Here is a 140,900-nt window from a genome sequence, read left to right as displayed (position 1 = left end):
ATTGAAATGTTCCGAACCGCTTTGCAGTTCAGTGCCTTATTGATGGTTTTCCAAACTTGGTATGGGCGCCGTCGATAGATGTCAGAAAACATGTGGTCATAGTAGGAGGCCTCTGCCTTTTTCAATGCGACCGTTAGTTGGTTTCTGTAAGCTTTAAATGCTTCAAATTCCTTAATATCTCTTGTGTGGAAAAACTTCTTAAAAAGGCGACCTTTTTATAGCTTTGATAACCCGACTTTTTTTTGTTTTTCTGTTAGCTTTGGCGCTTACATAAGGAAATTATTAGTGAATATAGATAGGAATTCATAATAGCTCTAATTTGGGTCTAGCTTATAAACAGAGAACCAATCTTCCCTCAGCATGCGCATGCGGGATTAGGTCATATTTTTGTTAGACGTACATCTATGTTTAAGATATCATGGCAAGTTATTTCCTTTCCTGTAGTTTTAGGAAAAGCAACAGAGACGGGACAGTGGTCACTTACGCCGGTGCATACCGTGCCAGCTGCGCCTACATCAGTGTCTATGCTGACGATAAGCAAGTCTAGTAGGGACTGGCAAGTTGTCGTTATGCGTGTCGGTGTAGTAATGACGTTATTGTAGCCACAAGCGTAAAGTTTGTTAAGGAATTCTCGGGAGGTCTAATTATCCTTCAGAAGGTTTATGCTAAAGTCACCACCTATTAGAGTGTCATACCGATGACATGTTGAGCATTGTTATATTTCTTCAATAAATTCCAAGAATACACTCATATCACCAGACGGGGGGGGGGGGGGGGATAAAGCGCCACGTACATGTTGATATTGCTCTTTATGCAAAGCATTCATAATCAGCTGTAATGCACGCAAAATCAGGGAATATGTTGCAGAGCATGTGTTTTTTACGTGCATTGCCACTTCGCCACCACGTAGGCCACTTCGATTGCTAAAAAAGTTATTGTAGTTAATCATATTTAACATATATATCGCTTCTTTCATGATACCACGTTTCGGTCAGCATGATCACGTCGTACAAGAAGTTGTATTCGTTAAAGAATGTGCTTAACTCATCTAGCTTAGGGATGGCGGTACGTACATTGAGGTGAATGGCAGTGAACATGCCTTGGGACTGCGCCGGAATCCACCGGACTGCGCCGCTGGAATATTACATATTAGTGTTAATTTTAAAACGAAGCTTTTCTTTGCCCTTTTCTTCGCCTTTTTTTGGCTGCGGCAGGGCTGGGCTGGGCTGTAAGGCAGGCAGGCGTAACTCATACACAAAGCGCCACTCCTACCTTTCTTCTCATTCCTGCATTTTCATGTAGTTATGATGGTATCATCGTCGTCATTCTGTCATTGTGATTCCACTGCTATCATCCCATTGTGGCGATGCCCACGGCTTGCACTTTAAAAAAATTCCCTCGACCCTTCCACACCGTGAAGATGGTTAATCAGCGATGAAGAAAGGTGCGGCCCCGGTGCTTATCACTGAGTTAATCCCGTAGATTCATTATAGTATTTCTCAATTATGAGGTTGCACACACGTTCCGCTGTGACGGAGATAACGACGTCACTGATGGTATGCCCGCAGTCCACCGTTGTGGCCTGCGTTTGATGCCTCGAGTTTGCTCGGCGGCGTGGTTAGGAGCAGTTCGCCCGCCACTGCCACTTGCGATTCTTCGAAATTAAATTGCTTGAAAATTAAATCCTGTCCGTTGCGTAAGACAATGAATGGCTCGTGGATGGATGGAAACAACCTTATTAGAATGGCTCATACCCCCTTAAGCAATGGTGCATACCCCGTAAACTGTGATGTCATCGTTGTCACGCGAAAACTATGTACAGTCGTCATCATTCTAGCGTCGTCATACCTTTGTCGTCATGCCTCGTCATCACGCCGCTATCGTCGCACCATTGTCAACCCTACTGGCTGCTGGCTTGCACGGTGCAGGTTTGCACTGTCGGTCGGCTACCGGTTAGGCTTAATCAAAGTGGCCTGTAGTGGCAGGTGTTGTACGTAAGCACGGACGGGAACTCCTCCAGTGCTAATATGCCATCGTTATCATGCCGTTGTCGTCATTACATCGTCTTCATGCCATCGTGATCCTTCCTTCGTTAACAAGGCATCGTCAAACTTGCGCCGTCTTCACTCTGTTGCTATGACTGCGTTGTCATATCGTTATTCTCACGCCACCATCTTCGTGCCGTCGTCATGCCGTCCTCGTTATTCCATCGTCAATAGCCCGTCGTCATGCCATGGTCGTCATTTTGTTGCCGTCATGCACACGTCCTCATGCCGGCGTGGTTGTTCCGTCGTTGTTATTTTTTCGCTGTCGTCATGCTCTTGTCGTCGTGCAGTTTGGTCACACAGTCGTATTTATGCCATCGTGGTCGTTCCGTCGCCGTCATTCGTGGCATGTGGATGATGAAGCGCAATAAGTTTATGTTGAATGGGGCAATGGTATGGTATGGTAAAACTTTATTATTGTCCGTCGGAACGCGCGTCAGCACGTAGCGGGCCGCTCCCACGTCGGCACAGAAAGGCCGAGCCTCTCTGCTGCGTCGCGGGCCCGATGGACAGCCCATAGCTGTGCTTCAAGATCGGGGCTGCTTAGGACAGCCTCCCATTTGGTCGACGTGACATCGTCGCCGTCGTGTAACGCGGGGCACCGCCAGAGCATGAATGGGGCAATTTCCAGTAAAAATGTGTCCAAATGGGTCATGTAATGTCTACTTACAAATTGTCGCTTAGCAGGAACGACGTTCTTCCCAAACACGAAAGCTTTGCTTAAACCGATTCCCACAGTGTGGGGATCTACGATATCCACCGAAGCGTGTTAAACAGACGTTTTCCTATTTGGCTCTCTTTATATGCAGCCCTTCACCGGGACAAGCAGACGTAACCGTGCTTTCAGCAGTCGAACGCCATGCCCACTCAGCAACTATAACGGGTACACATGCAAAAACGGCGAAACGGGCCTATGATATGTAACAGCCCACCATGGGACTTAAGTAACAAATCTTGTTGCTTCGTAGACGACAGTCGACGGATTTTGACTTCCCCTCCAATCAGGGAAAGAGCTTTCACTTTGAAGATTCTCGTGTTGGTTTGTTCACTTTCAAAGGTTTTATTTGTCCCTGCATTTTCTTATTTCTCCTAGCCGTAAAATATCGAGCGTTACGAAAAACAGGCCATTTGCATGTGGACGAACGTTTTACATGTACATAGAGTTCTAGACAGACATCTGTTTGAACGCTATGCACAAAATCACAAGATATAGTAACCATTCGACTGATCAATATTTTTTTCTAAATTATTCTAACTTCCAAACCTTGTGTCATATCATGCATAACAGTATCCCCGTATAGAGAGCATCAGTTTGGCTGGCGGCTGATGGCCTTGCTTCCTCAGCCACCACTGGGGTATGTTTTCTTTGTTCCCGAGAAGGGGTCCCAAAAAATCTGACAAAACTGCAGCCGGCTGTGAAACGTGCACTACTGTTATAGTTCCCCAGTTCGAAAACCATTCATTTCGGACCTTTCATTTATTGCAACTGTATCCAATATTTCCAATCGACTTTCAAGTATTAGAAGAGGTTAGTTTAAGTGGATATGGTTACTTATAACCATTTTGCATGTTCTGATTGCTTCAAACAAACAAATCCATTATGCTTATAATTCCAGCAGGCATTTTTGCACATCTAGTGCTATGGTACTGAAACTGTTCACCGCGCTTCACTAAAGCAATGAATTGAAGTATTCGAATTAGCACAAGAATGCACGACGCATAACTACGCACTTTTTTTTTCAGATTATAGCTCACCGCTCTGCAACGAGCGAATGTACAATGAGCTTAGTGGTTGCAAGACTGGGTATATTTTCCGATACACTTATGAAGATCGCACAGGACGATGCCTCGAGGTCATTTCCTGCGAAGAGAACACGAACCACGGATTTCAGTCTAGGAAAGAGTGCCTGGAAACTTGCTACCGTAAGATTACTTGCATATTTCCTGAGCTGGAGTCTGGCATCAGTATTGAGATGAAACGGCATGTGGACGCGGCGTTATTGTCGGCAAGTCTAAAATAACCAGTGTGAAGGCGAATGGATTTCTTGTACTTTAACGCCTACTTTCTTTACGCAGTTCTCATGTGGAAAGACATCATCCGGACAAATGACGCCTTAGAACTAGTTCATAGTTCCGAATGATTCAGGTGTAGCGTAAATATCGCCCTCGAAAGAGGAAAGGCAAAGTCCTGTTTTGATGGCGCTAGCACCTAGCGACATTATGTTTCTCAAGGAGCCCGCCGGAAGTCGGCCTCAGGCAACCGGAAGTTGAGGTGTCTCCTAAACCGTAACAATGATAAAAGTGCCGGCAGATCCCACGCCCTGTGGGAATCGATGTTACGCGAAGCAGTTTGAAGGGAGCCTACCAAGTTAACGAAACGACCATGAGATCACCAAGACGTAGGCCGCTCTTTTATGACTTACATGACATGCATGTCATGACATTCATGTCATGAGTCCTTAGGAGTCCCTTTAGGTACACCTAAGATACCTTAAGGCGAAAGCCTTAGTCATGCTCAGGACTATGACTTCGACCATCAACCTTTAGGCTTTCGAATTCCTTCACTTAGTACCATATCCGAACCCACTTCATTGGTTTTTGAGTGTTATTCTTTTTTTCCTGAGTCATTGTTATTTTCGCTGAGTCGTGGTCATGAAAATGACTTCTACCACAATTCTTTAGTGTTTCCTTCACTTAGTGCCCACCTCCGAACCCATTTCAGTGTTTTTGAGTTTTAACCTTTTCGCTGAGTCATTGCCATTTTTACTCAGTCATGGTCATCACTATGATTTATACTATTATCCTTTAGTGTTTTCTTCACTTAGTATCACATCCCAACCGATTCCATTGGTTTTTGAGTGTTAATCTTTTTTCCCTGAGTCATTCTCATTTTTGCTGAGTCATGGTCATGACAATGATTTCTACCACAATTCTTTAGTGTTTCCTTCATTTAGTGCCCACATCCGAACCCATTACCAGTGGCTTTTGAGTGTTAAACTTTTTTGCTCGCTCATTGTCACGACCTACATTACACGCATATCATGACATTATGCATCAACCTATCATTTATGTTTGTCATATACTCTTGCCACAATATGCCAAATTTGGTACATTCCAAGTTAACGAAACGAGCCTGAGAGCACAAAGACGTAGGTGGCTAGATCGATGGATGGATGGATAGATAGATAGATAGATAGATAGATAGATAGATAGATAGATAGATAGATAGATAGATAGATAGATAGATAGATAGACACTGTCAAAGTAGCAAATGTTCGCCAAAAATGCTTCGCATTTAAAACCTATATAAAAGGCGGTAATGTTTTAAGTTAAGAATTGCATTGAATAGATATAAGAGCATAAGTTTAGCTAAGGAAAGGAACAATGAACCATCAGGTCTTTCTCATAATTATGATGATTCACTATCATCATCAGTAGTGGCTCAAGCGTTGTCGTCTTCCACAACTGGCTGCGTTGCCGCTCATCATTCCAGCCTGGAATTTCACTTCTCTTCTGTCGTCGTAATGGGGAGGCCGCGCTTACGGGGGGGGGGGGGGGGGGGGGGGGGGGGCATGAGCCATTGCTTAAGGGGTATGAGCCATTCATTGTTCGTGTCCTAACGCGCCACACGTCACCAGTTGCTCCTCCTGGTGTGTTAGGAGAAGTACGCGAGTTAACCTAAGGCCTAGGGCCTAGCACCATTAAAGACACTTAAAGTGAATATTAAGGTAACCTTAAGTTTTTGCCAAGTATTTGTGAAATGTAGCGCTCTACACAATGGACTACGCACTATCACACTATTGGGCATGCTGCAAAATCTTCTGAAAGTATATATAGGAACTATTGAGTAGTAGGCGTATTTCTTGCTGTGCTAATCATAAATCATGAAATGGGCTGCATACGCATGGTACATGCATGGCTGTACACTCATATACGTATACGCTCTACATGTGAAATTCTGGCCCGTAATACACATAGCTTTCTAACTAAAGTCTGGAAAGAGTGTACACCTGAGGTGTTCTAATGCCATCTCATACCAAAGGACGTGTTAGAAGAAAGCCAATTTCTGCCGTCGTCTTAATTGTTCCTGTAATATCAAACTTATAATTATACGCGGTACCTCAAAGCTCTGATTTAATTGTGGTTTAACGGGAAACCGGAACGTGTAGGCTAGGTTAGCATTACTGACACGTGAAAAACGTGTTCAGTTGGGGATATATCAGTCAATGAAACATTTAATTACATTACTATACTAATTAGGCTATACATCATGCTATTTCATCGAGTTTATTATAAATGTACTTTCCATGGCTAGAAAAAAAAACGATGAACAAGGTATTACAACTTTCGTTGGAGCGGAAACTCTGTCTGGGCGAACTATTATAGATACTACGTTGCAACGTTTTAAGTTTATATACGTATTTTAGAACCCACTGCGTTTGCTCTGATGTGTGTTTATTCCCATCGTTTTTGGTTTTTTTTTCATTTCTACAACAAGAAGCAAATAGCGCAACAGACAGGACGTAGAAGACATGAGAAACAGCAGTCGATTCTTAATAACAGCCAGCAGTTCACTCTGTGCAACTGCTATACAGTGTTTTCGTTTTGTTTCGCTGCAAAAAACGCTTGTTAAAATCCCGCGAAGTGCAATAGAATTACTTTATTATAGATAAGTTATATGTTACAGGACATCACGTGCAAGATAAATCAATGTTCTCATAATTAGGAGTATATACATATATGAATTTATTTTTATTTACAAATTTTATGGGCCATGATCCCATAGGAAAAATTTAGGGAGTCGTAAAACTCTGGCTAATAGCTTCAACATTCCCGACTGGGCATTTAGATGACAGTACCAGCCAGTCAAATTCAGTTGACGTCATTACGCACGCGTATCAATGAAACACTGCTTTATTGTCGAATTTTCATGTGACGTAAAAGGGTGGTGTAAAATGAAGCTACATTTGAGTTTCCCTCTTTCCAAGAGGTAAAACAATTGTCGCTTTGCGAAGTTCATCATGGCACTAGAATAAGCTTGCCTCGCCCTAGCTCCAAGCAGCATCAGAAAAGAAGGAAGAGCAAAGGCAGGTTCTTTTTACTGCATCCTGGTACCTCTCAGGGGTGTCCAACGTAGGTGAGACCACGTATTATCACCAAGGGCAACGTAAGGTGGTTTATCGAGTAGAGTTATGAAATACGGAACGTGGCAAGTGCCTTCACCTCTGGGAAAAAATGGAAGCGCCAATGCAACCACTTGATCTTAAACCTTTACACCGCTCTTTTACGTCACCAGACGGTTGGAAAATGGGCTGCGTTTTATGGCTCCCGTGCGTAATTACGTGAACTGAACGAGTCATTTGGCAGCAGTGATTTTTATTTACGTGACTAGTTCAAATTATCGGAACAGAAAGCCGCAGTTTCGCGACAGTTTTCTTCTACAGTACATTATTAACAAGCGATTTATAGTTTGTGCTTAAATGATTGCGGCCGAGCCCATCTCAAGATGACGGTCGATGGTAATGAATACAGCGATACCACGTATTTTCACCGTCGAAACGAGTTATGTATGAGGCATGTACTGCAGCAGGACTTCACTTTCGCGCTCCCCAAACAACACTCCATGCCAGTTAGCGCCACTGTCGAGAGGCCTGCCGGTGGTATCTGAAATGCATCGCGCGTCGGTGCGTGGGAGCACTGAGAAACGTGTCATGCGGCAACCGGGTTCTTCTCTCGCGCTACTTTCTGGACACGCTGTTCCGTCTAGTGGCACTGCCAAGAATCCCGCGCGTGTCCTTCGAGACGAGAAGCGTGGCGCACCGGTGCCTACGAGCGCTGAGGCTTGTTCCCTCGCTCGCTCCACACTCATTGGCACATACTCAGTTACCCAATTTGGCGAGAGGTTCATTGAAGAGTGGCACATACCCAGTGCATTCTTGGCACAGCTCGCTAGAGTCTTAGCGTGATAGACGTTCTTTTAAAAACGGCACATATCCAGTGCATTTGCTGCGCAGCCTACTAAGGCATCGGGCTCCATATATTCAAGACCTAGAAGGCACAGCGCCTTAGCAACCACGGTTGAACGCGATTGTTGGAAACGCCGCCGGCGATGCTCTGGTGTCACGCCGTGAGGATTATTGCCTTTGCGTGTAGCCCACGATAGGCAAGGTTAGGTTAATGTTGGGTTAGGTAAGCGTAAAAGTCGTTAGGTGAGGCGGCTGCAAAGTGGCTGCAAAGCGGCTTCAAAGGGCGTCGAATGTCGCCGGTGGCGTTTCATCCAGTCGCGTTCCACCGCCGGTGCTAAGGCCTTCTAGATTTTCGATATGTGCCGCCAGGCTGCTGTCCTTGAGGAACCTTCGCGACGTGGGTTGGATTCCGCTCAGCATCGGATAAATTTATGGGATCTTTTTCGTCATTGTACGGCAGCACATTCCCAATGGCTCACCCGAGTTACCCAATTCAGCGTCAAAATCCTTCACTGAAGAGTGGCACACACCTACTGGCACATACCTATTGACCCACGTTGGTATCAAAGAGGTTCACGGAAGACCAGCGCAGACCGAGTGGCACAAACCCAGAGCTCCAAGTTGGTCCAAGTGACCCAAGTTGGTCCGATGGTTGGTTTTGAACCCTGTTACCTCAGCATAGCAGACTGATTCAATTCTCATTCGACCATGAACTACCCAGTTGCCCAGGTATGCGGGAAAGCGCCAAAATACAAACATAAAATTTGGGCACGGCGCAATCCCACTGTCCACACCAGCAGATCCCAGCTATACTGGCCGCGCACAATAAAACCCAGCCACGGCTCGCGCGACCACTCGTGCCTCTATCGTCCTCTTGTTCCACCAATAGATTCGATGTCTCTGGTCGCAGTTGCGCTCCCATACAGCCCCTCCCTCTGCCAAGGCGATGCTGACACTGGCCCACGGTGCCTTGCAGCAACGACACGGTAACCCCACCGGTGGGTGGACGTTCTAGACTACTGCACCGAATGAGGATAGGAGGAGCAGGCAACGTCCGAGTCGCCAAGGTCTTCCAGGAACCCGAAGGCCTTAAACCTGGCTGGCTTCCCGGACATCGTTTACGGGAACGTTACGAACCGCAAACGTTTACAGGACGCAGGGTCTGCCAAGAAGCTAAATTCTCCCCAGCGTTATCACAGAGCCTCGAAATAAATTTCCACCTCAATTAAATCTCCACCTACACAGTGATTCATTCAATTAGAAGTGTCATGCTTAAATCAGTGCAGTAATTCACATTTTCATGGGAAACCGCATTCCGTAAACTTTTGTGGTTGACTGTACACCTCGAGATGATGCGGCAAACAAGGTGGTGCAGCCTTCCAGTTGTCGATGTCTAGCAGGAACCCGCGGGTCTTAAGCCATTCGCGGACGCACACCTGGTCGGGTATTCCTTCCCCGTCCTCGTTCTAACGAGTAACGAGTGCACGCAGCAGGTCGCCGGAAGGTGCCGCCGCCCGCTCAATGCGTTGCCGCCACTCAGATACCGTACCGCACCGAACCACACAGGTAACAGGAGGTAAAAGGAGGGGGAGGTGCAGACGATCGTGATCCTGAAAAACGGAACCGCTTCCACAACCGTTGGCAACTGGCCCCAAGCGCCAGCGATTACACAAGAACACCGGGTGCCAATCACCAGATTCTCCCGAGCCGACTTTGTAGAGGTCGTCACATTGCATTGCCGAGGGACGCAGCAGCTCCTGCAGGTGGTGTTAGAGCTATCCCGTTGATGCAGTCAACCACACCGCCAGTACCCTTCTCCGAAGGCGGTGCCGGGAGCTTGAGCAGCATGTAGGAGACCGCTCCGCTCCCGGCTCCCACTGGTAGGCCTGATGACGGTGACAGAGGTGGAGCAGGCGGAAGACCTCAGCGAGCACCAGAGTTGCAGCTCGCACCGTGGAGATGGTCACGCACCAGGCCGGGGCAGGAATCACTACTGGCTGCGGAAGAGGCGCTGCCCGCCTTCCCCACGACAATGGTCCGTCGCGGAACAAAGCAGGCGCCCCACATTACGAGTGACAATGTGGACTCATAGCCGTGACTTCTGAGCCAGACTGCCAGCTGCGGCTCTCTGGGACCGACACAGGCAGACAAGCATCGAGCACAACCTTTACTTGACCGTATCCAGATACCCACTGCCATTTCCAGCTCCCCTTACAAGCCCGGCCACATGTCCCGGGTGCATGTCCCGGAGTGGGGCATCATGATAGTGATGGCCGCTGTTGATGGCAGCACCCCGCAACAGATAGCCCCCAGAAAGTGCGTGACGTAGTGTAATTGTGCTACCCCATTAAAGGTATGATGTATTTCGTTTATTTAGTAAATGATGAGATTCCGCTTTTCTTACAAATAGTAATCGAATGGGTCCACGTGGGCCTACAACAATACTGTAATTCCGGTACATTTCGCAGACTACTAAAACACTGTTTCATAAAAATAGAAAGGCACTGTATCTATCTTTATTCGCTTCAAATACGGCCTATAACGCATACTTCAAAGAAACAAGGAAATAATTCCCGTCGTGTCGCTAACAAAGTGCTATTTTTACGATCCACCCTAGGCATTATTGCTTTCACTATATGACTCTCACACCAGTCATAGCTGTGATGGCGTTTACTGCGTTCATTAGCAATCTTTCTTTTCGCTGGAGTGTTTTACGATATATACAAAAGTAGTAATGACACTGTCTTATCAAAGCTTTTCTCTTGATCTTGCTGTTTTACAGCTTATTCTGTGTGCCTCATGAAATGGAAGGAATATGATTCTGTTATGAAGAACGTCACCTACTATGACCTGGAGGATGATGAATGTGTAGAGGATGAGAACACCCTTTCGTGGTCACAACTATATCCAAACGGAAACTTATTTACAACAGCACGAGACTGCCGGACAGTGTGCACACCCAGTTTCTTTGATTAAGTTCCAAGAAGGAGAGTCCATATCACGTCCAGTAAAATACACAGAAAAAGTTACATTCTGATGATTTTCAAGCGAAGCTTGGATTGCCTCACAAGTGTCGGCGGTGGTGCTGGTGGTGTCACGCTAAAACCCGACTGCTCCTAGAGTAGAGCAGGTGCGGGGAAAGCTGCGCCGGCGCCGGGTCACGTGACGCGCGCGACCAATCAGGGTTGTTTGGTTTGTCGCTGTGAAGGAAAGGGAAGGAAAGGGGGTTGGCGCGCGCTCCGCCGGGCTTCCCTCGCCTCAGATCAGTTTCGGCGCCCAGAACGGAAGGCCCCACGTTTTGCGTTCCGCCGGGGAGCAGGCTGCGTTTGAGCAACTGCGCCGCGAACTCTCTCGGGAAAGGGCTCGTTGTCGACGTCCAAATTCTAGCGTGAGGGCATCCGAAGCCTAGGCGAAACGTCAGCGAAGAGCCACGGATCCCGAGTTGCGGGACCACGATGCTGAGGCCAAACGTCAGCGAATAGCCGCCGTCCCTGAGTTTAGGGCAAACGAAGCAAAATGCCTACGACAGCGTCGTCTTGCCTTTCAGCAACCCGACAACAGTCTGCATGCCTCGTAACTACGGGAAAGTAGTAGGTCAGGTACACACACTACAAGCTTCGCTTACCCCCATTTTCTCGGCAGGGGACGGCTTGGTGATTTTTTATTTCACAAAGGCGTTAAATGTTTTAGCCCTTCTTTCAAGAGATAAAAAAGTCTCAATTTCGCCCGAAAGGCGAAGCATCAATTGCAATAGCAAAATAGTAGAGAGCGATACATATTAAGGATAGTATTTTTATCCTTACTATGTCTTGGAGACATTGATTAGACGCATTCGATTATAACTGAATTAACAAGCATGGTGTCAGCGCGCACAAGCAAACATGAATAGATCACACTCGATGACCGCATACGACCGCTGTCAAAACGCTGGCGTGAGCAAGCGTGGCTGGAGCAGCGAGCGAAGGTTCGTGCGGTCTATCGCTTTAACCAAAACTGTGTGGCGAAAGCATAGCGTAATAGCTGTGTGCAGATCACTTTCAAGATACGATGCGCGCGACCGCTCGCAGCAGCGCAAAGTACAAGTGCGCTGTTAGTTGTTGGCAGAGTAGAAGCCGCACCCTTCCCTCCCGTGCTGCCTTCCCACTTTCCTCCTCTCGCGCGCGAGATTGAATCGCCTTATCCACTTGCGCCAGGTCACTAAATACGCAGTTGGTTCCGGAGCACAACGATGCACCCCCTCCCTCACTTCCATCGCCCCACGGCCTTTCGCGCGACGGAGACCTCACTTTTGCTCTCCGCCGTGCGTTCGCTCTCCGTGAAAGCACGCGTCCCTCGCGCGCTATATGTGCCTCCCTCGCACATACAACATACGGCGCGCGGCGACCAAATTATCGCTTATCGCCCTTGGACTTTATGTGGAACCTCACGGCGGCGACGACGACGACGGCAGAAATCCGCTTGGAGTGTCCATATAATTGCTTTTGGAATAATTATAATTATCGTGGTGAAAATAAAGGTAGTCTGTGTAGAAAAAGAAGAATAAATGTGTGCAAGCTAGGATTATGCAAAAAGAGGAGGAAGTCCAGAACGCAAGGAAAAATGGCTCCGTGTCTGAATTCTCGCGTTGGATCATAGTTTTGCTATATTTATGGCACCGAATACCCCGTGCGGAACGCTTCGTTCCTTCGCATGACTCGAGGGAACTTCTACCACGCCCGCTGGATAAAAAAACTTACTACCCTTGAACTCTCCGAAGAAGGACGACCAGCGAAGCTTTTATGTGTTCTACAATGACGAAATTATTTATATATATGACTATATGTATGCAATTAAAGCATCAAGGCTTAATTAAGACGTAATCCACTCTAATACACCTTAATCCTCCTTCATCCACCTTAATTGGCGGATTGGTGGGTAGACTGTGACGTAATTGTCATCCATCACGGGTTGTGACACTTATGTTAAGGAACCTACATACACAGGCTGATTCAATTATTGATTCAATTTTGTCTACGCGACTTTTTCAGGCGAATCTTGTTATAAGGTGTCGATTTCGGTGGCGTCCGTGTACGCGAAAAACGATCATCATCATCATTGGATCGAGTGTAGTCTTCCTCCGCAGCAGGCTCGTTGGTGTGCCTCGGCTTGCGCTCGTGCCTGTGCTCGGCCTATGGCTCGGCACGCGCTCGTGCCACTGCTCCTGCGTTCGTCGTCGTCGCCTGCTTCCACAGCTGGTTGTGGCGCCGCTAATAATTCCAGCGTAGAATTTCACTTTTCTGTCATCGTAATGGGGAGGCCGCTTTTACGGGGATATGAGCCATTGCTTAAGGGGATATGAGCCATTCATTGTCTTACGTAACGGACAGATTTATATTGAAGCAATTTAATTTCGAAGAATTGCAAGCAGCAATGGCGGACTGTGGGCATACCGTCAGTGACGTCGTTCTCTCCGTCGCAGCCGTCACATCGTGGTTAGTTTATGTGCCCCCAGGAAAAGCTTCGCTTACCTCCATTTTCCGGTAGGGGAAGGGTTGCTTCGTTTTTAAAGAGCGCGGAAAATAACTCCTGGTGCTAAACAGTTCATAAACGAGATCCCCCCCCCCCCAAAAAAAAAAAAAGAACACATCTTGTAGCTATCGTCGAATTCAATGCCTTCAGTTTGAAACCGGTAAAGGGTGATGCCCCGAGCGACTGATTTATTGGGGTCTAATTTTTTCGGCTAAGTTGCGAGGCTGCGACTGACTGAGCTTATCGCGAGTTTTGTGCTTCGCAAGCTTTTGCGGTTGCATATATTTAGATTGGTGGCCAGGAGCCTCATAAATACTGCTACTTTTGCCTTAGGAAAACGGCAGCACACACACTTCTGATGCATGCCCTGCCAAGACTGCCTTTCATCCGAGTAAGCTAGCATTTGTTCAACTATAGGTCTCTTTTAGAAAATTCGTCCCACTGACACAATTTAGAGGTATATACGTAAAACTCGTCACGAGAATTTGACTACATAGGCAGCGCAGTGCTCTTGGCGGTCCGATCGAGCGCCACGGAACGAGATCTACCCACAGTAGGTTGCTTAACACACACAATCGGCTTAGTGGCACTGCCTGCTCAGTATCCAGGTAAAATATGGTGCATTTATTTTTTACGGACATCAACTGTGACGGTAAAATCCACAAGCGTAAGCGATCGCTAGCTGTAAAAAATTCCATATAGTAGAAGCGAGAACAAGAGTGCGTTTTCAAATCATGTAAACGAGAAATCTACACTATGCCCGAGTCGCCTACACTACATGCAGCCGGTTCGCGCTACGAAATGCGGTCACAAAATCATGAGCTATTGACGGAAAACAACTTTGCAAAAACTTACCGTTCAGTGTGGTTTACGTGCGATGCCCAAAGGAGAGCCGAATAAACATACACGAAGGTACAGGCAGACACCAGACACCGCTGCAAGAACCGTTGACGTGCGTTGACGCGCGCGGCGACGATGTTATCATGTTTGGACTTATACGGAACATCACGGCGATGGCGACGGCGACAGAAAAAATGAGCCTGGAGTGTCTATAAAATTGCTAATGCAATAAAAAGGCATTGCTCAATACTTATTTTGATAGTTTATTTTCAGCGAATGCTTCATGCTCGACCAATGCCGTAGAGTTTAGTGCTTGGTATGTGAACTTTATTACATATTAGGGAGTCATCTCCATTTTACTTGATCTAAAAACTAATACAGTCGACCCCGGATATATCGAACCCACATATGACGAATTATTGTGTATATGGAAGAGCTCTAAAATCCCCTTGAAAATTTCTGCATAAAATATTTATTTTATATAACGAATTACCTACATATCGAACTTTTTTTTGTGATCCGCTTCAGATTTTATATATCCGGGTTCGACTCTACTTCTTGTTGTCCTGACCAAATGTCTTTCTACGGCGGTACGCCGAGTCTGTTGCAATGCTTCTAGTAATTACATTTCGTGCTTCTCCTTTACCTGCAATGTTGCCTGACGACTGCAAGACTGCCCGAGTGGTGCCAGTGCTCAAAAAGGGGCGATCGAAACTTATTAGAAAACTACAGCCCACTTTCTTAGCCATCTACATGTTGTAACCTGATTTAAAACCATATTTCAAACTGTAATATTGAATTCCTTGAAAAAAAGTTTTTAAAACTTCCAGCATTGTTTCAGAAAGTGCTATTCTACAGTTACTCAGCTCGTTTCAGTTATGCATTCGTTTGCTTCGGTTCTCGATAATAATGGTCAAATTTATATATCTTCTCAGATTTTAGCAAAGGCATTTGATAAGGCGCCTCACAATAAATTAATAATAAAGCTTATAAAATCTGGCATTACTGAACTATATATAACTTGAATTGCAGTGTACCTGACTAATCGTGAACAGTTTGTGGCGGTGGCAGGGCAGCACTCGCACTGTCTTCTGGTCACATCTGGAGTTCCACAGTTTCAGGACCGTTTCTTGTTTTTATTATATGTAGATGATTTTCTGAACGTAGTCAACGTACCCTTCTGTTCACACAAGGCTACTTGCAGATGATTGTGTTTTGTTCCCGCAGATAACTTCTCCTAGCGACCAGGATGACCTCAACACACGCTTAACTAACATTTATCACTGGTGCAAACAATATGGAATGATGAATTGTGGGGGAAAAAGTTTATTCCTATAACTCGGAAAAAAGCACCACTTTCATATAGTTATCAACGACACTCTTCATCGCTGAACAATGTAACTAATTACAAATACTTAGGCGTCATTCTTACTGGTAATTTATCCTGGAATCTTCACATTAGCAACGTATGCGCTTCCGCCTTTCGCAAACTGTGTTTTTGAAATGTAAACTCAATAAAGCACCTTCTGAAGTTGAACTACTAGCCTGTTTCACAATTATTTGACCAAAATTAGAGTATGCCTACGTGCTCTGTCGGCCTTATACACTCAATTGATTATTTATAGTTGAACGAATTCAAAGACAAGCTGTCCGGTTGGTGTGCTACAAATTCTCTGCATTTGGTTCACCATCAGTAACTCCAATAACATTCCCCCGCTTGAAGCAAGGCGGAAGACCTTGCGACTTTAATTTCTCCACCTAATAATTAACAGTAATTATGGTGGAACTCATCTCACGATGACTGTCGATGGTAATGCAAATAGCAATCGTGCAATGTAGCGACGTACCATGTTCCTGCAGGCACGGTTATTTAACAGGCGCAGTGATAATTCTGAGGTTGTCGTTGCTTCCGCTATATGCCACATACTGCGATATCCTTGCGCTTTTCTATGGCACTCGCTTGCCAAGGTCGTCATTGAGCATAGACGAATGACGACTGTTTGCCGTTAACGCAGTGATGATGGAATGATGAAGAAGGAATGATCCTGATGGAACGATGAAGGGGTTATGACGACAATGGCATCGCGACAAGGGGGTGAAGTTGGTGAAGTGATGACGATGGTGAAACGATAGCGTGACGACGATAACTTGAAGACAACGGTAGGATGACGACGGCATGACGAGAGTCGGATGTCGAAGTGAAAACGATGAGGATGGGATGAGCGCGTCGGCATTTCGACTGCGGTATGAAAACGAATGGATGACGACGACTCCATGACGACGATGGCATAACAACGGCATGATAACAACGGGATGATTACGACAATATGATGAGAAAGGTGCGACGATGACCGTACAACGAAACTATTGACGTTGATGGCATGACGACAACGTCGCGAGACCAGAGCCGGATGACGAAGCTGCAGTGACGATGGGGCACGACCAGCCCGGCATTACGATCCCGAACGCGTACTTAAGGGCTCATGTTATTCGAGAAATTGTACCACTATGTCGGAGTAGAAGGCATGACGACGAGAGTCAGATCACGAAGCTGGAATTACGATGATTCAATGATCTCGACGGCATCACTACGGTGTTGAGACAACGAATGCTTGACGACTGTATGTCGGCGATGGCGGGAAGGTGACGGCATGTCGATTGTCGGATGACAAAGTTGAAATGACGGCGATTCAATGACCACCACGGCATCAGGAGCATAAATACATACTTAGTGGTTCAAACTATAGACAACTTGGACCACTGGGTCATCATAGAAGGCGTTACAACGACGGCATAATGAGAGTAAGATTACGAAGCTGGAATTACGATTATAGAGAGTGACCATGATGGCATCATGACCAGGAGCACATGCCTAGTGGCCTAAGCAGGTAGAAAACGTGGGCCACTGAGTGGGTGCCCGTAGGAGGATAGATAGATAGATAGATAGATAGATAGATAGATAGATAGATAGATAGATAGGCTCAAAATGGCTGAAGTAGGCAAAGAATGCTAATCGCCCATCCTTGCAATCGTGAGTTTGTTGGTACTCATATCTTATTATATTTATTTGAACGCATGCCTAGTATAGTAAAAAACCTGAACAGTTGGTTCTCATTGCATAATCATTTTTATGCCTACCCAACGAGGAAACCCAGCTGTCCCTAACCTTAGACGAGATCGATTTCAAGATAGGGCGAGCTGCAGTGAGCAAATTAACCTTCGTGCTGCCTCTCACTTCAATGCGAACTAAGCCGCGAGAACAGCGCACACGAAGCTATCAGCCATCTGTCTGTTCAAGAGCGCTTTCAAGATAAAGCCTGCGTGGCTGCGCCATATGCAGCCGCTGCCGTAGCATGGTTGATAATGGTCCGCATCGAGAGGAAGCAGCGTCATCGACCACGTCGATGTACGAGGTCTAGCAAACATGACACTGTTATTACCTCACGTACTACAGCACGCATCGGGCAGTGCTCATCTTCAACGAAGCAGTGGCATCATCCATACGCACCATCATATCACATCAGTGAACATGGCTACTACTACTCGCCTCTTCGTCGTCTCATGCTGGTCTCAGTTAACATTTTGCTGCTGCAACCTCCCTTCTCCATTTCACGATTCTTTCGCGGTGTTTCTAGCAATTGGTATATACCAAGACATAAGCATACGACGACGAAACAGCAGGTGATTCATAGCAAATGCTACGCACCATTTAGATAACTCTCACAGGAGGTTCTGTGTGTAATTGTTTTGTGAGGCTTATTGGTTGCTGGTGCAGCATGAAATGCTGCACCAGCAACATGTCCAAGAAGTCCAAAATTTGTGACTATACTTATGCTTATACGCATATACGTAATCTATATTATTCTTAATGCGTTAACGCTTTTTTGTACGCAATAAGCAAATAACAATTATCCTGATTAGTTGATAAAGGACAATTACGTGAGATATTTCTGTGAAAGGGCTTCCTTGAATACTTACTAAATAAGCAAAACGCCGTCATACCATGCGCACACATTTCTAGTAGCGTGCGGCACTTTTTTGGCAGCGTCATTGTCCTTGCCATCTTCATAGGCGTGTTCGCCGTGCAGTAGTAGTTCTTCAGACAGCCTAGAGGCGCAGATGGAACTGCCGAGCAAACAATGACCCTTTGGGACTTGGTACAGGTATTTTGCGTGCGGCACCGCTTTTTGACATTTGGTTCAAACAAAGAGCGCCGCCGCTATCCGTGCTTGAATATGTTAATGGGTACTAACATGATATTTTTGATTCGCCAAAGGACCAAAAGGCCTTGTGGCGTCAGAACCTTCGGCGAGGTCAGTCTTCCAGACTACGTTGAAAGTGTTATTGAACTTAGTCCAAAGTTCGCCGTCAAACCACGGTTGAACGCGCCGGAACTTCTGAGCCTTGTGCGACGGATTTCAAAGTGTGCCCCAGAAGGTGAAGCGAAACTATGTATCTCTGAAGGGGTCGATGTGGTCTCGTGCAGCCGACCTATTGTTTCACGAGTGCCGGTCATACGCGCAGCTTCTTTCTTGAAGCAGGAACGACTGTGTGTTCTGCCAGCAGAGAAGGAAGGTGGTTTTGTAGTCCTGGAGGAAGGTGATTTTAACAAAAAAGCCTGCTCTGCAATTGCCTCTGTGTTCAACCTGTGTCGTGATGTAAGACTTAAAAAGATTAAGCTAGAAACTACGCATCTTTGCAAGAAAGCCAGCCTTAGCCAGTTGCTTCGTGAAATTGACCACGCGAAGTCGGGTTGCCTTCAAATCATGTTTAATGCGAAGACGCACAAATCCGAGTGCCCGGTAAGGGTAATAGTTTCAGAAACCGGGTCATGGCAAAAGAAAAAAGGTTGCCCTTTTATTGTGAGAAAAACTCATACTTCTCAACATTGACGACCTATGTTTGGTGAAGAGCTCCGAAGAAATTGTATATTTCCTGAAAGAAATTTGTTACAAAAGCTTAATGGCTTGCACATTTGACATAAACTACTTGTATTATTCCTTGCCTCAAAAGAAGTTAACAGCATGGGTTGAAGAGTGCATCGACGAGTATGGCGCGGTTACTTTTCAAAACACAGTCGGATTATTTGGGTAATGCTTTTTAAGCATGCTTCAATGCTATCTTCACTCGACCTATGCAGCATAAAATGACCAAATATTCATTCAAAAGCAGGGTGTCTGCATCGGTTCATGTTTGTCGTCTATAATAAGTGACATTTTTCTAGCCCACCATGACAAAAACCTGTTGCGTACCTTGTCGGAGCACAGGGTGGTTAAAGTGTCGGGTACGTTGATGGCTATCAAGTCCTTTTCGAACCATATGCACATCAGACAGTAGATAGGCTCTTCAAAGATCCAGAGCGTGCTTTTTCCCGCAACCTCCGGGTTGTTTTTTTCTTTCCAGAAGAAAGGGGAAGGAGGGGGCTACGTGAAATGCGTGGTAGGCGTAGTATACGAGATACCGCTACCTTGTGGACATTCGTATGTAGGGCAAACTGGACGTTGTGTTAATGAACGTGCAAGGGAACGTGAGCTTTCAATTATAAACAACGGGAATGCGCATTTGCCTGCGCATTGTCAAGCTTGCATGTGTGTTCCGAATTTCAGAAAAATCAAGGTCTTGGGTAGAAGCCAAGATACTACTGCCCGGTATCTGATGGAAGCTGTCTACATATCTCTGAGAGGGAAAGCTTGCGTTATAGTGACACATCCATATCTTTAAAGGATAGTGAGAAATGTGTTTTTTTTTTTTTTTGCGTGGCTTGATATAATTGGCGGTTGTGTCAATGTGACTACATGCTTTTGGCATTTGCGAACTAGGTTATATAAAGACGAACGACGAAGAATAAAAGCTAGTTGAAAGTTAGCGCTTGTCTGTGTCCCTCACTTCGTCCTTGTTTGAATCTTGCGCAGTGTGCTTGTTTTCCTCGAAGTATGAACCAACTCGCCCAGCAACACGTTTCATTAATGCCCTCCTCCAAGCTCCTCCATGCGTTTACATTTCCTAGCTTTATTCGAATAAATGAGGAATTCAATTTCTGACACAAAGACGAGCGACAAATTTTGCCACGTCATCGATAACTCAAACCATGGCCACAGTAGCAACCCAGTAGCTTTCGCGTTCCACTACTGAGCTCGAGGTCGCGGCTTTGATAACGCCCGTGGTGGTCGCATTTCGACGAGGTCGAATGAAAAACCGCTCTTCTACTCAAACTTAGGTCCACGGTAAATAATTTTCGATGGTCAAAATAAAAACGGAGCTACCCACCGCGGCGCGCCTCATAATCAAAACTTAGTTTTGGCACCTAAAACACCATATTGGCACCTCCACCACCACTGGTGGAGTTGCTGGGTACTGATGCTCGGGACGCCTGCTCGGACCCGTACACGCAGTCCCGAGAATCAACCTCTCGTCATTACTCCAGTGCACCGATTCAGCCGCCGCCTGTTAGGCCTGAGCCCCAAATTCACCAGCGTTCCAGCTCCGAACACCATGGAAACTCCTACATCGGCGAATCTTGCTCCTTCACAGATGACGACAAGCCCTTCCCAGGTGACTCTTCAGCATCCTCGCGTTCCGAAGATCTTTCGTGGCGATGCATTTGAAGACGTTGAGGACTGGCTTGATCAGTATGAGAGGCTTGCTAACGTCAATGAATGGAGCGCACTACAAAAACTTAGGCACGCTTATTTCGCACTAGAAGACAGTGCGCGCACGTGGTTCCAGAACCGGGAAACGTGCTTCCAAACGTGGAACGACTTTCCACGTTTGGAAAGTCGTCCCCGACGCCAACTCCTGGATACGTTCTTCTGTTCCGACCGGCGGGATTACGCGCAACAGCTAATCAAAGCGCGCTTTCAGAAACCCAACGAAAGCGTCGCTATGTATGCTGAGGATATGACCCGTCTATTTCGGCGAGCTGACCCCGATATGCCAGAGACTAAGAAAGTGCGCCAACTCATGCGCGGAATTAAGGAACAATTGTTGGCAGGCCTGGTACGAAACCCACCAACCACGGTAGACGAATTCATCAAGGAGGCCACTATAATCGAGCGAGCACTTCAGCAACGATGCCGCCACATTGACCACTTGTCCAATATCACACCGATGAGCGCCGCCGCTCAGAATGCCACCACTAGCGAAAGCTCTCTGCGAGAGCTGATTCGCAGAATACTGCGTGAGGAACTACAAACCCCGGTTGCTTCTTCTAACGAGCCAGCAGTTGCTTCTGTTGCCGAAGTCGTCCGCCAGGAGCTGCGGCAAGCCTTTTCATCGCCCGCGCCATGCCCCGAATCACGCCCGTTGAGCTATGCCGATGTCGTTCGTCGTCCTCCCCCTCCACCGCGGACCACGCCGTTCCATTCGCGACCTGTTACCACTCCATCGTGGCAGCGGGAGCCTGGGAGACGACCACCAGCTCGACGAACTGACTTGTGGCGCACTGCCGACCGTCGGCCACTCTGCTTCTACTGTTGGGAACCGGGCCACATTGTCCGTTACTGCCCTCATCGAGACGTCGCGTTTGGAGGCTTTCCACGCTCAGCTTCCCCGCGCTTTGAATACCGCCGTGCCCTGGACGAGGGTTACTCGCCGACCACCCAAGCCGCTTCGCCACGTCGTCGCTGGCAGTCTCCGTCACCTCAACGCTCCGCTTCCCCCAACCGTCCCAGTTTCGCGGACGTCGTCAGAAGCCGTTCCCCCAGTCCTCACCGGGGAAACTAACGGCCGCGACCTCCGGGGGGAAGGTTGCCAACTGTCGAGACGCCGAAAAGACCCCCCAACCGCCGCAACAAGACGACATGACGACGACGAGTAATGCCGACGAATGTGTTCGCGCCGACCTCAGCCTTTTTGTTCACGAACATCCCGTAACAGCCCTTGTGGACACCGGTGCTGATTTCTCGATTATGCGTCAAGAGCTGGTTGACCGCCTTAAAAAGGTGAAAACACCATGGACAGGGCCATACATAAGAAGTGCCGGGGGTCAGCTAATGACGCCAACGGGTAAATGTACCGCCAGACTCCACATCGGTGATTCCAGCTTTGTTGTGACGTTCGTTATTCTCCCCGAGTGCTGCAAAGAACTCATCTTGGTGATGGATTTTCTGCGGGATTATGGAGCTATTATAAACATCCCGGAGCGTTTGGTTACATTTTCAGCGAACCCAGATGTAGACTGCAACTATGATAGACAGCACGGGCGTTTACGGCTAGCCGAGGACGTGACGATGCCGCCGCGAACATGCTGCCTTGTGTCTGTTTCTACCGAGAGTCCTTACCACGGTGATGTGATAGCGGAACCAATCAACGTATTATTGCTCACACAAGGCGTTTCGATTGCACGGGGCATTCTGGCTTTAAATCGTGGGCATGCAGCAGTGCTCCTTACGAATTTTAGCAACGAACGCCGCCACGTCCCGAAGGCCACTGCAGTCGCGTTCTGTGATGACATAGTACGAGTAAAGGACTGCTTCGCTGTGCAAGACCAAGGAATGAGTGACAAGACCATTCCGGCCCCGACAACATTGTCGGTCGACGTTTGCTCGACCCTGTTGCCCGCTGAGAGGGAGCGCCTACTGTGACTAATACAGCAGTTTGAGGATTGCTTTTCGTATACGTTCAAGGTCAAGCAAACACCACTGACCAAGCATCGGATAATTACGGACGATGCCGCGAGACCAATTCGACAGAACCCTTACCGTGTGGCCCCGAAGGAACACGAAGAAATACAAAAGCCCGTGAAGAAAATGCTCGAGGATGATGTGATACAGCTTTCGAAGAGTCCTATGGCGTCTCCTGTAGTGTTGGTAAGGAAAAAAGACGGCAGTTTACGCTTCTGTATTGACTACCGCAAGTTAAGTCAGGTAACAAAGAAAGACGTCTATCCGTTACCGCGCATCGACGATTCACTCGACAGGTTGCGCCACGCACGCTATTTTTCCTCCATGGACCTACGCAGCGGGTATTGGCAAATAGAATTCGATGAGCGAGATCGGGAGAAAACTGCCTTCGTGACACCCGACGGTCTCTACGAATTTACGGTGCTACCTTTCGGTTTGTGTACAGCGCCAGCCTATTTTCAGCGTCTAATGGACACCGTACTTTCAGGTCTAAAGTGGCAAACGTGCTTGGTATACCTCGACGATGTGATCGTTTTTTCGGCTACATTTGAAGAGCATCTAACCCGGCTACAGGCTGTTCTCCAAGCCGTACGCTCTGCTGGCCTCACGTTAAAGCCTGAAAATGTCATTTTGGCTTTAACGAACTCCAATTCCTGGGCCACGTCGTCAGTAGCGAAGGTGTCCGGCCTGACTCAGACAAAATGGACGCTGTTACAAAATTTCCCTCACCATCTAACAGGAAGGCAGTCAGACGCTTCTTGGGCCTGTGCGCCTATTATAGCCGGTTTATTGCGGACTTTTCACGTATTGCCTCACCGTTGACGCGACTAACACGAGAGGCTGTTCCCTTTGTTTGGGGCGAACGCGAGCAAATGGCATTTAACGAATTACGTCAGCGTCTGCAAATGCCCCCAGTTCTGGCACACTTTGACCAGGACGCCCCGACAGCACTTCATAGCGACGCGAGCAATGTAGGTCTGGGTGCCGTGCTGGTACAATGGCAAGACGGCTCCGAGAAAGTAATAGCCTACGCCAGCAGAACTCTTTTGCGATCAGAAGAAAACTATTCCACTACGGAGAAAGAATGCCTCGCATTTGTGTGGGCTGTTATTAAATTTCGCCCTTATTTGTACGGTCGCTCATTCACCGTCGTCAGTGACCACCATTCTCTGTGTTGGCTGACTAATTTAAAAGACCCCTGCGGTCGATTGGCGCGCTGGAGCCTCAGGCTTCAGGAGTTTAACATGACCGTCGTATACAGGTCAGGGAAAAAGCATACCGCCCCCGACTGCCTCCCTCGGTCACCTATACAGCCTTCTGTCACCGAGGATCAGGACACAGACGCTGCATTCTTGGGAGTCGTCGATACATTTACTATTTCCCAGTGGCAGCGCGACGACCGAGAACTGCTTCCGCTTATTGATTTCTTGGAAGGCCGAGGCAAAGACGGTGCCTCGACTGTTTGGACGCAGTATGGCGTCATTTTGTTTGAAGGACAATGTTCTCTATAAGAAGAACTTTTCTCCGACGGGCAGCACCTACTTACTGGTCGTACCTGCTTCGCTTCGCAATGAAGTTCTCACCGCGTGTCATGATGAGGCCACCTCAGGTCATCTGGGCTCCACACGAACATTGTCCCGACTGCGGTGGAAGTATTATTGGCCGAAGCTCCCAGCCGATGTTAAACATCATGTACGCACTTGTCCTGACTAGAGCACTGCACGGGCTCGGGCTTACCCGAAAGCCCGGGTCCGGCCCACGGGCCCGGCCGGGCTCGGGCTCGGGCTTTCTGGTGGTGTGCATGTAACGTGCAGCGAGTTATTCTCGGGCGTCTCAACTCTGAAAAACATGTATTTTTCGGTCTCGGGCCGGGTTCGGGCCAGTTTCGAGCCGGACTCGGGCCGAGCTCGGGCCTAAGGTAAAGGGGTGGCGGGCCGGGCCGGGCGGGTAACGTAGAATATTTCCGGGCCCGGGCCGGGCCCGGTTCTCGCCATAAAAGTTTTGATCGGGCTCGGGCGGGCAGCCTAACGTAAAAACGGGCCCGGGCCGGGCCCGGGCTGAAAAAATCGGCCCGTGCAGTGCTCTAGTCCTGACTGCCAAAGACGCAAAGCACCACCCGACAAGCCAGCTGGTCTCCTACATCCTGTAGAGGTACCGGGAACGCCTTTTGCCAAAATTGGCAATGGATTTTCTTGGACCGTTTCCAACTTCAACTGCAGGGAACAGGTGAATTATTGTCGCCCCTGACTACCTTACCCGTTATGCGGAGACAAAAGCTACCCATCGCGGAACAGCATCTGAAGCAGCTCGATTTTTCGTCGAAAACGTCGTGCTTAGGGACGGTGCCCCAGCGGTTGTAATTACTGATAGAGGAACCGCATTCACGGCCGACCTTTTAGAATCAGTTCTCAAACTCAGCGGCACAGCCCACCGGAAAACGACAGCCTATCATCCCCAGACGAATGGACTCACGGAGCGTTCGAACAAGACACTCGCAGACATGCTTTGCATGTATGTCGACGTGGATCATAAGAACTGGGACGAGATTTTGCCGTATGTAACCTTCGCATATAACACCGCTCAACAGGAAACGAGTCGCATGACACCATTCAGCTTGGTACACGGTCGCGAAGCCACGACAACTTTGGATGCAATGCTGCCCCACGAGTGCGACGATATCCATGCAGATGATGAAGAATTTGGTCAACGTGCCGAAGAATCGAGACAGCTTGCACGTGTACGCATCCACCACCAGCAAGACCAGGACGCAATGCGGCATAATCGTCAGCACAAATTCGTCGCCTACACACCCGGACGAGAGAGTGTGGGTTTGGATACCCATTCGGCGTAGGGGACTTTCTGAAAAACTACGCAGGCGATATTTTGGTCCATACACAGTTATCCGACGACTGAACGACGTGAATTACGAGGTCATGCCCGATGGTGAAGCTTGTTCGCGGCGCCGCAAGCAACTCCCCGAAGTGGTGCATGTGGTGCGCATGAAGCCGTACTTTTACAAGTGACTCGCGTTTCAGTGTCTTGTACATACATACGCTCAATTTGCGCATCGGGACGACGCTTCGCTTGGGAGGGAGGCAAATGCCGCGTGTCTAGTGCGGCAATGACGACGACGTAAAAAGACATGTCGGCACATAAGCAAGAAGAAGAAGAAGAAGCAGTGACTAGCGCGCGGTATTAAAAAAAATGTGGTTGATCCCTCTTATATAGGAATCGGTATAGAACACGAAAGTGAAACGTGTCTTCACAGAAGTAGTGTAATGTTTATTGCACATTGATATATAATGTCTATTGGTGTTTTGTGGCTAAAGCGCCCTTAGGCGTTGATGCAGCCACGCTGACGCCTGGTGGCACGTCTCCTCCATCACGACTACCAACGTCGATGACCATGAGCAACCGTCGTGCATATGGAAGCTGCACTACGCTGCACACGCTAGCACAACGCGAAAGACGAAGCACGTAACTGACACACTAATACAACGCGCAAGACAAAGCACGTAACTGAATCGTCACCGAGTCAAATCAGCGCGTACAGCGCGTCGTAATTGCAGCCTCCGCGATCAACTTCAGAAACATTTTCAGTTCAGTGTCTTGTACATACATACGCTCAATTTGCGCATCGGGACGACGCTTCGCTTGGGAGGGAGGCAAATGCCGCGTGTCTAGTGCGGCAATGACGACGACGTAAAAAGACATGTCGGCACATAAGCAAGAAGAAGAAGAAGAAGCAGTGACTAGCGCGCGGTATTAAAAAACCGTCCGTTATTGTTACTGCCTCTGCTGACAAGAGCGTTTCGTTTGTCCCTCGAGCTTCCGACGTCGCGACAATATCATAATCAATATTTAGCTTGAACGGCAGTACATAGTGAGGTTAAAGCGAGGGACAATCTTGAGCATTGCATATTTCAACTGCTGAGCAGGAGTTGATGTGCTTGTTGGATAGACATATTAAAGTAGCAGCACGGGGAAAGGGAGCACACACTAAACGTAAAAAGTTAGTTCGTGTGCGCAAAGTGCTTGGTGCTATCGACGGCATTCTCTGAAGGGATTCGGCCACAGTCACGCAACATGCATTAATTACACAACATAACAGCTCAAGACGGATGGAGCTTTTATTTCGTAAGAAACAACCCCGTATTTACCAAAATTGGCATTGTATGAAAAGAGTGTAAGACGAACATAAATAATAGGTCATGACATGACTATCATGACATGTGTGTCATGTGTGTCATGTAGGTCATGAAACAGCTGCCTACGTCTTGGTGCTCTCATGGCCGTTTCGTTAACTTCGTTGGTACCAAAATTGGCATAGTATGACAGCAGTGCATGACGAACATAAATGATAGGTCATGACATGAATGTCATTACATGCGTGTCATGTAGGTCATGAAACAGCCGCCTAAAATGAAAATATGACCCAGCGAAAAAAAAATTAATTTTCAAAAACCAATGGAAGGAGGAGGAGGAGGAAAAAAAGAAGGAAAGGCAGGGAGGTTAACCAGAAGCACGTCCGGTTTGCTACCCTACACGGGGGAAGGGGTTTAAAGGGATGAAAAGAAAGGAGAGATTTGACCCAACATGATGAGCATGACCCAACAAAAATGACAATGACTCAGCGAAAAGAGACTAACACTCAAAAACTACTGAAATGGGTTTGTACGTGGATACTAAGCGAATGAAACACTAAAGGATGGTGGTCGAAGCCATAGTCGGTTGGCTGCCCTACACCGGGCGAATGAGAAAAGGGAACACAAAGATGACAGGGAGAGAGAGGAGGAAAGGAAAGAAGGGAAATTAGGGGTGATTTCGCTGACGCGTCTGTTATTGCACTAATAGTCGCAGACGTCGACACAATCCCGTCGTCCTCAAGAATCACAAAAGTGCCTTCACTGCTTTATGGGCCGACGAGCGATAGGGACGGTGTTCCAGCAGCAACTGCATGGAAAGCGTCCGATTGTCCAGTTTTTTTAGCACGTTAGCAAGTTCTTGTCTTTCTGGGGCATATCGTGGACAGTGGCACAGTAGGTGGTCGATAACTTCATCGGTGCCACAGACCTCGCATGCTGCACTGTCGGTCACTCCAATTAATGTAGAGTATGCCTTTGTGAAGGCAACTCCTAACCAAAGGCGACAGAGAAGCAAAGCTTCACGTCGAGGAAGTCCGAATGGAGGTCGGAGTTGCAGTGAGGGGTTTGAAATGGGTTCAGACGTGGGTACCAAGTGAAGGAAACACTAAAGGATAGTGGTAGAAGGCATGGTCATGAGCATGACTCCGCCGGAATGACAATGACTCAGCGGGAAAACATTAACGCTCAGAACCCACTGAAATGGGTTCGCACGTGAGTACCAAGTGAAGGAAAAGGCTAAAGCTTGATGGGCGAAGTCATAGTCCTTGAGCATAACTAAGGCTTTCGCCTTAAGGTCTCTTAGGCCTAGCTAAAGAGACTCCTGAGGAACTCATGACATGAATGTCATGACAGGCGTGTCACGTAGGTCATGAAAGAGCCACCTTGGTGCTCTCGTGGTCGTTTCGCTAACTTGGTAGGCTCCTCGCACACTGCTTCGCATAACATCGATTGCCACAGGGCGTGGGATCTGCCGGCTTATTCTTTTTTTTTTACGAGCACCTTCATGACACCTGGCCTTATCGCTGCACTACGTCAGCAAATGTTTCAGTTGGTCGTGACGTCAGAATAATGTCGATGTCATGAGATCAACTTTCGTATAAGGCTGAACTATGTTATAAGTATTTCCAGACGTTTATATTTTCCAAATCGTCTTAGGTGAGGGCAAGGTGTAGAGGAGTGTAAAGTTTTAATAAAGTGCGACAATTATTTTATAACATTTCTCGCTGTCTCTTAGCTATCACTCGTTCATTGACCAGTCTTCCAAATACTAAAGCGACGGCGATGATTTTTGGGCTGTTAGGATGATAATAAGATATCTAAAATGGTTATTAGTCTAGTTAAATAAAATACCATGACGAATACCATCCACAAGGTTCATATAACTTCATCTAAACTTTACCGATAGAATGGTACACCTTACAAGAAATATACCAACGGCAAAACTTTTCTCAGCCGTCTTGAGTTGCCAGTCATCTTCAAGTTGGAGTAATTGCTTACTAAGTTACACTTATTGGCGCAATATTTTATATAAAAGTTCTAGCGCAAACGTCTTATTTGAAAAGTTGCAGAGGCTGTTTAAAACACCCAAAGAAGTTGCATTCGCGAGGCTATCTTTTACGCTTTTTTTTTAATTTACCCGGTTCCGTAAAGACTCCGTGAAATCAGAAAAAAAAAAAAAAAAAAAAACCTGCCCGCTTCCGCGTTTGGATTGCTGTGCTTAGAATTGTATTTGCAAATAATGAAGCCAGCACGACTTTTGAAAGCAGATCATGTTTGCATTGGTTCTCAGCGCTGGCTTACTGCTTATATAAGCTGATTTGATTTGATTTCATCATTCTGGTGTGTGATTGATTTGGCTCTTTACAAAGAAGGTCACAGCTGCAAGGCGCTCCTGATGTGGTGCCGAATAGCTCACACTAAAAAAAAAAAAACATGAATTATGCGCCCGATGGTGCGATCGAACCTCGTTACATTAGCACAGCATCCCGATGCTCGAATCATTAGGCTACAATGACGTGTATACTTCTATCGTTGACATGGGCAAATTTAGAGCATTTGATTAACCGCTTGTAATCTTCGCTTCACATTCATTCTATTCATTCATTTAATCCTTTTGCTATATGCATGCGGGCCTCATTTTTCCGAAACGCACTTCGAAGCGCTGCAATTCATTTTTTTTTTGTCTTTTATGAATTTCTTCCTTTCTTTTCGGAGCCGGGAAGCCAACTATGTAAGAAAATAACATCATGGAAACACCTTCAGTGGCTGTTTCGGAATACGCTCTACATCTTTCCAAATGAGACTTGTGCCTAAAAAATACGTTTAAGATTTTTCACAATAAGCGCAACTTATTATCCAACTAATAGATCAAAAGATAGTCTGAGTTACTCTGGACGACTACGTAAAAAACGCAGTTGGACTTACTCGTTTGTGTGTATACCACGCTATCTTAAATTTGGCCCATGATGCGCGAGCCACCCAGTAAACCGAACATACACCGTTGGATGTGCCGCTACATTACTGGTGTCTCACTTCTGATCATTTCTGCAGGTGAAATGAATAGGATAAATAAATGTTAGGCTCAAGCCATAAAAAAAAATGCCCGTAGTGTCTTTTCTTAAAGCACGCTGCATAATAACTTCAGTTATATTATTTTCCTTTGGCATTGCAACATCCTCCGACTGGACGGTGATCCACACTAGTGTAATGACTGAGACGGACACAGTTCTTGCGGTGCCGAAACAGGAGCGCGCACCGCACTGTCTGGTACTCTTGGCGTCCATCGTGAACTACGTTTTCATAAGTATGCGCAGCCATCGCAACAGAACCACGGTTGCCAACTGTATAGCCTGAAGGCTTTTCCGCCCAGGGACTCTCAAGACTTAACAAATAAAGTTACTAATAATTTACGCAATGAATAACCATAATAATCAATTTCAGAACTTTCGTTCTAAATACTAAGTTCGCGCTTTCGATCTGTTCGTCGTGTTGCTTCACTAAGTGAATGTTAGGGAGGTGTAAATTAGGCGACATCAAGTGCTTCCGCATTCAAAAGCCCAAACTCGGGTTTGGCGATGCTAGAGCCTAAGCGGCCTGCGTTCTTGCAGCCTGCTCTACAGCCTGTGCTCGCGCCTGCATACGCTACAAGAATGCGAACAGTTTCTTCGCATATTGTAACCATTTGTGTTATCTTATTGCCCCGTCTTAGTATATTAGTAAACTGCTGCTAACAAAATCTCCCTAGCGGTGTCCTGTGCGCAAAAAAAAATGATAATTATTCTGCTCTCATAATCACGTTGAGAAGAAGCATGAACGCAGGAAGAAAAGCGTACACTGCCCCGGCATCCCGCCTGGTGCATAGCTCTCTGCGATGTTGACGCTCGAACCACCGATGCCACCTCATCTTTTCTCTAGCTCTAACAACCGGCAAATTGCCTTGATATCGCATTGACTTTTTCCGTGAATTTACTGTTGCCCATTTCGCCTGCTTCAGGAACTATACTGAATAAACTTGAAAACGCATGTACCGCTATAGTATACGGTGTTTTTGACTGCCTCTATAGAAGACTGCGAAAGTGCCATATAATTCCTTTTTGCTGGCCTTGCTTTTGCAATTTCGCTTCACGCCATCGATCAAACCTTCAAAACTTTTTTGCAAACGAAATGGTCGTTTGTAAAGCGTGATACAGCGTTAGTAAAATCATAGAACGAGCCCATATTCATAGACCTAACGAAAAATTCTGAGGGGTTGGTAGGGATATATTTATGTTAAATCACTGCTTATGATATTAGGTCGTGTTGATGTGCAATTGGGAAAGACAGGTGGCAATTTAACATATATGAAAAAACAACCAATGTCACAGCGCCTTTTTCTTTAGAAGAGGAAATAAAAGGAACTATGTGCTATTGCAAAGACAACTTTATGTACGGCTGTCATACAACAAAACCCCCGCAGCATGTAATATTCAATTTTCTCAGTAGGAATGCTGCGTACACCACCACCGCTACATTCATCCCTATCCAGAGCAAAGGTCGAGAATGAGGCCAATAAATGTACCATTTAGTAACAACCTCCTACAGCATAAGATGCAAAATAAAACCCGGAAGGGGCGAACAAAATGTTTAGTTGGTTAACCGGAATATTTATTTACCTCGTGTTTTACAAAAATTATGTAGAACTATCAACGGGGTGGATCACTAAGTGAATGGCCCGAACGAATGGACGAACAAGCAAGCGCGAGAGCCTGAGGTAGTCAATGCCGTTATGATTCCCTCGTGAATCGACTCACTCTGACTATAACTCATGCTCAGACTGACACGTGAGTCTGAATAAGCCCGACTGAGCATAATTTTGGTGAGTTTGAGTCCGAACGAGCCAGGCTGAGCAGAACCTTGGTGCGTCTCATTCATCGTGAGCCCCTGATTAGTAGAATTAGGTGGGGCTGAGTCGGAGTGAACATTAAGCAAAACGCAAATTCTATAAATGCGTGTGAGTTCTGATTAGTTTGCTTACCTATGATCGATTTCGAAAAAGTCCAGTGCTGAAATCGTGGTGATAACGGCTGCGTGAAAAGTTAATTGAAGCAGCGTGTACCATTCTCTGAACGACTGTAACAGAACCGCACGGCCACTGCGTTATCGCCAGCAGAACGATACAACACTGGGATTTACGCTGCACCCTTAAAGGAATTGCACTTACCCATTCGCCTTCCCTCCACACACACACACACACACACACACACACACACACACACACACACACACACACACACACACACACACACACACACACACACACACACACACACACACACACACACACACACACACACACACACACACCACACACACACACACACACACACACACACACACACACACACACACACACACACACACACACACACACACACACACACACACACACACACACACACACACACACACACACACACACACACACACACACACACACACACACACACACACACACACACACACACACACACACACACACACACACACACACACACACACACACACACACACACACACACACACACACACACACACACACACACACACACACACACGCACGCACGCACGCACGCACGCACGCACGCACGCACGCACGCACGCACGCACGCACGCACGCACGCACGCACGCACGCACGCACGCACGCACGCACGCACGCACGCACGCACGCACGCACGCACGCACGCACGCACGCACGCACGCACGCACGCACGCACGCACGCACGCACGCACGCACGCACGCACGCACGCACGCACGCACGCACGCACGCACGCACGCACGCACGCACGCACGCACGCACGCACGCACGCACGCACGCACGCACGCACGCACGCACGCACACACACACACACACACACACACACAGGTCCACATACAAGCTTTACATACGCGCATGTAGCGTCTTTTCGGAACCACCATAGTGCAGGCAATGCTCAGTCGATACGTGCGACGTCGGGTACCATCGCCCTCCCTGTACGAGGCTTCTCATAGTGCTCCTGAAACTGCGTCCATTCTTTGCGTATCCGCGGCACGATGGAGGGAGTTTGTAGGGAAACGTGAGAACCCTTACAGGCAAACGCGAAGTATTGGGCGTTATGCTAACGTAACGTTTGCTTTCGCTTTTAACTCTGTGACGAAGGTCAGACTATAACCAGACCCTACGACACCGGCGCCGTTTTGTGAAGCGAGCGCGATTGACGTCGATGGTCGGTTAATTTAGCAATACCTTTTCACAGCACGCTCGGCCAATTTTCTCTGCAACGCTCGCGCATGCTGCTTAATCTGTGCGTCGATACCGATGCCTTGTGCAGATGCGGCGCTGGCGTTCAGCGGGACTGCGAGCAAATGTCGATGTCGCGCTTTGCAATTGCCATGCTTCGTGCACGTCTATGCTGTGTGCAATTCCGCAGTGATTAGTACTTCTGTAGCATCTCTGAAGCAACCACGGACCATCTAAATGTTCAGTGTCCAGCGCCATCTTCCAGAGCAGTAAGGATAGTGGGACTTTTTGCAGTGTGCTCGGGTGTGGTAGTACATACTTGGACACGTGTATATCCACGCATGACAAGACTTAGTACTTCTGTAGCATCTCTGAAGCAACCACGGACCATCTAAATATTCAGTGTCCAGCGCCATCTTCCATAGCAGTAAGGATAGTGGGAATTTAAGCAGTGTTCTCGGGTGTGGTAGTTACATACTTGGACACATGTATATCCACGCATGACAAGACTGAAATTATGATGCTTTGTGGACCTTGATGGTACAATGATGATTGTATGACGACGACCACGTAATGACCGTGATAAAAATTTAAAAATTCAAAAAAATTGAGCTTTTTCATAAATCTGTAGTATTTCCTTTTTTGTGTGCATCTTTTCTCTCCTACCTGGGCCTTGTAAGGCCTGCAGTATTCCTAAATAAAGAATAGCATGGTGACGATGTAATGAGGATAACCGGATGACAAGTGTATGAGAATGTCCGCGTGATAAAGATGCCATGGCAGTAGTATGACGAGGCTAGAATGACGACGATGGAACGAACACGACGGTACCACTGCGACGACATGACGACGATGCTAAGATTACAATGGAACTACGATGTGCAATCCCAGCAGAAAAATATTAACACAAGTGACTCGTGACGGGTGCGGCAAAATCACGACACACGGAACAAGTGACTGGTGGCCGGAGCGGCACATTCCATTTTCCAAAGCAGGGGTGGCCGTCAGAAAGCGTGTCGTGACTCTAGACCTGAGTTGTTTCTAGACCTATAGTATATGGTCATATGGCAAAGAAACAAAATACAGACTTTACAAAAAATATTCATCTTAGCTAAAGTTCCGGTCTCTAGCAATTAGTTATAGAAGGAACAGGAAGTTTCCTTCAGTTATTTCCTGAGGCGGACGTTGGTATAGCAGCCAGTTGCGTTGATCTAGAAATAATGACGACACGAAGCCAGACGCACAAGCTGAGGCTGTGGTGGCAGTGAAGATATTATCCTGCTTGTTTAGGTAATCAATGTTGCTATATACAAATCAGTACACGCTAGCACGCGCTGATTTAGGACACTTCTTTTCCGAAGATACGTTGCCCTTCAAAGATGAGGGACAATCCTGCTGACCTTAAGCAGCAGAACGTTTATCTGTTGCTTCAAATTTATTAAGTTGCCATAAATGCGTACCTTTCAGCTAAACGAATGCAAGTTTAAAACGTCGTAACTGTGCACAAGGAACAGATACAATGTTGAGGCTGCATCTGCGATAGCGTCTAAAGCGCAAAAAATATATCGTACCAGAGTTACTGCGAAGTGTTGCGTGGTTTATGGTATTTTGTTCAATTCACAAAATCATTTGTATGCTCCACAGCGATTTATATTAGGTCAGTTTTGTAAGCTTCAGTTGCTAAGGGAAGCTTTGCGGCGCCACAGCCGAGTGTTAAATCCCTACGTAAGAGAACGTTCATCGGGTCCCATTCGAATGAAGGAAAAATTGTGTAGCACCGGTAGCCTTGGTTTTTAATTTTTTTGAATGAAATAACCTCATAGCATAACGTTAGTGTAAAACATTTGAAGTATAATTTAGCATTAGATATTAATTTCTATATCTAATTTAGGTCCTTTTATTTAAATTGAATAAAATTTAGATATAGGAAATTCCTATGGTTAAAGCACCAAGAAGTTGTAGGGCTATGAACTTTGTAAAGATGAAAAGGAGACATGGTAAGTTGTCCGTTTTGAGGTGTGGGAATACAATGCATTCATTGAATAAGGACTGCCGTCTTTGAATGTATATCAAATTGGTTTAGGTTTTTCGCTAGCAGCCGGAACGAGTATGTTAGCACTTCTACAAGAGAGACAGAGAGAAGTGACTTTATTTGCATTCGTCAAATAGATGACGGGGTAGAGGCTTCAGCCTAAACCCACACTCATGTTCCCTAACCGTCGGCCGGGATCCCTTGGGACGCGGCGACGGTCAGGGCGAGACCGCGATGACTTGTCGTTGAGCATTTTCTTCTTCGTTGAAGTGACATTTTCATCAACGCATGTTCTTTGGTGACAGGTCCTTGGCACTCTTCTAGCAAATTTATTTTTTATCGAATAAGGTCACTTCCTCACTGGACATGAAAACGAAAAGGCTTACTGTACGTATTCTGACTTTGTGCGTCACCAAGAGAATGTTAAAAACCGGCGCCGAGGTGCATGGTCTATAAGTATGGAGGGAAGAATTTGTTCGCAAACGCTGGAGCGGATGCGAATAATGAAGTTTGTTGTGGTGACACTTCTTTTATGCTTGCAAGGTAAGCTGCTGTCCGTAGATGTGTCTCGCCAGTAATTCTAGAAAGATTGTTCTGTCCCAGGTCCTTGCCAAGCACCACTTATTCCATGACCGCGTGTATTGGGGACGTATTCTGAAACGTTCCACTTCGGCGCTATTTGCCTTTTCGCCTTCAGGCGCGCTCTGACTGGCTGGTTAAGCAAAACCGGAAAATAAGTCGCGCCACCGGTGTGGTTCCGGTGTACGTCATTTTGACGTCACGTTGGCATCGGGTGCTCCCGACATCTATTGAATAAACGGACACGCCTTTCTCGTACTGCGGCGGATACATTCGAAAACAACACACCCGAGCCGCTCTGCACTCGCACGGTGAGTTCTCTCGTGTGTTTTCCGAAGCGTTCGAGGGCGCGTGTTGGTATAGTGCGCATGCTGACGTCACGGGTAAGCAGCCGGTTGATTTATTGAACGCGATTATCGCCTAGGCGAACTATCGCCGAAGTGGAATGTTTCAGAATACGGCCCTTCTTTACAGTATTTACCACTGTTTGCTCAAAGTGACGTTAGGTAAGAAATTGCGCGTATCTCGAAGCTCACTGATCCGCTCAACTGATTTCTACATCAACAGCGGAGCTGTTTAAGCCGGCCGTAAGTTGTGCTGTGAGCCGCAAAACATTAAAACCCCTTAGTGGGCTTTAAAAAAAACATCGCTGAGCAAAGACTCACCTGGGTTGCCTAGCAACCACCTCGTGGAGCGGCATGTGCTTCGCCTCCTCTCCATGCCGTGCACATGTTTCCTTGACATAGGACGTTAAGGAGAGGGAAGGAGAGCATGCGCGCTGCGCGCGCAATGCCCGGGAGAGGGAAAGAAAAAATGAGAGCAAGAGAGAGAAATAAATTTTATTATTTTTTCCCACTCTCATCTGGAATATATTAATCCCATTCCCCATCCATATACAGAGTAGCATGGCAGCGGTTTTATACGCACCGGCAAAAATCTGTTTTTCTAATAAAGCATCTCTCTCTATTCATGAAATACGCTCCTGCAACATTTTTTGTCTCCTGGTACATAGCTTTCAACCTTGCTAGAATGCCGGTTGCTCAATTTATTTAGTTGACAAAAAAAAAACTAAAAAAAACAGACATATAGCGCAAATCATGGAGCTCGTAATTGACCCAAACGACGCGACCGACTGCAATATTAGGCCTGTATAAAGCGTTTACATGCCCCAGCTCCTGAAGAGAGGCACAAGAAACATGATCAGTGCCGCTAATGCAGAGAACACAGAATGCAGCACTAAAAGGCTATGTTACACTCCACACGAGCACGGTATACAGCTCGAACAAGAAATATTGGGGAACAAGGTACAGCGTGAAAAGGTATAGGTGGTACACTGAGAATTCGCAGCTCTCTAAAGCAGCAGATGCAAAGTGTTGGGACCAATAAATATAAAAAATAAGCTCGGCCTTCTGCATGCACTCGGTCATTAAGTGACGTCGCTGTGGAGTGGAAATTTCAACCTTTATAGTTTCTTGGACCATGCACCGAAGTCCAAACAATACGACAGAACGAGAAGTGCAGACAGCTGCAAGGATTCAGCGAGAGGGAATAGAATATGTTAAGGACATGCAATGTACGAGACTCAGTTGAGATCATCGGGGAGTATATCAAAACATGTTGCATTTTACAACAGTTCTTCTCAAATATGAATTGTTTATTTCCCGCACGCACAACTATACAGTGATATATATATATATATATATATATATATATTGAGTAAGGTAGTATATATACTCAAGTATATTGAGTAAACATGTTACATTTTACAACAGTTCTTCTCAAATATGAATTGTTTATTTCCCGCAAGCACAACTATACAGTGATATATATACATATATATATATATATATATATATATATATACATATGTAGAGGCCATATATGTATGAATAATTTTCCACGCATTCTATTGTTTTCTTATCATCCATCACAACACGTGGCAGATGCTGGCAACTCTTCAAGTTTTTCTCTTTTTTTGCATTCAAACAACTTCAACATTTCAGATGCGGCACCTGGAGGGCAGCATTTGACGACGGCACTGCACTCCTCTTTAAGTGGTGAGCAATTTGCAATGTTTATATCGAGTAGCTTACATGCAAGAAAGTTAAATATTTGAGGCTAACAATCTCTGTGGTCCTCATTATTATGATTACCTTGTAACTATATACATTATAACCACTTGAACACACCTTGTCTAGGACCTTTTTTTCTGATATTGCATCGTGAGTGCGTGTTTTAAAGATTTTGTTGAATAGGCATCACCGGCCCACCTCTATTGCGCAGTTGCCGCACTTTATGTGAGCTCATAGTGAAGTAATTAGGTGTAATTTCGCCCTCCGCATTCACGCACACACCCACAGAACCCGCACACGTGGGTTCTATTCGCTGAATAAACAGTTCGTAGTCAGCGCTGTGTGGTGGGGGGTGTACTTGAGTGTATGCATATGTGGATGTGTGTGCGAATGAAAAATTGCGTCTAATTACTTCATTATGACGAGTTACCAACTAGCCCAACAGCAAGTTCTACGAAGTCATGGGAGCTTTTTACCGTACACTGAATGTGTGCTCTGTCTGTAATGCAAACTGGCGGTAGTGCACCTGCCGTTCATTGAAAAGTACGTTCCTGTATTTCTTTGAAATTTGTTGATGACAAATGAAACACATTAATTTCTGTTCGGTTCTTGCAAAATAGAGCTACTACTGGAACGGTATCAATTTCCATGTGGTACTTTTGCTATATCGATAACACCTAGTATTCAAATACTATTCCTAATAACGAATTGCGCAAGATCTGCGCGGCATCATGCGAATTTAAACCGGGTTTTCGCTCCCCGGCAGAGCTTGAATCAATTTCAGGAGGCCAGGAAATTGTAGTCATCAGGAAAAAAAAAACTTATAATTCCGGCAGAGCCCATCTCGCGATGACGGTCGTTGGTAATACGCTTAGCATTGAATCAATACAGCGAGACAACGCATTGCCACCGTCGAAAGCAGTTATGTGTAAGGCGCGTACTGCAGCGGGGTTGCTCGTTCGCGCTTCCATACGAGCGCCGGTGCACGTGAACGGTGACAATTGTTCCCTCGCTTGCCGCACACTCAGCGGCTTATAATCAGTGACCCGAGTTAGCGAGAGGTGCATTCAAGAGTGGCATATAGCCAATGCATTTACAGCACGCCTCGCTAAAGCGTTGACGTAAAAATGCGTTCATTGAAAATCGGCACATAGCCAGTGCAATTGCGGCGCAAGCTGCTAAAGCGTCGGGTTGCTGTCATTGAGGAAAACTTTTGACATCGGTTCGATTCCGCTCACCATCGGATAAGTTTAAGGGATCTCTTTCGGCGTTGTAGAGCGGAACTTTTCCAGCGGTTTGTATTTAGTTACCCGAAATGGCATCAAAACACGTTGGTTGAAGAGCGGCGCACAATTACTGGCACAGACCCAGTCACCCAAGTTGGCATCAAAGAAGATCACTGGCGTCAAGCACACGCTGCGTGGCATATATACCGAGTGCTGCAAGTCGACGTCAGAGTTTATTTGAACAGTGGTACCTAACCAGCCCCGCGCCTACAGTGATTCATTTCAGGATCAAGGCGGTTCGTTGAAGAGCATCGCGTGTGGAAATATATATATCCACACGCGATGCTCTTCAACGAACCGCCTTGATCCTGAAATAGATATAACTATATAACGAACTTTGACTGATGTCTCTTTTTGCAGACGACCTCTTTGGGAGCACACGCCTTGGTCAATCAGCACAAAGATTGCAATTTATCGGGAGCGAAAAAAAAAAACACTTTTACATTGGCGCACTGGCCAATGTAAGAGGTCACCTGCAAAAAGAGACATGAGTCAAAGTTCGTTGACTGCGTGGAAGGAATCGTGTACAACCTGCCATTGAACTGTGAGAGCAACTATATTGGTCAGAGCGGTCGTTGTCGTAACGACAGGCTTCGGGAGCATCGCTACAATGTGTTAGAAATGAGAGGGGGGTTTCTGAATGCGCACTGTAGACATTTCATGCGCAATCAGGCAAATGCCACAAATAAGACCAAGTGCAGTCCGGTATACAGTGCCTGCTCAATTGTGAGCAAAAGTTGCAATCAGTTAACCTACGAAATCATTGAAGCAGAGTTGATTGACAGGTTCGGTGACAGCTGGTGTCACAACTGTCTTTCGCCCTTTCTAAGAAGGGGCTATCTTTCTTGCGTAAAGATTAGAATATTCAGTGGGCGGCGCACACGTGATGCGTCACAGTTTTTTGCTATGTATGTGGTTGCTTGCTTCGAACTAAAACACTGTTGTAAGTCTGCGCTCGTGTGTCTTAGCCTCTTCTCCGTCCTTGTCTAGTGCGCATAAAGTTCGTTCATGTTACACTTCAGTCTGAGCCGGTAATTACTGCGCTGCGGTGTTGCTTTCAGTATAGCAAATATTTGTGACCATGAGAGTCTTCAGCCGCAAAGTTGTCGAATTGTCCTTGCATTCCGTACTGAAGTCTTGTTATTGTTACTTTTTTGGGTTATTTTCAGAACAAGATCGAAGCAGATGTAAAACGTCTGGTCAAATTAAGACACAAGATTGCGATGGCAAATATTTCCAACAGAACTTTGTTTTCAAGAGCTCAAGTCAGAATTGTGAACTCTATGTAACACAACAATGTGGCGAGCGCATTGGAAACATGTTCCGGTCTCGAGAGGAATGCTATAGAACCTGCAATCGTAAGTCATATGCACGTTCTTTGCTCATTATTGAATATCATTCAGGAATAACACATGCCGAAGTTGGTCTTTAAGAAAAAAAATTACTCCATCTCCCGCTAAAGGGAACCATGTGTGGATGCGAAGCAGCGGGGAGATGGTTAGCTTGAGCGGGAGATGGTTTCGCGGCAGCGGCCCGAGCCAACACCCCCTAGAACTAGAGAAGGCCTGTACAGGGCTCCGTGACGTCGTCGCAGTGAGATCAGCCTAAAAGCTGGCCTCCCCTGATACTTCCAAGGTTTTTCATTCCAACATGCAGTTTTTGCCCACATCTTTTTTTCCCCTTGCGACTTTGATGATATAGAAAATAATTGTACTGCCGGATATTTTCAGGATGCTTAAAAAACGTAGGCTTAAAATAATTCACCAGGCTCTGCACAGCCGAGCACATGAAATTTATAACAATGCACAGCTATAAATTTTCTTTTGACACATATTTATTCATGACACATAATAATGCATGCAGGCAGAAAAATCCTTCAGAAAAATGATTATGCTAAAAGAGTTTTCAGCTTCCGTTTCGAAGCCTTGCTTTCAGTCAGTTTGTCTTCATCTTTGTTACGCTTTGCAGTCTTGCTTTCAGCCAGCTTGTTATTCTCAACTTTACACAGATTGTTGAGCAGTGTGTTAGCAGCAGCACTGATAACATAGTTTAGCACTATTTCAGGTGAGTGCCCATCATCGCAGAAGTCCAAGTCTTCGTTACAGTCAATTAGGGAAGTTGTGAGGCTGACAAGCACTTCTTTTTGTTTTGCACAAGCAAAAAATTTCGATGCATACTTCGCAGTTCTTAGCTTATCAAGGGCAATTTGCATCGTTAGCACAGCATGCACAACTACCGCCCGCGGAAATTTCAGTCCACCTCGTGTTGCATTTGCAATCAACACATCATCTTCCAGTTCTATACTCCGATTGTCAATAATCAAGTTTTCTTGGCATGACGAACAGACAAGTTTTTTCACTGCAGCGTGTGCACAATATCCAGCTACATATGTGATAGCTGGTAGCATTGCCTCTTTCTGCTTCACATCATCATCGGTCACTGTAACATCAAATTGTTTGACGACGACTTGTACGTCCGTGGTGGGAAGACAAGGTGCAGTGGCATCCAAGTTGGGAAGATCAAGTAGTTTCTGGAGTCTTAGCTTCTGCTCAGATTCATAAATCTGACGTATTGAAACATGATATTGGGCACCAGACAGCTGTATATATCGGCCGAAGCGGTCCTCCAAGCTGTCAGTTTGAAACTTCCCTAATAAAACACACCTGAACCCAAGCTCTTCAATGCAATATGCTGACACCTCAATAAGAGCATGTGAGGTATGACGCAGTGCTGTGTGTGTTTCACGAGTTAACTGGCCAGCATCATGTTTCAAGCTCGGCCAGTAGTCCAACCAATCTACAATCTTGTTTAGATAGTCAACCTGGCGGCATTTGAGTGCACTTATCGGTTTTTGAAAAGGGTCTCTCAGGCGCTGGCCCTTCAAAGGTGTCTTGACCATGACTATGTTCCACCATGCCAGAACAATGTTAATAAATTCCAATGTACCATTTGCATGATCAAGTGCCACTTTGGTGCTCCTTAGTGCTGCAACAGTGGAACTGTTGAATATACTGAGTGCGAGCTTGACATTCTGTCGCTCCAGATTGGATGGATTCAGAGCTTTAAAGGACAAAGTTGGAGCAAGCCGCAAAAGCTCATTTTTTTCTCCCTCATGCAACTTGCATAGCGTAACCAGGAAAGAAGATGCATCTTCCACAATTACGTTGGTTCAGCCAGTTATTTCGGATGCACTTAAGGATATGCACGGTATCCAGGATGAAAAACAAGGGCCTTGATGAGTCCGAGGGGTGCCTGTAAACAATGCTCAACTTGGGAGGATTGGCAAAAAACGACATTGTCTTTCGGTTGATCGAGTTGTTATCAGACACCACTGCAACTACTCGTATGCCAATGTCTTCTAGTTGCCTGATCAGCAGATCAAGAAAATGATTCAGTTGCTTTGCCTCTATCTTTGCCACTGGAAGTATGTGCACAACATCCTTGTTCGATGATAACAAGCTTTACATCATAAAAACGTATGCTGTTTTTTGCTGCATTCTCACTGTTTGTCGCTGAACCTGTCACATATCCACCCTTGTATTGAAAGGATGCCTGCAGGTGGATCTCGTACATCATAAGCGTGACAAAGCGCTCATGGTCTTTTAGTGTTGACGCCAGCCTCCTTGCATATGAGAGGAAAGCATCATCTTGTTGCACCCTGGATGGGCTAGCATTGTAAGAAGCACAAATGTGCCTTATTGTTTGGGGATGTGGAAGCTTCAGTTTTGCTGTACTTGCATGTGGCGATATAGTGTACACAAGGCTGTAGAACACGAGAAAGTCGGCTGGGTAAATTTATGCCTTGGTGAGGAGAACTTGAAGCTGCTGTGTCACAAATTTGACAACTTGCACTTGCCACTCATGTGGAAGAGCTGATGATGATAGTTGCTCCAGGAGTGCCACAATACGCTTCAGCAGAATCTCTAACTGAAGTTCATTCTTTGAAGAATCCTTCATCACATCTTCCACGTCGCACAAAACTTTCTGAAGCACTCTGAAGTCAGAGATCGTCGAGGGAAGCACAGATGAACCTAGGTTTTCCAATCTCGTTTCACCGGCATACACCGCCAAAGAAAGGTCCGAGGACACTGTCACCGCACAATGCACAACTGGCGCTTCTTGGTTGTGGAAGTTGAGAAAAAGTACTTGTGTTTGAGTGACGAACTTGCTCCAGAAGTCAGTAAGAGAGAGACCACCTATTGCTTTCAATAGGTCTCCGAAACTGGCGATGGCATTCTTCTTTTCTTCTGCTTCGTTATACTGCACTGATAATTTTATAGTTTCCTGTAATGCCTGTGCATCAAGACGAGTGCGCTTTTCTTCGGGGCTCTCACGTGCTTTAGTTGCTTGTCGAGACAAGTAGGCAGGGCAATTGGGAAAGATACTTGGGATTTCAGAAGGCTTCAATCGCCTTAGTTTGAGGGGTACTTCAATTACTTTTCCAGTCATGTTGTCGGTATAGCTCGCCGAGTCCACGAAGTCATTTTCATGGAAGTGGTGCTCACAGACCTGCAACGCAAGCACAAGGACGAAGTATAAGACGAAAGTTACGTTTTACAGAATTATAAGATCCTATACTCGCGGACAACTTTGTGGCAATAAAGGGAAAGCTACGGAGGCAAAGCGCGCACAAGTGAGAGCGCTTCTGAAAAGAATTTCGCGTTTTAATCCACGTTGGCTTAGACTGAGAAAGAGAAAACAAACTGCTTATTAGCCATAGTTAAATAAGGCAGAACACACCACTGAGTGTAAAAGTTCACTTATTTTGCGGCTTACGCCTCTGGGCAAACGCGAAACAGACGCAGTGGAAGCTGCGTCGATTCAGCGTCTGTTCCGAGCAACCAAAACCACTGTCAAACGCTGCCGCATCCACGCGCCCGTAGCTTTTCCTTCATTGCCACAGAAAGTTGTCCGCGAGTAGAGCAAGCCGCTTGTACAGACTAAGGCAGTTGTTGCTTTATATCTCTGCTTCAGTACAGCAACCACGACACAGCCATGAAGAACGCTGTGCGAATATCGATTTGGGATGTTATGCCGCGAGCCATCGTTAATTCTGCACTTGGATACATGGCGGACGCTTCACATGTATCGTAACTACGCCCTGCACAGCGTCTGTTCGATGTAGTCAATTTCACTGTCGAACACATGGCGCGAAATAAATTTATGATTAGACAGACGCGCAACTGAGGCCTATGCATTGCATTATACGCTTAAAAGCACGAACACATAACAAAATTACACGAAAACAGTACCTGTTCAGTTTTCATTCCTTGAAGCGCGTCGTAAGAGATACAAGTATCACGCAATACAATCAACCAAACCTTGCTCTCACGAGAAGTACGACCGCGAAAAGCAAAAGGGAACATGTGCTTACCACTGTGTACTTCGTAGGTACGAAGTTTTCCCGTCGCACAGCCTTCGTCCACGTTGCATATTGAGCGGAGTCCGACGGAAACTGGTACACGCGCTCTGGGTGCGCTGCGCCAACACCACCTAGCGCCGCCGCTGTCGCCGAAATCCCGGAGATCTCACAGTGGTGACGTAGGCGCTGTGGAGAGAAGGACTTGCGCAGGCCTTCTCCTAGGCTAGGTGGTGTTGCCCGAGCGCTCATCGCGGCGCTGCACAGGAGAGAGAATGAGGCGCGCGCGCTCCGTCATTTTCATACTGCAGAACTACCGTGGCGCCCCCAGCGGAGTAGGCAGTTGTCGCACCACCTGTCGGGCGCGCCGCCCCGGATCCTAGAGGAGAGAAAGGGGTGAGCGTAGGAGAGGAGAGAGGGGGAGGGGACGCGCATGCGCTGTGGGGGTGTGGCACGCGGTCGCCGCTCCGTACAGGATTCCTAGAGGAGAGAAAGGGGGGAGCGTAGGAGAGGAGAGAGAGGGGGAAGGGACGCGCATGCACTGGGGGGGGGGGGGGACGCGGGACAACAGACAGCCGCCGGCAAGAAATGTTCCGCATTTAAAAATTCACCGCCCCTTCCACTCCGTGAAGATGGTCCAGCGGCGAAGCTGTATTAGTTACACCGAGTGTTACGAGTGTTACTTGTGCATGTGTTGCACGTGATGCAATTGCGTAAGCACAAGTAAACACAGAACTACAATAGGAACTTATATTGAAACGTTGCGAGGCGAGAAGAGGCAGCGACTTCCGACGCTGCGCTACTCGACCAGTGCCCAGTTCTCTGGTCGAAACCTGCCGTGCAGCCGCCAGAGGATCGGCTGCAGTTACGGACACCGCGCGCGTTCGGCGTGAACGCGGGGAAACGCGGACGCCGTCGGCAGCAGCTCTGTGCATTGCCTCATTGGTGCTGCTACATATTTGCGGTTCTCTCAGTGTTTTTTTTTTTTTTTTGCGTGAGGTTTCTCTCTGCGTTTTGGCGTGCTTTTTTTCGCGTGCAAGTTGCGCCGCCCCTTTTTTGCGCGCCAGTAATGACAGCAAGCGACGAGCCCGTTCACGAGCCAACTCGCGCTGACGCTCGCGGTAAGCAGCCTCTTCCTCAGGTGTACGCACTACTCGTGGCCTCGCCATAGTCACATCGCAGCCTAGCTGCGATGCGCGTTCGTTATCCCAAAGGGCGCGCCGCACTGAAATACCTTTTCTTATACTCATCGCCTCTCCTCATCACGCCCAGCGCGGTCTCTCATTGGCCGCCTCCTCTCTCAACGTGCCTATCCTCCTGGCATCCCCCGGCACGGTTCTCGTCCTCTCCTGGTCACGTGACCCGCGTAACACCTACGACGGAAAGCGAAGGGTCGACTGAAAACAGCTCTGCTGTTAGAGGTGGATTTGACGAGACGAGGTTGGATCCGCTATGCCAGCCATCTTGTGTCACGTATTCTTGCCCCCCTTGTAAATATCTTGCAATTATAGTTTGAATGTGATTCCTTCATTACTTCAAATATTTCAGTAGATGACATGTACCATGAGAAAACCGCTTAAGTAGCACCTGACAAGTTATGTCGTTCGGTCTCTGTGTATGCCCCAACAACCTTTGATCAAATGATGGACTGCGTACTTCGCTGCTATAAATGTTCTGCTTACCGGTGTTTTTATACATCGTATAGCGAAGAACCGCGGCCAGTCAGACGCATCGCCAGTGCTTCTGATCCCACGAAGAAGCGCTGGTAAGCCAGGCGTATCGCCACCGTGCACGTAAGGGTCTGGTTCTGGTTGCCACAGGATTAAACTTCCACAACAAGTTCAACCTGTCCCATCTTTACTATCCTGTAAATAAACACTAACAATCGGTGGACGTGCGAGGTAGGACTTCATCAACGCTGGAACATTGAAGCCGAACGTTTCAGCCATCTCGGATCAAGGCGGATGATCCGCCCAGTAATTGGCCGCCCCGACGTTTCGTATCATCTGACCCAGCGTACAGCGTCATTGGGATCCTGCAATTTTCGGGGATACCAGTGAAAATGACATCAAGGACTGCCTTGACTTGTACGAACGAGTCGGCGCGTACAACCGAAGGGATGATGTGGCAAAGCTCACTAACATTATTTTCTGCTTGAACGACATTGCGAATTTGAGGTGTATAAAAACCATCATTCCGACGTAATCAGTCGGTGTCCAAGACTAACTGTACGAAGTCAGTGGCGGCTGTGTTATCTGAAAGCTGTATAACTTCATGCCAAACAAAGCTTACGCGTACGCATATGGGAACACAACAAGGTGAGAAGTTCACCAGCTGCATCGAATACGTCGTTAATCTGTGCAAGCGAGTTAACGCAGCGATGCACGAAGCCATCAAGATGCTCTAGGGAATTGAGGAAGACGCCTTCCAGATGCTGGTCGCCCATAATCCAACCACGGTGTCTACCGAAATTGCGCTGTGGCAGAGTTATGACAAACTTCTAATGCAGCGAGTAGCCACACGAATTCCGCCTTCACAATTGGCCTCTCCCTGAGGCCTGATGCTAGATGTTGACATATCGCCCCCAGTGCACTAAATAAACGAGTTCGTGCATGAATAAGTTGCTCAGCAGGTCCCCCTAGTGCCCTTTTAAACCGTGCCACTATACCCCCATTAACTCCGGGGTTTCAGACCATTATCAAGAAGCAAGTCGCTGAGTTCCTGCCAGCTGCCATTCAACAGCCCATACCGTCGCGGCGCCCTTGACGTACGCCGACGTGTTTCAAGGCCCCGCTTCGATTAATGTCCTTCCTTCGAGATGGTTCCACAACCGCCCCCAATTCTTTATTCTTAACCTGCACTGCTGTTGCATGCCAGCAAGATCGTTGGCGCACACTGGACAACCGCCCAATTTGCTACAGTTGGGGTATTAACATGCCTCGGCCGCCGCAACCTCCTGTGCCGCTGAAGCTCCTCCATCCCTGGGGCACTGCTACGTCTCACCAACGAGGTACAGGCCAAGCCCTCTGCCCCAGGGAAACAAAGTGTTGGCCTGTACGAAAGGAAAAATGCGTCCCCTCTTATTTACTAGAAGACTCAAAATAACCACAGCAACGTGAGTGAATTATACGTCGAAATAGTCTCACTGGTCGTACGGGTCCAGCATTCTCAGTATTACGCGAAGATGTTTTCCGAATGATAGGAAGCGTAACGATGCACAGTCTGGAATTAGTTGAGCACTGTGAGCACGTAGCCTGTTGAACATTTTAGAGCATGCACTGCACCCGTTATCATCGAGGAGTCTCTTTAGGTTAATGAAATTGTTACGCGAAGGACGAGTCAGTAAGACTACCAACCATATACAGGTTGTATTTACAACAGCGGTTGCAGCGCTGACCGGTTAGATTCACAGCGCGAGCCCAGCTCGTTCTTCCTCTTCTTTTCTCGAGTGATGGCGCCCGCGCGCCTCGTTCAAACCAAATACCACACGCGTGTAACATAATCCCCCGGCGGCAGAAGCGACGTCCCGGAGCGTCTAAATGTCATCACTGGGAGGGTGATACTGCTTCAGTCGTGTAACGTGCACGATATCACTGGACTGGGAAGCAGATGGGGCGTCAGGGGTGATCTCGTAGGTGACGGGAGTCACGGCACGAAGCACTCGGTAGGGGCCTGTGTAACGAGACAGCAGTTTTTCTGACAGGCCGACCTGACGCGACGGAGACCATAGAAGCACCAAAGAACCAGGCAAAGTGCACGTCTCGGTGTCGCTGGTCGTACAAACGCCTTTGACTCTCTTGGGAGTGCAGAAGGCGGTCACGGGCAATTTCCCTTCCGTGGGCAGCGCGGGTGACGGTATCAAGTGCATATTCACTGGTGGGTGCTGCGTGAACAGGGAGGTTTGTGTGGAAGGACAGTGCTGGTTCTCGGCCGAACAGAAGGAAAAATGGCGAATAACCAGCTGTGCCGTGGCGCGAGGAAGTATACGCAAAGGTGACAAACGGTAGAGCAAGGTCCCAGCCAGTGTGGTCTGAATAGACATACTTCGCGAGCATGTCTGTGAGAGTGCGATTAAGACGCTCCGTGGGGCCATTTGTTTGCGGATGGTATGACGTGGATAGCTTGTGCCTCGTGGCACAGGACTGCAGGATATCCGCGATAACTTTTGACAGGAATGTCCGGCCACGATCTGTGAGAAGTTGTCGCGGAGCTCCATGTAATAAAATCACGTCGCGTAGAAGAAAATCGGCAACATCTGTGGCGCAGCTTGTAGGGAGCGCTCGGGTGATGGCGTAGCACGTGGCGTAATCTGTGGCCACTGCGATCCACCTATTCCCAGAGGTAGAAAGAGGAAAAGGACCAAGTAAATTTAAACCAACCCGAAAGAATGGTTCCGCGGGAATGTCAAATGGTTGAAGGTACCCAGCAGGGAGCGTCGACGGTGTCTTGCGTCGCTGGCATTTCTCACACGCAGCTACGTATCTCCGAACGGAGCGAGCAAGCCCTGGCCAAAAGAAGCGTCGGCGGATCCGCTCGTAGGTACGTGACACACCGACGTGACCGGCAGTGGGGAGGTCGTGAAGTTCGTGGAGAACAGCCGAGCGAAGGTGTTTAGGGATCACAAGGAGTAATGCTGGGCCGTCGGGGTGAATGTTGTGGCGGTAGAGTGCGCCATCTTGATGTGTGAATAAGCGAAGGGAGCTGTCGGCAAGTGACGATTCCAGGCGGTCAATGATGATACGCAAGGACGGGCCACGGCGTTGCTCGTCGGCGACATGGACCATTGGAAAAACAGAGCGAACGCAGGCGTCGGTGTCAGGTGCAGACGTAGAAGTCGGGTCTTCGATTGGGTAGCGAGAGAGGCAATCTGTATCCTGGTGTTGGCGTCCCGACTTGTACGTCACTGTGTAGGGATATTCTTGTAGTCGGAGAGCCCAACGACCGAGCCTGCCAGTAGCATCCTTGAGCGACGACAGCTCATGATGGTCTGTGATTACTGAGAAGGGCTTGCCATATAAATATGGGCGGAAATTTGAAACAGCCCAGACGAGAGCAAGACATTCGCGCTCGGTAATCGAATAGTTGCGCTCTGCAGTTGTCAGGAGCCGGCTTGCGTAGGCTATAACGAGGTCGTGTCCGTGTTGCCGTTGCGCTAAGACTGCGCCGATCCTATAACCACTGGCATCGGTTCGGACCTCTGTAGGTGCGGACGGGTCAAAGTGGGCCAAGATCGGTGGATTGGTCAGAATCATGATAAGGCGTGAAAATGCGGCAGCCTGAGGGGAACCCCACGTAAAAGGCACGTCTTTCTTCAGAAGTTCAGTGAGTGGTCGCGCGATTGCTGCGAAATCTTTCACGAACCGTCTGAAATAAGAGCAGAGCCCCACAAAACTCCGGACGTCTTTGACAGACCGAGGTACAGGAAAAGCTGTTACTGCTCGAACCTTCTCTGGGTCGGGTTGTACACCGGAAGCATCGACGAGATGGCCGAGCACTGTAATCTGTTGGCGCCCGAAGTGACACTTCGATTAGTTTAATTGGAGCCCAGCCTTGCGGAAGACGTCAAGGATAGCTGCGACGTGCTCAAGGTGCGTCTCCAACGTAGGAGAAAACACAAGGACGTCGTCGAGGTAACAAAGGCAAGTTGACCATTTGAAACCTTGAAGCAGAGAGTCCATCATCCGTTCAAACGTGGCGGGGGCATTGCATAAACCAAACGGCATAACCTTAAATTGGTAGAGGCCATCTGGAGTGACGAAAGCGGTCTTTTCTTGGTCTTGTTCATCGACGGAAGTCTGCCAATAACCAGATAGAAGGTCAATGGACGAAAAGTATTTGGCACAGTGAAGACAATCAAGAGCGTCGTCAATTCGTGCTAACGGGTAAACGTCCTTTTTAGTGATTCGGTTTAGGTGGCGGTAATCAACGCAGAAACACCACGTGCCATCCTTCTTTTTGACGAGCACGACCGACGACGCCCAAGGACTCGATGAGGGCTCAATAATGCCTTTGGCGAGCATCTTGTTGACTTCCTGCTGAATAACTTGCCGCTCTGCCGTGGACACGCGATACGGTTGGCGGTGAATGGGAACAGCATCACCAGTGTTTATCCGATGCATAACAAGGGACGTCTGATCAAGTGGGCGATTGTCAGTGTCAAATATGTGGCGGTAGGAAAGCAAAAGGCGATATAGGGCGCCTGCTTGGTCAGGGGCGAGGTCCGGAGCGACCATGGGACGTAATGGGCCGTTGAGGCTCAAGGCATCCTGCGGGTAGTCAGGAGGATCTGGAGACGCGTCGGCTGCAAAATCAGTGACGTGGTCGTCTGTCACTGACCGGAGCGTGGCCACCGCTATGCCTTCATGTAACACTTGTTTCGTCAAGCCAAAATTGACAACGGGGAGACACATCCGGTTAGCGGCAAGGGTAACGATGGAGTGTCGCACAGAGATGTCGCGCGCCAGGAGGACATCACGAATAGGGGCGACGACATAGTCTCCATCAGGCACGGTTGCCGTTGAGGCCAATTCGATGAAGGTTAGGGCATTTGGAGGTAACCGAACAAACGCTGTAGTGCATAGGGTGTTCGATTGTTCGGGGCGAACGTCGGAAAGAAGAGGAAGCTCGAGGCACAACGTACCGGCGGAACAGTCGATGAGGGCAGAATGCGTCGTCAGAAAGTCGAGCCCGAAGATTAGGTCATGAGGGAAACTGGTCAGTACGGTAAACAAGACTGGAACTTGGAGGCCAGCAATTCCTACGCGAGCAGTGCACATACCATAGACGGTAACAGTGGCGCCATTGGCGACGCGTACGGCTCGAGTGACGGCAGGCGTAAGAACTTTTTTGAGGCGACGACATAGGTTAGCGCTCATTATGGACACTTGGGCTCCAGTATCAATCAATGCCGTCAACGGGACACCATCTACGTCTACTTCAATTAGTTTCGTGTTCGTGAGGAGCGTCAACGGAGGATTTGGACAGGACGAACGTGATGCAGCACTACCTCAAAGAGCTGCATGGCCTAGTTTTCCGTCCGGCGGTTTGGCGAGGAAAACGACAAGGTTGGGGTGACGGGGAGCGACGGCGTTGAGGCGACGGCGATCGCCCGGAGGAGCGGCTGTCAGGGGCATCAGAAGTAAGGTACGGACGGCGAGGTGAGTAACGGCGAGCGTCGGCGTATGGGCGAGGAGCAGGGAATGAGCTCCAGTACGGCGGCATCCAGGTGCTGCGGCAGTGGCGGGATACATGACCAGCTTGGTGGCTGTGGAAGTAGATCGGTTTGTCGTCAGATGTTCGCCATTCAGCAGGATTGCGTGGTCTCGGAGCGAAATACTGGTCATAAAGGTTGTGGACATAGGAATCGGTGCCGAATAAGGGCGGGAGATAGAGCAGGCGGTAGGGATGCCAAGCTTTGTAATTTCTTGCCGCACAACCGCTTGTATAACGGAAATAGTAGGGGCCGCTGGGTCAAAGGTACCGTCGAGGGGTCGAGGATGAAGGGGGGCCGGACTCGCGGCTTCAATCTCACGGCGAACGATACGCGCGACGTTCTCTTGAAATGGTCGTGTGGGAGGAAGAGCGGAGCAAGAGGACGTGGCAGGGGTGTTTGGGAGCCGGGAAAACTGTGGGACGACGCGACGGCTTTTGGCTACCTCGAAGCGGCGGCATTCTTTGACGATGGCCTCGACAGTAGAAACGCCGTTAAAGACGAGCAAACTGAAGGCGTCGTCCGCGATGCCTTTTAGGATATGGCCCACCTTGTCAACCTCGGTCATGTGCTCGTCGACTTTCCAGCAAAGCGCGAGCACTTCCTGTATGTAGGAGACATACGATTTTGTCGACGACTGGACACGGGAAGCAAGCTCCTTTCGCGCAGCCTGTTGACGACCTGACGGGTTGCCAAATAGGTCGCGAAGCCTCTCTTTGAAAGTGTCCCAGCTGGTTAGCTCAACCTCATGGGTGCGAAACCAGACACGTGGTGTCCCGTCCAGATAAAAGATCACATTGGCAAGCATTATGGTAGGGTTCCAGTGGTGGCTTCGGCTAACACGCTCATACATGCTGAGCCCGTCGTCGACGTCAACGCCATTTTGGGCGGAGAATGTCCCAGGATCTCGGAGACTAGGAACCCTAACGTACGTTGTGGTTGGCGCCGCAGGTGTAGGTGGCGACGAGGTGTTTCCATCGGAAGCCATGGCTGAGAAGACGACGGTGTGGCCGCTTCGGAGCTCCGTGGCGAGGACGGGGAACGTTCCACCTCCACCAGAATGTTACGCGAAGGATGAGTCAGTAAGACTACCAACTATTTACAGGTTGTATTTACAACAGCGGTTGCAGCGCTGACCAGTTAGATTCACAGCGCGAGCCCAGCTCGTTCTTCCTCTTATTTTCTCGAATGATGGCGCCCGCGCGCCTCGTTCAAACAACCAAATACCACACGCGTGTAACAGTATGCTTATCCATAGGCTCAGATTTCCAGGATGAAGTCTTTTTGCGGGGGACAAATATAATGAAGAAGAACCGCTGGTTAGCCAGATGCCTCGCCAGCGTTTCAAATTTAACGAAAAAGATGCGCCGTCAGCCAGGTACTTCGCCACCGTTTAGGTTCGTAGCCTGTTCTAGGCCCTCGCCGGGTTAGATCTCCACCACAAGATCAACCTCCCCAGTTTTTAGTACCCTGTAAATAAGTGCCTTCACAAATACGATTATTTTTTACCGCTTTACACGTTAGTTATGGCGTCTGTAAGCCGTTCTTGCTGTTTTTCGACACGAAAGCCTGTCCCTGAAATCATATAAGCACAACCTTGGACGTCGCTAAATTACTGCCCTTGCATGTCCATCGCGGCAGTGCTGCTGGCATTCAACCTAACCATGGAAAAATTAACGCTGTGGGCAACTTTCCTACTCCTTCCTCCATCGCAGCCATGAGAAGCTTTGCTGGAGAAGGCTCATCTTTCCGTCGTTACATGACAAATATTACCCACACCATCCGCCCACTCACTGATCTCAAGAGGCCCTGCTCAAGCCAATTTTTGTTCCGCCCTCGTCCACTTGTTAATGGCTCCATTAATAACAGTTCACTATGATCCATCTCTCGCTCCAGAACTTCACACAAATGGTAGCAGCCATGGAATCGGCAGTGTGCTTCTACAACGGCAGCGCAACGCAAAACGCGTAATTGAATACCCTAAACACCTCCTCTTATCCACCAAGAGGATCTTTTTTAAGTATGAAGCACTTGAGGGGCCCGGGCTGTCGGCGTCTAATGTGATGTCATGTCGTCGTGGTTACGCACAAAAACAAGATCTGCCGAAAACTCGCGTCTCGCTCACTCGGTATACAACAAAATTAGTATGAAAGGGTACAAATGTATGACTAACATGACTGATAGGTCATGTCATTAATAACATCACATGCTTATCAGTTACGTCACGATTGATGATTATAAAATCACGTGTGGCGCATACTTGCATTGGATATGCGGGTATGAGCCAGGGATATGCGGAAATTAGCAGAAACTTGTGAAAATCGCTTCCCAAACACCAGTATGGTACCAGCGTAGCTCAAGAGAGGGCGCCACCGCCTCACAAGCAATTGATCCCTCCTCACTTGTGCAAGAATAGCACAAGAATAACATAAGGGAAACACCGGCACATCAGTGCTTCGCAGTTGCCCAGGTTTCTCGTTAGTGGAGCTGCATTAGCGCTGGATTTGCATGAACTACACAACCGCAAAAATTGAGCAGGATTGGAGCTGCATTAAGCGCAGAGTTTGAGCAGGGTTGGAACTACACAAGCGCAGGTTTTTTTTCTTAATTTATGCATCGTGAGTTGGTATGTTTCTTCGATAAAAATAAACAGCCAAGCATAGTTGAAAAAATCTAATTTTATTGCTTGCAGAATATCATCCATAACTGAACTTTCCTTCTTGTGCAATTTTCGCAGTTACCTGTGAATGACGCTGTTGGTCATATTCCGAAAAAAAAAGAGCGGGAGCGCCGAATCGTCATTTAGAAGAATAAGATAGCTGTGTTATCAGAATATTATAGTCCGAGTCGTATTTGCTTGTGAATCTGACGCTACCCGATGGGTAGCCCAGGCTTCAGGCACGGATAGAAGATTGTGGCGTCGTGATAATATTTAGTGAGGTTAATGGGCTGGGACATTCCCAGTGCGTGTGGGCATGTTTAGCATGCTGCCCGCAGAAGAATGTAGGGTCGTGTAGAAATGTGAAACTGTTCGAGTCGGCATATTACACCCAACTCCTCAGCTACACTGAGTCGGCATATTTAAACCTAACCGCTGAACTACCCTGAGTCGACAGATTTAAACCTAACCGTTCAGCTTTATCCTGAAATGATGACCGGATTTAGACGTGGACATTCTGCAATAGATGGGGTCATTGACCTTGTGTCCACAATCGAGCACGAAAAAATGCGACACCGACTTGTAGGAGCAGTTTTCTTAGACATAAAAGGAGCCGATGACAATGTACTGCACGAAGCCATTCTTGATGCCATCAGTAATTTGGGCATCGGCGGCCGTCTCTAAATGTGGATTGAAAATTACCTAGACGGTCGCACGGTCTTCATGTCCACGACTGATGGCGAAACGAGAAGACACGTTGTGGTCCGTGGAGTGCCTCAAGGAGGAGTGCTCAGCCCAACTATTTTCAATGTTGCCCTTATTGGCCTTGCGGAAATAATTCCTGCCACAGTACGCATCAGTACCTATGCAGACGTCATATGCATATGGGCGTCCGCAGTCACGCAACCGCAAAATCGTGCAAGATTGCAGCGAGCTGTTTCTTCAACATCTCAGTACCTGCAGTGCCAAGGACTGCAACTGGCCCCAGATAAGTGCGCTGCGATAGCGTTCACACGGCAGCTTATGTGTTGGTATCCAATTATGATCAATGGCAATGCCATCCCATATGTGACCCACCGCAGATACCTTGGCGTTGTCAATGACCGCGGTGTTTCATGGTCGAAGCATGTAGCAATGTTAAAGGAAAAATTAACTGGGCTTGCTCAATTTTTTCGCTTTCTGGCCAGTATGAAGTGGGGTCCATCTGAGCATTCGGTACTCCGGCTGTACCAGGCTCGCTACGTCGGCTACATTCGGTATAGCCTGCCAGTTTTATCAAGTATGAGCTGGTCATGTTTGCGTACGCTGGAAAGTGCCCAGGCACAGATGCCGGAAACATGTCTCGGTGTTCTACGTTGCACCTCAACCTGCGGAACAATTGAGAAGGCTCGCGTCAACCCTTTACCTGTCTATCTACGATGCGAACCTCTTCGAGTATTCCTGCGACTTCTGTGCCGTCATGGATGCCACCCCTTATCGACACTTCCCGACCTACGGCCGGACTCCACTTTTTCAAGGGCCATTAAATGCCAAGAATCTACCATACCATCATACTTTGTCCTTGCTGACCTTCCATGTATGCCCCCATGAGTATTGTCCAAAATACGGATACGTCTATCTATTCCCGGAATTTCTAAAAAAAATTGCAACTACCTACCGTCGGCCTCAGACATTTAACACTTGAATATATGTCGAAAGAATATGACTCCTCGGTGAATGTGTATACAGACGGATCGGTCTCGTCGTATGTGTCTGGTGTGGCTTTCGTCGTGCCTGCTCATCAAGTCATTCGACGGTTTCGTCTGTGTAACAAGACGACTACAACATCTACGGAACTAGTGGCAATCAGATAGGCCGTTCAATATATTTTGCAACAGCCTCCTCAAGTATGGACAGTCTTCAGTGACGCAAAATCGGCTATGCAACTACTTAGAATGGCTTTGAAAGAAAGCGCTTACAGAGTGTTGGCTCTTCAAACTGCCGAACTCTACACTTAAACGCAAGAAAAAGGCCACCATATTACATTTCAGTGGATTCCCAGTCACTGTGATATACACAGCAACGAACTGGCCGATGCCGAAGCGAAGAAAGCACTTGAAGAACCAGAGTCACTGCTTCCAATTCCTTTTTCAAGAGCGGACGCCAACTGCCTCCTCTTAGGTCTTTACAATAAAATCTTCGCAACTGGTTATATACCTTCATCTTGGAAAGAGGCAATAGTCTTACCAATACTCAAACACGGCAAAGACCCTTCCTTAGTTAACAGTTACAGACCATTTGCACTCACTAACTGTTTACTTAAAGTATTTGAAAAAAATGATTAACCGCCGCCTTGTCTACTTTTTGGAATATAATGGTATATTGGACCCTCACCAATCTGGCTTTCGAAGAGCGAGGTCTACAACTGATAATCTTGTTCTCCTTGAGTCATATATACGTGATGCATTTGTACACAACCAATACTGTCTATCTGTATTCTTTGATCTTGAGAAGGCATATGACACTGCCTGGCGATACAGTATTCTGCAAGACCTGTCGTCCTATGGAATTTGTGGTAGTATGCTGAACATTCTGCAAAATTACCTCTCTGAAAGGAAGTTCCGCGTAAGAATTGGTACCGTACTATCGCGCACTTTTGTTCAGGAAAACGGAGTACCACAGGGGGGAGTGCTAAGCTGCACACTTTTTATAATTAAAATGAACTCTCTCCGCTCTGTTATACCACCTACGATATCTTACTCGGTCTATGTGGACGACATCCAAATCAGTTTCAGATCTTACAACCTGTCCATATGTGAACGGCAGATACAGTTAAGTGTTAATCGGCTCGCCAAATGGGCAGATGAAAATGGTTTCCGATTCAATGCAGAAAAGACTACTTGTTTGCTTTTGTCCAGACGAAGAGGGGTATGTCCTGACCCATGCATTTTGATGAATGGGAAAAGCCTGATCGTTGCGAAAGAACAAAAGTTTTTGGGTGTAATATTTGATGCTAATCTAACGTTTATTCAACATATAAAACAGTTGAAGCAGAAATGCCTTAAAAATATTAACATTTTAAAGATTCTATCTCACCAATCGTGGGGAACAGATAGGTATTGTCTCCTATCTTTTTAAAAGCCTTGTGTTGTCGCGTATAGACTATGGATGTATTGTTTACCAGTCAGCTTCAAAGACAACAGTTAAGCTACTTGACCCTGTCTATCACTTGGGTATCCGCCTAGCACTTGGTGCCCTTCGTACCAGCCCGGTCCAAAGTCTCTATGCAGAGTCGGATCAGTGGCCACTGGATTATCAGCGTACGTATCTTGGAGTCACCTATGCAATAAGAATCATGTCGCTAAAACAACATCCATGCAAAGCACTCATAAATGATCAGTCCACAAATCAGTTGTATTTAAACCGGCCTTCACATGCCCCGCCGTTCCCGCTAGCAGTGAGGTCTGTTGCGGAAAAACTTGCAATAGTTTTCACAGATCTGCAGGAAACTGACTACGCTGAACTTAACCCACCTTGGGAGCAATGCCCAGTCACCTGTGACTTGTCCTTTAAAGAGCTTAGCAAAAAGAGTTGTCCAAGTGCCCTCATTCAGCAACATTTCTTGGCCCTTGAAGACAAGTATAGATCTGTGGCATTTTTTACTGATGCTTCAAAGTCTGCAACTTCGGTATCATGTGCAGCCCATGGCCCAAACTTCTCCAACTCTAAAACCTTGCATAACCATAGCAGCATCTTTACAGCGGAAGCATACGGTATTCTGATCACTGTTGAATACATAGTACAGCACAAGATACAAAAGTCTATAATATACACAGATTCTTTAAGCGTTGTCACAGCCCTGTCCTGTGGCAAAGCAAGCCGAAACCCCGTATTAAACAAACTCTTCAAGCACATACAAGTAGCGTATAAACTAAACCTTGGTCTTGTTGTATGCTGGGTTCCAGGCGGCTCTGGGATCGCAGGTAATGAAATGGCGGACAAAAATGCTGGAGAAGCGGCTCAGAGGGGCACAATTGATGTATGCTGGGTACCTGGTATAGACCTGAAACCTGTGGTACGAAAGGCGCTCCGTAGACATTGGCAAGCTGAGTGGGACAAAGAAGCTAAAAATAAGCCGCACCTGCTCAAACCACAACTAACCAAATATTTCCCACTGAAGCTTGATAGACACACCGAAGTCACCTTGGCACGACTCAGAATAGGACACACTTATGGGACACATAAATACCTCTTGACTGCAACTGCCCTCCGACGTGCACACGCTGCGGTGAGAACCTAACAGTTCTACATGTCCTCATTCAATGTCCTGAACTTCACCGAGAGAGAGTGGCGCATTTTAAGGAACTTTATAAATACCAAATACCTCCCCATCCCTCGATGTTCTTATCAGAAGATGCACTTTTTAACTTTAAAAGAGTGCTTAATTACCTTGCACAAGCTAATTTTCTAGAAATCATCTCATTCCATCCTAATCGTCAAATTGTGCCTCACAGGTGAGGTACAATCTGATGCACTAAAGTATGTATGTCTGAGCCCTCCCACTTCTTGCGTAAGCAAGAATTGTACAGCAAGAGACTCGGACTATCCACAATAATTAAACATGTGTGCCGGTACGCAACACAGCTAAGATCTTATATTTATTTTAGAGATTGTTTTAGATAGATTTTATTTTATTTATTGAGAGATTATTTTAGAGGCTTTTTACAGCCTTTATTTTAAATCATAGTTTTAAACTCACAACTAGATAAACCAAGACACAAGCCCTGGCGCTCTTTGGCCTTAGATGCCCTTGCGCCAAAAAAATGCAATCATCATCATCATCATCAACTGCCTCCTCTCCAGCGTCATCCGAAAATCTACAGAAAAGCACTGGGACAATCCGGATAATTGACACAGCTGACTACAGAGATTGGACCCTACCATGAAATTTAGGTTACCACCGAAAATTCAACGCATCTATGCCAGTCTTCTGCAAAGACTAAGGCTGGGGGTAGCGTTTACGCACGGATACGTGCACCTCATGCGAGTCTCCAGACTGTGAGTTGTGCAAGGTGAATGAGACTATATGTCATGTGCTTTGTGACTGCCCTAAGTACGTCTAAGAGCGTCAAAAGTTAAACAATGAACTTACGCATCTCGACAGCCCACCGTTGTCGGAGGACGTTATTTTAGGTCCTTGGCCATACGCTCAATCGAGTTTCAAGGCCATCCAGGCGTTACTCAACTTTTTAAAAAGTACGGGCCTGGACTGCAGGCATTGAGCATGCCGAATTGCTTGCCATAAGTTTCACATCCTCCTTCTCTCGTCATCGTCACCTATGATGCACATCTTTCTTCCATCTTTCTTTCCCTCTTCCCCTTCCCCAAACGCTGAGTAGCTGGCTAGAGGAATTTACCTCAGGCCGACCTCTCTGTATTTCGTATAATTAAACTTTTCTCTCTCTCTGTTCAGCATAGTGTAACTGTGTTTCATAAAACGAATAGTTCCATATCACGTTTTCTATTTTTAGAATTCGTTGCATTTCCCATGTTATAATCCCTTTACAGAAACACATGAAGGGGTAGTCCATATATTATACAATGCTATCGGTTGGCGTAAGTGACCTCATTATTCATTGAAGTCTAAGCCAGAAAAGCGAGTTCAAGTCGTTAGTGCAAGACAACTACGTCATGGGTGATACTATTCAACACGAGGCCCTCTGATCATGTCCAGCACTATCACTTGTAATTTCAGGTCTCCAAAGTGTTTAAAGTTTTTGCATGAATTATTCATTTTTATCTTTAATATGCTACACTCTATAGAATATTCCAGCTAGGTACTGCTTTGTCTTTTTGTTTGTGTTTAGGCAGTGTCAAAATCTAGTGAGTCGGGCTGAAATTCCTGCTGATCACATATTTTCTGCAACTTCTTCGCGAACCTATGGTGTGTCACCGCGTACTTTAATTGCGATAGGAATTATATGGACATTCGAAGCGCATTTCTACCACTGCCGTCTCCGTGATGTTCCGTATAAAGTACAAACACGATTACATACGCTGTATGTGCGAGTGAAAGCTTGCGAGGGTCCGCCGATGATCGCGGCTCAATCTCGCGCGCGATGGAGGAAGGCGGGACGGAAGCGCACCGTATTGTGTGACGCGCGATGCACGGAGGGGAAGCGAGGGAGAGAGGGGGTGGCGTTCTACTGCGGCGGCTGCTGCTTACGGCGCGGCCGTGCGGTCGCCTTATCTTGAAAGCGATCTGCAACGCGGACAATGCGCACCTGCGCGGGCTTCCTATTTATCTCTGAACGCCAATACCTTGCATTAGTTCGGAAAGCAGCCAAATTTGGCCCCTACTAGTACGAGTTTTATGTGCTTACTAGGGAGCGTGCGAGTGCTGAATACGAATCAGATAGTCTCTGCTATTCGAAGCTCATGCCACTAGATAAACGCTCTGAGTTGATCCCTGTTTCATCCTACCCTCCCGTGTTCGAAGGTGTCTTTTTTGCAATACATAATGCTAAAAATACATAATATGTCCCTTTAAAAATATCCCAATATTCTATATTGGAGTTGACACTCGCTGCTCGTTTTTACAAATATTCGGATTTATTTCTATTTAGAAAAACCGCCCTAGTAAAAACAAATGTGGCTTGTAAACACAGATATGAGAAGCTCTGCTTTGGCCGCATGTTACAGTTTAAGGGATGAGCGTTATTCGTCGCATTCTTGTCACTGGTACAATGAATACATCCTATACTTAGATTTTAGATTTAGACATTCTAGCGTGAATACAACCTAAAATGTCTCCTTAAACATTGTTTGGTGCTGGTTTCATTGTGCGGAACTCGTACATACGGTTATCTGCTTAAAAAGATAGAAAAGTGCATGGGCACTACAAGAAACTGTTTAAAGGTCTGCGATGCGTTATTGACCGGTAGTTATAATTTAAACTAAAGCGGGTTTATTCCGAACAAAGAATGAAAGGCAGAAAACGGTGGTATACAAACAGCAATTTATAAATTGAATAGTGGCACACTAGGCGTGTTTTTTCGATGATCTCCAAGTGCATGGCTTTGCCTATAAAGCGTTCTGTCAAACCTTATAAATTTTAGGATAAATGAACGTTGGGTGCTGTGTGCTGCTGACCATAGTGACATGGTGCTAGGAATCGGTGAAGAATACTTTAAATAAAAAGTCCATCAGGGTACGTTCTACAATATTTCAATGTCTTGAGGTTAAACTAATTATATATTTTTGCTAATGAATGTCGTTTCTCCATTGTTGGAATGCTTGATAGTTACGTCTTTATGTCGACTGGATTGCTACACTGAAGCATTTGTGTGCGACGGTTTTACTGATCCGTTTTTTTTTTTTTTCTGGTTTAAATTCTATTGTGCTAGCAAGTATATGGAAACTCTAGGCGAACTTCTGCCGTCTCCGCCATCGTCACCGTCGCCATCCCCATGTGGTTCCGTATAAAGTCCAAGGGCGATAACACCGTCGCCGCGAGCCCTAGGCTGTATGCCGGAGTGAAAGCGGGCGAGGGGAACGGTTGACGCGGCTCACCTCGGAAGTGCGCCGTCACCGCGCGCGAGAAACCCAACGTTGCGAGGCATTGGGGGAGGGGATGGAGAGTGGGAGTGGGCGGCATTTTACTCCGGCTGCAACTGCGTATGTGGCAGCTGCGAGCAGTCGCGCGGCCGAATCTTGAGAGCGATCTGTGTTGGGGCACAGTCTACGTGCGTCGGCGGCTCGTAGGTTTGTGCGTGCTGTGTGCTTGTGTGAAGCGATAGACACCACCACGGTCACTTCGCTCGCTGCTGCTGCCGCGTTTCCTCACGCGAGCGTTTTGACAGCGAGTGTCCGCGATCACCGAGTGTGGTGCATTCATGTTTGCTGTGCACACTGACACTTGCTTGTTAATTTAGCTAGCAAGCAAATGTTTACAAGTCGATACGGCCGGTAAAAGGCCGTATCCTTACTTCGTATAGCTCGCTGCTAATTTACTGTCGCAATCGATGCTTCGACTTTCGGACGAAACTGTGCCTTTTTTGTTAAAGATTGGTGATCGACCTGCGGGCCATTAATTATGTTGTGCATGCGACTGTGACAAATTTAATAAAAGTTTGTCTAGAAGTTTATGTCTAGTCCTAAATGCCTAGTGCTAAAGGCCTAGTCCTTTCGGTCTAGTCCATCTTGAAACCAGCATATCACCTGAAGAGGTCGACATCGTCCACGCCCACGCTAGCTGCTGGCACAAGGTCTACGTTTGCGTCCATGTCGTCACCTACTGACACTCGTTCAGCGTCGGCAAAAAAGTTTCACAACGTCCTCGTGATGGAGGGCGATTTTCTGTTGCGTTCTGTCTACTCTGGCATCAGAGTTTACGTGGTCAGCGACGTCCGCGCCTGGCAGAATAAAGTGAAGCGGCCTGAGAATTTTAGTTCTATTTTCCGCCTCTTTTCTTCGGGGTGTGTTTGTAAAATCGGCAGTGATGGCGAATTTTCTCTCGCAAGGTTGAATTTGTAAATACAATGTACCCATGAAAATGATTTGGGGATGTTGAACTTCTACGTAAAATACAAAAAAAATACATAAGTGGGTTATATCTAAAATGCTGCGGCTGAAAGTACGACCGAAGTCTCCTGTTCCATTTTTTTTATATATACTTGAGATGTATCCGGCAGTGTTTTCATGAAAACGCATAGCACGTCCAGCGTATTTTGTTGGTTCTGGCATGTTTCACGTTATGATACGTCGCGCATAACCGCGCTGAACTGCTAAATACATACTTCCCTCGCGTCATCGCTCATATTGTGTGTCTTACGGTGCAGCTTGCGTGAGCCGGCGCAGCCCTTGGAGGCCCATATGCTCACCACTGCTGCAGCAACAGTCGCACCTGCATGCGTAGCGTTGATGCGCGCTTTCACAAATGAAAAAAAAATGTCAGTTTCGCCCTAAGGGCGAAGCAATGAATGCGATAGCGACACAGCAATGTCATACGAAGGTGAGCGGCTTTGATAGCAATATGAATTGTAGTAAACATGAGCTGATTAAGTAAGCAGGTGTGCTGCGGCGTAAGTAGACCGACATGAAGAGAGACTCGATGACCACGATAAGGCGCGTGTGAAACGGTGGTGTTTATGAGAAGCGCTTCCCGTGGGCAGCGCGTGCGAAGGGACACACCTGTAGCGCTGCACTGCCGATCCGGGCAGCATTGCATGTGTAGCGTGCGTTGGAAAATGTGGCCCGACGATTACTAACTGAATGAACAAGCGTGGTGTGAGCGCTCACAAACAAACACGAATAGATCACACTGAATGACTGCAGACAACGACTGTGAAAACGCTGGCAGCAAGCATACGCCGCAGCGGGCGAAAGTGGGTGCGGTCTATCGCTTCAACGGAAACTGAGCGGCGAATGCACGGCGTATAAAGGTCAGAGCCGTGTGGAGATAAGAGACGGTGCGGACGAGCGACGAGCGCGGTTGTTGGCGGAGTGAAGTCCGCCCCCCCCCCCCCCCCCCCCCCGCTCCCTCCGGTGCTGGCTTCCTGCTTCCGTGCTTGCGCGTGGGAGATTGAGTGCGTGCGCTCTCCGTGATAGCGCGCGTCCCCGCACGCTTCCGCTCGGGCATACGGCGCGCGGCGCAGATTTTTTCTATAGGGAACCTGACGGCGACGGCGACGACGACGACGACGGCAGAAATCCGGTTGAAGTGTCCATATAATTGCTATCGCAATAAAAAATCACACATTCAACTTGGTGTCCCTCGACGCAATACTACGAGTGAGTGAGTGAGTACGAACTTTATTGAGGTCCTGAGGAGAAAGAATTAAAGCGGGGCCGGAGGCCCCGCCAATCACTCCGGTGGCTCCACCCAGGTCGGGGCCGGTAGACGGAGTCCTTCGGCGACGGCCCGGGCCCTCTGGACAGACTTGAGCTGTGCGATGAGCTCTGTGCTTCTGAGCGCTGAGTCCCAGGAGGACTGGTCAGGAAAGTCCGTGCCCGCGCTGGCAGGGCACAGCCAGAGCGTGTCAACGTGTCAACTATGACAACGTGTGCTTCTTGCAAATATGTCAATGATACAGTTACGCCCCGCTACCGATTCACTTCGGTGATTGGTGCAAATTCGTCCATGTTGCAGCATTTCACAATTACAAAGCTGCTGAAGCCAAAACATTGACCCATAAGTTAACGACACCATAACTATCCAGAGCAGAGGAGTGCAACTCTTCTTCGGACAGATAGCTGCGCTGACCGCTCTTCAAGCCCCTTTTAGTTTTCATTCACGAAAAGGTGCGAGAGACCCTTGTAGTTCCGTTTGCTTTATCACTCAACGCAGCTCTTTCCTGACGCTTTTTGTGGAGACGGCTTTAATCATACTAAACACTTAAAAATTGGTAGCGCGAGTAACGGCGTCTTATGAGACGTAGTTATGCATTCGTTTAAAGGCATTTTCAGTCATGTCTGTTTATACATTCATTTACTTTGATGCTGTTTCGTCTACTTAAAGTAGTAAGTGATGCATAGATGGAGTTCTGTGCAAACATGATATAGTATATACGTGAAGTAGCTCATTTTGATGGTAATCAAGGCCGGCATGACTGGTGACTTACATTTCTAACGAATTTCAGTGCCTATTTTTGTTCAGTACGTTATAGATAAAAGGTTAGAGTAGAATGTAGGTAAAGCGCACAATAATTGTTTTCTAGAAACGCCGAGATCAAGAAGTATTATATGGCAGAAACCTGAGGAGTGTGCAGTCAGTTGTTAATATAACAAGCTCACAAGCAATCGCAAGCTCACCGTTTTGTTAACGTTGCGGTAAAAACTCGGATGGTTGCGCTGGGTAACCGGTTTGGATAACAATTCACTACATATTTTTCCCTTCATTTCCTCTTTTGTCTGCGGCCGTTTGCCTGACCTGACGGAGCTCTTTCCCCACTTACATCTTACAACGAAAAATGACAAGAAACAATGCGCCATTACTGTTGCCAGACATCCATACGCATCGGACCATAATGAAAAGAAAAATAGAGAAACGCCGACCAACAAGAACTTGATTATGTCAGGGCAAACGTGTGTGTCGCATCAGCTAGGTAGGGCGGGAGATGTGCATGATTGTACATAAGTGATGTGAAAAACCTTGCACTCGGCCGCGCAACGCTTGAAACAGCGAAGCTAGACGATCGTAGCCCAGCATTTTCCGGAAGTGCGCGCGAACTTTTCATCTCATGATGATGATAATTTCTTTTCGCGCGTCTCGGACTTACGGCCGTCAGTGCGCGTTGCATAGCGCAGTTTGCAACGCCGACACCGCGTTGCAATGCGGACACCGCGGTCCAGCAGAGCCACTCCGTGAATGCGTCTCTCTCTCTCTCACTCACAAGCGCGGAAAACCTCTTCTTCACCCCGCAGAGCACGAGCGTACGAACGCGCCAGCTGTGCACGAAGACGACGACGCTTGAACGCAATCACATGGTTCGCAAAAATGCATGCTCTGCAGGCGAGGCCGTATAGCCTAGTGGTTATGACGCTCGCCTTGGGACCGGGGTTACGCCGGCTAGAAACCCACCTTGGCAAGAAAGTTTATTTTCTTGGTAGTTTCTTGCTACGCACCACACATTACGGCTGGCTTAAACAGCTTCGCTGTTCAAATGAAACGGTTTATAAAACTTCAAGACGTTTCGGCTTCCGTACAGAAACCTTGTTCAAACGATTGGCCGCACGCCTGTCGTAGATTGCTGAAATAGATGGTTCGACGATAATTAGTCTGGTCGGGACGATTTATCCACTGACCGACCAGACTGCCTGACCCACACGAATTATCGTCGAACCATCGGACCATCAGGTTGCGCCGTTAAGTAAGTTTATTGAGCCGTTTCTACATGCGCGACAGGGTACATGTAAAAAAATCACCAGCCATTCCCCTGTCAAGAAAATGGGGGTAAGCGAAGCTTGTCATGTGTGTATCTGACCTTCGTCAGGGTAACGTTCCGAAGGCGTCGCCTCGGGATTCTCTGATCGTCGCTGACGGCGAGCCTCGGCTAGGGAAGCCCTTACGCTAGAATCAGCACGTCGATGACGAGCCCTTTCCCGAGTGAGTTCACGCCAGAATTCATCAAACGCCGCTTGTTCCTTCGCAGAGTGCACCACGCGTGGCGTTCCCATCTATTCGCCGAAACTGATCTGAGGTGAGGGAAGCCCGGAGGAGTGCGCGCCAACCCGCTTTTCTTCCATATCCTTAGGGCCTCGCGACACACCAAACGAGCCTTACTGGTCGCGCGCGTGTCACGTGATCCGCGTGTCACGTAATCACGCGTGTAGCATATCCAATGCGGGTGTGCGCCGCACGTTATTTCTTCCTTTTTTTCTCTCTATTTCTTTCCGTCTGCCTTCCTGCTTCCTTCCTTTTTTTCTGTCTTTCTTGTCCCTGGTATGTGCCATTGAGTTTGGACCCTCTCTGCACTATCATCAGGATCGGCCCACACGACAGGGGCTTGGAACCCTTGAGCTTGGAACCTTTCTGCACAATCGCCAGGATCGGCCCACTTTTCAAGCGTGACACCACCACCCCCAACTTAAAAAAATTGCGTAGCTTGCACTGGAGGCGCAGTGCTAAAGAGACAGCGGAGCTGATGGGCAGCTAGCTAGTACTGGCTTTTGGGCTAGTCTAAGCACTACCAAGTCATCGCCAGAATTTTCCGGAATTACTTGAATACTCATTGATTATTGATTAGCTATTCATTGTCTATCGATTGGCTGTCGCAAGGCATTCGCCACGTATTTGGGCTAGGGTAAGTACTACCAAGTCATACCTAGCATTTTGCGGAATTTATCAATTATTGATCGATTATCGATTAGGTATTGATTGGCTATCGCAAGGTATTGGCCGCATATTTGGGCTAGGCAAAGCACTATAATGTCTTCCGCAGCATTTTCCAAATTTTATTGATTATTGATCGATTATCTATTAGCTATCAATTAGCTATCGTTTGGCTATAGATGACTGACTAAGCTTAAGAAGTACCAACCATGCTCAGCTCAACGTTGGCTTAGCTAGACTTAGCCAGGCTCAACTTCGCTAGTTTACAGGGGTATGTGCCATGGCGCTTGGACTCTCTCTGCACTACCACCAGGATCGGTCAACAATTTTTTCCGACGCATCCGGGACTTATGGCCGGCTTAAACAGCTCCGCTGTTAAAACAGCGGAAGGGGCGTTGTCTAGAAACACTACAATAAACGTACTTATACACATGACTGGACGGTGCACTGAGCGACGCTGCAATAAGTGCCTGTGAGACGTGCTGCTTGTTGTCATTTACTATTACCAGATTTATATGAACAAAAGGTTTTCTCCGCGTCAGAGATACCGGCAGAAAAAAAAAGAAAATTCGGCAGAACCCATCTCCCGATGACTGTCGACGGTAATGCGTTTAGCATTGAATCAATATAGGGACGCAACGTATTTCCACCGTCGAAACGAGTTATGTATGAGGTATTGTACTGGAGCGGGACTCCACTTTCGTGCTTTCCTAAAGAACACTCGAGGCCACCTAGCGGTGGCACCGCGAAGCCTGAGCATGGCCTCCGAAATGCATGGCACGCCGATGAGTGCGAAAGCTGAGAAATGTGTCATGCGGCAGCCGGACTCCACTCTCCCGCTTCTTTCTGTACAAACTGCGTCACCTAGTGGCACTGCCGAGAAGTTCGCGCGTGGCCACCAAGGCAACGCGTGTGCCCCATACACAATGAGCCAATTTGGCAAGAGGTTCACTGAAGAGCGGCACACACCTAGTCCATTTATAGTGCAGTTCGCTAAAGTGTTGGCGTCAATGCCGTTCATTTGAAAAGCGGCATATACTCAGTGCATTTGTGGCACAGCCTGCTAGGCCAGTGGGTTGGTGTCCTTGAGGAACCTATGTGACGTAGGCTCGATTCCCCCCAGCATCTAAAACTTTTAAATTATTTTTTTTTCTTAAACGTAGAATGGCACACACCTACAGGCACATACCGAGCGGCACAAGTTGGCATCAAATGTGTTCATTGAATAGCCACACTTACCCAGTACCGCATCTACAGTGACCCATGGCGGCAGGAAAAAGGCTGATTGAAGCGTGGCACATATCTACACATTGCCACATGTGTAGATATGTGGCAATGACTGAAGTTGACTCAAGGTGACTCAACAGTGACTCAAGCTGGGCTGACGGTTGGTTTGGAACCCTGTTCCGTGAGCACACACAGCCCGATGCTCTAGCCACTCGAACCGAGTGACGGGAAAACGCTTAGATGCAAACATAGATACATAGATACTTAGTACCCGGAAAATTCGTAATCTGTTCTTTGAATGCTTACGCATTAAAAGAAAAGGAAGAAAATGACCAGCAGTAACAAAATGGAAGGTGAGATGTGAAACCAAACACGAGACCATGACGTGGCAATCAGTTACCGCTACGCCTCTGCTTGTGCTTGTCAGCTGGTACTTCTTAAACTGATTCTGCAGTTCGCTGATTAGGCACTGCCTCAAAATTCCTCGGGCTTTTGTCGCATGCTTTTATGCTAAATTCGGAATTTTGAAGGCCAGTTATTGTGGGCGTAACGTACATTCTGCTCTATCATTTCGTACTTGAACGTATTGATTGCCTAGAGCCACTTCAAAATGTCTTTTTCGTTATCGTAACGACGCCTCCGCCGCGCTAGCACTGATTGTTGCCGAAGTGTTATATGATTCGTAGTCTGTCCCTCCCGTTTGCTTAGGATTCCACCTAGAATTCGGGACGGGCAGGTATGCGTGTATGATGAGCAGCTGATTGATGCAATAGTTCAGCGGAAATCCGCTAGGTGGAGATAAGTAATTAAAGGGAAACTAAGACTTCCACCCAAATGTAGCAATTTGCTACAATGGAAACCCAACCGGGTTCCTCGAAAGAAAGCCTCGCAGTTGAAGAAAAATTCGTCCTGGTCCGGGACTCGAACCCGGGACCACCGCCTTTCCGGGGCAGCCGCTCTACCATCTGAGCTAACCAGGCGGCTAGCAGATGGCAGGGCGAAGTCAAATTTGTCGACAACTCGAAGCAAAGGCAAGTGTTTGATGTAATAGTTCAGCGGAAATCCGCTGAAAGCCGGTTGGGTTTCCATTGTAGCAAATTGCTACATTTGGGTGGAAGTCTTAGTTTCCCTTTGATGAGCAGCTGAGTACGTTTTCTAAGCACTGTACACTGAAAGTGTTGGGAACGTTCAGAAAAGCTGTCTCTTTGTGGATCCGCGGTATCTTTAATGCGTCTACCTGGATTGCTCACGCTTACATCCGACGTAACTTGAATACCTCATTTGTAAAATTGAGGCTCAACTGTAAATAAATTATAAAAATGTCTGTCCAAAAACTAACCGAGATGCAGTATATCAACAATGCTGTCGAGCTTCCTGGCAAAGTCAAATCTGTGGTCTAAGATTCGTGTTTCGTACATGATCTGCAAAGCCTCAACGCGTCCGAGGTATTTGACGCTCGTCCAATGCAATGACGAGAAATGGTGTTCGTATTGCAGACGAGAACCCAGGAATCCGTGTGGTTGATCGCTGTGGAAGGACGGCACACTGTAATCTCAATACGAAAGGCAGCAGCGCGCTGCATTTTGGAAGTTTACTAATGAAGAACAGGAATGAGAATGGTATTTGTACTCATCAAACACAATAACACATTGCATTTGAAAAAAAAACGACCATCATAATTTCGGAGGCTATGGAAAGTGAAGCTTGCGTGAAGCCGGTTAATGAAACACTATAAGTTTGCCCATTTAATCGCCGCGTATTTGGCGTAAAGGAAACCAGCGCGCACATATGCTCTCAGTCTTCCGTAGTACGCAATGTCGCAACTCTTTTAATGGCTTGTACTTCTTCATTTCTTATTCATTTTAAGCGTACCGGTCAATTTAACGCCAATGCCTCTAGTGGGAACGTGCATTAGTATGGAAATGATAATCATTATCAACACATGGCGATCATGTAATATAGTTGGCGTTTCTTGCTTGCTCCAAGAGTGGCTCATACCCACTATGGGGGATTAGACAAGAATCGGGTGATTTAATAACAAGATTATACGAGTTGGCACGATATGTACCACCCGATTTTTCTAATCAGCTGTTGTAGCTATGTGCCAAAGTATGGAAATAAGAAATAATAATTGTCATTCTCACGCGGCGATCATCTCAAAGAGCTATTTGATGTTGGCATGATAGGCCTCGCGCACTTCTTGGCCAATCCCCCCATGGTATGTGCCATAGTATGGAAATCATCATCCCAATCATGACGTGGCGATGATCTGATAGCCTAGTTGGCGCGGACACGATAAAAGCATGCGTGCGATTGTGGCCTAATGGTTAGAGTATCGTGCTGCAGTGCTGGGGGGGTCGAGGTTTGCATACCACTGCCACACGCACTGCTTTTTTTTAAGAGTGAGGAGGAACCTACACGGTGAGAATACGACCAGCGACCGGTCAACCAAATGACCGACCGACCGATCCAGGTAACACCACTGCAGGATGGTAGAAAAAGAAATTTTCTCTTTATTGAGAGCTTGCTCAAAAAATTTTGAGAGCTTGCTCAAACAATTTCTGCTTGCTTCGCTGCTAATGACGTCGAAAGACTATAATTTTCTGCCGCCCCTGATACGTAACACCCTATCTTCTCCCCCCTCCCACCCCTCATGCTCTTCCCTCCCCTCTCACTTCTCCCATGATGAACGCAATGGAGGTTTTGCTGAATTCAATTCAAATTTCCTGCGTACGCCCTGCTCTCGCGCCGCCTATTGGGAACCTTTATTACTGTTTGCTTAAAGCCACCTAGAGAGACGCGGCGTCAGTCGGCTTGTTTTTAACGCGTAGCGTCTCTGCGACACCATTTCTAACGCGTTCTTAACGGGTTAAGTTTATTGCGATAGCAATTATATGGACACTTCAACCGAATTTCTGTCGTCGCCGTCGCCGTCGCCGTGAGGTTCCCTATAGATAAAATCTTCGCCGCGCGCCGTAAGCCCGAGCGGAAGCGTGCGGGGACGCGCGCTATCACGAAGAGCGAACGCACTCAATCACCCACGCGCAAGCAAGGAAGCGGGAAGCGAGCGCCGGAGGGAGCACGGGGGGGGGGGGGGGGGGGGGCGCACTTCTACTCTGCCAACAACCGCGCTCGTCGCTCGTCCGCACCGTCTATTATCTCCACACGGCTCTGACCTTTATGCGCCGTGCATCAGTTTCCGTTGAAGCGATAGACCGCACGTACCTTCGCCCGCTGCGCGGCGTATGCGCTCGCTGCCAGCGTTTTGACAGTCGTTGGCTGCAGTCATTCAGTGTGATCTATTCATGTTTGTTTGTGCGCGCTCGTTTGTTTGTGCGCGCTCACACCACGCTTGTTCATTCAGTTAGTAATAGTCGGGCCACATTTTCCAACGCACGCTACACATGCAATGCTGCCCGGATCGGCAGTGCAGCACTACAGGTGTGTCCCTTCGCACGCGCTGCCCACGGTAAGCGCTTCTCATCAACACCACCATTTCACACGCGCCTTCTCGTGGTCATCGAGTCTCTCTTCATGTCGGTCTACTTACGCCGCAGCACACCTGCTTACTTAATCAGCTCATGTTTACTACAATTCATATTGCTACCAAAGCCGCTCACCTTACTTCGTATGACATTGCTGTGTTGCTATCGCATTCATTGCTTCGCCCTTAAGGCGAAACTGTGACATTTTTTTATATAATTACGGATTTGGTGCCGCATTTTTTTCATTTACTAACGTAAAAACCAGTCCTATGTGTATTCTTAGTTAAATGCACGTTGCGAATAACAGTTATGTACATATATTTTGCCTCAAATAGGCCTGAGGTTTCCTTTGCGCTGTATAATGTTGACGCGTATGACCCCGTGCCATCAGTGCTAGTAGCTTGGTTGGTTTTGGCCGGGAGGTTGAATCGAGTGAGAGACAGACAGACAAAGTTTTTCGTGCTTAGGTAGCTCAAGAAAGACTATCGTCTTTAATAAATAAAATAATTTTGGCGCATGTACGTGAGAATCTGACCATCACGTGCGCTAAAGGGAGAACTAGGAAACCTGTAGATATTGTGAAAAAGTTATTGCGGATGCTCACTGGCAATTGTTTTGTGCCGACCACTGCTGAGCCGATAAAAAATAAAGACGAATTGAGAAGCACGGGCTAATATTTGTATTTCCTTTTTCTTTTTGCAGACATTTTTTAAAGTCCACGTTATTGTTGATCTGCCATTAAAAATACTAATATTAAAAGCGCTGCGCTGTAACAATTTATATAGCCGTATGAGCGTGGTGCTAGCTCTAGTAATTAGATTTGAGGCAGCTGGAGTCGAAAATTGCAATGTATCATCTGCATCTATAATATATTAAATTTTGGTTCAATGTCAATGTGTACGACGTCTTCAAGGTAGTTATTACAGCGAAGCTGTATATGGCTAAGTTCTGGCGGATCGCGTCCGCGGACAAAACGACGCGTAGAACAAAGTTGGCCGATCCTGGTGACAGTGCAGATATGGTCCAAGCTCAATGGCACATACCCCTGTGGGCTTGGGGACCTGTAACGCGCCTCTTAACTGCCCTTGTCACACGTGGGACCTAAAGAGACAAACACAACGCACCGGAACGATGAACGCTGTTGCCCAAACGCAAGTCTACGACGATGCGTGTCGAAACATCAGTGATAAAGCGTAATAGTCTGCCAACCAATAGCTGCGTATCATTCTTTCTTGACATAGCCATTTCCCTAGCGACGTCATCAGTTGCCACTTGGACTCAGCAGGGATTTGGGTGGTTATATATGTTAAACCACTTGCCGTATACCGTAGTGATCACAAGGTGATAGTTACCATGGTTACAAAATAAATGATGAACACCGTGATCTTTGAGTGTATATGTATCTTTATTCGCTCAATATAGTCAATAATGGTAATATTTTTGACCAACCAGACGGATCAGACATCGAGCCTAGCCCCTGCGGCATGTCAGTGTCTCGAGAGTTTCTCCAGATTGGTGACGAACATTGCCTTGATGCTTCGTTGCGATCGCTCATTGACTGTCTCGAACCCTCCCCTAACGACGCGTCACTCCGCATGTTCGTCCTTGTGAATGGCAGACTTTATCGTCGTATGGTCCAGTCAGATGGCCCTGAGCTGCTTCTCGTTGTGCCTAAGCATCTGCGTTCAACGGTCCTGCATGAGCTTCACGACGAACCAACTGCTGGTCACCTTGGTGTATATCTCGCACGTATGACCGTGGCCGGCGCCGCTTCTTTTCGCACGGTCTCGCCCGGTCTGTTCGACGTTACGTGGCCTTCTGCGATAAATGCCAACGTCGGAAACGACCTGCCGCACCCCCTGCTAGACTGCTTCCACCACTCTCCATCCCGACCAAACCATTCATCCATGTTGGTTTAGACCTTCTCAGTCCTTTTCCTGAGTCAAGATCCGGCAACAAGTGGGTCACCATTGCTATCGATTATGCGACCAGGTATGCAATCACTCGAGCGCTCCCCACCAGCACTGCATCTGACGTTGCTGATTTTTTGCTCAACGATGTTATTCTGCACCATGGCGCCCCTCGGCTATTGCTCACAGATCGAGGCCGCGCATTCTTGTCCTGAGTAATCGAGGACATTTTGCGCTCCTCCTCGACGCAGCCACAAGTTGACCACTGCCTACCATCCGCAAACAACTAGCTTCATCGAGCGCTTAAATCGCACCCTCACGGACATACTCTCAATGTGTTTCATCTGACCACGGAGACTGGGACCTGGCGCTACCTTACGTGACCTTCACCTACAATTCATCGCGTCACAATACCGCCGGTTATTCACCCTTTTATATGCGTTTTGGTCGTGAAATAACGTTACTACTGGACACCCTACTTCCGGCAGCTACTGCGCCGCACGCGATGCACGCTCGATGCACGATGCAAATAATATGCACGCGATGCCATCGTTCGTGCCGATCACGCGCGTCAGACCACCCGCTCTAGACTGTCGGCCTCGCAAACGACCCAGAAGCGCCTTTATGACAGCCAACACGACGGAATGGACGACAGGAGAACTAATTCCCGTGGTGTCAATTCCGTTGTGTTGGCTTGTCTGAGAAATTGTCACCTCGGTACACGGGCCCTTACCGGATCGTCCGCCAGGTAACGGACGTCACCTTCGAGATTGTTCCAATCTCTCCGACTTTGCCGCCTGCGATCGCTCCCAGTAACATAGTTCCTGTCAGCAGACTGAAAGCATACTGCCCTCTAACGACAATGCTTGAAGTGCACCGAGATGGCGCTCCTATCACCGGGGATAACGATGCTACGAATTTACAACAACCCGAGAGAGACATTCTGCCTGGAACAGACAACAAAGAAGACGGGTCTGTCTGATGCGCGGGCTGTCCACCATCTTGGCTACTGTGTATCTCAGTGTAATACACTATAAATTCTCCCGTCTTGTGTCTTTTTACGCAACAATATATAAATTCGATATAGCAGTATTCACTATAGCAGACCCACCATAGTCACACCTTCGCTGGCTTCCATCTTCACAGTAGTGGAAGGGCTCCGGGTGTTTTTTTAAAGGTAAGTATTGAGAATGCTGCCTTCAAGGACTACAGATAAAATTCGTCTAATATTAGATGAATATCAATCTATATCCAAATATTGTTGGCTGCTACTTAGCTTTGCAAGTATGTCAAGTTTTCCCTTCAGAAACCATAGATTGCTAGATTTTTAAGAGTAATATATGGTTAAGGTGGTCGAAAGCTGTTGTAAAATGTATGGAAATCCCAAGCATAGGTTCGGTATGCTCGATTTATTTTAATATGACTGATTATTGTTCTAGCAATGCCAGTTCTGTGGATAGACGTCTTGGTAAACTGAATTATGTTGATTGTATATATTGCATGTTTTCTACAAAAAAGGCGCATACGGGTTAGCTCCACTTTCTCGAAGACCTTGAAAAGTAGGCATTATCAACATCGGCCGGCAGTTTCCAAGATCGTTATTGCCTCCCTCCTTGTGAAAAACTAAAAATTTCGACAGCTGCGTCTTTTGAGACAATACTGCGTTCTCAAGGCAAATGTTAAATATGAGAATCAGAAAGGAGGCCATCAGGTCACGCAAATATTTTACTTGCTTGATTTTTAGGCTGTTTGCATCGCTGCACAAAGTAATCACTAAATTTATTGGCAAGTAAACTTCGTTGCAGCTCTTCAGTGTTCATTATTAATTTTATTAGATTTATTGTGGCAGTGCAGAGAGTGTTTATTTGAACTGTGATATGTGGACTACGTTACTGCAACGTACTGCAGTATTCATTGTCGCTACATTACCAAGGTTCTCTCTCATAATGACTTTGTGTGTAGAAGTGCCCGAGCCAGAATGTTCAGCATCTTCTATTGTTAACCTCCTTTCTTTAGCATTTCTTCAAGTTTTACAAATATTTGTACTTAGACTTATTATTTTTTAACATCACTTTGCTTAGATTTATCGAACGGGTAAAACATTTCGGAGAGTTAATAATGTGCGGGGGTTTCTTTCAAATGGCCATGTTTTTCTTTGCTAGCCAGTTTACATTACACAACAAAATTAGGCACACGAATTGAGGTACTAAAAATATTCGTAGAACTTCATCATTACCGAAGTTTAATAAGTTACTAACATTTCGGTATTTTTTGTATGTACTGCCCACCTCTTCAATTAAGCCGGAGCATGTGGAATAGTAGTACTTGTCACAGGCGAGTCTTGCAATATTTTGGGAAACAACAAAATAAAAGTGATAAGCTTTCACCTTTAGAACAAAGCGTGTTTCATGGAGGGATTTCATTATATGTAAAAACATGGAATTTTACATAATGAGTCTATGCTTAGGTGACACAAGATTCGCACTGTCGGATGTGTGTGATAGTCATTAAATAACTTCTGTTCGTCAGTAATCAAACTTTCATATAAGTACAACAAGGCAGATTCTGTGAAGACATATTTTAAGCCGGTTAGTTTACAAGAAATGTTGACTTAAGAAGGAATTATGCAATGGATTTCATCTACTTTTCATTGCTACGAACGGAAAGCTTTAGTGTCAAAGAAAACGTGAAAAGCCCGTGTGATTCTCAGAATCTTGTGGAACATTTTTACGATTGTTGCAAAGGCCGTTGGCTTAAGTTGTCCTCGCAGTGTCTTAGCATGCTCTCAGCATTTTCATTCCCTCCACATTTAGTTGTTTACCAATGCTTTATAAACGACACATTTATGGTAGCAGAATCACGTATTTGTAAGCACGCAGTGCACTGACACCTTTATTTTTTTGCTATGGCCTAATTAAAAGCTGTAAGACATACATGAAAGCACCCTTTAAAAAGGCAGGCCTCCGTTCACTCTAGAACAAGCATAAACTCAATGTAGGGTGTTTTCCTAGGCGAGTAGGCACATAGTGAGGTTAAGATGGCTCAGCAGGTGAAAGAACGCCAGCACAATTAAAAGCGAAGAGCTTAAATCCAGCTTTCTCCCGTTTCCATCCTTGTACTTGTGCTCACGTTTTTTCAGCGGCTGGAATCATTTTAACAATAATAAAATGTAAGCTATAATTACGTTTAAAATGGTAAATATAACATCAAATTAACCATCGAACAATCTTTTACAGCACTGTCAAAGTGCCTGCTGCCAAAAGAAAAGGGCTTCTTCGGATCCAATATCGGGTTCTACCCAGTCTACACGTACGATGTTGAAGAGGACAACTGCAAAAAAACGAGGCACAATAAGAAGGAAAACATTTATCCACGTAGCAATGCTTTTGAAAGTTATGAGCAGTGCCACAACATTTGTATGCCAAATTCTAAGTAACAACATTCATACCAATATACCTAGGCAAGAGTGGAGTTTCTACTGAATAAATTCGCCCACTGATTGGTCCTCTATAAGCCAATAAAGTCCTACTCGGAAGGAGGTTATGTCACTGTTTTAGCGTGTGCTTTTCTTCGCAGTTCAGTATCCTTGACAATGCCATAATCCTTTGCCAACAGGGAAACCTTAAAAACATTACACGGTTCCGTCGTGTATCGGACTGCGATGTCCGAATCTAACGGCTGCGTGAGCACTGTCAGTCTACCTTAGGCGGCACACTAGGCATTTACGGCGTGATACTCGGTGATGGTGCACGCTGTACAGAGCGAGACCGCCTCGCGAATGGCGCACAACCCAGTCAAGTACACCCAAAGTTGCGGGCAATTGGGACAAGGGCGAAAAAGCAGAGTACGTAGTAGAGCAGCATAAGCACGTTGTTCTACATAAGGAGCTCGAAGAGTGTGCAGAGGCACACACTACTGACTCCGTGTGGACTGGAGGAGGCTCGGTCACTGCCGTGGTTCCAATTCTAGTGCGCCAGGACATCAACTGTTGTCAGTTCGTGCAACGGGCCTCATCCACAACCAAAGAGCTTGCCGCGCTAGACATAGACCTGGACCTGCTGCTACACCTTAGGAAATAACGCTGTCGGAATGCCCACGGCAGACCAACTCGTAATGTAGACTCGCTAGCTACAAGCGACGGAAATTTTGACCCCCCCCCCCCCCACCCCCGCGCTCTCGCCCTCCGGTTGCTGGTAGAGATGCAAAAAATAATAATAATCGGCGAATCCCATGTTGGAATAAGGGTTAAGGGCAGCTTTTTTTGATGCTAGAGCAAGTGTAAATATCCGAAATGTTTGTACAATATGACGCAAATAAATTATTTTACGCTTCTGAAAGATTAATGATGCACGGACACTGCAATTTTTGTCCTAACTTAACTCGCTTAAGCATATGTAACATAATGACGCGACTGTGTCGAGGCAGGCGTGGTCGCTGCCGTAAGCAGCTCGCAATGATGACAACTCCCGATGTACCGCACGCCACTGCTATCATCGACACAACCGCTTTCAGCAACGAAAACCCTGCTGCCAACGTTGCAGTACCTCAGAGTATAGACACGACGGAAGAACGACCGTCTCGGAAAACTGTGGCGCCTCGACAAGGTACTGAAACGACAGTTATAATAAAAGCAACGATCTTCCATTGTGTTAAGTCCTGTTCGTCATATAGTAAGCCACGAGATACGTGCCAGTGCCCAACTGACCGAACATGAACGCCAGGACACTTATATCAAATTACAAGCCCAACAAAACATGATATCCAGCCACTTTTACCGCGTCTCGACGCCTGGGAGGGAGGGGGGAGGGGCTCCACGGCATAGCCCCTGAATTTCAATGACGCCACAATCAAGCTTGAGCTCTACAACCACGGCCACCGGATGATCATCCCCGGGCGGCTTGTCAAGACCCCAACTATTCTACTCAACGTTGAAGGGTCTACTCTGTGCAAGTAGACAATCATGCTCCGGAGCTTTCCAGTGATACCCTCCTAAGCCACGAGGCAAGCAATGTTTCCTTTGCTTTCACATGCAATATCGCTCGGACATATTCTCAAATTGCAATGAATAATCGTGCTGCGACAACTGAAGGAAAAAAAATTGCCTTTGTCCCTCCTGACATTCCCCAGGAGTGTGGCACTATATATAGAAAGGGTCATGGCGAACACGCAGCTTCAGATCCTCAATGTTCTCTGAAGAAGGAAGTGGACTGAGCACCAGCACGGAGATCCAGGGCGTGCTGATATCACTTTGCACGGTATCCGGTACTGGTATGTACAATACCCAAGGCAGTAGTCGTGCAAGACAGCAGCCAGCAGGCAGCAGACAACAGCTTGCAGACAGCATCCGACACATAAAGAGTCACTAAGTTGTGAAATCGGCGAGACAGCAGCAGCCAGCACTGGCTAAGAAGCCACTGGTAAATTATTCGTCGAACCACTCAAAACTGGCAAAATATTAATGCAGGTCCAACGCACGTGCTGTAATGGATGTGAAGCGAAACTTTGTCACATTGCATAGTAGTGGAGAGCGAGAGCACATGCGCGCGCCAGTTTCAGCCGAAGACGAAGGATCGAAATGAGACAATGCATATCGTTTTATTAACCGCTTCATAATATCTTCGTTTCACATCAATTCAAAAAGGTGCGTTGGATCTGCGTTATTCTTTATATTAAATTTATCGGCCAATTATTTACCAGTCCCCCATAGCAGGTATGTGTCGTAATATGGAAAGGATAATCATACTCAAAAGGCGGCGATCATCGCAGAGAGCTAGTTCATGCTGACACGAGAGGAGTGTACGTGCGATGGTAATAATAATATTATCATGAAATACTTTTTTGCAGATAGAAGACTACATTACATTCACAGCAGTCATCATTTTCATCACAATACTGCTGCCAGGGAATTGAGGGAATATGTCACCTGATCAGTGCTTCTTCTCGCGCATTGCAATGTAGTCCAATTAAGAAAAACATGAAACGACACGTCTTGTTCGTATCAAAAATACATAGCTTACGGAAGACACGCATGTTTAACATTAGCGCTGGACTCATTGTCATTGTTTTGTGGAAATTTTAGTATACACAGATGATTGGTCATATGTTGTAACGTCATCTGTCAGGCTAGTTGGTACGTAGCTATAAATGGTTTTAAGCACGAAAAAAAAAAGGCATGGGCAGGCGCACAACTCGTCATTGATATTTATTTTCCCGATGCTTCGATTCATATGCCCTCAGGCAAGCGCACAAGAAAATAAATGAGTTTAGAAGAGAATGATACTGAGCTTAATTACCGCCTGTCAGTTCCCGATAGTTCCCGTGCCACCGTATTTGTAGTTTTCCGGAATATGCATGTTTGCCAGCAAACGTTCACATGTGCACTCTTTGCAATGATACAGCAAATGGGAGCCTGTCACCTTGATTGCTGATGAGGGCTCTCGCAAGCGATCATTTATACAACGGCCAGTTTGGCCGACGTATACCTTGCCGCAGCTTAAACGAATCTTATAGACGACCCCGGCTGAACATTAAAAAAAGAAGAAAAAGAACCTTGAGTGCTCTTGACACACTCGGCACTTTTTACAGATGACAGGTGAGGACAAATACGAGAGTTTCAAAGAAGCCGAAAGCACCACCGAAGCATCATACCTAGAAGCTACATTCTTTAAAAAATTAGCCACTCTATATGCATACGGAATGACAACGATACGCATTTTCCTTTTCTTTTCGCTTTCTCACGGACCATTGTTTGGCTCACTCCAAAATTTATTCAACAAAGCATCGCCCACCGAGGTCAACAAAGAAGTTGAGAAGCCCGCCGATACAAGCCTAGAAATCTGCAAATTGAAGCTTACCTGAATGACGTGGGACAAGACCTAGCTAGTGCCAACGGTAAGCTTGTAATGGCAATAGCTGTTCTGACTGTTTTCGAATGGGCGGTATGAAACAGCAAGAATTCTTTCTGTGGACAGAGCCACGGAGTGCGCCTGTCCGTGTCCATTATGTGTCCTATTTTGCGCCTAAAACCATTTCCAGAAATGATTGTTCACTTGTACGACATGCATGACGTAACAGGAAATCGCATATCGGGGAAATTGGGTGTTGTAATAACCTCAGAATAAAAAAGCGCCAGTGATTTCTTTCGGGGATCTCAAAGTTACACGTGACCGGGCACTATCGAGACTGTGGGCGCGAGGCAGGTTTCGCGAACGCGGTAGTTCTTATAGAAGGGAGAAGATTCATAGCGCATGGGGACATTGGGACATTAATATTCAGTAGGCCTGTGTTAACTACCCTTCAATGAATCTTTCAGAAAAGGAATACGCTTATTTATACTCCAGGGGATCCACAAGTGACTCATGCTGTTATTTGTAACCTTTGTAACTGTGATAGTAACAGGACACTCTTTTACACTTTATCAAGCATTTTATTTTTGCAATAAATTAGCCTGTTCCATTTCTTCCCTTGCGAGCCGTCTTGGTACACAGTTTGTATCAATTAGATCTGCTAAATAGATTTGTTGAAAAACATGTTTTACTCTGTAACGGATCAACACGTACGTGTATTTTTCATTGCCAGAAGATTTTGATTATTGACTGTGCAGTTAACTGCTTTTCCACTATTTGTTCAACCGACGTCAACACGCTATGAAAATTCAGCATCTCAATGATAGGTTAGGTTAGGTCTCACGTCCGGAGTCCCCACAGGAAACGCATGGGCTCTTCCGTGCCTTCGAGATCTCCGAGGAGGCAATGACAACGCGCTCTAGCTACGGAAACGACGGGGAGTGGTCTTGAAGCATGCATGCAGAGCCTTTACGCCTTTCCTCACAGATTTTGCACCTGATGACAGCGCCAAGTGTCCCTTGCTCCTTAGGCGCTGTTCCAGGAATCACTGGGCGAAGTTTGCAGTGTTAGTTGCTGCAGCTTGGCGAACAGAAGTGACAGGCAATATAAATTAAATTCCGCATACAACGGCGTAGAGTTACATATCTCAGTGATAGGACAAGTGATGTGAGAAGCAGGTACACCGCACAAATGCCAAAACAGCACATACATTTCGCAGCACTAATCGGAGGGGGGTTGTTTGTGTCGCTTGATCCATGGTAGCTCTCATATAAACATTCTGACTGCCTTGGTCGGATAATGAACGCGAGTCGGCGCAGTGAGGTTATGCGTTCGTGCGCGCCAATTGACGCACGTGACACACGGTGGTTTTCATGATATTCGAAGGCGTCTGGAAAACAAAATGCCCCCGACGATGAACACTTGATTTCGGGCTGCATCCGCAAAAAATTGGTAGATACGAATTTAACAGACCTATTTTCAGCCCACACAAAATTACTTTTTAGAGCTTTTATTCGAAGGAGTTAACGCAGACGTAGATACACTGCTACAATCCCGAGGAATAACTTTGTAAAGAATGTAAGACAAGGTATGAGCAACTTTGGTGATAGAAGAACTTCAGTGCCGTAACGAATCTATACTGCGATTTTCGCTCACGGGACGCCGTCGCCGAATTTTCTGCAACATTGGGCCCTTAGAGCCTCGCATTAACATGTTTCCGTTTCTTCCTTCCGATCTGTTTTGATCTCCACCAATACGCCTCTCACCGTCGTGAAGTCTCGCTATTAAAGAATCCTGTTAAACCTTATAAAGCGCGAGATTAAGCCGCGATAGTCGGTTCCTCATGCACACGGTCGCGAAATACGCAGTTGCTGTCAGAGAACAGCGCCCCCCCCCCCCCCCCCTCTCCTACTGTCCTAACCCCCACGGCGTTTCGCGCAACGGATGAGAGCGTGTTTCCTTTCAGATTCTCTCTCTTGCGGGCTCCTCATTGAGCCGTGATCGTCGGCTCCCCTCGCACGGTTTCACTCGCACATACAGCATACGGCACGCTGGCGACATTGTTATCGCCCTTGGACTTTATACGGATCAGGGCGACGACGACGGCGACGATATCTCACAGGTGCTACTACGCTGCCCGTAAAGAGCCGCGTCAGTTAGATTACATCACTTTCAAGTTTGAGCTGTGATATTGCGTTGCAATTTTGATATTTAATGGTCTGAGAAGATGTAAGATAAAAGGCATGCGCTTCGACTGTTATATTTCATAAAATTTATTTGTTGGCTGCCATTCTTCAAATTCTGAGCAATATTTGTGTCCCGTATGTAATATCTGGTGTGAACGACTTTAGTGATAGAATAGTGCAGCACTGTAACCGGCATATTTAGCATCACATTGGCATATACCTTACGTACACCTAAATATGTGTGGAGCCTCACGGCAAAGCCGAAGACAATGGCGGAACTTTGCTTGCAGTGTCCATATAATTGCTCTCACAATAATAATATAAAATCGTCTAATTGATCCATGCACCTCGGCCTGGAAGCATCTTTTCATGAAGGCGACGGTGACATGCCAAATCCTGTCAATCTGAAGACCCAAAACTTGAACTTGTTGTAAAGCAGCCGATGTTCTTGGACCTCTTCAAACTTATCTGGTGATAAGGCGAAGTAGTGCTCGTCGATAAGTCGTGTTAACCAAATCACTCTGTAATTCTTGATGGCGATGCAAAAATTTCTTTTCCCAGCCGCATTCTGTCTGTGGTGGACCGCTGGGACGACTTCCTGCTAGCTGCAAGCCGCCACTGAACTCAACAGAGTTTTTTGGCGGTGAAGATGATTTAATGGAACTCGGCCGCTGCTCGCGTAACATGCAGCAGTTCGTGAAAGTAGAGCAAATCTGATGAAGTTGATCAATAGGTCATCCGAAGAAAATGAAGTTCCAGCATTCTCCCCTGGCTTCCAATGGTGCTAATCTACTTGCGAAGAATATAAACCCTGATGAGCCGGTTGAGCGTTGTAACGCAAGGCAGATGCAGTGAGCAAGACCGAATTTTATCATCACGTCCGCTGTATGAACCCTTTTTTTGTCTGCAGTCCATAATTAACTTAAGCGTTCTTTATCGCCCATCAACAGTAGTTAACCTTTCTTCAAAAGTTTCTGTCCCATGGGTTTACTCACATTGAAGTTCCGCAGTATTACTGTTTTATGTGATAAATGGTCACAGAATTTTGCCAGATTTCATACCAGTCTTTCAAGCAGAAGCTAGCACTTCAAAATTTTTGTTAAGCCTAGGTGGCACCCTCAGGACCCTTGAGTGCTTCCTCCTCGACGCGGGCTTTCTTCGCTACTGTACAATGAGGAGATTTATCTTGTGATGCCTTTGTTCCAGAGTTTCTCTTTAGTTCCCTGTTCTCTCTCTCGTTGCCCGGAGCAATCTGCTCCTGAATTGGAAGGACACCGAAGCACTTGTACCACCTCCTAGAAGCCTTTATGGCACTTGACGAAGTGATAAAACCCCTTTATGTCCATAGAAGGGACCTTTTTTGCAACAGTACATGACAGAATCTTGTTCTGGGGGCACAGCACGCAAATCTTGCTGTTGAGAAACTCAGCCGCATTTTGGTAGTTACCTTGAATACAGCAAAGCGCCAACTCCTCACTTCGCAGCCTCTCATATGTAGATAGTATACCCTTCACCTGAACGCTGGTGAAAACGGAAGAATGAGCTAGTTAGTGCCAAGGCTACTACTCGCTCTTTCTACGCAAGAAAAATCTCACTATGTGGGAATAGTACGGTTGTAATACTCATCAGTTGAGCATGAATGGAAAAATTCGCCTCCTAGAGCTACCATGCCTCGATTAGAAGGCTCAAATAGCGTAGTATTTTCGCCTTTTCTTAACGCTAATATTAAAGTTAAAAATTGCAAAGGGCTCAAGTGCATTCAAAGTTTCTTTCCATATGCGATAAACAAGTTCTCACATAAAGGACCCACTCTGAAACGTGTTCACAATTTCTAAACCTATTGCACAATAATTCCTTCATCACTGTGCAACTGTTTTCTTGTCTGGCGGAACACCACTGCATCGAATCTATAAAAAAAGATTTATTTTACAAAAGAAAATAGAGCTCACATAAGCTAACTTGTACTTCTAGAGCGCGTAGTTTGGATAGTTTCGAATCCGTTTGATTGCAAATCCGCATGATTTTACAGAAAGACAATCTTGAAACGTTATGATTTTTTTTCGGACATTCCGACGCTTGTGACACGCAATACTCCTTTACGTAGCTAGAAACTGTGAAGCTTTGTTTTGCGTTCATGTAAGCCCACAAACAGATTAAGAAAATATGGCCTAAGAAATATGTATGTATTACTCAAAGTTCATTAACTTCTCCATGCCTGCTAAACCAATATTTCCATGTATACTTGGATTTTGTCAACACGATCTGTTGTACCTGCAGACTTATGTAAGTTTGTCATCAAACGGGTAAGTTCTGTCGAAAATGCATCGGCCTATATTTTTTCGCGAAAACGTACTCTCGAGTCTCAATTGTGAATTTGATGGAAAATGTTCAGATTTATACTTTCTCTGCGTACGCTGCTTTCTCTGTGGTGAGGCTTCCCAAGCATTGCTATGCCGCTGCTTTTCTGTGTCCGCTTGGAGTTTTCACACAAAGTGAAAATGAATGTCGAAGGATACGAAAACGGCACATGAAATATTTACCGTTACGCCACACATACACCGTGACGTCATATTTGACGTTAGTGCGTCAGTAAAATCACGTTTGCAATAGCAACTATAAAGAAAAGCTAAATACCTGGCCTTCATGGCATTTCCGTTGAAACATATAAAACTTTAGAAATTGATTAAATATTCTCTTCAGCAGGCGCTCAAACGAAGCAGCCCAGTGGCCGCCGGAACAAACTGCTATGTAATAAACCTTTTCCGTTCTTCCATAATGTTAGCTGGCAAATGAAAAGAAGACAACACTCATTGCGGCTTCTGTTTATAATGCGTTCTTCACTAAACCCTTGTCCTATATTCCTATTTGTGAATCGAAAGCATCAAATCGCCCATAGAGCGAAAAAGCCGGCGTCTGTAGCGTGGAGCAGCGAAACGGCACCTAAGTTCCCATTGACAGCTACGCCACGTGACGAGCGCGCCTCGATAGAGCAGAGCCGGCGAAAGGAGACGCCTGCTGCCGCAACAGCGCGCCAGGTGTTGCGTGAGGGGGGACTTCACGCTCAGTGTCTCTCTCGGAAGCCAGCGCGTGGTCCGTGTCTATCTTTCTCACACCCACTGGGCCGAGCTTCTGCGCGCACCTGCCAGCCTTGGTTAGCCGCTGCGGCTTCCTAGGTTTCTCGTCGCGCAGGACGTCGGTGGCATGCGGTGTTGGCACTCGGGCAGCAGGTGCTGTTATGGTACGTTACTCGCAGCGCAAAATTCTATGGACCACTCAAAGGCTTTCACTTGGACATTAATGCTTTCGCATTCGCAACTCAAAAGAAGTGCTTAGGCCTCCTCGGAATCTTTCCTTGCCTATTGCCTGTGATGTGCCGCAAACGTGCGCTTTATTTCGAGCACATACCATGGCTCTGGCAGAACTCCTGAGCCGACAGGCTTCTCTAACTTCATTGTGCTCATCAGCAGATGTTCTTCAGCATACAAACACGGAAATGGATGTTCTCATTCCCCTGCAAAAAACTGCAACATGCGACTTTGCCATTAGTAAAGTTCCGTTTTATGCTTGTGAATGTTGTTCATTTCACTTCTGATTCTTAATGGTTCCTAATTACTCGGACTAAGGTTGCTACGCACTGATTTATGCAATCTTCGTTCTTCTTAAACCTGTTATGTTTAGGACCAGTGCTTTGTGGCAGGAATGTTCTCTGCTTCACGCACTGATTTTTCTCCACATCAAATACGAAGGATTTAGGGGAGAATATTAGTCCTCTGAGGGGTGTCTTGATAGGTTTCATACATTTAGAATTGGCTGCAATGAAAATAAAAAAATACGTTAAGAGATTGCCTGCTCACAGATTATATCATGCTTATTAAAAGTTAAATGAGTCCGCGAAACTCACTGAATACATTGTACTAATAAAAAACATTATATTCATACTCGATGCAAATATTCATAAGTAGACAGAGTCACAGGAATCGAAAGAGTTATACAGTTGTAAAAAAAATGCTATGGAAATTCTGAGAATTGTCTACTAATGCGTAAGCATTCTTTGGCTTGGGAATTACTTTGCTTTTGCTTACGTGCTTTTCCTGTCGCTTTTCAGTGCCAAAGAACTCTTATGCACTAGCAGAGAATTCTCAGGATTAGTGTAGCCTTTTTGTTGCTGATCATGTCTATCCTGCATCGACCATATCATGACGTTCTAAGCCCAATTCTATTCGATACAATCACGCGATTACAATCTTCTTATACATACATTATTTTATTGCGGCGTTCACGCGATTACAATCTTCTTATATTTTATTGCAGCGTTCTGTACAATTTTACTTTTGTTATTTTTTCTTTTCGTTTTAGTTTAGTTACTTTTTTTGTTACGATCCGAACGCGGCGACGCTATCAACAAAAAAAAAATGTTCTTACGCTACCACTCATCTACTACTACGGTATTGTCCCATCTACCAATCAGCTATTCCAGCAGACTTTATACTACGCAATCTTAAAGCAGGCTTCTTTGCATGCAAACCAGTAATGCTGGAAAGTAAGCTTTCAAGAAAATTAAGCTTTCAAGGGAGGCATGACCCGAGAACGGTTATCCTTTATTTATTTTCAGTTTTCATTGCATCCTTATCCATTCTAAAGCTACCAATCATCTAAGTTTACACTATTATAGCAATTAAATGTTTTAACTTCGCCAATTATGCAATTTGCAGATAGACGGTGTGCCACTTTTCGCGTTATGGACAGATTTTACTCGGGTACTCGCGATAGAATGCTTACGCATGAAAATCGTGGGATCCTATGCGCTGTTCGCGCACCACCACACACCCAACCCTTAACTTGTATAGAAGTGCTCTAGCACGACGGGGCAGGCCTCGACCACGAACGCGTGGAGGGAACGATCCGTCTGCAACACGCCGGTCTGGGTGCTGCTTTAGGAGGTGTCGGCGTATCAGGAGACGGGCATTTTCAAACGTGCACGAAATGTCAGGGCAGTCACATTCATGGTGGGCACAGCTTGAAGCGAGGCGATCAGCCTCTTCATTTCCAGCGATGCCCACGTGCGAGGGTACCCACTGGGCAATGAGGGACACTCCACAGGAAGTAATTTTGCCGGAAGTTTCTTGGATACTGCACAACAAAGGGCTATCGGCATCTTGTCTAAGTCTGCTGAGGGCAGCACGGGTTGCCTTTTTCCAAGGGGGAGCGCTGCAAGACGTGACCAGGCCCATCGAGCCCTGCTAAGTTTTCTGGAGGACACTGACTTGGCCTCCCGTTTATAGACGTTATTTATATTTTTGTTTTGTTTTTGTTTTGTTCTGTCTGTGTCTCCGTCATTTCTTTATTTCCTCTTTTCTTTTCTCATATTTTCATTTCCTCTATTCCCTCCTCCTGTAGGAGTAGGCAGGCGTTGTGCCCCTCTCGGTGGCAGTTGTCAGCTTGCTCCCTCCTTAATCCCTTTGTGTCCTTGTGTGTATATGTGTTCAAATCAAATAATAATAATAATATGCGCTGTGGGTATCGGTTTAGATGAAGCTTTCATTGGTGCTTGCAAGGAAAGCTCCTATTATTCATTGGCCATTAGCAAGTACAAGGGGCATGGCCATGTTGGAAACATTACCATCTGGGAACGCTGCACTCAACGTATGCCAGGGCCACTCCAACCTGAGAATCCCGCGCATGATAAGGAAATGACGACAAAGGAACCACGATGGAATTACGAGGTCGTCTTAGCGACGACAGCATAAATAAAATTTGATGCTGACGCTGTAGTTACAGCGATGTTAGGACTACGACGGGCGTTAATGTGATGACATGACCATGAGGGGTATGACGACGACTGTATGAGACGAAGATGCAATGGCGTTAGCAACATGACGACGAGGGAGTATCAGTGGCAGATTGATGTGTATACTGCATGACTGCAACAGCATTATTACAACTGCATGAAAACGAAGGTATGGTTATGATGGAATGACAACGATTTACTAATGACGACGGTGTGACGACGAATAAATGTCGATGACGGCATAATGATGACCTTATGATGATGATCGTGTGGCGATGAAGGATTCATGACGACGGAATGATTGCACCAGAGTTACGAAAACGGAATGGAGACTACGGCTTGGCAGCGCAATAACAGCAAGAACATGGCGTCAATGGATTGACGACTAGCATGACGATGGAGCTAGCATGCCGAAGTGAAGACGGCATGTCAACGAATAAATGAGGCGAATGAAATAAAACCAATGAAATGACAATGATGGATTGGCAACGATGCAGTGATGACTACGCAATGACAACGATGGTATAATGATGAAAACATGACGATGGTGGAATGTTTACGATGGCTTCACGACGATGTAATAACGCCGACAGAGTGACGATACAAGCATGGCGACAACAGCACTTTCGCAACGATAATGAATCGAAGGAACGATGACGAGGGAATAACGAAGATGGTGAGACGATGCAAGCGTGTATCTGTGGGATCTTACGTCGGCGCTTATGCATATCACCTGGCCGGACTGCGCCGACCGGCTATGCACTACATTCGGTAGTGATTTTCACTGTACTTGCGACCGGCAATTAGTGCAAGACAGCATCAGCCGGCAGCCGGCAGCCAGCACAAGAAAAAAAAAAGGGGGGGGGGGTAAAGGTGAAGAAAACTAGGGACTTCAAAAAAGCTGGCTTTATTCGCGAAGCTTGATTCAGAGAGCCCTTCATCTACCTTTCCTATTGCTGTCTCGGGCACTGGCGTTCGTTTGGAGAAAATGGTGTCATGCCATTTTCTGCTTCAAAAGGGGGATGCCAAGTAAGCAGCAGTTTCGGCACCAAGATATTGGGCGATGATGCATTCAAACGGCGTTTATGTATGTCAGTATTTCATTACTTACGTTGGCATGTTTGCATGCATTCTTTTACTGTCTGAAAATTGTTTCGATTTCCCCCACAAGGTGAGTGCCAAAATTGTTGGCATTTATGACTTGTATAGTTGTATCCAAAACGCAATTGAGGCTTCGCATTTCGACAAGTGCTACTCATATGCGAAATAGGCATTATGCAAGGGCTGTACGCAAGATCTGCAAACAAAATAGGAAACAGTAGTCAAGCGTACAGCGTATGCTATCTTATATTTACTAAGAACACTGATTGCACTGAATGAACACTGAATGCACAGAATTCATGCCATGCGAAGGGGGAGTAAAAAAAATGTGGTTGATCCCTCTTATATAGGAATCGGTATAGAACACGAAAGTGAAACGTGTCTTCACAGAAGTAGTGTAATGTTTATTGCACATTGATATATAATGTCTATTGGTGTTTTGTGGCTAAAGCGCCCTTAGGCGTTGATGCACCCACGCTGACGCCTGGTGGCACGTCTCCTCCATCACGACTACCAACGTCGATGACCATGAGCAACCGTCGTGCATATGGAAGCTGCACTACGCTGCACACGCTAGCACAACACGAAAGACGAAGCACGTAACTGACACACTAATACAACGCGCAAGACAAAGCACGTAACTGAATCGTCCCCTAGTCAAATCAGCGCGTACAGCGCGTCGTAATTGCAGCCTCCGCGATCAACTTCATAAACATTTTCAGAGCTAATTGCGGAGGCCACGCTCCGCTGTGCTGAGTACGGTGAACGCCACCTAGGTGGCGTTGGTAGTGCTTCTTGATGCCAGCGTCCCTTCGAATGCTGGCATCGAGGCGTCGGAGTGCTGAGACCACCGAAGCGTTCACTGTCGGTGCGCGTTAGTGTCATAATGCAGTACTTCTCTTTTATTGCGATAGCAATTATATGGACACTCAAAAGCAGATTTCTGCCGTCGGCGTCGCCGTCGCCGTCGCCGTGAGGTTCCGTATGACGTCATTTGGAGAAGAAATCGTCGCCGCGCGCCGAACGCTGTATGTGCGAGTGAAAGGGAGCGAGGGGCGCGTCTTTCACGGGGAGTGAACGCACGGCGGAGAACAAACGCGCGTTCTGCGCCGTGCTCGCTTAAGGGCTGCAGAAGTAGGCGTCTCTGTTCTCCTTCACAATCACCATGTATGTAGAGCAAACGCGCCTTCTTCCGACGAGCGAGAGGCCGTGGGGGAGGGGGAGGGAAGGGAGGCGACGTTTAGCTGCGGCACGCAGTGCCTATTTATATCAGAGGCTCCGGCAACAGTCACCAACGCCGCACACATTTTGAGCGAACGCGGGCAAAACGCCGATGGCGTCGACAGCAGTTCTGCGTGTTGCCGATGCTGCTGCATGTCCAAGTTTATACAGCTGATAAAGCTAATATCATTACTCCGTATAGCTCTCTACAAGTTTGCTATCGCAATTGATGCTTCGCCTTTCAGGTGAAACTGCGACAACTTTTTCTGCTCGTAGGCGGCGGCACCGCCCCGAGCAAGAGCGCGGGTACACGGAGGAGTGTTAGATATATAAGGCGCGTCTGTGTAGCTCTCTGCATATGCATTTGTGGCGCAATGGGTTAAACGCTCGGCGATCTATCGTCGCGGACCGAGAGGTCGTGGGTTCGATTTCCAAATTTTGCATGTTTGTGGAACTTTTTCTTCTGGTTTCTTTCTTTGTATTATGTTCTATGACGTATTTCCGTGACGGAAATACGTCAGTGAAGTCTTGGTGCGTTTGCTTTCCGACGTGCGTTCGCTCCTCGTGAAAGCGCGCGTCCCTCGCGCCCTTTCACTCGCGCATACAGCGTCCTGAGCGCGGCGACGATTTCATCGCAGTTGACGTCATACGGAACCTCACGGCGACGGCGACGACGGCAGAAATCCGCTTTGGAGTGTCCATATAATTGCTATCGCAATAAAAAATCGAACAGAACATTACACGTCTAGGTATACAACACCATAATCCTCCAACTTAACTGCAGGATGACCCTAAATAAATGGTCATTGAAATATCTTATGCGGTGCGAACGCCATGAAGTGTATGTTACTACTCTACATTCGTTATTAACGCACGTAATAGTGCCACTGAGAGCCTCGCTGACTTCACGAATGTGCTATCAGACGCGCCCTCACTTTGCGGTCAAAACTCTTGCTTGCGACTCACGCATTAAAAAAATCAGTCGAACAGAACACTACACGTCTATGATTACAACACCAAAATCATCCTACTTACCTGCAGAATGACCCTAAATTATTGAGAATTGAAATGTCACATGTTCGTACTCTAAATCCGTTATTAACGCACGTAATAATGCAACTGAGAGCCTCGTTGACTTCACGGATGTACTATCAGAATGAAGGGAATTGAGGACGACGCCTTGCACATGTTCGTTTCCAAATACCCACAAACGTTCGCCCATGGCATTCAGCTCTGCCAAAGTTACGACGCGCTGCGGAAACAGCGTATTTCTACGCGGCGCTATAACTTTGATACGGCAAGAATTTCGGCTCCCGCTGTTGATGATGTTTCTGGCGACCACACTTCCTCACTGCAGAAAAATTCAGCAGCTTGTTCACGAGGAAGTGGCACGACAGTGGCTCCTTGGGCCCGTCATTCCGGAGCCCACGCAATCGCTCGCCACAGTGCTTCTACAGGTAATCCAACAGCAAGTTTCCGAGGTGCTGCCCAGTCACCAATGCCTAATACTCAACAGCATCCGCCTGTCTGCGCACCTCTGACCTACGCTCCAATGGCAGACCGGCCTCGATCTCCATTCACCACGGATCCCGAGCAACCACCCAAAGCCTAGCTGCGACTTCCGCATACGTCATGGCGACCGCTTTCAAGGGTGCGCTCATCCGGGGCCAACACCACGCCAGGTTTCGTCTAGTCCAGCGCACGATTCTGTCTCGTCGGGTCAGCGCCTTCGGCACACGCCGGTCGCCATCCCCACGTCGCCTTTCACTGTCGCTTATGGTCCATCGCCCCCCGCACATCCCAGCGGAAAACAACTGACCATCGCAGTTACGGAGGGAAGAACTGCGCTCGTGGTGAAAATTTCAAGACTTTCTTTTTTCCATCTAAGGAAATCAACGTGTCCATTGAGGGTGTCGCTGTACAAGCGCTTGTTGATACCGGAGCTGCTGTCTCTGTGCACAGTGGTGAACTCTGTCGCAAGTTGAGAAATACTACCACTCCGCTGTCTTCCGTCTCCCTGCGTACGGCAACCGCGCACCACGTCCAGCCTTGTGTGTCGTTCACGGCTCGGCTTGTCATTCAGGATGTTTCATATGCCGTTGAATTTGTTGTGTTGACACCATGCTCACACGACGTAATTCTGGGCTGGGATTTCCTTTGCACACATCATGCCGTTGTTGACTGCGTGCGTGCTGAACTTGCATTATCGCTGATATGTGATGCTCCATCTGAGCCGTGTTTCTCTCCTTTTCCCCGAATATACCTCATTTATATATATACTGATATACCTCATTTCTCTTCCGCTCTTGTGCCTTTGTCTTGCTACTCCGCACCCAATTCTACAGCTCTGTTTTCACCCCCCGAAGCCTTCGCCTCTCGCAAGAACTCCATGCTTTCTTTTGCCGTTCTCACGACTGAGAACTTTTCTGGAACCATTTATGTTACAAATCGGTTATCGTCATCCGCCACTTTATTCCGTGGTGAATGTCTGGGTCGACTTGAGGGCATTGACTACGTTTATCCCCATCAACTGCCTGATGACATGACCGACCGAACTGTCGCCAGTATTACTCCTGCTACTTCAGCTCCTTCGTCATCTTCAGTTGTCTTGAACGCGTCAATGGATTCACAACTCTCCGAAAACCAGCGCACCTAATTCTTGGAGCTCCTCAACTGTTTTCAAACTTCTTTTGACCATCAACAACAGTCTTCTTTTACGTCTTTAACTGATGTTCGTATATATCACAACAGCTATAATAAGCGTTTTTGATCGAACATCCATGCTCAGTCAGTGAAACACCTCTAAATCGAGATTTATATTATCAAAAAACCCCGACCGGCAACGATATTTGTACGGTGAAAAAATAACGCGAGAAGCAAATATTACAAAAGTACACGCCACATTTCTTTTAACACGAAAGTGTTTTATGCCGGGGTCCACCAAGACTTCACTGACGTATTTCCGTCACGGAAATACGTCATACGGAAATACGGAATGACGTTCTTACAATGTACACGAACATAATACAAAGAAAGAAACCAGAAGAAAAAGTTCCACAAACATGCAAAATTTGGAAATCGAACCCACGACCTCTCGGTCCGCGACGATAGATCGCCGAGCGTTTATCCCATTGCGCCACAAACGCATTTGCAGAGAGCTACACAGACGCGCCTTATATATCTAACACTCCTCCGTGTACCCACGCTCTTGCTCGGGGCGGTGCCGCCGCCTACGAGCAGAAAAGAGAAGTACTGCATTATGACACTAACCATAAGTATAGAGGAGGCTATGCACTAACGCGCACCGACAGTGAACGCTTCGGTGGTCTCAGCACTACGACGCCTCGATGCCAGCATTCGAAGGGACGCTGGCATCAAGAAGCACTACCAACGCCACCTAGGTGGCGTTCACCGTACTCAGCACAGCGGAGCGTGGCCTCCGCAATTAGCTCTGAAAATGTTTCTGAAGTTGATCGCGGAGGCTGCAATTACGACGCGCTGTACGCGCTCATTTGACTCGGTGACGATTCAGTTACGTGCTTTGTCTTGCGCGTTGTATTAGTGTGTCAGTTACGTGCTTCGTCTTTCGCGTTGTGCTAGCGTGTGCAGCGTAGTGCAGCTTCCATATGCACGACGGTTGCTCATGGTCATCGACGTTGGTAGTCGTGATGGAGGAGACGTGCCACCAGGCGTCAGCGTGGGTGCATCAACGCCTAAGGGCGCTTTAGCCACAAAACACCAATAGACATTATATATCAATGTGCAATAAACATTACACTACTTCTGTGAAGACACGTTTCACTTTCGTGTTCTATACCGATTCCTATATAAGAGGGATCAACCACATTTTTTTGAATATGGTCTGGGAATTGAAGAAGACGCCATGGAAAAATAATTTAAATATACAGGACTACATAAAACATCAATAAAAATGTGGTAGTTATCATATTGAGTGCATCAGGCGCAACAGTTCGCATGTGGGCACAAAGGACACTGTTTAGAACCAAAACATTTCAAAGTGCGATGGAAGGAGTAACCAAAACAGAATAAATATTTTAAATTAACCAGAAAATTGTGATGTACGGGAAGCTATTTGAAAAACATAATAAGATTACGCTTGCTGCCTTACTCAACATTAAATCTTGTTCACAAACACTTTTCCTACATGCCTGTATAGGGGGCGGAATGCATGGTCACCTGCGTAGAACAGTAAATAATACGTTACTTACCGCCGCATGTAGCATAACATTCCTCTCGGCTCCTGAAGGCACCTGGTGGACACTCCTGAGCACGACACCACTTACAGCTGCGGTTTTGGTTGTCGAACCATACTGACAGCGAATGTGTTCTATACGGTCGTGGAAATCGATGTTGTTGCTCGGTACAACGAACGGAAACGTTACCTTGAAAAAAAAAAAAGATTAAAAAATGAATGAACCAAAGGTAGTCACGCCTTTCCTTTATTTCCCTGTTACTCCCAAAAATTTCAGTAATGTTACGCCGCTGAAGATCAGTCATTTCTTACCAAATCGTATGTTCCCAACATGACAATCCTATTCGTTGCATAAATGCCATGGCTATATGCGCTAACAAACATCTCCGGCCAAGCGTACCATGTGATTGCCTGAATTGTGGTGGTAGATAGCGTTTCTTATCAGGGTAAACACACGGGTGAGTGTGTGAAATAACGGACAACCGATGATACTGCATTCTTGATACTGCAGTTTATTGTCATCTCGTCGCCTCTGAAATTTATACTTCACGTCCAGTTGTCACCATATGCGACGACATAGCGATTTATCAAAAATTAGTCTCAATCTTCTCAAAGCTGGCGCCAGAAACCATTGAACCATTGACTCATGGTGCTGCATACATCCGGTTTCGAGAAATGCGGCGAATGCGAATTTTTCGGTGCTTCTTCTCAATAGACCGATCCCACCAACCGATCTGCGCATGCGCCGGTTTTCCGGAAGTAGCAATGCCACCATGTTGGTTGTAGTCAACTGGTCAACCGCACCACCGCAGTCCCCGCTCGTTGAGTACTGCGCACGAGCTTCCCGGACATCTCTGCGACTCAACCACCAAGAAAAATTCGTCGTATAATTTAAGAAATTACATCGGCTGTTCATTGCAGCATGCGAGGCGAACGTTGAAAAGTGCCTGCTGCTCTTTCATTTCTGTTGTTACCCGCTGATTACACGTTGAGTATCGTATTTGTTCGAGCTCTGTATGTAGTACATGTTGATGTACACGGTCGTTTTGCGTTACAATTTTTTCACACGTGCATCTCGGTGACTGCAACGTTATGTTTGCTTAGCGACAGACATAATAGGATTTGTATACCTGTTGGAAACAGGTTTGAAATGCGGCGCCGAAACTTTCGTGGCCTAATGATGCTTACCTACATGGGTTTCGCGCACGACTTGCAGACTTCGGTAATAGTGACATCTAGAAGTTCTTAGGTAAGCTAGGCGGCGTTTTAACATAAAAAATGTCGATAGCCAATCATCGCCAAGTCATCGATAGCTAATCAATAGCTAATCTAGAATCGATCGATAATCAATAAATTCCGGAAAATTCTGGGGATGACTTGGCAGTGCTTAGCCTAGCCCAAATACGTACGTAGTCAATACCTTGCGATAGCCAATCGATAGCCAATCAATAGCTAATCGATCACTAATCAATTCCAGAAAATGCTGGGCTTGACTTGGTAGTTCTTAGCCTAGCCCAAATACGTGACCAATACCTTGCGATAACCAATCGATAGTCAATCAATAGCTAATCGATAATCAACCAATAATCAATAAATTTCGGGAAATGCTGGGGAAGACTTGGTAGTGCTTAGCCTAGCCCAAATACGTGGTCAATACCTTGCGATAGCCAATCGATAGCCAATCAATAGCTAATCGATCAATAATCAATAAATTCCGGAAAATGCTGGGCATGACTTGGTAGTTCTTAGCCTAGTCCAAACACGTGACCAATACCTTGCGATAGCCAATCGATAGCCAATCAATAGCTGATCGATCAATAATCAATAAATTTCGGGAAATGCTGGGGATGACTTGGTAGTGCTTAGCCTAGCCCAAATACGTGGCCAATACCTTGCGATAGCCAATCGATAGCCAATCAAAAGCTAATTGATCAATAATCAATAAATTCCGGAAAATGCTGGGCATGACTTGATAGTTCTTAGCCTAGCCCAAATACGTGGTCAATACCTTGCGATAGCCAATCGATAGCCAATCAATAGCTAATCGATCAATAATCAATAAATTCCGGAAAATGCTGGGCATGACTTGGTAGTTCTTAGCCTAGTCCAAACACGTGACCAATACCTTGCGATAGCCAATCGATAGCCAATCAATAGCTGATCGATCAATAATCAATAAATTTCGGGAAATGCCGGGGATGACTTGGTAGTGCTTAGCCTAGCCCAAATACATGGCCAATACCTTGCGATAGCCAATCGATAGCCAATCAAAAGCTAATTGATCAATAATCAATAAATTCCGGAAAATGCTGGGCATGACTTGATAGTTCTTAGCCTAGCCCAAATACGTGGCCAATATCTTGCGATAGCCAATCGATAGCTAATTAATAGCCAATCGATAATCGACAAATAATCTATAAATTCTGGGAAATCAAAGTACGCGGGTGTTTTCGAATTTTGCCCGCATCGAAATGTGGCCGCCATTCGTCCCCGTGTTTCTTCTCGCGCTGTGTATTACCAGTACCACCTATTAATCCGTTGGATCCACTGTCTCGAAGCTTTCGCTCTTTAGAAAACACATAGAATCCGAAGCCTTTGTCCCTTGTGTCGTTGTAGCATCCAGGAAGGCAGCAGGCCAATCCTCCCATCGCACGATGGCTCTACACGAACCATAAAAATGTCCAAAAATCCTTCGGAAACAGGACGCACAGGCACTCCGGGCGGCTGGAGCGGCAAGATGACTACAAATACCAGCATGCACCGCGGCAGCGGTGGCGTCGTGAAACTGGCCGGTGGGATCGGTCTATTGATGCTTCGTTTTTCGGGTGAAACTGCGACATTTCTTTTTTATTTTAGGGGCGAAGCACCTTCGAGCCTTGTCCCATGTCGTCTGTTGTCCGTAGCTCTGGTTTGCATGGAGTTGCATGGAGTCCGCTAGAGGCGCTGCGGTGCACAAGGGCTATATAAGCGCGGTGTATACTATACACATGAACAGTATATATTGTTACGAAGAACTTCCGGAAGTCAGCGTTCGCGACTAGAACGATAAAGCAGCGAGAGGTAGCACAGCCGATCAAGCACCGACACAAGGCTTATCTCTCATCGTTCTCTCTCTCACAGACACATCCACACTGCTCCTTATTTCACAGTACAGTTATCTCCCGCGGAACAAGAAGCCGTCCCGGCGACCTAGGGGTAGGACAAGACAGGCGGATCATATTACGGATTGAGACGCTGGATCGACATGCATAATGTCGCGTCCTCGACGGCGATGATCCAAAGATAGCTCGAGCGGTTCCACGCTATAGTTGACTGGAGACGTTTGCTTGATCACGTGGTAGGGGCCCTGGTACTTCGACGCCAGTTTCGGTGACAGTCCAGGGGAAGGGGCTGGAACCCAAAGCAACACTAGCGAGCCAGGAGCATAGGATGCAGGAGCATGGGAAGTTTCTCGATGGTGCTTCTGGCGTTGCTGGTCTTCTGACGTAACTTTACGGCATAGCTTGCGACACTCTTCTGCGTGTGCAGCAGCTTCAGACAAGGTAGTGGTTTCTGTGCTGTCAGTACGGTACGGAAGGATAGTGTCCATTGTGGAAAAGGTTCGCGTCCTGTACCCGACCTCCGTCATCCTCCGAATCCCGTGGTCGTCTGCGTGGCGGTATTATAAGCGTAGGTCAGCAATGGTGGAGCATGGTCCCATTTGCTTTGGTTGGATGCAACGTACATGGCCAGCATGTCACCAAGAGTTCGATTAAAGCGCTCGGTCATGCCATTAGTCTGCGGATGGTATGCAGTAGTGGTGCGATGAATGATGCGGCATTCTTTGAGGAGAGCCTCGATGACGTCGGAGAGGAAGACGCCGCCTCTGTCACTGAGTAATTCTCTGGGAGCTCCGTGGCGAAGGATGATGTGGCGCAGGAGAAACCAGGCGACGTCACGTGCAGAAGCGCTGGGCAAAGGGGAAGTTTCCGCATAGCGCGCAAGATGGTCGATGGCTACGATTACCCAGCGGTTGCCGTCTGATGTGGTTGGCAAAGGTCCATAAATGTCGATGCCTACTCGATGAAACCACGTGCTGGGCAAGGCAAAGGCTGCAATGAAGCGGTTGAACGACGAGGGGGATCTTTGCGGCGTTGGCAAACGAGACAGGAGCGGACATAATGACGGATGAATCGATACATCCCTCGCAAGTAGTAACGAAGGCGTAGACGCGCGCATGTCTTTAGTACACATGCATGTGCTCACGGGGGATCGTAGTGGAACGCTGCACAAATATCTGAACGTAGATGTCGAGGGATGACAAGCAACCATTTGCGGCCGTCCGAGAGGTAGTTACGACGGTACAAGAGCCCGTCGCGAATGGAGAAGTGATGTGCTTGGCGACGTAAGGCGCGATTGGTAGTGGTTGTCGATGCGGTGGACAAGAACTGAGCATTGGCCAATCCAAGGGTCTGTCTTCTGCTCCAGAAGGATATCCGTGGCAGCAAGGGAAGACTGGGACAATGAGGCCTTCGGGGAGTTAACCTCGCCTGTTAGTGGCGAACGAGACAAGGCATCCGCATCCGAGTGTTTTCGGCCAGAACGGTAAAGCACTCGAATGTCGTACTCCTGCAGTCGAAGCGCCCATCCAGCATGACGATCGACGGTTCTTTAAGGACGACAGCCAGCACAGCGAATGGTGATCAGTAATCACGTGAAATGGGCGATCATAGAGATACGGGCGGAATTTGGTTATGGCTCAAATTATAGCAAGGCACTCTTTTTTCAGTTACTGAATAGTTTCGATTCAGGTTTAGTGAGTGCACGACTGGCGAAGGCGACGACGTACTCATCAAAGCCAACCTTTCTCTGAGCAAGAACGGCACCAAGGCCGACGCCACTGGCATCCGTGTGGATTTCTGTTGGAGCGCTTGGGTCGAAATGGCGCAGGATTGGGGGAGACGTCAAGAGACGACGCAGCTTCGTGAATGCCGCATCGCAATCCGGTGGCCAGGTCGCACAATTTGTGGTCACCACCAACAAGCTGCGTTAAAGGTGCTATTATGGTGGCGAAATTGCGGATGAAACAGCGAAAGTATGACGCTAACCCAGTGAAGCTGCGCAGGTCTTTCAAGGTCTTTGGTCGTGGAAACTGGGCAACAACTTGTAGTTTCGCCAGATCAGGGGTACACCTTTCGACACAACATGGCCGAGGATGACCAGCTGCCGGGCGGCGAAGCGACACTTCTTCAAGTTAAGCTGGAGGCCAGCATCGGCGACGCAATTGAGGACGCGTTCAAGTCGAAGTAAGTGGGAAGGAAAGTCCGGTGAATAGATAATAATGTCGTCCAGATAACCCAGGAATATCTGCCATATGAGGCCGCGCAAGATGTTGTCCATCATTCTTTCAAATGTGGCAGGCGCATTACACAGGCCAAATGACATCACGTTGAATTCAAATAAACCGTCGGGGTGATGAAGGCCGTTCTTGGACGGCCTGACTCAGCCACAGGCACTTGCCAGCACCCGGATCGCAAGTCTAAAGATGAGAAGAATTCGGCGCCTTGGAGGCAGTCTAGCGCGTCGTCAATGCGAGGTAGTGGATAAACGTCCTTGCGGGTGATCTTATTGAGGCGCCTGTAGTCCACGCAAAACGCGAATTGTACCATCTTCTTATTGACAAGCACTGCAGGAGAAGCCCAGGGACCGTGCGAAGGTTGTATGACACCGCGTTGGAGGATGTCTCCAACGTGCTCAGCGATGACGCCACGCTCCGTGGCGGACACACGATACGGCCTCTGGCGTAAAGGCGCATGGTTGCCGGTGTCGATGTGATGAACAACAGTGGAAGTGTGACCTAAGCGAGATCGTTGGAGGTCGAATGACGTGCGAAAGCGGTCAAGGAGATCGACGATCTGGGAGTGCTGACTTGGAGTGAGGTTGGTATTAATACATCGGGAAAAATGTTGGGTCAGATGGCGGCGTCGGAGGAGAAACTTGAAGGGCCATAGCGTCAACCTGAGGAGCATCCGGGTCATCAGGCACATCATAAAGGAAGCTTGGCTCGATTGCATCAGCACAACCAAGACACTCATCGTGGAGCAGGCTAGCAGGGCAAGGAAACAGGTTCGAGACATAAAGTGCGCTGGAACCTTGTCGGATGGCAAGAAGGGCAAAAGGAAACAAGAATGGATGACGGCGAGCAACAAGTTTAGACGGCGTGAAAATAACAGTGCAGTCGGGAAACCCAACGCAGGAAACGGGTACAAGTGCGGCAGAGTATGGAGGAATCTCGGTGCCAGCGATGACGAGCACACGACCGGAAGCGTCAACAGTATCTTCAAAAACGTTGAGACCTAATGGCGACAGAGCGAGTTCAGCACGGGCAACATCTATAACGGCATGATGCGATGACAGAAAGTCCCATCCTAAAATCATGGCATGGGAGCAGCGGTGCAGAATAGCGAACTCAACACGGTATAAAGTGCCGCTTATACGCACGGTACACTTCCCTAAGGGTTCAATCGGCGCAGCGCTTGCTGTACGTAATGAAACAGCAGAATATGGCGTCGCGACTTTTCTTAGTTGAAGACGAAGCTGGTTCGAAGTCACTGATATGCTGCTCCCGTGTCTACAAGCGCATGGACGGCAATGTCTTCTGCATAAACTTCAAGGACGTTCGCAGGAAATAAATTTGGTCTTGAGGAGTTCGTTGAGATCGCAGTTCTTGCCTCCGGAACTGCGTTCCTTAGTTTTCCTCTCGGAGAGCTTCAGGGCGGCGAACAAGCGGCGACAGAGACGCCGACGGGGTGGCGGAGACCGACGGGTATTGAAGGTTCGGGAAGCAGGAGGTGAGGCTTGGAAGGGCTGAGCGGCAGAAGCGGAACGGAACGGAGAGTCGAAGCCGTTGCTTGGTGCCCTCGGAGAATCCGAAGGATACCAGCCGCGCTGGCGGCAAAACCGTGCTACATGCCCAGGCAGACCGCAAGAATAACAGATAGAGCGGTTGTCATGGGTGCGCCATGGATTGAGAAGAGCGGGCTGAGACTGATGGAGATATTGGCGAGGTGGGCGCACGGGCTGCTGTGGCGGCCAGTATACCTGCTTGGAGGTGCATATGTTGCAGCTACTTTCGGAGGTGAGGGAAAAGCGCTGGTAGGTCTGGATTGAATAGCTGCAGACGGGGGCCTTGGATTTGCCACAACGGCAGCCTACGTAAGTGGAACAGGCGTAGGAGGTGGTTCATGACCAAGTTGTACGGCGCTAACGACTTGGTCTTGTATCACCTGACGGAGGTCGGGATTCCAGGGTGACTCCGACGCTTGACTGGCTGGCAGAAGAGAGAGTTGGCGTGCCACTTCTCGTACAAATTGCTTGATTTGGTCGAACATTGCTGAACTGGAAGGAGTAGCACTGACACCGTCACTCAGAGTTCAAAGCGCGCCGTCCGGAGTTGAAGCTCGGCGCGTCGAAAGCCGTTGTTTGCGTAGCTCTTCATAGCTCTGGAAAAGTGTTATGAGGTCGTTGACCGTCTGAGTATTCTGTGCCAAGAGCATTTAGAAGGCGTCATCTTCTATGCCTTACAATATGTTTTGATCTTCTCATCTTCGGTCATATCTGGGTTGATACGCCAGCAAATGTCAACTGCATCTTCAATGTAGCTGGTAAAGTTTTCGCAGTATTGTTGGGCACGACAGCGAAGCTGTTGTTCAGCCCGAAGTTTGCGCACAGCAGGGCAACCGAATACTTCTTGAAGTTTCATTCGGAACGCTGTCCAGGTAGAAAAGTCAGCCTCATGGTTGCTGAACCAAAGATGGGCGACCCCGGAAAGGTAGAATGGTACGTAACCAAGCTTGTCAGCGTCATTCCATTTGTTGTGGGTACTCACTCGGTCGTACGATGACAGCCAGTCCTCTACATCGTGATCGTCAGTGCCATTGAATACGGGAGGATCCCGTTGGCGTGGCGCACCAGGACAGACGACCGAAGGCGGTGCCGGGGGTGGATCGGTATAGGACTAGTCTCCTCAGGCATGTGAGACGTGACAGGGATTGTCCGGCTGTGGAGATCCAGGTTTCCAACAGGTCCAGCACCTTCCACCAAATATTACGAAGCACTTGGGGAAGTCATCCTTCGCGACTAGAACTATAAAGCAGCGAGAGGTAACACAGCCGATCGAGCACCGACACAAGGCTTATCTCTCTCGTCATTCTCTCTCTCACAGAGACATCCCCACTGCTCCTTATTTCGCAGTACAATATATATATATATATATATATATATATATATATATATATACGGGGGATTCACGGTTACTCGATTGATCCCCGGTGCTTCGCGCACTCATCATTCACTTCGTGAATATGCGGTGATTTTTTTTAACAGCGGCGCTGTCTAAGCCGGCCTTAAGTCCATGGCGCGTTAACAGAAAATGTTAATTTACTTTGTACATATGACTGGAATGACTTGCCTTTACAAAAGTTGTATCACCATTGTTTGCTTTTTGTATCAGCATTATTGCCGCATTGTTGCAGCATTTTATTGTATTGGCATTGTTTTACTTCTCGTGAAGAAGTATTGCATTTTATTCACCCTGCATGAACTTTGTGCCCGCAATATGTATTAAATAAAAATAAATGAATGTACAAGGTGTTTTTTAGGCAATACAAATGTTTATAAATAGGTAATGAGCGCAGCCAACATGGTGCTTTTGCATACGAGCTCATAAGCGAAGCGTATATACTTTGCTGCTAATAACATGAGCTTCAGAAGACTAATTAAGAAAAACTCTATAATTAACGTTTTTATTAATGTCTTGGGGAAATTGTCTAAATGGCTAATTTAGAGGCAGTGAGATTTTCGTGACCACCTATCGTTTAAAAATCTTGAAAATCGCATCCAATTCGAGATATCAATCCTGTCAAAGCTCAATCGAAGCACTATTGAGACTCGGCGCGTACCACTGCCCGTCAGACGGCAACGCCTCGTAAAGAAGTCTGGGGCTAATTTTTAATGATAGCAATTAAGCCGCAGCAAGTCCTGACCCAACGCACAGCCACGCACGCTTGCCAAGCAGAGCGTTTCGTATCAGTAGCTGCCGCGAGTGGCTGAGACGTTCAGTTTTCGATTTCCCCGCGCTAGTCATCACGGGGCGTTTCGGTCTCATATGACAGCGGGGGCGCATTTTATGCGCTCCCGCGGCTCTCGCTTTCGATGTTGTTTGAATTTATCGTTGAAATTCAATTATAAATATCTCTAATGAAGCGCAACTTTCAAGATTTTTAAAAGATGTAGTACATTAAAATGTGGCGGCCTTGAATTTCGCCATTTCACCAACTGCCGCTAAGGTACTAATAAAAAATTTAATTGAACAACTTTTGTTCATTAGTCTTCTGAAGCTCACGTTATTAGCGGCAAAGTATGTCCGGCTTAGAAGATGTATGCTTACAGGTAATCAAGCTCTTAGACTGGCAAGGCTTAGGAGTGAGGGCGGCGAATATCTCAGTAACCTTCGGTTTGCAGATGGCATCGTCCTATTCAGCAACAATGGGGACAAATTACAACAAATGGTTGAGGACCTTAAGCGACAAAGTGTAAGAGTGGGGTTGAAGATTGTTACGCAGAAGACAAATATAATGTTCAATAGCCTGGCAAGGGAACAAGATTTCAGGACCGCCAGTCAGCCTCTGTAGTCTGTAAAGGAGCACGTTTGTCTAGGTCAGTTACTCACAGGGGAGCCTGATCATGAGAACGAAATTTACAGAAGAATAAAACTGGGTTGGAGTGCATACGGCAGGCATTACAAAATCCTGACTGGGAGCTTACCACTGTCGTTGAAAAGAAAAGTGTACAATCACTGCATTCTACCGGTGCTAACGCTTGGGAGGTTAACAAAGAAGCTCGAGAACAAGTTAAGGACCGCACAAACAGCGATGGAAATAAAAAAAAATCAGGCCGAACGTTAAGAGGCAGGAAGAGAGCGGTGTGCATCAGAGAGCAAACAGGGGTAAGCGATATTTTAGTGGACATTAAGAGGAAAACATGGAGCTGGGCAGGCCATGTAATGCGTAGGATTGATAACCAGTGGACCATTAGTTACAGAATGGATACCAAGAGAAGGTAAGCGCAGTCGAGGAGAGCAGAAAACTAGGTGGGGTGATGAAGTTACGGAATTTACAGGCGCAAGTGGGAATCAGCTAGCGCAAGACAGGGGTAATTGTAGATCGCATGGAGAGGCCTTCGTCCTGCAGTGGACATAAATATAGGCTGATGATGATGATGTCAGCCTCACCTAGGAACTCATCTGCAAGAACGCCATGTGCGCTGCTCTGATAGCCTTTTATTAAAAACATCTGTATTGCCTAAAAAACACTATATATATATATATATATATATATATATATATATATATATATATATATTGCGAAGAGAGAAGCAGACAAATCTTCCGTACGCCAGCACGCCTGTTTCATTCTGCTTCTTTCTTCTGCATTTGTCTTCACACTCGGCCACGCTTCGGATCTGAAAACAATATCACCAGCCCTTCCCTTTGTCGAGAAAATGGGGGTAAGCGATGCTTGTGTGTGTATGCAGGACTGATCGTTGGTTGACATCGAGTCATGATTGTATCCCTGACTTCAAGCAAACAACCACATTTCCAAATATCCTGGAAGTCCTGGAACTATTACAAAAGCTCTATTACTTACCACACAGCAGTGGTAAGTGCACCCGACTCCCAAGTGCACTTTGCTGCAGTGACATTGAGTACGAACTCCAATGTAATTTTTCTTTGTTTTTTTTCTGTGCGGCAATCGTGAAGGTTAATATGAAGAGGTGGCCTGACGACGACCTAATCACGTACTATACATAGCGTATTAACAAAAGTGTTTCTTCCGTACATGCTGGAGAATTTCTAGCCAATCGCAACTCCATCTCCCCTCTATAGCCACCTCCCCTCAGCTGGCTTTATCATACGTCTAGCTGTAATGAGTAAAAAATGATTACCTATATAAGAAGTAATTGTGAAAACGGTTCCCTTATACTCGAGGAAACTAGCTTGAGATAAATATTGGATCTGGAAGATGTCAAGCTCCAACTGTCCGTTGCAGCAAGGGCCATCCGTCATATGCTAACTACGGCACGGCAAAACGAAAATGCTCATTGGACAGGACAGCTACATGAATAGCTGCAGCTTTCATCGCTGTTCCATGCTGGCGTCCCACTGCTATGCACTGCTATCACCGAGGCAAGTAGTTCGTGGCAACGTAAAACTATTCCAGTATGTTTTTATTCTGATCTCCAGACGTCGAGTTCACGTAACCATCAACGCAAGCATCAATCGAGCCACTATTGAGACTCGGCTATTCTGAAGGTATTGAACCCCAACTCGCTACGTTGTTTGATTATGCCAGTCAAATTGTGGCCTAGTTTATTGTAGGTAACAGCTGTTGGCTTTCAAAGCCAATAGCATTGCCTTACTTGACAGGTTTTTTTTTAAATAATTGGGTAACCATAGGCGAGGACCACGCAGAAGTGGAGAGAGTTTCAGTAGGGCCGGGCTGGCGCAGTTATATAGATAACCTGATGAGGAGGGCGGTGCCAGCTTCTGCGATTGGCCCGCTTCTTCTTGTATAGCTTGCGGTATCTGGTAGAAAACCGCAGCGGCGTGCAACGGAAGAGTAAAAGTGCAGCTAAAACACATCAGCAGCGAAGAAAGTTTGGTAGAGCCACGTCGTGTAGGGGCTGAAAGGTCTCGACAACGTTAGACTGCTACGCAATAGTTTTATATATATATATATATATATATATATATATATATATATATATATATATATATATATATATACGCAAATAAATTAATTTTCCCCGGCAGTCCCGAGTAGCCAGGGCCGGAGTGATCGGTAGGCAGAGGTCTTCTATTCATTTCGGAGCAGTGCAGTCTCCGGCTATACCGAAAAAAAAAAATCAGCTTTGTTCGGCATATTAATGCATCTTTATTACTTGCACGTCACTTTGACACGGTGAGTTAAAGCGGTTTCCTCAAGTAGCGTGGCAGACAGGTGAAGTGGGCGCAGCCCGGAATCTTTTCACCAATTGCGGAGGGCTAATAATTGCGGAGTCGTAAATAATTGTTTTTCTTTTGTTCGGTCTTCCCATGCATAATCGATTTGTACGCGACACATGAGATGGCGATTTCTCGCTGTTTTCGTGATGTCGAGTGACAGACAAAGTGGAGTGACGCGAAAAAAGTTTGACTAATCGTGGAGGGCTGATTGCAGAAATGGAATAGAAATGTCTGGAATAGCTTTACGGTATAGCGCGCTAGGACTGTTTTTTCCAGGAATGGGTACAAGAGGAGGAGCGATCAAAAGATAAGCCTCAGGCTAAACAATGGTCGACGCAGGCGACGTCGCTTGTCGGCTGCTGTTGTTTCTTTGCTCCTAACTTCTTCCCATTTCACATAAGATCTAGTTGAGAAGAGAAAGACGTGCCTCAACAGAATAATCTATGCTTTTGTTCATCTAAAACTCGGTCTGTTTTCCGGGTCCCCTTGACGCTGGTGGTCTGCGCAACGAAACGTAATCTCTTCCAGGATGGGAGACCGAAACGCGACTCAAGCGAACAGACCTTCAACGGTCGCGTCATCATTTTACGGCCATGGATGACCACTCCAACCCCGGCGCAGCCCTAATTGCGTCTTCCAAAGATTCATCAACGGAGGAGATGGCCTTGGACTTTACCTTGGGTTCTTATCACCATTTGATGAAACAGTTACGAAGGACTTCACCAGCGAGCCAATTGATATCAGAAAAGGCGAGTAGTAAACTAGACTATACGATCGCGTGTGTACCATGTTGAGACGGACACCTTAATTAAACTCGCTGAACAGACAAAGCTTGTCGGAATATTTTCAATGTATGACCCCAAGCAAATTCAAAGAAATTCAAATAAACACCAGGAAGAACTGTGGACGCCAACACACACACGATAATGGATACCCTTAAGACAATCTCACAGGTGGGAAACACCTCCATTCCTTTCTTCTTGGTCTACCGGGAAGGAACAACAACCGGTGGTATTTCCGATGTGGACCAGGGAAATGTAAGCGTTGTACTTGCTAAACATTTGTCGTCGTCTGTAACAATGATTAAAATCCGTCAATTTGGACGATCCGAGGCATGAAACTAGCGTTTCAATCGGAAACCCTGTCATTGCACGTGAAAATCCCCTACGAGAGACGTTCATTACGCCTTAAAGTGTCGTAACCGGTACAATGCCGTACATGTATGAAGCTGAGCCATATCAGCGAAGTCTGCAATAATGATGCGACTTGCAAACGATGCGGTAAATATCATGAAGACGAGAACTGCCAGGCCACTGCGAAGTGTTCAAACAGCTGCGTCGTTCAAGAGTGAACATTAAAAGTATGTCCGAAGATCAAAAATGAAGTGAGCATTCTTCGAATGTTGACTTAGGGCCATTCTACGGACAGCTCTCCCCGCCTTAGGCGCCATTCATGACACAGACACCAAAGGGCTCGTAGAATGTCCCATCGAGATGAGCTGTCCCTTCCAGACCAGCCTTCTCTCCTATCACGTGTTCCATCCTTAATCAGGCAACAAGATAAACCTAATTCAATTCAGCCACCTGAAACGATTGTGCAGGGTAGTCATTCTTCGCAACCGACCCCTTCGGGCGTGGAATGGCCTGCGTTGCCGTACAAACTCACGCACATCATCTCACTCTGCACTCCACCTTTGCACAATGAGGAGAACAAGCAAGCTTAGTGGTGCTCTCAGTCAGAAAGGGACTCAAAATAACGACAGAGAGGCGATCCAGAGCTTACTTAAAAGTGTGCTGAACTCTGTGCGCAAGAATTGGATTGGATTAGATTGTATTCTGGCATTTTAAGTGCCGAAACCACGTTTTGATTATGTGGCGTGCCCTAATGGGGGACTCCGCATTAATTTTGGCCACCAGGGAATCTTTAGCGTGCCCCCAATGGCCGGGAAAAGGGCGCATTTGCATTTCGCCCCCATCGAAATGCGGCCGCGGCGGCGGGCATTCGATCCGGCGGCCTCGTGTTTAGCAGCGCAACACCAGAGCCGCTAAGCCACCGCGGCGGATATACGCGTCGATGTTTCCGATTTCCAAACGCCAGCAGCTAAGTACGCTGTTCAGGTGCTTTGCTGAACTGGAGCCGCTCTTTGCAACTACTCGTATTTTGTGCCAACTTACGAAGCTCGGACTTTATGCGCCTGCGTACGTCCGTGAACGAGTTCCAGTCACCAGTTTATGCTTTTGGTGCGTATCGATGTCAGCAGGTCTTTAAAAACCTTCCCTTGTGTGAGTGGTGACTTGGACAGATATGCAACACTGTTTTTTAAAGGATGCTCTGGAACATTTTCTCAACATCGAAGTAAACCCATGCCTTTAACACTGCTGCCAGACCGTTCCTAGAGGAACGGTCTGGCGGCAGTGTTAAAGGCATGGGTGCTAGAGCACCCCTCTAATCTGCCATCATGATCATTAAACCCGTCTTTTCTTCGGCTTCTTCTCTTACCCCTGTGCATTGTTGCAGGCTATAGAGCTCATTAGCTAAGACTAGTGTGCTTTCTGCCTCCCTCGGCCTGCTCTCTGGTCTCGACCACTCAGCATTTTCTTGAATAAAATCTAGGATTAGTTCTTGAGTGAACCACCCCATTAGTAGATTTGGCATTATGCTGCTAAGCACGAGGCCACGGGTTCGATTCCCTACCACGATGGCCACATTAAGTTGGCCACGAAACGGAAATACGCTAATACACAGTGCATTAGGTGCGCGTTAAAAAACCTCAGGTGGTCAGAATTATTATGGAGTCCCCACCGCCTCATAATCCGATCGAAGTTTTAGGAGGTAAAATCTGGGATTTTATTTCAATTGCTGCGTGTTTGGTTGTTTCTTCACAGCAGCGTGTACCAATATTATTGCTCTGATATTTTACACCTGGCTAGCTTTGTTTAATTTGCCCTCATGGTCAATGCTAGCTCCCGTACGAAAATATTTTTGACCAATGCCCTGCCCAAGAATGCAAATATATCTTAATGATGAAGCACTATACTGCTCTTTGACAATGCAGTTATAGATTCTCTATGTAACTTTTTTAAATCATCAAAAAAGAAGCAGCAAGAGCTTACATTATTTGATGAAAAAGCGTGTTCTTCAATGATAAAAAAAAACATTGGTGGTTGTTGCAGCTGGTATAAGATGCATATGTGACGCAGGCGGCATAAACAGGAAGAAAACTCGGGTAAGACAGGGAGACAGTCGCAAATATTGCATTTCATACTTAGACTAGAAATGCGCTGTCATACGTTACTATAGCCGCGCATACGGATCATTTATTACTGTTTCGATGCACTGAAAAGTAGACAGCTCAGGCAATCATACCGACGCGCATTTGGCGAATCAAGAAAAACAATGGCACAGTTTCGCCCTAAGGGCGAAGCAATGAATGCGATAGCAACACAGCAATGTCATACGAAGTAAGCTGAGCGGCTTTGGTAGCAATATGAATTGTAGTAAACATGAGCTGATTAAGTAAGCAGGTGTGCTGCGGCGTAAGTAGACCGACATGAAGAGAGACTCGATGACCACGAGAAGGCGCATGTGACACGGTGGTGTTGATGAGAAGCGCTTCCCGTGGGCAGCGCATGCGAAGGGACACACATGTAGTGCTGCACTGCCGATCCGGGCAGCATTGCATGTGTAGCGCGCGTTGGAAAATGTGGCCCGACTATTACTAACTGAATGAACAAGCGTGGTGCGAGCGCGCACAAACAAGCATGAATAGATCGCACTGAACGACTGGAGACAACGACTGTCAAAACGCTGGCAGCGAGCGCATACGCCGCCGCGGGCGAAGGTACGTGCGGCCTATCGCTTAAACGGAAACTGAGCGGCAAATGCACGGCGCATAAAGGTCAGAGCCGTGTGGAGATAAGAGACGGGGCGGGTGAGCGAACGACGAGCGCGGTTGTTGGCAAAGTAGAAGTTCGCCACCCCCCCCCCCCCCCCCCCGCGCTCCCTCCGGCGCTGGCTTCCCGCTTCCGTGCTTGCGCGTGGGTGATTGAGTGCGTTCGCTCTCCGTGATAGCGCGCGTCCCCGCACGCTTCCGCTCGGGCATACGGCGCGCGGCGAAGATTTTATCTATAGGGAACCTCACGGCGACGGCGACGGCAGAAATCCGGTTGAAGTGTCCATGTAATTGCTATCGCAATAAAAATGTGGTAAAGCGGTTACGACGTCGGCGCACACTGCCACAACACATTTTGCCAGTCTTGCATCAGTGGTGGGGAAAGACGGACGAGTCTTGCACAGTCTCGCACACTCAGAGCGATAACTCAATGCGCTCGTATCACCCTCAGTGCTGATTAGCTGCGTGAGTGGAGCGTTATTATCAATTGTAGCAAACATCAGTTATGTCGGAGCTTCAATTTCAGTACACCTATGCGGCGTCCCCTGTTGCTGAACCAACGAATCTGCTGCATTGCAATACACTGCGAAGTTAACTTTCGAAGCTTAACACGGAAACTCTAGAACAAACAAGCAATTTTTCAGGGCATGTCTGTCAGATACGAAGCGTATTGTCGCAGCAAAACTAAGCGCGGCGTATGTTTCGGCTTCGAAACAGTACGCTCCTTCAGACTGTCATCTGGTTATACTATCTGAGGGAACCAAAAGCTGTTAGCGTGACTTCTGAAATTCCGATCGTCAAAGTTAAGCTTACTGTTGAATTAATGTTCAAGCTCGTGTATAAATTTTATTGCGGCATGTTAGACTCCTCATAGCCGTTGGGTGACTATCGTTAAGCGCCTTAACACATACACCCTCATTTAAACTATACTGTTTAGGAAATATGGCGGCGCTACCAGTCTCTCCAGAGCGCGATGCATTTGGCGTATCTTCTATTTACTTCTCGGTTGCCATGCCAGAGACTTACAAGGCTGAGAGCGGAATCCATTGAGATGAAGCACTCTTGCTTGTGTTTCAGTAAAGCTGTGCTGGGAAAAATTTCTTTCTAGCATTTAAAATGCATACCTTTCAGGCGTGCAAGAGCTATGTGTTGTGTTTTCACACTTTAAAGAGTTTCAACGGGAATAACGTTAACACAACGCATAAGCTCCGCGATCAAATATTAAGAAATATGCTTCGGGGAAAGCATGTTGGCGACGTCCTTCCATTCTGCTGAAGAATGCGAGTTCCGGCTTATTTGTGATTAGCCTGAAACACATTTTAGCTAAGAAGAGCAAGCTCTTTGAACGCGGAGGTAAAAACAAACGAGCGAAGAGACATCTTTCATATCAGGCACGACACCACTTATTAGGTTCACGAAAAAACAAAATGCCTGGAACGTGGAGGGCACTTAAGGATCGTGCACTTCTGGACGGAAATGCAAACGACCGCGGTGCACATGTTTAATATGCATAACGTCACTCCCGCTGGCGCGCAGAGGAGCGGAAAGCACAGAACGGGTTAAAGGGATTTTCGAAAAAAGTGGAGGAACCCGGGCAGCGGCACTTAGTAAAGACAAGGAACGCGACGAGCCTTGGGGAACGTGCCGCCATTCGCTTTCAGAAGTGCGCGTAGGCGACGACGCCGTGAGCAGAGTTCCCCTGCCAGCAAAAAAGCGCGCTGCGCTGCCAACGCGCCGGATTTGGTTTCTGGCAGCGGCCAGGTGGTAGCCGAGCGGTGCTCTTTGCACTCCTTATCATTTCAAATTTTTGTACAAAAACAAGCAAACGGGATGTGCGTGCTCACACGACGCCCTCTTTATAGACCGCAACCGAGGTGGCTACGACTTACCTTCATTTCACCTCATCGCGTCCCACATTACTTGAACACAGTATTAGGAACGAGCTTCTGCCCCGGCTGCGAAACAGTATCTTTTGAAAACGTGACCTCTGAATTCGAGTGCAATGTAATAGAAAAGCGCTGCTTTAAGTATTGCTACCCTCGGAAACCGTTCCATATTTCCTTCCCTATTTGATGCAGCCAGATAACATTAAACCGCTTTTGTCGCTCCACAAATAGAAAGAAAACATTTTCAACGTCTATCACATTTTACGTGTTTTTAAAGAGCTCTTATTGTTTTTGTATTTTTGTTTTTTATTCGGGTATGTTGCTAAAACTAGTCGCTCTACAACTGCGCTTCAGACATTCAGCGTTTTATTTTGTTTTGGCGCTAAAAAGTCGTGGTGTCGCCCGAAAGCCGAAGCATCGATTGCGATAGCAAATTAGTGGACAGCTATACCAAGTAAGGGTAGCAGTTTTATTGGCCGTATAAACTTGTAAGCATAGGCATACTAACTAAATTAACAAGCATGGTGTCACGCGCGCCCAAGCAAACATGAATTCGATGACAACGGAAACTTGCTGTCAAAATGCTGGGGTGAGGAAGTGCGGCAGCAGCAGCGAGCGAATTTACCCTCGTGCTGCCTCTCGCATCAAGGAGAACTAAGCCGCGAGAACACAGCCCGTGGCGGACTCGGTCCCCGTCACAGATGGCTTTCAAAATCCCGCGGCCCTAGCAGGCGCTTCCGGCCGCCCGGGCCGTCCAGTCTAGAACGTTCCGCCCCCTCCCTACCCTCCCCCCGGAGCCCTGCGTGCGACGGAAGACGGCGCGCTTCCTCCGCGCTTTCCTCGCTTGCGTGCGCGAGATTGAGCCGCGATCACCGGCACACCCTCGCAAGCTTTCCCTCGCACATATATACAGCATACACCCGCCGTGGTTGCTCAGTGGCTATGGTGTTGGGCTGCTGAGCACGAGGTCGCGGGATTGAATCCCGGCCACGGCGGCCGCATTTCGATGGGGGCGAAATGCGAAAACACCCGTGTACTTAGATTTAGATGCATGTTAAAGAACCCCAGGTGGTCCAAATTTCCGGAGTCCCCCACTGCGGCGTGCCTCATAATCTTAACTGGTTTTGGCACGTAAAACCCCATAATTTAATATATACAGCATACGGCGCGCAGTGATGATTTTATCGCATTGGACTTTATACGGAACCTCACAGCGACAGCGACGGCAGAACTGCGCCTGGAGGGTCTATATAATTGATATTGCAATAATAAAGCAAAATGAACTGTTATGACTCCAGAACTCCGTTTAAGCAGAAATAATTGAACATCAGTTAGCCTTTTTGTACAGCAGCCAACGTGCACAGGAACACGATGAAGCGTAGCAGACTACAAATTCAAAATGTAATACTGTTATCGTGCATTGAACAAGAACAGTTCTTAAACAGCCGTTGAAAGATAATGGCAATCAAGGACAAGCTTAGCCTAGGCCATTTGACAGAGCTTTAAATTATCTCGCTTGTTTCTAGTTCTTCTTTGCACGAAGTCGAAGAAGCGTTGCTGTTTTGCTAACCGTAGCGTTCAGCAAAGGCATCTTAAGCGAAGTGCGCACAAAAGAAGCAAGATTTTGTTCATTAACACGCCGGAGAGGAAACAGCTAACACAGTTATTAGAGCGCGTACCTTTACCGCAATGGATTTTCCAACCATTGGTTGGGCATCTAGCATACCGTTTTCGCTGCAGACAGCCTGCATTATCGCTCTGGACCGCTGATTCAGGAAGTTCAATCGTCTGATTTCACAGCGCTGCCGTGAAAACCTGATGTATGACAAAGGCTGCTTCTCACCAAAAACTTCGATTGCAATAACGTAAAGCGTTGCAAGGAAACTTAGGTGAGCTAGTTATCCGACGCGACAGTTGCCGATGGTTGCCATAAAGATCGTATCCTGCTATGCAAGGTACAATTTGTTCATCATATTGTCACGTAGCAGTGACGGTGAAGAAAACAGTCGCAAACTGTGAATGACCAAACGGACTTTTTATTGGGCGAACCTGTGCCCACAAAAGCAAGTTGCACTCGAAGCACAACGATAGCGGCGAACAGGGTCGGCGATCCTCGAAATCTGATCAGCTGCGAAACGCGTCGGCTTTTATACATGATTTATCGAAGGTTCCAGAGTACTCCCTGGTGCCCGCGTGTCTAGAAAATTCGCGTCGCTCATACAATCAGATTACGTAAGCGTCGGTGACAACAGACAACGGAATAGAAGCATCGATAACGTTCGAGAAACTTTTTATACATAGAGGCGCGTCCTGTGCCTAGCGATAACGTTTAATACCCCTGACACACACGGGCAAAAGTAAAATCCTTTGCAGGAAACCCCTTTTGTTACTCCGAAGGACCCTTTGCAGAATGGAGTTGCGCCGATGACACACGGCACCACACTAACTTCTTTAGGTGGTTCCTTCCTCAGATGAACGCCGCTGAAGAAATAGCGCTGCTTCTTAAAGCAGCAAGAGAGAAAACATTTAAAGGAAGCTGTGTATGTAGATTACACTTAGCCATTGTAGAACAGAAAAACATTTTTTCCATTTGCGCTAGGTAAAAAAAATGCTTACGAGGCACAAGAAAATCATTCACTCCCATCCAGGAACTGAGAAACAAATTTTGGAAGAACTCAAGCGTAAACTTGTTGGAGATAATGCCCCCAAGGTGTCGGATCCCCGACCGCACAAAGACGAACCAATCCTGACCCTCGACAGCCCTTTCACGCTTCCTGAACTCCACGCCGCTCTTGCCAAATTGACCCGTAACACGTCGCCTGGAAATGACAAGGTGACCAACAGGATCCTACGAAACCTCCCGGACGAGGCCCTAAATGGACTCCTCGACTACATGAATAACTGCTGGGAAGAAGGTGAGCTCCCGGCAGAACGGAAGCACGTAGAAATCATTATGATTCCAAAACCCAACAAGCCACTACAAATCAGCAACCTACGGCCCATCTCTCCGACTTCCTGCGCTGGAAAGCTTCCCGAACACATGGTTCACGATCGCCTCACCACATAGCTCGAAGACTCAGGACTCATGCCTCACACAATGTTTGGCTTCCGACAGCTCCTCTCAGCACAAGATATACTCTTACAGCTCAAGGAAGACCTCTTGGACTACCTATAACGCCAGAAAAAGTTCTCTATTTTAGCAATTGATGTAAAAGAAGCCTTCGATAATGTGAAGCATGATGCAATCCTCCAGAACCTCCAAGACACAAACTGCGGAATCCGGACCTACCAATACGTACAGGACTTTCTCAAGGATCGCACGGCTACGGTGGGCATCGGCAACATCCGAAGCGACAAATTCGAAATGCCCAACAAAGGCACTCCACAAGGGTCAGTCATTTCACCTTTGCTGTTCAACCTCGCTATGATTAAGCTCCCGCAACAGCTCGATGACATCGAGGGTTTAAGCCATGCAATATACGCCAACGATATAACGTAATGGACAAAAGCGTCGACAACCGGCCAACAGCAAACTACCCTCCAAGAGGCAATCGATCTGATAGAACAGTACCTATCAAGATGCGGTCTCCAGTGCCCCCCGAAAAATCAGAGCTACTTATACTCAAAGCAAGGACCCGGGGAAGACCCCCAGCCTACGTCGACCCAGATCCCAACGTCACACTCAGTGGAATCGATATACCTCAACTTAACTCCCTCCGCGTCCTTGGCCTCACACTACATAAAGATGGTTCTGGAGCAGCAACACTTCCGAAGCTTCAGAAGACCCTAACACAAGGAACTCATCTCATTAGGCGTATAACCACTCAAAGAAGAGGACTTAAAGAGCATGAAACCGTCCAAATTATACAAGCACTCCTTATAAGCCGGATCACATATGGCAACCCGTATCTACTTCTCAAGAAAGCTGAAATTGAAAAACTCAACATCGTCATCAGAAAGGCAATCAAGAGCGCACTAGGACTTCCCAGTACGACCTCAACCGCGACACTACTCAAACTTGGCCTCCATAACACCCAGAAAGAAATGAGTGAAGCGCACAGGGCCAACCAGCTGGAGCGCCTTAAGCTGACTCAAACAGGAAGAGCCGTACTTCGCAAACTCGCATAGAGCGAAAACATTATAGCAGACTCAGACGTGAGAGCCCGATTGCCGCCACTTCTCCGCGACTCTATCTCAGTCGCTCCAATACCTCGAAACATGCATGCAACACACCACAAAGACAGAATACAAGCAAGAGTTCGAGCGCTAAGCAAGAAATACTCAAGGAACCCCAACACTAGATATACAGATGCGGCAAAATACCCTGGTAAAAGATCCTACGCAATTACCGTGACCAACAATAAAGGGAATGAGCTAGTCGCTACCACCATACTGGCCAGAAATCCAGAAACGGCGGAGGAAGTGGCCATCATCCTCGGCATTGCCACATGCAAGGACACAGCAATCATTTTGAGCGACTCGCACACGGCATGTAGAAACTTACAAAAAGGCCGAATCTCTGCCTCAGCCGTTAAAATTCTAAAACAGCTATCAAGAGACCAAGAACTACCCGAAACCTACGTCGTATGGACCCCAGGCCACGAAGACCTGGCAGGAAACGAAGCAGCACATGCTGTCTCCCGAGAGCATACCAGCCGGGACTTCCCGCCGCACGGGATCCGGAAATCGACGATGGTGGAGGACATTCCCATCAACTACGCCGTAATACTGCAACATTACCGACTCGAACGAAGAGAATATCCTTTACCACATCCAAAATTAAGCAAGGAAGAAGCCACCGCCCTCCGCAGACTACAAACGAATACAAATTTCCATAGAATTATCATGCACCGGATGAACTCCAATAAATTCTCATACCTATGTCGATATTGTGATGTGCCAGACACCCTCCAACACATGGTGTTGGTGTGCCCACACCACGAGAAAAACAGTCAAGATGATGCCTCAGAACCTATACAAGCCACCGAAGAAACGTTGGAGGCAATGTTAACGGCACAGAGCCTGGCGGATCAGCGAAGTCTGGTGGACCGGGCCCGGGCTGCGGCATTAGCCAACGGCTTTCTGGACTGAGAGAGCCGCCCACCTAGGGCTAAGAAAGAACACTTTCTCGCTGTTTCTAACAATAAACGTTCATTCCTCCTTCTCCTCCTTACGAGGCACAGTAGTTTTGCGACAGGTTTCCTTGTATTGTTGAGTTGTGCACGCTGTATACGAGGGTACAGCTTTCCGCTCGAAAATAATACCCCCAACACACGGGCACCTTAAAGTGCTTTATGTAAGGGGACATCTACCAGAAAGGCGTTCAAGCGCAGTGACACACGACAAAAGAGTACCTCCCTCCGAGCAAAGTTCCTTTGCGGAAAGAAGATCGGGCATCTACTTTTCAAGCGTAAAGGTGTACTCTCGCATACAGCGTGCACAACTCATCTTGGGCCGCGATTTTGTAGCGATGCCTTACGACTTATTCTACACTAGTCTTATCATCCACCGCTCACGGCCTGCTGAACGTGTTGATAACGCGAGCGGACCTTCGCTCTGGCCACTGACAAAGCGCGATAAGCGCGAAAAGGCATTATTACCGTAAAGGCATCGCTACAAAATACTGGCCCAATACAAGAAAACCTGTTACATAACTGAGGTGCCCTGTAAGTATTGGTTTTATTTTGGAAAATGCTTTAAATTTTAGTGGTAATGCGATTTGTCGAACAGTGCAGATTTACTCTAGCTATACTTTCAAACGCCCGCACCACGTCGCTAGCGCCGCCATGTTAAATTGCAAATATGCGCATTATAAGCCATCAAAAATGGGAAAAATGTTTTTAGGTTCTACAATCACTAAATGTAATCTACATGCGCAGCTTCTTGTAAATGTTTTCAATCTTGCTGCTTTAACAAACAGCGCTTTTTTTCTTTTTTTTTTTTTGCGGCATTCATTTGAGGAACCACCTAAAGAAGTTAGTGCGCTGCCATGTGCCATCGGCGCAACTCCTTTCTGCAAAGTGTCCTTTAGAGTAACAAAAGGGGTTTCCTGCAAAGGACTTTACTTTTGCCCGTGTATCAGGGGTATTACATGTATTAGCCGGTGAAAAACGGTCACCAGTGAAAGATAAACATGTACACGTGTCAATATTCTTACAGTGCGAACACGGAGGTTATTTTTGACGACGCTAGGTTCGAAGATCGCTCACCCAAGGGCACTTCGTTCAGCTTAGCCTCCACTTCAAAATGTTCCTTTCCCCTTAAATCTAAGCCGGACTGCAAATTGGGCAAGTTTGCAGTAATCCACCTTCAACAGCAACACATCAAATGCTGCTGCTGCTGCTACCTGGCACGCCGTGTCGGGTCTTATACATGGCTGAAGCAAAGCATGGCAAAGGGTACAGACGACGTCAAAGATCATATCTCGTTTGCAAAGTGTTGTCCGAATGCAATTTAATGCTTGCTGGAGTTTTTCACAATACCCTCTCAACGGCTATTCCATTTCTATACTCAGCCCTTGCCTATAGGTAAAAATGTTTTCGACCTATCCCGGCTTCGCCTGTATGTCACGCGACGTCCTAAAAACCGCGAGAACTATCCAACTGACATGACGTGGGCACACTGATTATGCATGATTAAAGCGGCCACAAAAAATTATTGGTATTTACGCGCCAAAACCACGGTATGATTATGAGGCACGCCGTAGTGGGGGTCCCCGGAAATTTGGACCACCTGGGGTTCTTTAATGTGCACCTAAATCTAAGTACACCGGTGTTTTTGCATTTCGCCCCCATTGAAAGTACAAAAGAAAAATAGTTATTTCTGAGTTCAAACTTTTTTTGTTATTAAGAAAAAGTTTCCGGCTTTTCCCGCTTAGCGTTTCTGACGCACGACGTCACAAAACCATGGAGACTAACCCCATTAAAGTGACGTGTAGCATTAAAGATGCCTTATATTACGCCGAACGAAACCGAACTTTTCCCGTTACCGTTTCTGACACACGACGTCCACAACCTCGGAAACTAAACACTTTAAAGTGACGTGTAGCATTAAAGATGCGTTATTACGCCGAACGAAACCGCACTTTTCCCGTTACCGTTACCGTTTTTCCGTTACCGATCCCTCTGGAATCGGCGACTCGGATCTGCTCGGGAAGAACGGTTTCATTTGCGTATAGCAAATTCTTTTTTTTTTTTACCTGGCAGTATCACGTTGTCGAGTCCGTTCACGGCGTACATGACATGGTCCTGCCAATTCTTCTTCGCTGAGAATTCCTTTTACGGACACTTTTAACCTTCCGTTGCACACTGTCGCGATTTGCCACCAGTCACCAAACGCTAAGCAAGGTAAAATGGGCCAGTCCCTGACGCCGGTGCTGCCCTCCTCGTCCGGTTATCTACTTTCACTGCCCTACTTGAACGCCACCGAAACCCTATCCCCTTCTGCGTGCTCCTTAGCTCGTGTCATCCAATTAGATAAGAAAAACCTCTGAACGCAGGCAATGCTAATCTCTTTGAAATCAAACAAAAATGACCTCCTAAACACGAACAGAGCGTTTGATTGGGTGGTTTAAACAATGCTACCAATCACCGCCTGATCCTTACGTCATAAGGTATGTAAATTTGACGTCAGCAGATTAACATAAAAACAGATTGGAATAGTTTTACCTGATAAGGTCTGTGCGGCACTTGCATTTTTGCTCAAGCGCAGCAGCCCAGAAGGGCTGCGGTTTTGGTACGTAAAGCCCTATAATTTATTTAAATTTAGCAATGCTACTGCGATGCGATGCGCCGTGTGAGCCAATGACAGTGCTAACCTTCGGACAAGCCATTAACAATGGCGGACTGCAACGCCTCAAGCAAATGTGTCTCTTCATATGTTTTGTATACTATGTAGACAACACAAACGGCGCACGCAAGGTAACGTTTAACATCAGCACACCAGCACACCACACTCGTATTTCACTAAAGACGGAAGGACATAAACATTCGTCATCAGCATCACAGTCAATTATCGTCAATAAACGCAAACAGCCAAGAAAGTTTCGCTTACATTGATTACGACAGTGCGTGGGATCGCATGATCGGTTGTACTCCATATGCCCTGCTGCACGTTCTACCGAAATAATACAAAATGTTACAACATTTGCGCCATCTCTACCACGTATATATTCAATTTATCTTATATTTAAATACCTATAAGATTGTACAAATATTTGCAACATCACAACGAGCTTGTTCCTCATACAACCAGCTTCGCAAGCAGACACGACGTGTTCTGGTAACTTCTTTTAAGAGAAAACATTTACCCCATCTACATGGGTGTTTAAGCGCATGAAACAAATGACGAAGGGCGTGTTTGTAAACAGACACACAAAGAAGTTACACGACAAAAGGACAGAAGAAAGCAAGCATCGGTGGATACAGTCAATAACAAACAGCTTGCATGGGCTTTCAAACCTAGGCCGGTATTTTGTAGCGATGCCTTTAATGTCATAATGTCTTTTCGCGCTTATCGCGCTTTGTCAGTGGTCAGAGCGACGGTCCGCTCGCGTTATCAACGTTGATATTGACACGTATACATGTTTATCTTGCACCGGTGGCCGCTTTCCAGCGGCTAACAAATGTTAAAAGTTATCGCTCGGCGCAGGACGCGCCTGTATCGGAAGTTTCTAGAACGTTATCGATGCTTCTTTTCGTTGCCTGTTTTCACCAACGCTTATGTTATCTGATTGTGTGGCCGACGCGAATTGTCTAGAACTTTCTGGAAGACACGCGGGCATCAGGGATTAATCTGGAACCTTCGATGACTCAGGTATAAAAGCCGACGCGTCACGCCGCTGATCAGATTTTCGACGACCGCCGACTGCGTTCGCCGCTTTCGTTGTGCTTTGAGTGTAGCTTGCTTTTGTGGGCACAGGTTCGCCCAATAAATAATCAGTTTCTTCTTAGACAGTTTTACGACTGTTTACTTCAGCGTCACTACTACGTGACATCTGGTGGAGGTGCTAGTGCGTTCATGCATCGAACGCCCCCGCAAAGCCGTGATCCAAGCCCGACACCGGAGGACAGCGCCAACGTCGCCAAGGACCAGCGAGCTAGCCGTAGGACGCAAGGACTTCTGCCGGAGTACGGACTTCTTCCCGAGAAGACCACAGCGACCAAGAGGACAAAAGTCACGACCTCGGCAGCAGCTACCATGACAGCCCGCGCCAACATCTGCAATCGTGATGCAACAACCCAGGGAGCCGCCGACTTTCCGCGGATCGCCATGTGAAGACCCCGAAAGCTGGCTGGAGGCATACGACCGGGTCGCTACGTTCAACAAGTGCGACTGTGACGACAAGCTGCGCCATGTGTACTTCTCGCTTGAAGACGGCGCCAGAACCTGGTTCGAGAATAGGGAGCGTCCACTAACAACCTGGGACCTGTTCCGAGCCGCATTCCTGGGCACCTTCACGAGCGTCGTCCGTAAAGAAAGAGCTGCAGCCTTGTTGGAAAACCATGTACAGCTCCCGATTGAGAGCATCGGTATGTACACGGAAGAAATGACTCGATTATTCCGGCACGCCGACCCCGCTATGCCCGAAGACAAGAAAGTTCGCTTGCTGATGAGGGGAGTTAAGCATGAGCTATTCGCCGAACTGGTGCGGAATCCACCAACGACAGTCCTAGACTTTCTCTCGGAGGCTACGACGATCGAGAAAGCACTGGGCATGCGCAACCGGCAATACAATCGCCGTTCGACGCCACAGTACGCCGAAGTCCAAGGACTTTCTCACGACCTACGAGACACCATCAGGGCGATAGTACGCGAAGAGCTGCAGAAGTTGCTACCGTCGTCGCAGCCTCAAGTTGCTTCCATCGCCGATATCGTGCGGGAGGAAATCCAGCAATCGTTAGGACTTCCCGAATCGCCGCAACCCGAGCCGGAAGCGATGACCTACGCCGCCGTCGCCCGTCGTCAAGACCCCCCTCCGCGCTCGCGCCAGGGCCCCGTAACGCCGCAGTTCCGTCGTCCACCGCCGCCGCCGCCAGCACGCCCGCCCGTCGCCCAGCGCAGCTACCAAAGGAAGACAGACATTTGGCGTGCCCCCGACCACCGCCCACTCTTTTATCACTGCGGGGAAGCCGGCCATGTCTACTGCCGATGCCCATACCGCGAGATGGGCCTACGAGGGTTCGCCGTCAACGCGCCGCTTCCAGTGCGGGGTGAACGACTGCGCGACATCGCCGACTACCTCGCCGGAGCCCAGTGGCAACCCCGACGACCCTCACGCTCGCCGTCACCAGGCCGCTACATCTCGCCGCATCGCCGTCAGTGCACCGGTCCCACCCGGGGCCGATCTTCCAGCCCTTACCCGGGAAACTAAAGGCAGCAACCGATGGAAGTGCGGTTGCTGTACGACGCAATGCCGAAGATCCTCCGCCGCCACCGACGACGACGATTCGCGAATCATCACGACGAGATATCAGCACGCCGCCTAGCAACAGCCTTGACAGCACTTCGCCGCCGCAAGAAGACCGGCCGACGCGACGTAGCAGCAGCGGAGCAAGCCGACGCAGCCGTGATCCGACGCCACGACTTAACCGTAATGCTAGACGACGGTCTACCGACTTAGACGTGCTCATCGATGGTCATAACGTCACCGCTCTCGTCGACACTGGCGCCGACTATTCCGTCTTCAGTGGCGCGTTCGCCGCCACGTTAAAGGAGGTGAAGACGGCCTGGCAAGGACCCGATATCCGGACAGCGGGAGGCCACCTAATAACACCGGCTGGAATCTGTACAGCGCGAGTCACGGTAAACAGCCGCACTTACCCGGCGAGCTTCATAATCCTGCAGCACTGCTCCAGGGATGTCATCCTAGGCATGGACTTTCTAAACCAACACGGTGCAGTCATCGACTTAAGGTCCAAGTCGATAACGCTTTCAACCTACAACGCGATACCACGGGATACAAGCATCAGTTACCATGCCTTGAATGTGCTTGAAGAACAAGTCACTGTCCCGCCTCGCTCCAGCGTAATGATTTCCGTCGGTACCGAAGTGCCTGCAGACATGGAGGGCATCATCGAGGGCGATCATCACTTACTGCTCGACCGTGAAATTTGCGTCGCTAGAGGCATAGCTGAGCTGCGTGCAGGGAAAGCAAGGGTGATGCTCACGAACTTCAGCCCCGAATACAAGCACATTAACAAAGGCACCACGGTCGCCTACATCGACGAAATAGTACAAGCCAGCAGTGCTTTCGCCTTCACGGATTCCAGTGCACCTGCAACGAGGACTATAATACCTGAACCAACTTTCAACGTCAATCAGAACCTTCCCAGGCATAAGAAAGAACAATTAAAGCTCTGCTTCTGCAATACAAGGACTGCTTCTCGTCGTCGTCAAAAGTTCGACAAACCCCTGTCGCCAAGCACGGCATCATAACCGACAAAAATGTCCGCCCACTCCGTCAGAGCCCGTACCGAGTTTTGGCGCGCGAACGCGAAGCCATAAGGCAACAAGTCGACGAAATCCTACGCGACGACATCATCCAGCCGTCCAAGAGTCCGTGGGCGTCCCCCGTGGTATTAGTGAAGAAGAAGGATGGAACCTTACGTGTCAGCGTCGATTATCGTCGCCTCAACAAGATCACGAAGAAGGACGTATACCCCCTCCCACGGATTGACGACGCCTTGGATCGACTCTACAACGCAAAGTATTTTTCGTCGATGGATCTCAAAACCGGCTACTGGCAAATTGAAGTCGACGAGAGAGACCGGGAGAAGACTGCCTTTATAACACCAGACGGACTGTTCGAGTTCAAGGTCATGCCGTTTGGTCTTTGCTCGGCACCTGCGACTTTCCAACGCGTCATGGATACACCATACAGTACTGGCAGGCTTGAAGTGGCAGACATGCCTCGGTCTATTTGGACGACGTCGTTTTGTTTGCCTCAAGCTTCGAAGAACAGCTGCGGCGCCTTGAAACAGTTCTTCAAGCAATCAAAACCTCCGGACTCACGTTAAAGCCAGAAAAGTGCCGCTTCGCATATGAGGAGCTCTTTGTTCTTGGGCCACGTCATCAACAAGTCTGGAGTGCGCCCCGACCCTCGGAAAACTTCAGCCATCTCCAACTTTCCTCCGCCGGCCGACAAGAAAGCAGTGCGTAGATTTCTTGGACTGTGCGCCTATTACAGGCGCTTCGTCAAGGACTTTTCACGGATCGCCGAGCCACTAACGTACCTCACGAAGGTCGACGTCGAGTTCAAGTGGGAGACGCCGCAAGTCGAAGCATTTGAAGAACTGAAGCGACGCCTGCAATCGCCGCCAATACTTGCGCATTTCGACGAAAACGCCGATACCGAAGTCCACACCGACGCAAGCCACGTAGGACTCGGCGCCATTCTTGTGCAGAGGACTGACGGACTAGAAAGGGTTGTAAGTTACGCTAGCCGGTCGCTATCGAAGGCGGAAGCAAATTATTCCACAACAGAAAAGGAGTGCCTCGCCATCATCTGGGCTACATCAAAGTTTCGTCCCTACCTCTATGGCAGGCCCTTTAAAGTTGTGAGCGACCACCACGCCTTGTGTTGGCAAGCTAACTTGAAGGATCCTTCAGGTCGCCTCGCACGATGGAGTCTAAGACTTCAAGCATTCGACATCACCGTCGTTTACAAGTCCGGGCGAAAGCACTCTGACGCCGACTGCTTGTCTCGCGCCCCCGTCGAACCACCGCCACAAGACGACCAGGATGACGACACTTTCTTGGGACCCATCAGTTCCGACGAATTCGCCGAACAACAGCGAGCCGACCCGGAATTAAGGAGCCTTGTAGACTACCTGGAAGGCAAGACCGTCATTGTGCCGAAGGTGTCCAGGCAAGGATTCGCGTCGTTTTTCTTGCAAAACGACATTCTCCTAAAGAAGAACTTTTCGCCTCTCCGAGCCAACTACCTCCTCGTGGTAACCGCAGCATTGCGTCCAGAGGTTTTGCAAGCTCTCCATGACGACCCAACGGCTGGACACCTCGGTTTTTCCCGCACGCTCGCGAGGATACAAGAAAAATACTACTGGCCCCGCCTCTCTGCCGACGTCGCCCATTACGTAAGGACATGCCGAGACTGTCAGCGACGCAAAACATCGCCGACAAGGCCATCCGGACTTCTACAGCCGATCGAGCCACCTCGCCAACCGTTCCAGCAGATCGGGATGGACTCACTGGGGCGTTTTCCGACGTCGACGTCCGGCAATAATGGATCGTCGTAGCTACGGACTACCTCACCCGCTCCACCGAAACAAAAGCCTTGCCCAAAGGCAGTGCCGCCGAGGTAGCCCGATTCTTCGTTGAGAACATCCTGCTGCGTCACGGTGCCCCAGAAGTCCTCATCACCGACAGAGCTACGGCCTTCACGGCTGAACTAACTCAAGCGATCCTGCGCTACAGCCAGACAAGCCATCGCCGGACCACCGCCTACCACCCGCAGACGAATGGCCTCACCGAGCGCCCAAATAAGACCATTGCCGACATGCTGGCAATGTACGTCGACGTCGAACACAAGACGTGGGATGCCGTCCTTCCGTACGTGACCTTCGCATACAACACGGCCATGCAAGAAACGACTCACATGGCGCCGTTCAACCTGGTCTCGGAAAGAAACCGGCAACGACGCTTGACGCCATGCTAGCGGATGTCTCCGACGAAGAAAATCTCGACGTTGCCACCTATTTGCAGCGTGCCGAAGAAGGTCGACAACTCGCCCGCCTGCGCATCAAGAACCAGCAGAGAACCGACAGCCGACACTACAATCTTCGACGACGCTACGTCGAGTACTAGCCCGGAGACCGTGTTTGGGTCTGGACTCCGATACGCCGACGAGGACTTAGCGAGAAGCTCTTACGTCGCTATTTCGGACCATATAAGATCATCCGACGTATTGGCGCACTGGACTATGAGGTCGTGCCGGACGGTATTTCGCAATCACAGCGGCGCCGCGCACGACCTGAAGTCATCCACGTGGTGCGTCTTAAGCCTTTCTACGCCCGCTGAGGAACGTAGGTCCTTTGTTGCGTTGTTATTTTTGTCCCTTTCTGTACTTGTGGTTTTGTTTTCGCTTTCGTGTTTGTAGCATCGGGACGATGCTTTTTAAGGGGAGGGTATTGACACGTATACATGTTTATCTTTCACCGGTGGCCGCTTTCCACCGGCTAACAAATGTTAAACGTTATCGCTCGGCGCAGGGCGCGCCTGTATCGGAAGTTTCTAGAACGTTATCGATGCTTCTTTTCGTTGCCTGTTTTCACCAACGCTTATGTTATCTGATTGTGTGACCGACGGGAATTGTCTAGAACTTTCTGGAAGACACGCGGGCATCAGGGATTAACCATAGAGAAAGGAATTCAACAAGAGGGGACACTCCCATAGGGCCCAGCGGCCGAATAGACTGCAGCGTGCCAAGCGGTCGGTGTCGATCACTTACATCACTGCCGGTTTCGGTTTTGGGCGCGCGTATTTTGAACGCAAGCTAGCACGCCGGCGCGCACCCCCCCCCCCCCCCCCCCCTTGTATTTATTTTGCTCTGCGTGCAGAATCGGTTTATTATTTAGTAAAAATGATTGCGAGCGATCTCGTAAAGTCCCATCGAATCTGTGCCACGTGCAATTTCACAAAGTAGGCGCAAGACCTTTTGTGCAATGAGGAAATATTTATTTTCCTCTATATAAAAGCTCGTTCCGCGCTTTTTGTGCGTTCATCCAACGTTGTGACCCCCGAAGGTAAGGCAGTAGTTCCTGTATGAAGCTCCACCGGACGGCACCAACTGAAAAAAAAGTTAATTACAAGCATGTTACATTTACAAGCACGTAACAGCATGTTACAAGCATGTGTCATTTTGGTATTTAGACATAGGAATACTGCGTGTAGAGGCGAAACGTGCGAAAGCGGTGAATGGGCGGCATTACAAACAAAAGCAATGCGCTTTTACATACATGGCATAGAAAATATCCCGACTCATCCCAAACAATACAATAAAATATGAAACATCTGATTTCCAAGCGTTCCCCATTTCCGGGCATTATTTCCTGCACTTTGGCAGCACAAATACACGGGCGACTTGGCGTTTCCAAAACTTGGCCTCGGGCGACGCGACGGTACGCTACATACATAGAGACGGACGCAACAGGCACTCAAGACAAATGCGTGGGTGCAATGCCCTTTTTCAGTCTTTTAGAAGGCGGAATTTTCGAATTACAAGTTTCTGATATGTTCGTCGGCGTTATCTTTCGCGCGTTCTGCCGGCGCCAGCAGCACACCCCATGTTATCACTCTTGGCAATCGCCCATCGCGTTTTCAACAGGCGTGACTACCGAAAGAAGGTATATGTTGTTGCGGAGCCCCAAAAAACATTACAGACTTGTCCCTCTAAGATTCATTACACGCCCAACTAACTTATCACTAGAGGCCGGATCTTTAGGCATTAAAAAAGCGCGTTTTAGGCGCCAAAAATAGGCAGGAAAAACAACGTTTTAGGCCTCCAACGTCGTAAATATAGGCACAATAAATTTTTGCATAAATGCAAATAATTTCAAACGAAGACGTGTGCGGCCTATATCTACGATAGGAAAACAAGACATGTTATTGCCTACGATGACACAAAGGCGCCAACAGTTGAACATAGCCTTGCAATTGTCCCATAGAACTGCTGCACTATTGAAGATCAATTGGGTTAATTCAATAAGCACACTGCTCACATTCATGTTCAATGGCCACTGTATTCGAGCGTCGCATATAGTGAAACAGGCACGAAAAAGAATACTTGAAAGCTGGGAATACTGATTAAAAAAGGCGATACTTTATGTCTGCTTGACACAATTAAATTAAGCCAACAAAAACAGACAAAAAATGCAAGAGAGACTACGATTTATTAAGAAATTAGCATGTTCTTACATGAGGACTGCTAGGTACAATTCTTGACAATTTTCTCATATAGAATGACATTATCCGAATTGTACAGGCAAGACGTCCCAACACTGCCAAATACACCTCCGCTCATTTGAAGTGCACATGTGTGAAGAAATCTGTTTGGAGAGCACGCGGAATAGTCTAAGAATAACTGTGAAGATTGTGGGAACAATAGCAAGCTACAACCATCTCCAGATTTTTGGACTAAAAATTGTGCCTCTTGTCACTGAGAATGATTTCATACGTTTAGAAGGAACGCCCGAAGGCGGTGAACACCTTAAAAAGTAAATTACAAACAAAACAAAAGCCGCGTGCCAATCACATTTTTCTTTCTTCTTTTGCTCTTCACTCCCCTTTTCCCTGACGGCTCTCCGCGGTTTCGCATTCGCCAACCGCTCGCGCAATGTCATCGCGGCGGCCTATGCTGGCCGGCGCGTCGCATTTCAATGCTGCTAGCAGTTGTTTGTCGGGAGTTGCTTGAACTAGATGACTAGGATGAATCCCATAGAGTTCCGAACAGTCAGTGTTGCCCGGTAACATGAATAATGGTCTCTAACTGCACTCGTAAGCGAAACTTGAGGCTAAAAAGTGTTCATATAGGCGCCGATATTAAAAATAGGCATTTATAGGCATTTAGGCACAAACGCCAAAATATGCATTTATAGGCAGTATAAAAACACTATGAAAGCCCTTTTTAACCTCTAATTCATGCTCATATATCGAAGTGGGCCGTTAGGAATGCAAGGAACAAAAAAGGCATTTGCCTAAAATCCGGTCTCTACTTACCACGGCCGAGCTGCTTATCGCTAACTGCGTCACAGCGCGTTGTGCGGCCAGCGTGCCTCAAAAGTACCCCAGAGAGTAACGAAATTGCTTTTCAGTAATGTCTGGCGTCAGAGAAAGCGGCACAATCTTCTAGCAAGATGCACTAGACTACGCACCACGGCTGATGCTAGTTCTCGCTAACCGCGACACGGCGCCCTGTGCGGCCTGTGCGGCTCAAAAACCGAAATAAGTTACCATAATCCCCTAGGAAGCGTCGGAAACATGTCTCAGCACGATTTATTAACTCAAATTAACTGCGCCAGGATGGCCGAGCTGTTTTTCGCTAACTGCGTCTTAAGTCTCGTCCCGTGCCGTAAGCCCTAATTGCGTCGTAGATCTGTGAAACAAGATAATTCTCGCCTTGCCGTAGTCCAATAGTGCAGTGGTGTCTTGTCCAGTGCAGAAGGAACGCAAGAATACGCCGAGAGCCCAATAAACCAGGTTATATTAAAAAAGAAAAAAAGAAAGACGGGTCGCCGCGCGCGAGCGCTCAAACGCGCGCGCAGCCATCCTCGCTGGCTTCGGGGGAGTGTCTGGCGGATGACGCATGTATCTGGCGCGTCATTGACCTGTGGCTAGGTAAGGCAAAGAAAATAAGTCGCAAAGCTTAAGTTCATTTATACGCAAAACGTTTTAGTTTTCGGGGCAAAGAATTTAAAAAATAAATCAATGCCTGTTAACTTAATTTCACTTTCTTTTTTTTTTCGATGCTCGCGGCAGCTAAAGTTCGGCGTCAAAAGTACAGCGTGACGTATGGTGACGTGTTTCCTGTTGCCAGATTTTGCCGAGTGTCCCCTCTTGTTGAATTTCTTTCTCTATAGTTCGACTTTCGCTTCTTTCTTGAATGCGGGTAACATAGACGCACGACGTACCCGAACACGTCCATGCCGCTATGCCACAGCAATCGTCATGTAGCATCGCCGCGCAAGAAACAGAACAGGCAGAGAGCCGAGTGTATACGTACATGAGCCAATGGCCTTTGGACTCGTGAGGTCCGCTTTACTGGTCGGAGTATTTTGTCTCAGTGGAACCATCTCTATTACTCAAAGTCAAATTATGAGTCATCCACCGAGTCATCAAATATATGGAGCGGAACTAGCCCAGCCAATGTTACATGGGTATGCACGGTAACAGAAGCAGCTGTTCGAGCATGTAATAACCGGTACTGCATTAGGAGCGTTGCTCATCGAATTAGGAAAAAAAAACACATGTGCCACGTCAAAAGCGATGTCATAATGACGATTCTGTTATCCAGGTGCAAACGCGCTAGTTAGCGGAGCATTAGGCCTACGTCGGATACGAGAGGAGACACTTGGCGGCGGTTCGCGATCAGCAGTTCCATGCGTCTCGTTCCGCCGGCCCTCTACAAGCACTATAGCTGCAGGAGAGCGCTAAAGTAAGCCTCTGACCCTAGGCACAAATACAGCTGTTAGATGCACGGCTAAAAATGCAGAAATTTCCGAATAAATGAGAGGCAACTGACTACCTGATAATGCGCATTAACGTCAGTCAACTTCCATCGAGGCTGCTAAGAGCAAGACACTTGCTCTGGCGGCCTGCGACCGCGCTTTGCCCTAACTGTTGAGCATCAATGACCGTTGGAGGTTGTACGTCGACAATAGGGCGTAAGCGACAACAGAAATTAGAACACCTTGACGCAGTACTCCTGTCAGTGTCCCGACTGCCGCACATCCTGTGCTCTCACGGCCAAGCGCCCATTCTGTTAGTTTAGTATTCATTAACATACAAGCTGCAGGCGCGTAGACCGGACGCTGATGACTGGTTTATTTCTATTTATGTATAAATACTGCAGGCTGTTACGGCTCTCGCGATTGAGGTAGTAAAGAAGGAAGAAGAAACAAGACGAAAGGCGTAAAAAAATTTGCGCCTAATGTTTATAACCTACCTCATGAAAAAAAAAACACGCATATTGACACGTGTACATGTTTATCTTTCACCGGCTAACAAATGTTAAACGTTATCGCTAGGCAAAGGACACGCCTGCATGTATCGGAAGTTTCTCGAACGTTATCGATGCTTCTATCCGTTGTCTGTTGTCACCGAGACTGATGTAATCTGATTGTATGAGCAACGCGAATTGTCTAGTACTTTCTGGAAGACACGCGGACACCAGGGATTACTTTGGAACCTTCGATGACCCATGTATAAAAGCCGACGCGTTTCGCCGCTGATCACATTTCGACGATCGCCGACTGTGTTCGCCGCTATCGTTGTGCTTCGAGTGCAACTTGCTTTTGTGGGCACAGGTTCGCCCCCCCCCCCCCCAAAAAAAAAAAAAAAACAGTTTCGTCATTCAAAGTTTTGCGTCTGTTCTGTTCACCGTGAACCCACGAAGACACCATAAAATCATACAAAACTGGGCTGCGATTTTGTAGCGATGCCTTATGACTTATTCTTATCATCCACCGCTCACGGCCGGCTGATCCCGTTGATAACGCGAGCGGACCGTCGCTCTGACCATTGACAAAGCGCGATAAGCACGGAAAGGAATTATTACCGGAAAGGCACCGCTACAAGATACCGGCCCTGAACACTGCTTGATGCGCTTTCTAGAATCCTTATCAAGACAGCGATTACGTTTATGCTCATCGGCTATGACTATAGTTAGGCGTTACTGCCCAGGCAAGAAAATCGATCTTCAAGCCCTAAGTGCATCTCAAAGAGCTCCGCTCTTCAAACCATCTCGTTCCGGTACCGTTGCCGGAACGAAATGGTTTGAACGTTGAAGATATGAGCGTCCGCAAAGCTGTACTACTGCAGCGCAACCTCTAAACCTCGAAAGCTGCGGATACCTGAGATCGAACAAACGATAATTACATTCCGAGTATAACCCCATACACCGCGGCTAGCTAGTGTGCGCGATGAAGTAGTATTTGATTTGTTTAAGCATCCTCGTGCGTTAGAAAATGAAATAAATCATCCGTTTTCATTCCGCACAAAAGACGGCTTGCGCGATCTTCATTTGCGAAAATCTCGTTATGGCCTCACGTGGAGAAAGAGAAACGGCAAAAAATGTGTACCTTGTCAAACAGGTGGATAACTAGATGCAGGCGATTGATATGGCACGGCAGATTGTTCCATAGTTCATTGTCGCTACCTTACAATTCCCTTTTCTATGTAACCTCGCGCATGTCATGGCAGCTTATTGAGAATTAGAGAACACCCAATTCGGTATACGAAAAATACCTTATTCCGCAGTACAGTTCACATGCAATTGTTTACTGCCCCAATGTAGTGGTGAGAGTTGCCATGAAGAAGACTGATTAACGGTTTCGCGAAACGGAGAGTGTTTGAAGTTTGGAGCACTGGAACGCTCGATGCCGAGCGCCTCCTCCGGATCAGGTCTGCACTGCATTGCCGCTGTGCAGTGTCGACGAAGATGAGGCAGCCGTGCGTGTTCACGCATTACTCAGTGCCGGGTTTTCGTTGTGGCTGGCGTTTTGGTATAAAGTCCAAACACGATAACGTCGTCGCCGCGCGCCGTACGCTGTATGTGCGTGTGAAACCTTGCAAGCGTAAGCCGACGATCGCGGCTCAATCCTGCGCGCGCAAGGCCTGAGGGGGGGGGGGGGGGGGTAGGGAGGGAGGCGAGGCAGGAGGCGCGGCCGCGCGGGCGCCGCATCTTTCAGGCTATCTGCGACGTGGATAAAGTGCGCGCCCTTGTGGTACTCTTCTCCAAGGCGATCTGCCGAGTGCCGGTAGCATCGTTTGCACTGTGCTTTCGACGTTTAGTTTTCGTTGAAGCGAGAGACAGCACCAATGTCAATTCGCTAGCTGCTGCTGCCGCGCTTCCTCACTACAGGTTTTACAGCGAGTTTCCGCAGTCATTGAGCGAGATGTGTTCATTGTTCCTGTGCGCGCGTGACCCCGTGTTTGTTGATTTAGTTGTGTTAATGTCGTATGAACATACGAATGATAGTAAATTATACGTCTCGATCCACGCCGAGAAGAAGCAAATTAAAATTATGTACTGGGGTTTTGCGTGGCAAAATCACAATCTGATTGAGGCACGCCGTACTGGAGGCATCCAGATTCATTATGACCACCTGGTGTTCCTTAGCGTGCACCCAATGCACGGTACACGGGCATTTTTGCATATCGAACCCATCGAAATGCGGGCGCTGCCACCGGGATTTGATCCCGCGACCTCGTGCTTAGCAACGTGACGCCAAAGACATTAGGCAACCACGGCGGTTCTATAATCAACAACGAAATATACAAACAACACTTATATACAAATGAGAATACTTGGCCGCAAACAGGGTGGAATCGAAGTACTGTTGTCCCTGCCGCCCTATGCCATGCCGCCGCCAATTACAATCTAACTTAACTGCCGGACCCTCTGACAGAGGGCGCGAAGTGCCCAAGTTCGGGTACTTGACAAATAGCAAATGCTATCAAGTGCTGTGAATAGCATTTCTAAATAATAAGGGAGCCTACTACAACGTCGACAGGGAATTTCTATGGGATATTCTTAGGCATGAAGGCATAGATGACGATTTCATGGAACTGCGGAAGGGGAAATATAGATAAAACCAAGTACAATTTATACGGCAAGGTTGATAATGTAATGATGTGGTGGAACTTCACCCACAACTGAAGCAAGGATGTCTTCTGCTCCATTGTTGTTCACGGTTGTTGTTAAGCGCATAGAAAGACGACTGGAAAACTGTGAATTAGGGTTTGATGTATCCTACATGCGTAATGGACAAATGGTGCAACAGAAGCTCCCCGGACTGATGTATGCGTACTACTAAGGCTAATAGTGCTACGTGGACCGAATGCACGGTACATGCGCATTTCTTCCATTTCGCCCCCATCAAAATGCGGCCGCTGACGCAGGAATTCCACTCCTCGACGTCGTGCTGAGCAGCGTGAAGCAAAAGCCAAAGCCAAAGCCCCAAGCAACCACGGGGGGTCTGCACCTGAAACGCGTGGAGTAAGATTGAAGGAAGAGGCCAAGAAAGTTGGCAGCCAAGTACAGGGTAGTTGAAAGTGTAAAGAGACAACCAGGAGTCATCAGAAGAAAAGTGAGAGAAACATGGACAATGAATTAGACGCAAAGAATGGAAACAAAGAAGACAGGGGAGACGGACAAGAATGAGAAGGAACAAATCAGAAGGTAAAATCTGTATGATAACACAAAGGGCAGTGCCTTGCTATTTGAGACTTACAAAAACATACGAGAGCGAATACTCGCAACAAGATGAGACATGTTGCTGCTGCAGCAAAACCCGGAGGTCATTAATTACACCGTAATGCAATGCGAAGGAATTCACCCAATGAGACCCGTAGGTAACGTACACCTTCCGAAAATGATTGAATTTAAAGTGCACAGAAGCATCAACCGGTCAGCGGTAGAGATAAGCAAGAGACGTTTAGAGCATTGGTGGAAAAAAAGCAGGGAAGCGACTCATACGACCGGATCCGTTACAGGCATAGGTAGTGGTACAAGATAGTTAGAGAAGTGTTAGGATGAAAAAAAAATATGTCGAAGTTTTGCCCGAAAGAAGAATGCCGAAATAACAGACACCGACAACTCCGTTGAAAACGCCATATTTGCCCTCAGTGAGCGCATGACCACCCTGGAAAACAAAGTTGTCACCCTTGAAAATCGGCTACAAAGCAAGCTTGATGCCTTTATTTGTGAGGCATCTGCGCAGTTCTGCAGATTACAAGAGCTAATCGAAAGCTTGAGGAAGACCCTCCACGACGTCACAACCTGCCATCCTTCACAACAGCGACAATAATAATGACGCCAGCACAGTAGTCTGGTGATCTGGCAGTGGAACTGCAGGGAGTTCCGCAACAATCTCGCCAAGTCTAACACTATTTCTGCAGAATCTTAACGAGCTCCCTGATATTATAGCCTTGCAGGAAACACACGGGAAAGTAACTCTACCAGGATACAACACGTTTCAAGACCCTCGCATAGTCAAGCCCAACACTGCCATACTCGTAAGACGGCACCTTTCTGTTAAATGGGAGAAATTCAGCAGTACTGACATCCCCCACGATTTCATAGAAATTCTACCTCAACGCCTCAAACAACCCACCGTATACGTGTTGAATGTTTACCGCCCTCCCAATGCTCGAAAACACCACTTTGAGCATATGCTTGCTCAAGCCAAAGCTAACGCCAATAAACAGCCGCTAGTTGTAATGGGCGACTTCAATGCCCCCCTTCAAATGTGGGGCCACTCTGCATCTACCCCTAAGGGAAGAACTCTGTGGCAGCACATACAGGATCAAGGTTTCACTATCCACAACGACTTCACTCTTTATACCCGGCTAGGAGATAGCGTCAGTAGGGATACATCCCCCGACCTCACCCTATCTCGCCGTATTAGTCAGGCGACGTGGCAAAACGTCCAAAACAACTTAGGAAGCGACCATTACATCCTTGAACTCCGCGTAAATTTCAAGCACAGACCACTGGCCATGAAACCACTCAGGCTTACCAATTGGACGGAATTCAGAAAATATCGCTCCAACACCAACGAAGAAGACATTATCGACATAGCGCAATGGGCGAACGCTTTACAAGCAGATGTAGAGGCCCATACCACCACTCTCCCGTTAGATACACCCTTGGCAACAATTGATTCGAAGCTCCTACACATGTGGGAAGCGAAGCAAGTCGTACTCAGGAAATGGCTAACAGCCCGTTACAATCACAAACTCCGAATCAGAATCGCCAAATTGGACTCTCAGATTGAACAATACGCCATCAAATTGGCGGCACAGCAATGGACTCAAGTTTGCGAAGGAGCGCATGGTCATCTTTTAGCACTAAAAAGATCTGGCAATTGCTCCGGCACCTGCTCGACCCCACCACGTCTAGGACGCATAATAACCACCAGATCAATAAACTGCTACATGAACATGCAGCGGACCTGCCGACAATGTTCAGTAACTTGGCTTCCAAACATATGCCCCCTCCTACGCAAATCCCCATGCCCCACTATAGTGGTGAAACCAATGAGGAACTTTGCAGCCCCATCACAGAAGCGGAGGTTTGACAATCCCTCAACCATGTGCGAACCACCACGGCACCAGGTCAAGACTCTGTGATAAATAAGACGCTTCGCAAGCTCGATGCAATCCATACGCAAACTCACCAAGCATTATAACCACTGTCTCGAAGAGGGCGAGATACCCCAACAATGGAAAGCAGCCAAGGTGATCTTCATTCCCAAGCCGAATAAGCAATATTCACATTGATAACTTCCGTCCCATCTCTCTCACCTCATGCATAGGGAAGATCTTGGAGCACGTAATCCACCTACGCCTCTCCAATTACATCGAAGATAATCGCTTGTTCCCATCGGAAATGACTAGATTTCGCAAGTTTCTTTCTTGCCAGGATGTCATGCTGAGGCTCAAACAAGACATTACTGAACCGAGCGACGCACGTGACACAAAAGCGTTGCTCGGCCTCGACCTCAAGGGAGCCTTCAATAATGTGTCCCACTTGGCCATTCTACGCGAACTTAACAGTATAAACTGTGGAGAGCGAATCTATCGCTATATATGCAGCTTCCTCACGAAGCGAACTGCAACGCTCCAATTAGGCAGCGAGCAATCAGGTCAAATACGTTTAGGAAGCACTGGTACTCCCCAAGGGGCAGTACTCTCCCCTCTCCTCTTCAATTTGGCTATGCGACCTTTAGCTTTCGCTTTCAAGAAGATTCCCGACCTCCGATTCACACTGTACGCGGACGATATTACGCTGTGGGGACCGGAGGTTCGGACGGGCACATCCAAGACACCCTCCAAGCAGCCATTGACCAGATCGAACGAGTAGGTCACGACTCATCCCTACACTCCCCCCGGAGCCTTGCTTCCCGAGCGAGTCGTTCCGGCCGCCCGGACTGGAACCCCCCCCCCCCCCCCTTCTCCCTACCCTCCCTCGAGAACGTTGAGCGCGACTGGAAGGCGGCGCGCTTCCTTCCCGCTTCGCTCTCCTGCGTGCGCGAGGTTGAGCCGCGAACGCCCGCTCACTCTCGCAAGCTTTCACTCAAACATACAGAATAAGGCGCACGGCGACGACTTAATTGCCCTTGGACGTAATACGGAACCTTACGGCGGTGACGACTGCGGCGGCATAAATGCGCTTGAGTGTCCATATAATTGCTACCGCAATAAAAAGATATTAAGGAGATGCATACATAAATGCCTGAATGAATGAAAAGCATGTATAGCATACCAGATTAACTCAAACAGGCTGGGTGACTGTTTGTCACCGCCGGTTCCAAAGGGGATGCCAATAAATCGTCATCATCAACATCATCGGGACGGAAGTGAGCTGGGGCGACATAACGCAACCGTCTCGCTTTCCGTAAGTTAGCTTGCGCTCTCGTGATTGACTGGCCCCGAGTTTTCGTCAGCAGTTGTCAGCACGGCGAGACTAGGAAATGCAAATTGAACACCGCCTTCTCAGTGACGTCGGACGAACAACGAGCGTTCGGAAAGCGGGACATTTCCGAACGCTATCTCGCCCCTGGCCGCCTGAGGGCGTTCGAGCGAGTCTTGGGCATGCGTGCACATCTACCTGGGCTTGCGCGCTGTCGTCCTGGAGCGCGCGCAGACGCGAAATCAGCGCGCCCGTCCTGACACCCTATCAGGCCCCGCACACTTTCAAGTTCAACAAATGGCCACCAAGGGCGAAAACATCGGCCGCGCGGCCCTGTTAATAAACCAAGCATAGTACGTCGTCAAACAGTTGCCCCAGTGAGTGCCATAGCCTACCGCTAGAGGCGCGTAGTAAGCGGAATTTCAACTTACAAACTTTCCCCCACACTAATCGAAGCGCTTTTATAACGTGATAAAGAGTACAAAATTATTATTCTTAAATATACATTGCACTCTTGAGTACTCACTCCGCTTTTGTTTTTGCCATTATAAACGCAAAATAACGTTCAGCATCATCGACCACCCACGTGACCTCTGGGCTGACAGACAGACAGACAATGAACTTTTATTGAGGTCGTGAGGGACTAGCGGGCGGAGACCCGTTGGGGCCCCCGGCTCGCCGCTGGCTGCTCCCATGTCGGAATCGAGAGGCCAAGCCTCTCCGCTCTTTCACGGGCACTCTGGACGGCCGTGGACTGGAGCTTCAGTTCCGTACTAGCCTTGATTTAAATTTTTAGCGGTGTATTCGCGTGCACGGCAGCCACGGATTCATTGGTTGGTACACTTATGCTGGTTGCTTATGTCGTCCTAAGAACCGTCTATTGCGATTCGATACCGCGCGTTATCTAACTTAGGGTGAAGTGACGTGTTTTCGAGCGGTGATGTAAGCCCGAAAGCTATGTTTCGGCCCTGAACAATGCGGAACACGTCTGCATCGAAATGGGAGCCGGATTCTGTTGCGACTGGGGACGGCTATTCCGGTGAGTCATTTAACATTGCTGCTTGAATCATTATGTAATATTCGTCTCGTTAATTCACAGGCGGAGACAAGTTAAAGAACTAGATCCTGCATTACATATGGGTACTCAGGACCCTCCGTTGCCGTATCTGAAATTGCGAGGCCGACGTTATACACACAATCACGAAAGAGAAAGCACTATCGGAACGCACGTCACATTTTTAATCTCGTTGAAGCCGTGGCTATCGGCGACTGAGTTGCCTGGTCAATAAACCTTTTTTTTCGAGTCCGCCGAAAACTTCTTTCGTTCACAAAACCAAATAACCATTTGGTAAATTCAAGTCAAAGTACTGAATTTAATGTATTAAATAGTTGCACGCATGATAATTCACCCATATTTCGTACTTGTTGCTTCCAAATGTTCTTGCTGTTCAGTTTGGTTTACCTTAGGGAATTTATTTTTGCAGTAGTGAAGCGGTGTACGTCCGTTCAGAAAAATAATGCATCAGTTCTAATGCCTTCTTATGCCTTTCATGCCTTTGTTTGTAAAACCAGCAGTGTGATCTCCTCTAGTGCATAAATGAGCGCAATAATGTTCTCATTTGTAATCCTAATAATACTTTAGGTGTTGACATACATTGTAGTTAGGCAGACGTCAATTTTATGTACAGTACCAATATTTACTTAACATGCTGCTTTAGCACCCTAGAACAAACAGTGTACTTTTGCAAGTGTTTTGCATTCACAAACCATTACAATATATATGTCAGAGCTTTTTGCATTTTATATTGCCAAATAGTGCTTTTTTTTCAGCTTATGATGCATTCAAAATTTCTGTTCCAGACATGTAGTAAAAAAGACGGCACCGTTGTAAATAAAGCAACACTCTACACACATTAAAGAGAAGCTACTGCTTGCTACAAGGCCATCGTGTGGACTTTTGCTGCCACTACAAGGTAGACAACACCGGGTTCAGAAATAAATATGCTTGATACATGCTGTATTGGCTTGCTAGTCTTGAGATACATTGTCATTTGTTTGTAGCAGATGATATGAATGTTTGTTCATATTTACAGTTCAGCATAATTGGTTGAAACATAAAAAAACCCTACATGAGTTTGGCTATCTGTGCTGTATCATGTGTTACTGTTCTGTCCCAACAGAGTGTGCATCAAGCACATCTTGGCCCTCATCACAGGAGCCCTCATATATGTACACCAACAGGAAGGGGCTGGAGCCAAATTTGCAAGGCTTTTACACCACGAACAAAGAAGCGGATCCAGAAACATTTGGATGAGGTATCAAGTCTACGGAAGACTGTGTCAGGACTTAAAAGAGACTAAGCCATCATTCCAACAGCACGGAGAATGGCCGAGTCATCCAGGTACCTCAACAAAAGAAATTCGTTCTGTTCACGTGCGCCTGCAACCTCTGAACAAGCATGGACGACGCTGGTCAAGAGTTCTGTCTGTTTGCCCTTCCTTAATGAGCTTTCTGGTCTTGTCAAATACAATTTGTGCCAAGTATAAATTTCTTTCTATTAAT

At 47.4% G+C, this 140,900-nt stretch overlaps 1 protein-coding gene and 1 long non-coding RNA gene across 2 annotated transcripts; one reads left to right on the top strand and one right to left on the bottom strand.

Moving 5' to 3' along the window:
- Window positions 1-35,893: 35,893 nt before the first annotated feature.
- LOC125944260 (uncharacterized) lies at window positions 35,894-78,092 on the top strand. The gene is made up of 5 exons (XM_049664608.1): window positions 35,894-35,958; window positions 37,998-38,051; window positions 40,522-40,710; window positions 77,250-77,445; window positions 77,774-78,092. Exons 1-5 carry the CDS (start codon window positions 35,910-35,912, stop codon window positions 78,090-78,092), a joined length of 807 nt encoding a protein of 268 aa, XP_049520565.1. The 5' UTR covers window positions 35,894-35,909.
- Window positions 78,093-86,590: 8,498 nt separating this feature from the next.
- Window positions 86,591-95,553, bottom strand: LOC119443855 (uncharacterized). Its single transcript, XR_005190321.2, has 3 exons — window positions 95,384-95,553; window positions 89,944-90,129; window positions 86,591-86,854 (listed from the first exon to the last, which is right to left on the bottom strand). It is a non-coding gene; the product is annotated as an uncharacterized LOC119443855 (long non-coding RNA).
- Window positions 95,554-140,900: the final 45,347 nt, after the last annotated feature.

Source organism: Dermacentor silvarum, chromosome 3 (genome assembly GCF_013339745.2).
Source record: "Dermacentor silvarum isolate Dsil-2018 chromosome 3, BIME_Dsil_1.4, whole genome shotgun sequence".
Lineage (NCBI taxonomy): Eukaryota > Metazoa > Arthropoda > Arachnida > Ixodida > Ixodidae > Dermacentor > Dermacentor silvarum.
Note: the sequence above shows the minus strand (reverse complement) of the source record. Positions and strands in the feature narration are given on the sequence as shown.

What these genes read in the sequence shown, in the direction of transcription:
- LOC125944260 (XM_049664608.1), top strand. Translation starts at nt 35,910, where the DNA reads ATGCGAATAATGAAGTTTGTTGTGGTGACACTTCTTTTATGCTTGCAA. An exon ending in ACTGCACTCCTCTTTAAGTG is followed by an intron (nt 38,052 to 40,521) that starts GTGAGCAATTTG and finishes GGTTATTTTCAG; the next exon opens with AACAAGATCGAAGCAGATGT. An exon ending in ATGCTATAGAACCTGCAATC is followed by an intron (nt 40,711 to 77,249) that starts GTAAGTCATATG and finishes AATCTTTTACAG; the next exon opens with CACTGTCAAAGTGCCTGCTG.